We start from the raw sequence: 144,179 nt of genomic DNA, 5'->3' as shown, positions 1-144,179 counted from the left end.
GGACAAGGGCACGTGCGCAAATTTCCAGCTGCTGCTGGCCATAATATAATTTGTCCCTTTTTTTTTAAATTGAAATTTACAATAAGGACTAAGGACAACTATTGAATCGGGAATTTATTTCTAACTTGTGTACACATTCGTGCACACTACAACTTTTGACCTTGATAGCAGATGCCTACAACCGATAATGTAGAGTAGACCAACCGTAGATAGTTACCTACTCCCATTTTTCAGCTTTAGTGAAATCATCGTTTTCCATCACTTTTTACAGTACATCATTTCTATGTAGGATTGAGATTGAGTTGAAAAGACACAACGCAACGTAATCAAAAAGTAATCCAAAGACCTGGATGTGACAGTGAAAGTAGATTGTGTCATAATGGCAGACGGAAAAATATCTTTCTCTCATTGTTTATGTTTGCAAAAAGCTGAAATAAACATTACCTACATTTTTTTAAATTTATTCGAATCTAAAGTCTCCTTCCTCTAAGTGTGCAATTCACACAAGTTAACTTTTTATGATGCAAACTTGTAACTAGTTAAAAAACATAAAAAAAACAAACATCAAGCTCAAGTGAACGTCCATCGTATAGCTCTGAGTTCAATGGTTCAAACATACACCGAAGCACTGCGGCCATAGCCATCAGCTCTTGAGTCTCGGCATTGATTGAAGCGAACACAACAAAAGGCATTATGGGGAAGCTATTGTTGCTGCCGGAAGTTATGTGCATCGACCGTTCAATAGAGGATAGACCCTCTGACACTACTTGTTGGTCTCAAATACACTCATCCAAGTTAACTTGGACTTGGACGCATAATATTATAAACTCTACTGGAAAATGAAGGTACGTGGATGTAGTCTCTTGTCTATTTTTGTACTCGTACTTATTTTTATCTTTCAAATCTTATAAATTCTTAAATCTTTCTCCGCAATTCCGTTCACGACCTGTTTTGGAACAAAGGCTGTTCATTCATTCATTCATTCACTCAACACCCACTATGGTGGTCAAAGGAACTTTGTTTTCGATGCCAATTATTGTGCTATAAAGAGAAAAATTTGTTTAGATCTTAAGAAAAATTCACAGCATCATTTGGTTTTTTCTTACATTTTTATAAATTAATATTTAATGACTCGCTTTATTTACATCTTACATGAGGGGAATAATTATTAAGACGCCTTCATAGCTTTTCATCTTTTTAGCGATTCATGCAACGACTCTTTCTTCAGGACAGAGTCAGAAAGAGGTATGTACTTATTTAGATAGATGAACGTTCCGTTGTTGAATATTATATTCAAACAAGAAAATAAAAATGCAAACTCACTAAGATCGCAGGCGTCTCAGCGTCAGGGAAGTGGGTTGGTTTGGTTAGGTGCTAAAATAGCTGTTGCTTTATTTATTTATATTTGCATTGAGTTGGATTTTTCTATTTTAGTATAGTAACGGAGTATGCTGTGTGGAATAGTTAATTCAAGATACTGATTTAAGTTCTTAGTTGGATGTCCAGAAATATTACGGATATAGGAGGCTTATTTTAGTACTAGTATAATTAATTAAATTACCCACAAACAGCAAACGAGAGAGGAGCGGAAGGTGTTTCCTCTAAGGCACCTCTCCTTATCCAGACGGCAGCGGAGGAATTCCCGAGATGGAATTAACGGTGGCGTCTACAGTTTCAGTAAGGATGAACTACTTAGTGAATTTTTACGACTTATTCCGAGCGCAGGCCTATAAAGAGCGGTTTTATCCGGCTCCCCGTCCTTGGAGTTATACTAAGGATCTGGCCCTCCAGATTGGGGGTTGTGTCGTCGGGGTGACTTCCTGGCCACGTAAAAACATCATAGTTGCGAAGCACCAACAAGCCTCGAATACGGACGTATTTACTTTTGACAACCTACGCAAACGAATTAAGGACAACGAACTTCGGATATGCACGTGGAAAGTTATGACCCTTAACAGACCACGTGCGTCCGAAGGCCCTATACACTGCTATAAAGCAGACATCACCGCCATCCAGGAAATACGATGGGATGTGCCGGGCAAAAAGAGGATGAAAAACTGCGATAGTTACTATGGTGACTGCTACCACGAAAACCAACAGCGTTTATTTGGATGCGGCTTTGTCATTGGAGCCAGACTTAGGCAACGACTTTTGAGCTATAGGTGCATCAACGAGCGCCTCATGACCATTCGTATCAAGGCTAAATTCGGCAACATTAGCCTGATATGCGCGAACGCCCCCACAGAAGAGAGGATAACAATACCAAAGATTTGTTCTTCGAGCTCTTAGACAAAACATATGAGCAGTTTTTTAGCTACGATATTAAAATAGTCCTGGGCGATTTTAATGCCAAGCTAGGAAGGGAAGACATCTTTGGTGGAATAATCGGGAAGAACAGCCTGCACGAAAACACTTCCGACAACGGATTCAGACTCGTAGATTTTGCTGCGGGGCGAAACATCATGGTAGCCAGTATACGTTTTCCACAACTCAACATCCACAAAGGAACTTGGAGTTCTCCAGATCAATCTACCTTCAACCAGATTGATCATATTGCAATCGACGCCAGACACACTTCCAGCATCATGAAAGTCCGAACTTTCTGAGGAGCTAACATCGACTCGGACCACTACCTCGCTGTAGCCAAGGTAACACTTTGGATTTCCAGACCAAAGGCATAACAGGGAGATGCTGGGAGAAGGTGCAACGTCGAAGGGCTATCGCCCTTCCTTTTCCGACCGACTTAGAAGTAACCTCTCTCGAAGTTCTCTGCCACCAACACAATGTATCGAAAACCAGTGGCAACATTGCCAAGATGCAATCAGAAAAGCCGCCTCTGATGTTCTGGGTTTAAAGAAACTACCAACAAGGAACCCCTGGTTTGATGAAGAATGTCGGCAGGCAAATCAAGCCAAACAACAGGCACGCAAAGCGGCGCTGCATAGAAGGACGAGAGCTGCTCATGAGCTCTATTAGCAGAAGAGGCGAGAGGGCATGAGAAGCGTGCTGTCGAAGATGTTGAGAGGTTCAAAAGCAGGAATGAAGTTCGAAAGTTTTATGAACAGGTGAAACGAAATTCACAGGTACATAAGCCTAGAACCGAAAGCTACAAAGACGAAAGTGGAAACATCATAGTGGAACGGCAGTCAATGCTGAGGATATGGAAGGACCACTTCTGAAGAATGTACAACGGCGACGATGAACCGAATTCCGCTGTCAGGCAGGATGATCCATTCAACATAGACGACGAAAGACAACAATCCCATCCTCCTGACATAGACGAAGTAAAGATTGCCGTATCTAAGCTGAAGTCTAATAAAGCCGCTGGAGCGGATGGCTTGAATGCCGAGTTCTTTAAAGCAGCTGGAGATAAGATGGTTAGGAGCATCCAACAACTTATCTATAAGATATGGTCGGAATAAAGCATGCTCCATGAACGGAACCTAATCGATCCTGAAAAAAGGAGACCCTCTAAACTGCACCAACTATAGAGGAATCAGTCTACTTAACATCGCCTATCAAATCTTGTCTGCCCTAATATGTGAACGCCTACAGCCCATCGTCAATAACCTGATAGGTCCTTATCAGTGAGGTTTTAGGCCAGGAAAGTCCACAGTCGATCAAACATTCACATTGCGGCAGGTCCTGGAAAAAACCAGAGAACACCAAATCGACACCCACCATCTTTTCATCGATTTCAAGGCCGCATATGACAGCATCTACAGTAACGAGCTGTATAGAGCCATGTCTAGTTAAGCATCCCTGCCAAAACTCGTCCGTTTGTGCAGGATGACCATGGAGAATTCACGCTGCTCCATAAAGGTTGGAAACAACTTAACAGAACCTTTCGATGTCAAAAAAGGTTTTAGACAGGTTGATGCGCAGTCATGCGATTTTTTTAACATCGTACGTGAGAGAAGAGTGCAGAACTCCCACGTCAACACTCGAAGCACTATCATTCAAAAATTTACTAACATATGTTTGACACAATCTGAAGAACTCAGCGTGACACAATCTAAAAACCTCAGCGTGATGTCAATGGGGCTTTTGCAAGCATTGAGGCAGAGGCGGTAAAAATATGTTTAACAAGTGGAAGGTGACCTCACCCGACTCACCGACCTCACTTGGAGCGCGAAACTGGAGACATCTAGCTAGATGGAGAAGTTTGTTGGGTGAGGCCCTAGTTCATACATGACTGTAGCGCCACCTTAAGTAAGTAATTCTTGCGTCTTCTTGGGCATGTACGATGAAGACCTAGTTCCTCCTCTTCCTCGTCCATACAGCTTCTGCAAAGTCATTTGAGAATACGCCTAGTCGCGTGGCGTGCTTTTCTATTAGATAGAGTCCGGTTATGACACCTATAATCGAGCTTATATGCGATCTGCTTAGAGAGAGCAAGCACCTTGAACGTTTTAAATCCAGTGTTGGCCAGATGTTTTTTTTGACCTGGCATGTAGTGATGTTGTTCCACCTGGTGCCTGCCCTCCTCACAGCGTCTTGCATTAGTAGCAGTTTACAAGTAGCGATTGGTATGCCAGTACTTGCCAAACGTGGTAGCATGGGCTGTACTGTACCGTTCCTGGCTAGTTCATCGGCCTTGAATGTCTCTATGGTCCGGCATGCACCCAGCGAAGGTGAATATTAAAAGCAGCCTGACTATCTGAGAAAATACGGATATGAGATGTTGATATCACGTTTTCTTTAAGCCTTGAGATGACTTCTTTTATAGCCAAAGTTCCGATGATAGCAAATTAACAACAAATCCAACAAAGGAGTACATGATGAAAGCAAGTATGCTCAGGAATTTAAAACTTGACTAAATTCAACTCTACTATTATGCTCCCCTAGATATAATGCAGTTGGGTAAATTGCTCCATCTTCGGTTTGATTCAGTTTGGTAGATGGTAAAGATAGATTTACCCTTCATAGCACCAAGAGGAATGTTAACCATTTCCGCAAGTGAGCTATGAAGGGCCGATCCTTGCCTGGCTAGCTCGTCAGCCCATTCATTTCCCACGATACCACTACGGCCCGGAACCCAGATCAGGGTGACACCGAAGTTAATATTCAGGCTCGCAAGCTCATCGCGACATTGCTGGACCAATTTAGATGAGGATATGGCCGAGTTATTGGCTTTGTCAGCTGCCTGACTGTATGTAAAGATAGCCGCATTTCTTTTTTGTTTAAGTATCTTACATGCCTCCCATATTGGCAGCAGTTCAGCCTGAAAAACGCTAGCAAAGTCAGGAAGCCTAAAGGATTTTGCTACATTTAGGGACTCAGAAAAGATCCCAAAACCAACTCCGCACTCCATCTTTGAGCCGTCAGTAAAGATGGTTGTGTCGAAACCTATCGACACGATGTCATCCTCCCAATCTTCTCTCGATGGAAAATAACCTTAAAACCCTTACTAAGGCTCAAAGAAGGAGTGCAGTAGTCAGTGTCTACCGAGATTATATCTGAGGGAATCAATTTTGTTGTAGCTGTGACCATAAGGTTTTGACAACCAGCTGTTTGATTCCTTCAGCCTAATAGCGCTGCAGGAAACTATGTATTTAATAAAAAGGTCGATTGGTAAAAGATCCAAAATAACGTTTAAGGCATACGCATGGCTCCTGTGTTGCCCACGAAAGCTGTTTTCTCAACCTTTTTTAGCTTATCAATATTATAGGCTTTGCTAAGAGCAGGCCGCCACACAATCGAACCATATGTTAAGATTGGACGTACTACGGCTGTGTACGTCCATAAAATCATCTTCGACTGAAGTCCCCACTTTTGGCCGAAAGTTTTGCTGCAGGCGTAGAAGGCAACACAGGCCCTCTTAATCCGTACTTCAATATTTAGTTTCCAGTTTAGTTTAGGTCGAGTCTAACTCCCAAATATTTTGCACTGGAAGACAATGATAGGATTTGACCGTTGAGTCGAGGTAGCGTGAAGGGCAGTACTTTAGTGTTGATGGTAAAGAGCAACAGTTTAGTTTTACTTTGGTTAACTCCTAGTCCACAACTCGTGGCCCAGCTGCTAGCTTTCTTCAAAGCTGACTCCGTGATTTCACTAATCACAGAGGTGTACTTTCCTGTCACCAATAGCACCAAATCATCCGCATAGGCTACCGCCTTCACTCCACATCTCTCTAATTTAACGAGAATTGTATCCATGACCAGAAGCCATAGAAGAGGCGAAAGGACACCATCCTACCACTGAGCATGGAAATAATCCATTCTCGAATGAAATCTTCTACACCGAACTTGACGAGCGATTCTTCTATGGATTCTGTAAGGACGTTGTTAAAAGCACCTTCTATGTCTAGGAAGGTGGCAAGAGTAAATTCTTTATAATGGATTGTTTGTTCTACAGTACGCACTACCTCATGGAGGGCAGTCTCCGTAGATTTGCCCTTAAGATAAGCATGCTGAGAGCTTTCGAGTGTTCGTCCAACTAGGATTTCTCTAATATGGTAAAAAAAAATTCCCTCCAAGGTTTTAAGCCCACCTATAATAAAACCCGTACAAACGATCTTCTATGCAGGCCAAGGCAAGACATAGCCAGGATTATTGCGTTTTGTACCGGCCTATGGGAGTTCATGCAAAGAAGTTGGGTATCTCCTACAACACCTTTTGCCGTAGTTGTAGTGACCAAAGAGAAAGTAAAACGATAATCCATTTCCTCTGCAAATGTCCTGCTTTGGCAAACACTAAAATGAAATACTTTGGAAAAGCATTCTATCACGAACTTGATGAACTATCTGAGACAAAGATTAGAGGCCTAATATTTTTTCTCAATGCCTCAAAATGGCTCTAACATAATCGCTATGAAGCTTCTCTATAAATCTATCCCTTTCAATCACATTTCAAACGAGTTTTGGCATCAAAACGGCGCACTACAGCGCTAATTGGATCTTAGGCTAGGTTGCCTTGAGATCGCCATTTCTACCTACCTACATATGCTCCCCTAATAAATTTATTTTCTGTTCTATTATGTTGATTCTATCTTATTCCCTTTATAGAGAACACACATTAAAGATCTATTGAACCTATTTTAAGAAATTTGATGAGTAAATGGTTTGATACCGTTTAACGTACAGAAAATCCTTTACTAATTTTGATTTCTCACTCTCACTATATTTCAACTGTTTTCTAAACAATTAGCAACGCAGGAATGTTTCTTTAAAAATTACAGACTAAAAAACCCATTGTCTCAATTCATTACCAACATTTCTTAAATCAAATAAAAGTTCGTCACAATCCAAAAAATAAAAATAAATTATTAACAAATCAATAAAAATATTGGACAAATCATTGCAAACATTTTAAATGATTGTTTACTTCTACCTTCTGAAGAAGGAGGCGTACATTTTCTTGGTCATCAAATAAGAAAAGAATCTAATTTTCAAAATCAAGATACAATGACCTATTTCGTTTGATCTCTACACCTCCAAGTTGTTCTTCCTTTGTCGACTTGGATATTTATTTATATACCTGCTTTAAGAATAAAAAAATGTTATCCATGGTAAATAATTGAATCTACCTACATTCCTAACATCATTATTCAAGCTTTGGAATTAAATTGTAGGCACGCTAAAAATGAATGCATAACAACAAATAATAACCGTCAGAATCACCCAAAACGACACAACACCTCAAACAACACAACACACCACACAACATAAAATTACCTAAGTTCTAGGTGAGTGATTCCCCTTTCACTCGTACCTACATATGTATCTAGAGAATGTACATTGATTGCCTTAGCCAAAGAATACCAAAAAGGGGCTTATTCAAAGTAATCCCCATGAAGCTTTTGGACAAAAACAGGACAGAAGAGTCTCACACAGAGAGCAACACGCTAAAGCAAAAGCGACTAAACAAATAGCGGCGTGGCATTTTAAGACTATGCTACCTACTCGTTGAACAGGAATTATATTGATTCAATAGGAGGAACACCATGCTACTCGTACCTTACCTACCTACATAATTGAGTGAGTTCCCAATCGATTTCTGTTGGTCTTGCCCAAGAAAAGCAGGAAAAAAAAACACAACGTGCATAACAAGACCAATAAGGAAATGTATCACCTGTGAATTTTTGATTCCAAAACACATACAATATTAAACAAAAACAAATTTTATTGCTCTAAGGAACGGACAATCAGCGACAGCGACGACGACGACGGAGTGCCTAGTGGCACTGCCCCTTGGCACTAGCTCTGGCACTGATACTAGCACAGGCACAACACTCAAGGAAAAGGAGAACAACAAATGCAGCTAGAGAAAAGACCAGTAGAACCAGAAACAGAATCAGAACAAGAACCAGCTGAAGAAATGAATACGAAGCAGAAGATTGCTTAAGTCGAATATCGAGTCAATCCAACCCGTTCAACTCTAATTTGCCAGCTTGGAACTTGCTTCGGAAATCGGAATGCAAAAATCTTGAATTGAAATGTCAATCATCCGCGAATTTCTTCTTTATCTTTAAACTGCACCCCTTCACTAGCTACTTGCAGCGTATGCTACTATGCTACACATTCCATATGGAAGTTGGAACTACTTGGATGGAAGAAGTGGAAGCGCCAACTTTGTGAAATATCAAGTAACCGGCTGAAATATTTTTATTTGACACCTTACCTGTTGATTGTTGCGGCAACGACCGAAGACCGACGACGACGAAGAACAACGAACCAAACCACGAGCGACGACCACGACTAAAAGTCCAGGTTTTAAAAATCCACTCCAATGAGTCTTCGTGTAGGTTAACTAATAATAATTACAAAGGTAAACCAACCCGACGCACGACGATGAGGATGACGACGACGACGATGTTAAGATTAAGAATTTTCCTTTTTGTTCCAAAAACCAGGCAGGTAAAAAATGTAAATCCCTTTGCGCAATGGCAGTGAATTAAAAATTAGGTTTTTCTTCACACTTTTTCTCTTCTTTTTGTATTTTGAAATTCAAAACCAAAATAGATGTAGAAAAATAAATAACACACAATTTTCTCCAAAAAGAGCGACACTTGAAATTTTATTTTTCTAAGCGTACATTAATTAATTTAAAGTTCGAAATTTAAAATAATTCTACCGCAAGTACACCCAGCGACGAGAACCGTTAAACTCCAACTGAAGTTGAATTCAATTCGATTTCTTGAATGAAGTGAAAATTCGAAATAGAATATTGCATCAAAGAGGAATTGGGAAAATATAGAATGGGATGAAGAGAAATGTCAAAAAATTCGTATGGCCGCTTCGAATAGAATGACAGGAAGCGAGGTTTGTTTCGAAAATTCGATGGGACGTGTTCGTTGAGTGAAGTTCGGGACTATTTTAAATTTTGTTTTGTATATTACATTTTTGGTAGATTAGTAGGTACAGCTTTTCTTATTAACTCGTTTTATTGACAGCGTAAAGGTATTCCGACCAAACACATTTAATTCTGAAAAGCTTATTTATAAATTAAAATAAAAAATAAACTGTAAGGGACGCAATAAGCTTAAACTTGTTCATAGAAGTGTAAAGGCCGGAATAAATTCGTTTTAGTACTTAAATGTCATTTTAACGTTTAAAAAAAGAATTTTAAAGATACATTTTTTTTACAATTTTGAGAAAGTACGGATGAATGTTTCAAATTTTGTAAAACATTGAAGGGTTAAGTTAGATGGAAACGGACATACCTAGGTCAGTTTAATGGCCCATTGTGATACCACATGAATCTTGAGGCTTCCTCCTAAGCTCAATGGAACCAGCTTGAGTCCCTTACGAAATGTGAGAGGCTCATTATGCTGATATGATTTAGATCGTTTAGATCGTTAAAGAAGAATTCTCCTAGGTAATTCTTGCGTTTATGAGCAATACAGCTTCTGCAAAAGTCATTTGAGAATACGCCTAGTCTCGTGGCGTACTTTCCGGTTATGACACCTTTTATCGAGCTTATATGAGATCTGCGATCTAAGCAAGCACCTTGAACGTTTTAAATCCAGTGTTGGCCAGATGTTTTTTGTGACTTGACACGTGGTGATGTTGTTCCACCTGGTGCCTGCCCTCCTCACAGCGTCTTGCATTAGCAGCAGTTTACAAGTAGGGATTGGCATGCCAGTACTTTCCAAACATGGTAGGATGGGCTGTACTGTACCGTTCCTGGCGAGTTCATCTGCCTTACAGTTACCTGAAATGTCTCTATGGCCCGGCACCCAGCAAAGGTGAATATTAAACTGTTGCGCCATCTCCATTAGAGATGATCGACAGTTATGGACTGTTATGGAGTTTGTAGAGACAGAGTCCAGAGATTTAATAGCGGCCTGGCTATCAGAGAAAATACGGATATCAGATGTTGATGTCACGTTTTCTTTAAGCCAGGACAAGACTTCCTTTATCGCCAAAAATTCCGTTATGATTACCGATGTGTATAGCCAAGGCGTAATTCTGGGTTGTAAACCCCATTTATTACCAATAGCTTTTTTGCAAGAAAAGAGGGCTACAGTAGCTTTTTTGACTCTTTCCTGTACGTTGCGTTTCCAATTTAGTTTTTTGTCTATGACAAGACCTAGGTATTTAGCCTCGTCTGAGAATTTTAATTGGATTCCTTTAATATAAGGAGGGTTGACAAATGGAATTTTGAATCTCCTCGAAAATAAGACCAGATCGGTTTTGTGTGGGTTAACACCCAGTCCACACCGATCAGCTCAAAGTATTAGTCTGTTTAAGGCATTTTGTAAGAGTTCTTTTAGGATATTAAGATGCTTTCCTGAAACTGCTATAGCAACGTCGTCCGCATAGGCTATCACTCTGAAACCCTCCGCATCCAGACTAGTTAGGATTTCATTCACCACTAGGTTTCAGAGGAGAGGGGATAGAACACCACCTTGCGGTGTCCCTCTACTAACGAATCATCTGCTAGAAGAGTTGCCCAGTTTTGAGTTAATTATTCTGCTAGTAAGCATTAAATGAATTAACTCCAGAAGCGAACTCTCTACATTTAGAGATGTCAGTGCAGATGTGATTGCAGATGTGTCCACGTTGTTAAAGGCACCTTCGATGTCAAGGAAAGCAACCATAGTGAACTCTTTATGATGGAGGGAATATTCGATGGTGCGTACTAAAGTGTGTAACGCTGTTTTCACCGATTTACCTTTACAGTAGGCATGTTGAGACGAAGACAGAAGTCTCGTATCGATACGTGCCCTTAAATGGATATCAATCAATCTTTCCAAGGTCTTAAGAAGGAATGATGATAGACTTATAGGTCGTAGATCTTTTGGATTGACTTGAGAGCATTTAACTGCTTTAGGTATAAAAACAACTTTAACTTCTCTCCATGCCCAAGGGGACATGGACCAGGTAAAGACAGCTGGTAAAAATTGCCTGAAGGATTAGTGCAATTATATCAGAAGTCTTATGTAATTCGGCTGGTATTATTCCATCTGGTCCTGCAGCTTTAAATGGTTTGAAGCTGTTGAGAGCCCATTGTAGCTTATCCACTGTGATCAGACCTTGTGGATATGTTGTATTTAAACTTGAACGTATATAACTGTTGCAAGTTTCGTAAGTTCGGCGATTCATTACTTGAATTTGTCCAGGAGCCGTCTGTATTTTTCAATCAGCTTGGCATAGCTGGATTAGTTGAAAGAATTTTCCGTAACCTAGAGGCTTCAGAAGTTTCTTCTTTAGTGCCTTCTTGTAGATTCTTAGGGATTCTTTGTATGAGTCCCAATTAGGGGCTAGCCCTGCAGCTTTGGCCCGGTCCTGAAGAGATACCGGTCTCAATTGTTTTTTTTTATTTTTGTTTTTGTTGTTAGTTTTATTCATTTTGGTCCCACGAGATGCGAAGAAAAAAAAAGGTCCATCTGCACAGAGATTCGCATGTACAGATAAGGCTAGTTAATCCGGAGGTCACCAGGTATCCGGATACTCCGTTAGAGATTGGGCTATTTTTGAATTGGGCCCCCAGCCAGGCTGATCATCGGAACGGTTCGTTTAACACCTTAGATCCAGCCCAATAAAGATGAGAGGTGGTTAGGGAGGAAGAGAAAGGGTGAGGAGTCAGTTGATGTTAATTCATCATTCTGTTGTGTAAGGAAAAGATTGGGATTCGGTAACAGCAATTTAGCTAGGTTACCTAGAGTGAGAAGGAGTATAGGAGATAGGACCGCTGCTAGCTGTTTCGCCATTACAAACGTGGGAGGTGGGATGGGAGTTGGTGACATAAACGTAGGCTGGTATGCCTTGCTTATTTGGGAATGGATGATGATTTTGGGAAGGTAGAAGGATAAGAACTTCTTTTAGTTTCAGAACTCATCTTTAGAAAATTCTCGAGAATCATTGACCTTACTCAGCTTCTACAACTCGACAAGTTCGACGTTCAGAGTAGAAGGAAAAAAAAACATTAAATACTTTTAACGACTTAACTACGAGAAAGAGAAAGAGAAAGCAGTATAAAACTTGGCTTAGGGTCTGTTCCACAATATAAAAGTAAAGTCACAGTTAAGCCACTTGCAAACGTTTAACAATTAATGGGAAGCTCTAACTATGAAGTGGATGAAATACACAAGTAAGCAGATTGTTTTATTGGGTAGATGAAGTAGCCAATAAAGCAGATAACTGTTGAAACTGACCCCTACTTAACTACTAGCTTGATTGGAGTCATTTATACCTTAATAGACGGCTGGAAGCATATACTTCATTATTTAAGATTGTTGATTGTTGAGAGATGGGTTTTTCAGTGGCTTGGCAGAACTCCTCATTACCATCATAGCTTATGTCCATAACTTCTGAATTTTCAAAATGGATTTATAAAATAACCACTGAATGTTTGTTGATACTGACATCCATAGCTTGGTTCTTAGAGGGAAAGTGGTACCGAAATCTTAATTTTTAATCCTCTCGAGCGATATTAAAACCATTGATTTCACATTTTCGTACGTGGATTCAATTCCAGTGTAATAAGTTTCCTGCTGGAACCACATGTCGTCTAGGTCAATAGGGTTTTATTTAGGCAATACGAAATTAGTTATCGTTATGTAGCGCTCGTTGTTGACGGTGACCGCCAGACTATAGTTGTTTTTCAAAAAAGTACGGACCAATTACGCCGTCGGACCAAAATCCACACCAAACGGTAACTTTTTGAGGATGCATTATCGCCTGGTGGGCTTGTGTCGTCCCATACACGGCAATTTTGCTTGTTAACACAGCCAATTTTCTGCCAAAATTGGGGTCCTCTTCCAAACGATTCAAAGCTCAGTTAGGGATCAAACAGCGTTGTCTATTGTCATGAACTTTGAGCTCCAGGCCCAGGTCACTACCCAAAATCCGTCGAGTTGAAGTCCGCGAAAGGCCGAGTTCTTGTGCACGGCAAGGAATAGACTGCCTTGGGTTCTGCTGTATACACTTTCACGGACCACAGCGATGTTCTTGAAGTATCTTGCGTTCCTTGAACGTACGGGTATTGCTTGATTGTTAACTGAAGCGGTCGCCACCAAACGTCGAAAAGTCGACTGTGAAGGGCCACCACGTCTACCGTAAAATGGCTGTCCAATCGTGTAACTTGCCATGATGATTTGGCATAAACAACTGAAGAATGAACGAAAGATTTGACAGATGTCAACATAATAAAGTGGAAACGTACCCGTGCCAATTTAAAAGCCTATATAAATGTCAAATTGATGATTGAATCAAATCAAAGACTGATACGATTTTAAATTAAACGATAAAATAATATTTATTTACAAATTTAATTACATACATAAATATATTTGTTAAAAAGAATAAAAAATGTTGGACGTAGACATTTCCATTTACACGCAAGAGCTAAGTATTATATTTTTCTAAAAAGAAAGTAACTAGAATTAATTTTAATTGATGAAACTACACATTTTCAAACAGTGGTATGACAGTTTATGTTTGTGGAACCTAACCATTAAACAACATTACGCATATTTTTCCACATTTGCTCGGCACCGTCTCAAATTTTTGGATTCACTTTGTCAACTTTTGGCGTATTCTTTCTAATATTCCAGATGTCTCAAGAATAAATGCTTTACTTGTTCGATATAGCCGGCCAATTGACCTGCCCCAAACATGAAATAAACTATTCACCGAACTCGCCTCTCAATTACGTGTGCTGTGTGGCACGCACCGTCTTGTTAATACCACATGTCATTCAAATCAAGACCTTCCGAATTTGTGTTTTCATCGCACTGTTGCGGTACCCGTGGCATGATGGTTAGTGCGTTGGACTGTAAATAAAAAAGGATATTGATATTAGTTTTTTCAAAATTTTCTAATAAGAACAAAACAAATAAAATTTAAATTGAAGTAAAATAGATCTTAAGGCCGAAAGGCATTAGTAATTAGTGTTATATGTAGTTTAGCTTAGAGTGTCCGTATGGGACCATTAAGTTAGTTGTAAGTTATGGATAATTAGGCTAGTTTTATGAATTTTTGTCTAGCTTTAAGATAGGTTTAAGAATGAATTAATAAAAATGAATTAAAAAAAAAAAAAAAAAAAAAAAAAAGTGCGTTGGACTGTCATGCTAGAGGTCTTGGGATCGATCCCTGCCTATGCCATCTAAAGTCTTTTCACGGGTACTGCCTCTTGCGAGGAATTGACAAATTCTCCAAGAGTAACTATTGTCATGAAAAAGTGCTTTCTCAAAATTAGCCGTTCGGAGTCGGCATATAAACTGTAGGTCCCCTCCATTCCTGACAACATTACTCGCACACAGGAATGGTTGAGAGTTGTAAGTCACTAGGCCTTGGTTCTCAACGGACTGTTGCGCCACCCAATTTATTTATTTTTTTTATCGCACTGTTGCGTTCATCTTTGAGGAAAAACACCTTCACTCTTAACATCGTAGTTTGATTGTTCATGTATCTATTCACTTTAAATGAACACAAGTTTTCGATAAAAGAGCGTGATTAACTTTTTTAACAGAGCACACATTTGTTATAATAATAAAACAATTTAACTGAAGATGTTTGACAGTGACACAAAATACTGAACTTGCATGAGCTGTCAAACCAGTGCTGCTACAGCAGAAAACAAATCACGCTATATTGGGCAGGTTCAGACAACAAAAAAGACTTCATTTGCAGTCAACTGCGTTCTTTGAAAGTAAACTCAAAAGGAAACTAGTTAGTTTTGCAAGTTTCATAAACTTCCAACTTCCTCAACCAACATGAGTCCACAGCCAACTCGGTCCATAGCTAGCTGTCTCCAGTTTCGCACGCCAAATTGGTTGAGGTCCTCTCCCACCTGGGAGCGCCACCTGAATCGCGGTCTTCCCCTACTGCGCCGTCCCTCGGGATTGGATTCGAAAACCTTCCGAGCTGGAGCGTTGATGTCCATCCGCTCTAAATGACCTAGCCATCTAAGCAGTTGGACTTTAATTCTGCTAACTAGGTCAGTGTCGCTGTACAGCCCGTACAGTTCATCGTTATATCTTCTCCTCTATTCTCCATCTATGTGTACGGGGCCAAAAATCACCCGAAGAATTTTTCTCTCGAAGCATCCTAATACTCTCTCATCTTTCTTTGACAGGGTCCAGGCCTCAGCGCCATGAATGAGAACCTGGATGATGAGTGTCTTATAGATGGTGATTTTAGATGCTCGAGAGAGGACTTTACTTCTCAATTGCCTTCTAAGTCCAAAGAAGCAGCGATTTGCAATAGTTATTCTTCGTTTGATTTCCGCGCTGGTGTCGTTGTCTGCATTCATAGCGGTGCCTAGGTAGACAAAGTCCTTAACTACCTCAAAGTTATAGCTGTCCATGGTGACGTTTTGTCCAAGACGTCGTTGTTCAGTGTCCTTTTTTGATGACAGCATATATATGGTCTTGCCCTTATTGACCACTAAACCCATCTTCTTCGCTTCCGTCGCAATGCTCAAAAACGCTCCACTGACATCAAGCTCTGATCTTCCAATTTTGTCAATATCATCTGCGTGTCCGAGTAATTGGATGGACCTTTGGAAGATTGTGCCTCTAGTGTTCACTGTTCACGGTTGAGTTTTGCACAATTCTTTCCAGAACGATGTTGAAGAAGTCGCATGACAGTGCATCGCCTTGTCTAAAACCTTTTTTGACATCAAATGCATTGGTAAGATCTTTTCCGACCTTGATAGAGCAGCGTGCATTCTCCATCGTCATTCTGCACAAACGGATAAGTTTGACAGGGATGCCAAAACTAGACATTGCTCGGTAGAGCTCTTCCCTACAGATGCTGTCATACGCGGCTTGAAAATCGATAAAGAGATGGTGGGTATCGATTTGAAGCTCCTGGGTTTTTTCCAAGATCTGCCGTAGTGTGAATATTTGGTCAATAGTGGACTTTCCTGGTCTGAAGCCATGGCTTCAGACATTCACATAATACGGCAGAGAGGATCTTATACTCAATGTTAAGGAGACTGATGCCTCTGTAGTTGGCGCAGTTTAGAGGGTCTCCTATCTTGTGTATCGGCCACACTATGCTGAGATTCCACTCATCGGGCATGCTTTCTTCCGACCATATTTTGAAGATGAGTTTGTGCATGCTCCCTACCAAGTCATCGCCTGCTGCTTTGAATAGTTCGGCGGTGATGCCGTCAGCTCCAGCAGCTTTGTTTGACTTAAGTTTAGATATAGCTATCTTCACTTCGTCAAGGTCGGGTAGGCGGAATTGTTGGTCTGCACCGCCGAGGTTGAGTGGTTCTATCTCCCTTACAGCGGAATTCGGTTCGTCATCGCCGTTATATAATTTGGAGAAGTGATCTTTCCGTATTCTCAGCATCGACTGCGGTTCTACTACGATGTTCCCCTGATCGTCTTTACAGGCTTCGGTTCGTGGCTGGTACCCTTGGGAGGTTTCTTTTACCTTTTGGTAAAATTTACGAACCTCATTCCTGTTGTGACATCCCTCTATCTCCTCGATCGCGCGCTTTCCATGTTCTCTTTTTTTCCAACTAAGAAGCTGGTGTTCCTCTCTCCTCTACTGCTTGTCAAACTCGCGAGCAGCTCTAGTCCTTTTGTGCAGCGCCGTTTTGTATGCCTCTTGTTTCGCTGCGTGCCGGCATTCGTCGTCAAACCAGGGGTTTCGCTGTGGTGGCCGTGTGAAACCTAGCAAGTCAGAGGCGGCATCTCTGATGGCTGCAAAGCAATGTTGCCACTAGTTTTCAATGCTTAATGCAGGAAGCATAGGACTCCTTAAGAGGTTATTAGAGACTCGATCGGAAAAGGACATGGCAGTCTCTTGCGATTGTAGCCGTCTAACGTCGAATCTTCTCACAGTACTTCCTTATTTTGGCTTGGATCGGGATATCCGTAGACGTACCTTGGCTACAACAAGGTAATGGTCCGAGTCAATGTTGGCCTCTCGGAATGTTCGGATATCCTGGATACTGGAGAAGTGTCGTGCGTCGATCGCAATGTGGTCAATCTGGTTGACGGTTGATTGATCAGGAGATTTCCATGTCCCCTTGTGGATATTAAGATGCTTGAACTGCGTACTAGCTACCAGAACATCTCGAACCGCAGCGAAATCGACCAGCCTAAATCCGTTGTCGGAGGTGGTGTCGCGCAGGCTGTATCTCCCGATTGTGCCACTAAAGATGTCTTCTCTTCCTAGCTTGGCGTTAAAATCTCCTAAGACAATATAAATGTCACAGCCAGGGCACTGCTCATATGTCTTGTCCAAGAGCTCGAAGAATATGTCTTTGGTGTCTTCATCTTTCTCGTCTGTTGGGACATGCGCGCATATTAGACTTATGTTGGCGAATTTAGCCTTGATGCGGATTGTAGTGATGCGCTCGCTCACACTGTTGAAACTCAAGACTTTTTGCCTGAATCTAGTTCCAACAACAAATCCACACCCAAATAGACGCTGTCTTTGTTCTCGGTAGCAGTCGCCGTAGTAGATATCGCAATCTTTTAATTTGCGTTTGCCCGGTTCATCCCATCGCACTTCTTGGATGGCTGTTATATCTGCCTTGCAGCAGTTTAGGGCTTCCGCTAATTGTTCGGCTGCACGCGGTCTGTTAAGGGACCTAACATTCCACGTATATATCCGAAGTTCGTTGTCCTTATTTCGTTTGCGTGGGTTGTCAACAGTGAATCCGTCCGTATCCGAGGCTTGTTGGTGGTTCGAAACTAAAGGTGTTTTTTAACGTGGCCAGGAAGTCACCCCGACGGAACAACCCCCAACCTGGAGGGCCAGATCCTTAGTATAACTCCAAGGAAGAGGAGTCGGATAAACCGCTCCTTACAGGCCTGGGCTCCAAATATGTCGAAGAAGCCCTATAAGGTGTGTTGATTCCATCTCGGGAATTCGTCCGCTGCCGCCTGGATAAGGAGAGGTGCCTTAGTGGAAACACCTTTCCACCCCTCTCTCGTTTGCACATTTAATAAGATTGTCAATTATTTAAAGAACGAAAATTCTTACAAAAAAATAACATGCTACTTGCATCTAACGGTCTTTCGTTTTCATATTACAGATTTTTAGCTTGAAGTTATACTCTCCTTATAACGGTGAACAATCATTATTTCAAACTCTCTGGATATAAGGTGTTCATAAAAATAGCAGTGCTTTTGATTTTATAATTAAAAAGTGTTAACAATTTTTTTTTTATTTTTCGGTAAGTAAATATTTTAATAATTAAAGTTTTAAGTATTTGTAACATACTAGCGTATACAAAAATAATAAATATCAGCCCAAAAATAAACAATCAGAAAAAATTCGAAAACTTATTCGTAAGCTGCGTTTGGAGGGAAAAACCCACCAAAATACTAAGACATCCTAGGCTGCTCAGTAAAAATGGTCGGTAACGCCTGAAAATGGCAAAATAAACCGAAAACGCGAGACCCAAAAAGGATGACTACTAAAAGAACTGACAGAAAAATTGTTCAGTTACCAAAACAGAACCCTTTGATAGGCTCTAGGAAAATAAGAAATGGACTTCAGCTGTCTGTTAGCGCTGTCACAATACGAAGACGTATTTTAGAAGCAAGTTACCAGCCCGAAGTCCCGCAAGGTACCATTCTTGCGAAAAGGCATGTGACATAGAGAATGGAGATTGTTAAAGCGCATAAAGATTGGGCAAAAGATAAATGGAGGAATGTTCTGTGAAGGGATGAAAGCAGGGTCGTCCTTTTTGGGTCCAAAGGTCGTCGAAAATGTGTGAGAAGACAATAAAATGCAGCATACGATCCACGGTACACTATAAAAATAGTGAAGCATGGTGGAAGAAAAATTATGATATGAGCCTGCTTTTCATATTACGGGGTCGGGCCTATTTATCCCATCGGGGGTATAATGGATGCAACCGAGTACGTGAAAATTCTCGAGGAAGTTATGTTACCCTATGCTGAAGAGGAAATGCCGTTGGTTTGGGTATACCAACAAAACTATGACCCAAAGAATACGTCAAAAAAGGCAAAACCATTGTTTGCGCAGAAGAAGTTATCTGTTATGGAGTGGCCCGCTCAATCCCCCGACCTTATCCCCATCGCAAATTTGTGGTTGGATGTTAAGAACGAGGTTCATAAAGCAAAAACCTAGAATTCTAAAAAAATTTAGGAAGCAGTGCGTGATTCATGGAACGCAATACCATTCGGGAGGTGTCTGGTTTTAGTGGTCTCGGTGCCACCTATGTAGATGCGAAGCTAACATTATTTCTATACTTTCATATAACTTATAACAGTTTTTCTTGCTTCTTACGTAATAGATCTAGTACTTTGTCATGCACTGCTATTTTTATGAACAGCCATATATAAACAACGATTTTTACCTTAACAAAGCTAACGGTAAAAATCGATAATACTTATTTTCCGTTATTATGAATAAAATATTTTAGTTTGTTATTAGAAGTTTAATGAAATATATTATAACGTTGATATTGACGGCCGTTTATTTAACTTCCCATAGGAAGTTATTGTAACGGGTCCGATTTGTTAAATTGAAAATTTTGACATTTCTCGACGTTTCAAGGTCCCTAGAGTCGAAATAAAAGATTTTTAGAAAGATCTCTGTGCGTGCGTGTGTACGTACGTTCGTACGTTCGCCACGTTTTTTTCGTCCTCCATAGCTCAAGAACCAGAAGAGATATCAACTTCAAATAAATTTTGTTATACAGATAATAAGACAAAAAGATGCAGAAAGGGCTCTCAAGGAAATTGCGTAGGTGGTTTTTTTACCATAGCAGTTTGAAAAAAAGGTTAAAATTTTGGTTAACCCTAAATATCTTACGAACCAAAAACGCTAGAGACTTGAATTAAATTTTATATAATATATTGTAACGTGATACCAAACAGGTATATTTTTTGAAAAGAAATCAATGTAACGGTTTTTTTTATAAATCAATAAAACTAAAAAAAAATTGTCACCTCCAAAATTTTACGACTGAAATATGATTTCATCTCTAAAACAATTTTGTGCGACGAAGAATAATGTTGTTGGCATCTGATAAAATTTTGAGAAAATTCTAATTGACAGTTTTTTTATAAAAAATAAAAATCTAAAAAAAACATTACTCAAAGTTCGTAAAAATTGAATATCGATTCAATTATCTTTTCAAAAACTTGAAATTTAGGCTTCAAGCTTATTTTATCTTAGAAGAAATATTGTTTTCAACATTTTGAAAAATGTTGAGAAAAATCGAATTGACAGTTGTTTTACAAAAAATAAAAACCTAAAAAAAAATTATAGAAGTTGGTAAAAATTGATTTTCGACTCAAATATCTTTTCAAAACTTTGAGATATTGGCTTTAATTTACTTTTATCTTTCAAAAAATCTTGTTGTCAAAATTCAGTTAAAGTTTGAAAAAAATTGAATTGACAGTTTTTTTACAAAAAATTAAAAACCGAAAAAAAATTAACAAAATAAAAAATGGTAAAAAATGATTTTCGACTCAAATATCTTTTAAAAACTTTGAGATAATAGCTTCTTACTAATTTTTTCTTATAAGAAATATTGTTTTCAACATTTGGTAAAATTTTTAAAAAAATTCGAATTTACAGTTTTTTTTACAAAAAATAAAACTCTAAAAAAACAATACTAAAACTTGGTAAAAATTTACTTACAACTCAAATAGCTTTTCAAAAATTAAAAATATTGGCTTCAAAGTTATTTTATTTCACAGAAAATATTGTTTTCAATATTCAGTAATTTTTATATAAAAATCCAACAGTCGGTTTTTTCATAAAAAATAAAATCTACAAAAAATAGTACGCAAATTTGGTAAAAATTGATACTAGTACATATAGACAAACTTTTAAGCAAGAAAAATCGATAGATGGGATGGGAAGTTATCAGTGTGGGTCGCATCCCAGCCTTTTGTTTTATTTGGTGAGCTCTGCTATTTTTATGAACACAACTGTAATTGTCCAGAAAATAAATAAAGTTCAGCTCCCAGTTAAATTGAAAACTATGAGTAGCAGACATTTTGACATAAGAGGAATTAAATATTGATAGTTAGAGATTTTTTCTTGATTCATTTTAGAGGCAACTTTTCAACGATCCTGTCAATTTCTCCTTCCAAAATAATGAATTAGGTTGTATTTTTTTTATAAATAAGAAACTAACTATGAGTCTTAAGACAAAAGGAAAGTTTAATTTTAGCTAAGAACTGTTGATTTATTTTTATTTTTTTATTTTTTACGAAGCTATCATATACCAAAATATTGTGAGTATCTTTGGATTTCTTTTTTGACATACAAACTGTTTTCTACCAGCTGTGGTTTTACACGTAAATCACTTACACAAAACTAACTATGAGATGTCAAACATTGCTCAAAGAGAAATATCAACACCGTTGGATATTCACAACTGTCAAACGATATATAATAACCAACAAAACTTCTCATATAAGTAGCTTAGGACCCACCCTTTATTAGGGAACTTTTTAGTTATGCATTTAGAAAAAGAAAATTTTACAATTAATTTTAGTTTTGTACATAATTTTTTTATATTTCTTCATATAATTTGCATAAAATTTATTGTTTTTTTTTTGTATGTTATCGTTATAGAGCTTTTGCAGGTAGCCACATTATAATTTAACAAACTTTCAAATTAGCAAAATCCACCACCCACGAAAATTACAAAAATGTAGGTTCAATCAAATCAGATCACTCTCGTCTTACAGTTTTTTTTTTACAAAATACAACAATGAAGAAATTTTCCAAGAAACAAACAAATATTCGGATTTGAATATACTTTGCGTTTAAAAAAATCCATTCAGTCACTGTCGTAGTCATTTTTGCCACCTGAATTTAAAGGCCGCCTTGATTCATCCTCCGAACCATATACGACTTCTTCGTCTGAATCGTTTATCATTGAAAACGCTGGATTATCTTTAGTTACAGCCAATTCTGAATTTCAAAAATAGACCTGAATTATTAACACATTGTTTAAAAAATTTAACAAAATGCGACTTACCTAAGGAAACACGTCCATTCGGTGAGTACACATACGCCATGGTGTACAGATAAAAATTTAAAAGTCCATAAAAGCACATAAATTGTGCTGAACTATGATACGTAGTGTTCAATGAGGCTACAAAATTATCTTCTAAAATTCCAAAACCAAAACGACATGTTGTAACGGTTATGGTTATCGATAGGACGAATAGCATAAGTAACGTTAAAAATTTAAGACGCATATCTAAAAAAACAAAACAGGTACCATGAATACGGTACAGTAAGTTTTTCAAAATGACAGATTTGAACTTACCAAAATATGGCATTGAGCGTAATTCTGTGTACGCTCTTAGCACCAATAAAGACAAATACATGATGTACATCACACCAGCGATGTAGAAAAACAATTTGAATCCCTGAAAAAATGCCGTTAAAAAGTGCTGGTTACATATTTTTCTAACAAAAGGTTGAGCTAAATTAAATTCATACGTTTACGAATAAAGTTTATACGGTTTGAAAACTTTTTATTAAAAGAGCGTTTTACGAACCCTTACAAACATGTTTCATTTAATGTTCATAAAATACTCGTAAAATGTCTTTCATTAAATTATGAAAGTGCCCATTATGAAACGTTTTCATTAAAGTTTAACAATTTTATATCACAAAAGTAATGAATTTTACGTTAATCCAACGAAACTTTCATTGGGCCAACTAAAGTTTATGATACGAATTTCGTAAATTTACGAAAAATATTATATTTACAATTATGCTAACTCACATTATAGTTCTTGGTATCGACAAAATGACTATAAGTTGGATCCCTTAACTCGTTGCACTTTTCCCACGTTGCTAAGACAATAGCGCACAGCCAAATAGGTAGAACTACAATAACTTTAGGCAAATAGAATCGCATAAACCGACGTTCGTTTTGTCGCAGTCCATGGTAAATACAAAGCCAAAACATTAGCAGGGCACAAAGGAAGGTTGCCTGCAAAACGGCATCTAACATTCCCGGAAACCAGGAGTTGAACAAGAATATCGCTGGGAAGAAGGGATCTGAAAAAGAGAGAAAATTATGTTTATTGAAAAGCTAAATAAAATACATTTTTGATGAAATAACGCAATAAACCCTGCGGTTTTCAAAAATCCCGAAAATACCGTCTTCAAAAATCATGCTTCTTCAAGATCCCCATCTAGTATAGTCCCACTTTTTAAAATCACGAAAAATTCCACCAATCCTGTTTGTTTTACAAAACACTTTCATTTTGTAAATTTAATAAAATTAAAACACTTCGAAGAGATTCGGACGAATGCCACTTTTTGACAACCAAATAATCACTTATGTCTGTATGCTCTGACATCTCATCCAATACTTGCAGATTTTCAGTCTTCTATTGTTGCGTACAATATGTTAAAATGCCGCAAACGCCACGCCGGGAAATTTATATATTCCTATATTCAGTGACATTTGAAGTAGCAATATTTTCGACATTATACGATTATTCAACTTACCGGGTCTTACGACATCAGTTACTCTTATATCTTGAAATTTTTTATGAAGTTTACTAACTTTTTACGTAGTCGGTCATATATGACGACCAATAGTTATGGCGTAATGTGCGAAAAGTGTCAACGTTTGAATCATCACTTTTGTGATAAGTTTAAAACTTTCATTTTAATGAGGGTAACGACTAAGCAAGAGTTATCTGGTCAACCATATTAATTGTTAATAACTATTGTTACGTCAAACAAAATTTGCAAGTGTTATTGGGCAGGTTCAGGTGACATATGGAACTTGAAAGTAAGGCAAGTTTCTAGAATCTGATTGGCCAGCTGTCAAAAAATTGCCTTCCAATTAAGGCAACTTTATTGGAAATTTGAATGGAAAGTCAAGAAAAATCTCCCTAACTATCAAGTCAATTCCACTTATGTCAAAATGACAGCTTATCATAATTTTTCATCCAACTGAAAGCTGAACTTTATTACTTTGTGATTTATTTTTTCCTGCACAATTCTATTTGATATTTTAGATAAAAGGATTCCTTGTAAAAATACAAAATGAATCTATATAACATATTGCTTTTAAGTTCATTATGTTCTCTCAAACCACAAAAAAACAATTACTTATTTGTAAACAAATCATTCACTTTGACAGTGAAACACTTTCAACTCTTGTTCCGATGGTTACAATTCATAAAAAGAGGCTGGGATGCGACCCACACTGATAACTTCCCATCCCGTCTGTCGATTTGCCTTGCTTTAAAGTTTGTCAATATGTACTCGTATCAATTTTTACCAAATTTGCGTACTATTTTTTGTAGATTTGTTGGATTTTTATATACAAATTACTGAATATCGAAAATAATAATAATATAAAATAAGTTTGAAGCCAATATTTTTAATTTTTGAAAAGCTATTTGAGCCGAAAGTAAATTTTTACCAAGTTTTAGTATTGTTTTTTTTAGAGTTTTATTTTTTGTAAAAAAACTGTCAATTCGAATTTTTTAAAAATTTTACCAAATGTTGAAAACAATATTTCTTATAAGAAAAAATTAGTTTGAAGCCAATATTTAAAATTTTTGAAGAGATATTTGAGTCGAAAATCAATTTTTACCAACCAACTTTTATACATTTTTTTTTAGGTTTTTATTTTTTGTAAAAAAACTGACAATTCGATTTTTCTCAAAATTTTTCCTAATGTTGAAAACAATGTTTCTTATAAGAAAAAGTAAGTAAGAAGCTATTATCTCAAAGTTTTGAAAAGATATTTGAGTCGAAAATCAATTTTTACCAACTTTTGCTTATTTTTTTTTAGGTTTTTTTTTGTAAAAAAACTCAATTTGATTTTTCTCAACATTTTTCAAAATGTGGAAAACAATATTTCTTATAAGATAAAATAAGTTTGAAGCCTAAGTTTCAAGGTTTTCAAAAGATATTTGAATCGATATTCAATTTTTACGAACTTTGAGTAATGTTTTTTTTAGATTTTTATTTTTTATAAAAAAACTGTCAATTAGAATTTTCTCAAAATTTTATCAGATGCCAACAACATTATTCTTCGTCGCACAAAATTGTTTTAGAGATGAAATCATATTTCAGTCGTAAAATTTTGGAGGTGACAAATTTTTTTTTTCCGTTTTATTGATCTATAAAAAAAAACAGTTATATTGATTTTTTTCAAAAAATATACCTGTTTGGTATCACTTTACAATATATTATATAAAATTTAACTCAAATCTCTAGCGATTTTGGTTCGGAAGATATTTAGGGTTAACCAAAATTTTCACCTTTTTTTCAAACTGCTATGTTAAAAAAAACACCCACGAAATTTTCTTGAGAGCCCTTTCTGCATCTTTTTGCAATATTATCTGTATAACAAACTTTATTTGAAGCTGATATCTCTTCTGGTTCTTGAGCTATGGAGAACGAAAAAAAACGTCGCGAAAGTACGGACGTACAGACGTACGAACGTACGTACACACGCACGCACAGACATCTTTCTAAAAATCTTTTATTTCGACTCTAGGGACTTTGAAACGTCGAGAAATGTCAAAATTTTCAATTTGACAAATCGGACCCCTTACAATAACTTCCTATTTGAAGTTAATAAAAAAGGGTTTAGATCAAAATTTGAAAGCTTTACCGCACCCGTTAACACAAACATTCGATAGTGTTCCATGCGTCAAGAAAAAAAAATCAATTTTTGAGGAAATCTGAATTTGCCCATAAAAACCTCATTAGATACGAATTTAAACTAGTTGGCTAGCTAAATTGATATACGAGTACATTCGTATAGCTAACAAAAAAAAAAACAAATCTCAGCTGCTCACAAAAAGCTGAAAAATATTTAGATTTTGTGGTAAATGGATAATTTAAATGAATAAAATATAAAAGTTGGAAATCAATTTCTGTCAGATAGCCACATATACAGGTTTGGATTTCTTTCTTTTGTATTTAGATCAACTTGCAATCGTTAAACACTAACGAAAAGTTATCCGGATACCTAACCTATCTCCGATTGAACGCAGGCACGCAGGCTCTCCTGAGTTGGACTAGTATCAAATTTTAACAGTCCTAACTAGAAACCATAATCACAAAATTAATAATCTACTTTTTTTTAAATCTCGAACAAAAGATTTTAAATACCGTCCTCTAAAATGTAAGTATTTAAAATTCCGTCTTCTGCTGTGATTTAAACAATGTTTGCTATTCATTATGACATAAAATTAGTTTAAAACATTAACATACATTTTTCAGGGTGTGTTCGATATCTTTTTAATTTTTGGAGTTCTAGGTTAAGCTGCCTTTGGTTTTCATCATTGAAAGATTGATTATAGCTTTGATTGTAATGTATCCTATTTGATAAGTATTTCCTGAGTGGAATGAGCATTTCCTGATCGGAATAAAGTATATATAATAAAAATGAAAAAAAAAAATGAAGGCCTTTTAGTGGAACGATAATGTTTAGAAGTGTGAAATCAACAAACAGTTCATTGGAATTTTTTTTGGCAGGCCGTTTATGGCTATCATTAAAAAATTCAGTTATTGGAAAAATTTCCTGATTGAAATCCACCGAAAAATGTTTACTGACAGGAATATGTCATTGAAAATGTGTGAAATTGGAATACAAATCAGTGGAACGATTCGTTTCACTTTTGAACATAAAACTATCAGCTGTTCAGGAAAATGAATTTCCGTCTGGAACAAATCGTTCCACTTATTTGTGTTCCAATTTCACACATTTCCAATGAAATATTTCTATCAGTAAAAATTTTTTTAATGGCAGAAATTTTGAATGATAGCTATAGAAGACCGATGATTTGTTTCAATGATGAAAACCAATGAAAGCATAATTGGCCCCTAAGGATGTTATATAAATAAAATGACGGTGGCGGGATTTGGCCGGATTCTTAAATGTGGGAAGAGAATTTTCGAAAAACGGGATCCCAACACATTCCCTGACTTTTTAAGTCTGATTTTTTTTAAACTTTAAAAGTAATATTTATAATTATAATTAAAGGGACTTACTATCGTAAAAGAGAAGCAAAGGCAACAAGATAGACATCCACTTCTGTTCGATGGACCAATCTATTGCGGGATATCTCCTCAGCGTGTGCGCATACCAGATCTATATAAAAAACACAATCTTTGATTAAATATTGTCCTTCAAAACCACCATTATCCCATCCAATTACTTACAATTACAATAAATGTAAACAACAGAAATATAAAACGAAACCAAATTTCAATTTGTGTGAACTCCGGACTGTATGTCTTGAACTGTAAGGAAAAAATAGCATCCATTTTTAATTTGAATTCAAGACCTCAAACCAAATTGTAGATACTTACATAAAATGTAATTTCTTTAATTGTATACTTCTGATGAAATGATTCCAATCCCAGGAACCTCACTGTAATGATATAATGCGCGTAATCAATGAACCCCAAATGAACAACTGTGAACTCCTTGCAATTGTTCCTTTCACAGTGCAAGTGTCTCGTTCGATTCCTCACATTATCCTCAGAAAGGATACTCAGAGGCGTGTGTTTCGAAGTTATACCCTCAACTCCGACACTGATTTGAAAACTTTTGTCATATGTTTCATCTGGAAAAAAATTCATTACTTTCGATTCTGTATGAAAATCCCTTACAACTTACCATCATTATTATCAGTAACCAATTTGGCAATTAGCCAAAGTTGCTGTGAGTACGTTGTCATAAGTGGAGTCTTCATTGCGAAGGGCCCCGTTCCTAGAATACTAGAATCATTGGCTAGTGATGTGTTAGCTAAGATGGACCTGTCGTTAATCTCCGAGGTGCTGGTTATGGGCGGTCCCGCCAAACCGATAACAATGCCCAGACCGAAGCACGTGAAAAATCCCAGGAAGACCATGACGAATTCTCGTTTATGCATTGAGTAGAGACGCATGTGAACGGATCGCTCACAGCGGTCGTGGTGATAAGCTGGAGCAATATACCTGTTGAACTCACTGAAGAGATCACTAAATTGCGACAGGGAGCTCTTGAGGCGTAGAAACAATCCACCAGATGGCATGTGGTAGGAATATCCAAGGCCAGAAGTATCTGTCGGTGGTTTCGACATGTTTTTTTTTTCTTCTCGTTCGTATGTTTAAAGAGGAGGAATGATGGGGGTAGGTTATTCTCTATCTAATTATCAAAGGGGGAGCTATAGGAGAGACTAATTATAACTATACAATAATTGCAATTTATACACTTTTGGTAGTAATGGGAAATATTTTAAATTAATTGATATCAGAAGAGGGATTTGATGATGGTTTTCCATATGTGGATTCCATTGGAATGGAAATTACATGGTTCAGTGGCTTTTTACACTCGACAGACATGTAGGTAAACAGTTTGATAAGACGACAACGACGTTCCACAATCTTCAATGCATTGAAATTACACACCACTTTTCTTTGCTATTTTTAAGGATTCAAGCTTATGGATGTAACTTCTTTCGGTAGAGTAGTAATTTTCATTTAATTAAAAGATATTTTAAAAAACTTAATTATTTTATTGATGAGTAAAAAAAGAAAACGAGCGAAAAATCTTTCTTTTTTGCACTTCCTTTGTGAAGATACGACTTTGCTCTGTTTTTTGTTTCGACTACGACCGACGACGACGACGACGCACGGGGGGTGTGAAAAAATCGATTTTAAAAAATCGTGTAACATGATAAACAGAGTGGTGAAAACAAAATCCAAAGTCAAATTTTGTGGTGAATTTGGGAATTGTTTTGATGAAATGGGATGTTAATGCGCAGGACCCGGATTGTTGTAATACAATATGTCAAAATATGTTTACAAACTATATTTTTGCAGGAGATACGAAATTATCTATCGAAGGTATTTCCGGTTCCTGTACGTTGAGTAAAATGAATGTTTAAAAAACTCAATTTTTATAACTAACTAAAGAACCAATTTAAAAAAAGCAGTGTTACACTTTACTTGCTGAAGAGTTGTTGAAGTCTCAAGGGCTGACTTATGAATGTAATGCTTTCCCCTCGGAATAATTTCACATAACAAAAGTGTTTGTACGAAGTGTTTGTATTCGTAAAGGTTTTGAGAAAACATAATACTGCCTTTCTTAAGGCAAAAGAAAACAAAACTAAATACTTTTTTCAATACGAGTAAAAAGTGCAAAACAAATAAAGAATATAGAAATAAAAGAATTTTGGAAGGCAGTTTGGCCCATAAATGGTTCAAAATTAATAGGTGGTATAAATATTCCAGCATCTGACTTTAAAATACATATTCAATGTCTTTTGGACATATAACGCACAGCGCTGTTTTCCAATTCTGTCTAAATGGTGTTGAAGATCAAATCATGGATCAATCTTTGTCACTAGTACCTATATCGTAAAATAGTATTAGTTAAATTGAATGAATCTAAAACACCAGGTGAAGATTTCATTCCACATGAATCTTATAAGTGCCCACGGCACCGAGGAATTTGTGTGCTGCTTACTGAATCTTTTCAACGACCTTTTTTCCCTTCATGTTAACAACATTCACAAATCTTAACATGGTGGACAACTTTGGAGGCATGTCATTGCTCAACACTTTTTTAAAGATTTTAAGAGGAATTCTATTTGTGCGTAGTACGTCCCACTAAATGTGCACATAGTAACGAAATACAGAGCGAATGAACGGTTTCGGTCAAGGATAATCTCCAGGTGTACCACATATTTACTTAACCTAATATTTATCGTTCAGATAGGGAATAACTATTCTACAAACTATCGACACTAAATATATCCACAAAAATGTTAAAAACAGTAAAAATAGTTACACGCGAATTGTGCTGCAGACATTTGGGAGCAAAAGTTCTTATCAGAAAGTTTTTGAAGACCCAATGGTATGCGGCAGAACACTGCCATTCTCTTTATACATACATTGGACAGGTTCAGACAACATAGGGGACTTCATTTCCAATCAACTGCATTCTTTGATCGTACATTTTTTCCAAGGCAACTATTTAGTTTTTCAAGTGTCATAAATTTCACACTTGGAACCTTACTTCACAAACCCCTACCTTCTGTTGAAAACTACAAAATACTCCTCAGGAAAGCTACAAGTCCAACAAGATTTGTTGTTTGTGTTGTAAGAAATATTGCTTTTTTTTCAATTTGACAATTTTAAAGAAAAAATTAAGTGGAATTTTGCAGAAAATAAATAAATCATAGAGAAATAAAGTTCAGCTTTCAGTTGAATGAAAAAAAATGATCAATTGTCATTTTGACATAAGTAGACTTGACTTGATAGTTAGTGAGCTTTTTCTTGACTAATTTCCAGTCAAATTTCCAATTAAATTGTCTTAATTTAAAGGTAATTTTTTGGCAGCTAGCCAATCTGACTAGAAACATGACTTACTTTAAAGTGCCTTATTTCGAGCGAACCATTGGGCAGGTTCAGACGACATAAGGGACTTAAAAGTGAGGCAAGTTACTAAGCCAGCTTGCAAAAAATAAACTTCCAATTGAGGCAACTGTAATTGTAGGAGTTTGCCCAATAATACGAACTTAGAAAGAAGAAGAAGTTCTTTGCATTTTGAATGGATGAGACTAGACCATTTTTTATAAATACGACAAAACTGCTTTCTAATATCGAATTGTACCTAAAACATACGAATCCTCCTTCCTTGCATTTGATATTTCAAAGGCATTTGATAGAGTTTGGTATCAAGCTCTCTTATCGAAAATGCGTGCTTTTGGTATCGATGAATCTCTTCTTCTTCGTTGGGTTAGAAATTACCTATCAGATCGTTCAATTTTAGTAGAATTGGACGGATTTAAATCTGATATTCAAAAAATAAACGCTGGTGTACCCCAGGGCTCCATTTTGTCTCCGACCTTCTTTGTTATTTTTATAATGATCTTTTGTCTGAAACTTCTAACCGACTAAATTGTTTCGCTGACGACAATACCCTCAGCTTTTCGTATTCGTTTTTAGATTCTTATCCTTGTTCTTCGGATGTGAACTACCAACAACATTTAATTCTGAACTTGACAGCATTGTTCAATGGGGAATCAAAAACCGTGTAGAATTTAATGCTTCAACAACTCAATGCCGTCTACTGTCGTAACCCTCCCCTTATGCCACATTTTTCATGAGTGGTACTTGAATCGAGGAGACTAAACAACTATCAGTCCTAGGTATGTGCATCACAACCACTTGTTGTGGAGTGATCACATTTTTGACATCGCCAAAAATGCTGCTAAGTGTTTAGGTTTCTCCGGCGGTACAAGAAGTTTCTTACCCCTTCTGATCTGGCTATAATTTACAAAGCTTTTAGTCGTCCAAAACTTGAGTATAACTCTCACATTTGGGTTGGTGCTACAATAACGTACTTGAGTCTTCTCGATAGAATTGAAAATAGAGCTCCAAAAATGATTGGAGACCGTTCTCTTACCGAGACATTTATTTCTCTTGAACACTGCCGCAAGGTCTCATGCATGTCATTGTTTTATAGTTATTTGTATAAACAATGCTCTAGCGAAATAGCCAGTTGCATTCCTCTCCTTAAACAATTCAACCGTAATACCCGTACTGCTAGGAATGCCCATCAGTTTACTTGTTGACTTTTTGTTTTTTATTGAATTGAAGATGAGCTGAAGCGTAGGGCGCTGTTTTCCAAGTCGTGGTTGGGGCGAATGCTAACATTCACCTTGTACACTTGCTGGAAAGCAGCTCCCACCGCCTCAACTATTTCCTTCGGATCTTCAATTATGTAAAAGTCATCGTTAAAGATGGCTTCTTCTGGATCTATTTGTGCTGTCCTGAGTGCGTCTCTGTTCTCTTCGGTTCTTTGGAGTTTAAGACTCGAAAGGTCATTGTCGATCTTTTTCCTGAATATCTTGTTGATTTTAGGAAACATACTAGGGTCCCTCGAATTGACTGACCGGATCTTGCGTTCAATTTGGGTCAGTCAATTCGAGTGACCCTAGTATGTTCCCTAAAATCAACAAGATATTCAGGAAAAAGATCGACAATGACCTCCTTAATCAACAGATTGACATTTTTTGTTGACGTCTTCAGTGTCCTAACCTCCAAGTCGTGTGGGTCTGTAAATCGTCTGTATGCAAGTTTTTGAGTCTTGTCAGTAAGTGCTTGCGTAGTGCGTCAATAGTCGCGTTTCTGTAAGCGTCCATTTGGTCCCGTTCTTTGTACTTTGGAATTGTCCGTTCCATCGTTCATTTTATTGTTTCGTCTCTCTGTTGTAAATGTTGGTCAATCTCTGTATTTGTCAGGTTTCTGTTGCTTGGTGGGGCTATTTTGCACGCTTGTAACCATTAAATAGTAGATAATAAAGCGCATTATTTCGATTTATATAAAGAGATTTTTTAATTTAATCTAAAACGAAAACAATATAAATTGATATAGGATTATTTAAAATATTTTGAGCATCTTTGGCAGTTTTCCTTTCTGATTTTTTCAAAATCTCACTTTTTATTTCAATATCGAGTTCCATGGATTTCCTCTTCAGGTCATGCTCGATATTCATCTGATATTTTTTTTGGAATAGCTTTCTCTTTCAAAGTATCGTACTGCAATTTGGCAAGTTCTATTTTAATTCTAGAAAGTTCTAAATACTGTTAAGATATTTTGTTGATTGGAAAACTTGAGGTAACGGGTCTTCTTCTAGTAAACCATGGTGTATTCACCTCTGGCGAACTACTTTCAAAATGTTTTTTGAAACCTTTTGGCAAAACAACTGTTGGTGGATTTTAATTTCAGGCAAGTTGCTTTCTTCATTGAGATCCTGTAAATGGTATGAAGAGGGGTTCTTAATTTGGGATGAACAGTTTTCTTCAGCATATAGGGTTTGTAGCCGCCCCAGTCGTTGTTTGAGTTTTCTGCAATATAAAAAATAGTTAAGAAGTCAAGCAGCCAAGCAGTGAATTGTTGTTTTACAATTTACATTTTCGCCTTGTTTCTTTGATTTCATTGTGACCGTCAAACTTCGTTCTCCAAGCCATGAACAGTTTTTGGGTTCATAATGAAGATAGCCAATTCAAAATTTAGGTCTGTCGGTTTGAACGGCTTCCCACCACCAGTTTGCACACTAGACAATTTTTCTTGAACAGCTTCCTTCCGGGTTTCGGTTTTGTAGTTTCCATACAGCGTTTTTAAAGACTCGCTATTTGTTGTAATAATAATAATACGCACATCTAAATATTAAATTATAATGTACACATATCAATTTAAAGTTAACCCCCTCTGCTGAGTTTTTATTGTATGACTAACTTCTGAACTACCTTTTGCTTTTTGTATTACAACGAATTTCCTGTTTGATATACTTACTTTACTTTTGTACACTCCATCTTTTTCCTTTAAAACAATTAATAAAGATAAACTAATATTAATAGGTTATAGGCCCAGACACCAATTTAAATTGAAAATTATAAGAATTTAGTTTAAAGTCGATTCATTAAAAATGGAAACTAAAGTCGATGTTGCTGTCCACAATCGATTAAATGGAAGAAATTGGCCCACGTGGAAATTCCAAATGACGATTGTTTTTAGGTCCAAGAAACTCCTAGAAGTTGTAAATGGAACTCTTTTGAAGCCAACCGAAACTGAAAAGCTGAAGGAATGGGAAAGTAAAGACGCATCCGCACAAGAACTTCTGGTTACCAGGATAGAAGAAGGAATCCTAACACACTTGTTAGCATGTCAAAGCAGTGCAGAGATGTGGGAAAAATTAAACACCATTTATGAGCCAAAATCGAAAGTAAGTATTCATTTACTGCAACAGAAGTTCTTTAACCTTAAATTCGAAGAGCCAATGTCGGCGTTCATTTCGCAAATCGAAGATTTAGTGAACCAACTCAAAGGCATGGGTGAAAACCTCTCGGAAACTATGGTCGTGACGAAAGTGCTAATGTCGCTACCAGAAAAGTATAAACATTTCGTGTCTGCTTGGGAATCTGTCCCAACAAAGGACCAAAAGTTAAACGAGCTCATTTCCAGATTGCTCGTGGAAGAAGAGAGAAGCAGCAGTCAAGTTGAAATGACATCAAAAGACATAGCTTTTCTGAGCCAACATAAAAACAAATACCATGGAAGATTCAACAGGCAAAAACAAATTAACAAACACGAACCAAAAAGATTGTGTCACTTCTGTAAGAAGCCAGGACATTTCATCAAGGATTGCAGATACCGGATTCAGAAAGAAAAAGAACAAAATCCGACTGCTTTTATTGGTTCGGCGTTGTTCAGTGGTTTTGATTTGCAACAAGAAACTTGGTATTTGGACAGTGGTGCGAGTCACCACATGTCATGCAACAAAGATTGGATAAATAACTATGAATTGGTTGACATGATGATAACCATAGGTGATGGCAGAGAAATTAAGGCGATGGGTAGAGGAAGTGTGTCAGTTTCGGCATACAACGGGAGTAGTTGGGAGAGAAGAGACATGTTAGAGGTGTTACATGTTCCAGAGCTAAAGACCAATCTATTTTCTCTAGGCAAGGTGTTAACAAAAGGTTACAAAATCGAAGGACTTTCAGATGTATGTAAAATCGTAGATTCTAAAGACAATATTCAAGCAATGGCATTACGAAGAGGAAGTATATACATCATGAAACTCAAAGTGTTACCACCAATCGCATTGCTATCACAGTCACTGACATCATGGCATGAAAGTCTCGCACACCAAAACATTCTGCAGTGTAAGAATATCTTAGAAAAGCATAATATCCAAGTTAATAAAACCGATTTCGATTGTTGCGACGCTTGTCAAAAGGGCAAGATGCATCGTTTGCCGTTCAAGAGCAGTACCCATTCAACAACAGGCCTTTGTGAAATAGTCCATGTCGACCTCAATGGACCGATGGAAGTCACAAGCATCGGTGGCAGCAAATACTTTTTAATTTTTAAAGACGATTATTCTCATTTTAGATTTGTTTACTTTTTGAAGGACAAAACAGAAGTCGCAGACAAATTAAAAGAGTTCATCGAAGCAGCAGAGAATGACACTGGCGTGAAAATTAAAATGTTGAGGTCCGACAACGGCACGGAAATTTCAAATGTTAAGGTAAGAGACATCTTGAATTTAAAAGGCATTAGACACCAGCTCACAGTACCGTATGCCCCACAACAAAACGGGAAAATTGAGCGAGAAATGAGAACGATAGTAGAATCTGCTCGTGCCATCTTGTTAGGAGCTAGTCTTGACAAAAAGTTTTGGGCCGAATGTGTTAACACAGCAACATATATAATTAATCGCACTGGCACTAGTTCAATCAAAAATAAATCCCCTTACGAATTGTGGTTTCAGAAAATGCCACAAATAAATTACTTTAAAGCCATAGGTTCTGTTGCTTATGTACATATTCCTGATGCAAAGAGGAAGAAATGGGATGCTAAAGCAAAGGAAGGAATTTTAGTTGGTTACACAGAAAACACAAAAGGTTATATAATATACCTGAACGAAGAACAAGAAGTAGTGACAGCAATAAATGTAGTCAAAAACACTCTATATAAAGATATAAATCCGCGGTAGACATCTTGGTTTGCCTACAAGCTAAACCGGAAATCAGCCTCATAAACTTTTTCATAGTGTGCGTGTAATTTCTCCTCTTATTTATTAAATTTCCCCAAAAACCTCAGGAATTGTGTCTTTGAATGCGTGAAAACGCGTCAATTTTTCTCGTTGAATTCGTCCACATTACAAATACAACAATGTAAACAAATGGGTTTTGGAGGGTGATACGTACGAAGGATTTATATCTTTACTAGAGTGTTTTTGAATGTAGTATTTAGTTCAAGAAAAATAGACGTAAAAGAAAACAGGAACAAAATAAATACTAAGGAAAGTTGCAAAGCATCGATAGTAACAGAATATGCACATAATGCAAACACAGATAGAGAGAAAGAACAAAATGAAGAAATAGTCGAAGAAAATGAATCTCTAGAAACAGATGATGAAATAAACAGAGTAGATATTTTTAATGCTGACATTGACATAGATGGAGATAGAGGTTTGGGTGCAAACAGAATGAACATGGAAGGCGAAGTTGAGGTGAAGGATAGAGAAACAGAAAGTTTGACACGAAGTGGACGGTCAGTTAAATTACCAACAAAATATAATGATTATGATATGGGGTGTTTGTTAATGGCCAAAGAATTAAATCAGATAAGTTATGAGGAGGCAGTAACAGGAGCAGACGGACATTCATGGACAGCAGCGATCCAAAACGAGTTAGATTCCTTAAAGGAAAATGAAACATGGACAGAAACAGAATTGCCTAAAGGAAAGAAAGCTATAGAAACCAAATGGGTATTTAAAATTAAATCGGGAATGAAAGGCGAAAAAGAATTTAAGGCGCGATTAGTAGCAAAGGGTTTTCAGCAAAGAGAAGATTTTGATCATTCTGAAATTTATGCTCCAGTCGCCAAGTTACCTACACTAAGAATTCTATTAGCCATAGCTTTGAAATATGAAATACCAATATATCAAATGGATGTAAAATGCGCCTTTTTGAATGGTTCCATTGACGAAGAAGTATACTTATTTAAACCAGATGGTATGAAGAATGATTCAAGAGTATTAAAGTTAAATAAATCATTGTATGGTTTAAAGAAATCACCCAAGTACTGGAACCAAAAATTCAATAGCTTCATGACGAATCTAGGATTTGATCGAAGTAAATCTGATTACTGCCTTTACTTCAAATCAGCAAGAAAAATGTTCGTGTTATTATATGTTGACGACCTGATAATAATAGGAGAGCATGAAAGTGATGTCAAAAAGGTAAAAGAAGAACTTAACCAAACTTTTAAAATGAAAGACCTAGGAAAAGTTTCAAATTATCTAGGCATGAATATAGTACAATTTAAAAATAAAATAACTATTGATCAAAAGGATTACCTAAAGAACCTGCTTGTTAAATTCAATATGGAACATTGCAAGGCAGTTACAACACCAATCGAACCTAATACAACCATTACTAAAGAACCGTCTAATGATTCAGAATTAACATCCAGATGTAGACAGTTAATAGGATATTTAATGTATTGTATGTTAACATGTAGACCTGATTTATCTTTTTCAATTAGCTACCTCAGCAGATATCAATCATCCGGCAACGAGCAACTTTGGCAAGCACTTAAGAGAGTCCTCCGCTATATTCAAGGTTCCTTGGACTTAAAATTAGTTTTTGAGAATCGAACTTCTGAAACATTGGTTGGCTACGCAGATTCGGATTGGGCAGGTGACAAAGAAGATCGCAAATCAACATCGGGCTATGTGATGATGGTATATGGTTGCACAGTTTCCTGGTCATCGTCGAAGCAGCAGTGCGTGGCCCTATCATCAACAGAGGCCGAGTTTGTGGCATTGGCATTGGGCGTATCAGAAGTTTGCTGGATTAGAAATTTATTAATTGAAATTGGACTTAATGATAAAAATGAACCAGCTGTAATATTTGATGATAACCAATCTGCTATATTTGTTTCGAAAAACCCAGAAAATCATAAACGCCTTAAGCACATTGATATTAAATACCATTTTGTTAGAGATAAAATTTTGAAAAATATTATTGATGTAAAATATATTGAAACAAACAACCAAGTTGCTGACGGACTTACTAAACCGTTTAATAAGAATAATTTAAAGAAATTTTGTAAAATGTTAAATCTTAAATAACTTTTAATTGAGGAGGGGTGTTGTAATAATAATAATACGCACATCTAAATATTAAATTATAATGTACACATATCAATTTAAAGTTAACCCCCTCTGCTGAGTTTTTATTGTATGACTAACTTCTGAACTACCTTTTGCTTTTTGTATTACAACGAATTTCCTGTTTGATATACTTACTTTACTTTTGTACACTCCATCTTTTTCCTTTAAAACAATTAATAAAGATAAACTAATATTAATACTATTCCTATAACACGAAGCTCCGGATTGGCTGTTGAAATTTCGCTCAATACGACTCCAAGCACTTTCCTTTTCCTTCCATGTAGAGGCATCAGTTTTTTTGTTCTCTATTACAGCTCTTTCTTCATAAATGCATTGAAAGAGCAATGTTTTCTCGTTTGGTGAAAAGTTGGGATTTCTTTTCTTCATTTTGTCTGCCATTTTGTTTTAACAAAAAAACAAACAATTTTAGCACACAATAAGAACTAGCAATTAACAAAACACCACCGTTTCAATTTTGTGAATGTTTTGGACTCAATATTTTATTTTTTCAAAAAATTACGAAGCACATAACTTTTCGAAATTCTCAACCACGACCAGGCAAGTTCACGCAAACTAACATAGATCATTATTTGCTCCATTATAATCCTGCAAGTATCTATTGAATGTTCTCTATTTATTGGAAGCTACTTTTGAAGTATTGGAACCGATGACTTTGTTAAAAGTTTAAATTTGTATACAAATGTGAATTGATGCTATCTCTTCTTCTGCAAAAGTCAACTGTACAAAACTTTACGCCGAATTAAATGCATAATTATTTAAGAGTTACTACTTTCGACCATTTCATAAATATTAGTTGATACAAGCGATTTAAATCATTCAATAACTTTTTGTGCACTGTTTGGGAATAAGATACTTCAGCGGTTCTTAAACTCAGAACTCAAATACATTGCGGAACTCCTAACTCTAACTCCTAACATATAACAAAAAGTGAAAACAACAACATTTTAAAAGTTCAGGGTATTCACTTCAAACACCAACTCAAAATTCGCGCAATGATACAAAATCAATCAAGACGATGACGAACTCTGCGGATCTATGAGAGATTCGTTGTCTTGTACACATTGTGCCTGGCCTTACAATAGAAATGGATTTTGTATCCAATCAATGCCAGTAGTTTGGGAAAGTAATCCAACATACGTTTTTGTAGACTTACCGAATGTCCTGCTATCAGATTCCCAGTATCTGCTCTGAGCTCTAAAAGTTTTCTTGCAAGAGTACTTGTAAAATTTTAAAACATTCAATACTGCTTTTCAGTGTACAAGAACACCAAGGACCTTGTTTTAATTTCAACATTTTAAACAATCCATTTCTTCTCTAATCACATTCGGGCTTAACCTTATCAAATAAAAAATCTACCAAATGAAAAAAAGAAACAATCTTTTCAAGTAGAAATCCATAACTATCCCTCAGACTGTGAACTTCTGGACACCCCTCAAACCCCTCACGATTCTCTTAAATAGAAAAAAAACATTTAAAAGAATTTCATAGAATTTTAATTTAATCGTCGACAAAAAAGAAAGAAAAAATCTTAATTTAATCCCAAAACTTAAGCAACCCATCCCATCCGGCCGTGACCACTTTGCTCGGTTCGTGAGGATGCCAAAGTGTACTTATGCACACTCCTTCGTGTGCTTGCCATTTTTTGTACATTTTTGTTGTCTTCCAATCCCAAATGTAACACTTTCCGTCACCATCGCCCGATATCAGATAACTCATGTCCGGGGAGAAGTCCAAATTACACGCATAACCCGAAACCATATGCCCCGAGAAGGACTTCTTTCGATTCATCTTGAATCGATTGAGCGCCGAGAATATCACAATTTTGTTGTCCAAACTCTGGCAGGCCAACCATTTGCCATTGGGAGCTAAGGTTACGGCAGGCATGGAGTGCATTGTAGGATCGGCGATGTATTTCATGTCCACTGGGATGTCCCATTCCCAGATGCGCATACTCTTGTCATCTGATGTTGTGACGAATCGACGATTCTCATCGACGAATGTGATTGTGTTTACTGCTCCCAAATGGCGATCGTATTCCTGGACAATGTCACCACTTCGAGTGTCCCACTGAAATAGAAAATAAAAAACAAAACAATTAAGATTGAATTGAGTCACAAGGGCAACAAAATCTTACACAAATAATCTTCTTATCTGAGGTTCCAGCTACGAACAAGTGCTGCTTCCCATTGTCGGGATGGAATTTCACACAGAAAGGCATTTTTCTAGCTGTGAAACGCGACACAACATCTCCAGTCTCTGCGTCCCAGAGTTTGATGTACCTGTCGTAAGAGGCCGAAAGAAAATGAGTTCCCTTATTGTTCCAGCCGACATCCTTGATGGCTTGTCTGTGGCCGAAGTAGGTACGAATGCAACGACGTTCTCCATAAACCTCCCACAGCTTGACGCGACAATCCATGCTGCCAGAGAGCAGAAGATGAGCAGTTTTTGGGAACCATCTGATCGATGAAATGCCTTTGTTATGTCCCTGCCAAGTGTGAATGTGTGCTTTGGGCAGGAAGCATTTTGTTGGAGGTACATTTGATCGTAAATTGACTCCGACATCGTGTGGAGCGTGAAGGTACGAGCGTCCCTGATAATCAACGGCGTCTTTGACTGAAAACAAACAAACAATGATTCATTAAACCTTATTTGTTCCATCAACATCGAACTTAAAAAACACTTACTGTGTAAAATGGATTTTTCTTCGAGTGGTTTGTCTTCTGGAATCCGTCCACGCTTGTGTCTCTTTGCCAAGATCTCGTCCAACTCAGCCTTTTCCTCGTCAGTTGGCTTGGCGACAGTTTGTTCATTTTCATACCTACCCCATGGACCAACGAATCCTTCAACATCCTCTGGACAATCATTCTTCTCTTGTTTTCTCTTCTTCTTCGGTTTGGGTGACTCAAAGACAGTCTTGCCGTCAGTGTTATAGGCCTCCTGCAGATCCCCAACATAGCTCTGGCCATCGGCCGTCTCATCAGTGGACGGATCCATGGCATATCCATAGGTATGGAATGTGCGTCGCTGGTTCTCAAATTGAAAGGCGTTTATGTGCGCTTTCTCTAGGAAACCAGCGAGTGTATTTTTGGCGGCGCGTTCTTGATTCGTTTGGTTGGGTTTCTCGGGACCCTGAACGGGTGTGTAGAGTTCTTCATACCTGGGATTGTAGAGAACTTCTTTAAGGGAAGGATCAACTACACGGGGAACAGCTACGGCTCCGAGAGGTATGACATCAGGTGCTGCACACACAGCTAGAGTTTTGGCCACTGAATTTTCTTGGTCTGTTACTGGCTTCAGATGGATGGTGGCTTCTTCAGGTACCTCTTCATCGGAATCACTTCCACTCGAACTACTCCCATAGTTTTTTAATCCTAACATTATTTTTGTAGGGGTGTTTTTTTGAAGAAATTAAAATTTTATGCGTAGCAAACAAAAATATTAAACGTTTTCTTCTCAACAAAAGCAGCGTTGACGTTTCGTCGATGACATTTTTCTACTGAGAAGTAAAATGACAGAAGACAGAAGAAGAATTGACATATAGATTGTCGGCAAGGTTGTTTAACTTCATGATGTCGATAAGTAGTGCTTGGTTTGTGTATTAGATAAATATGCGTTGACAAGCGATGAAGATGGTTGTTGTCATTTTTTATTTTTTATCAATTTGAATTCAAAGTTTGAAAATGAACTTTGAGAATTATTTTTAAATCAATTATTTAAAAAGTGTTCTGCTAAAATAGCAATAAAAAAACATTTGAATCTTTTGTTGTCTGTTTCTTTGCTTAGAATTTCAATGAATTATGGTGGAATTATACTTTTCTGCATTTTCAAATAAACACAATAAGAGGATGAAAAATATTGAAATAATATGACTTGAACAGATATAGCAGGTTCGGACGCATAAAAGCTTTGTAAATTATAGTTAGATCAGAAGGGGTAAAAAACTTCATTTTTGGCGATGTCAGAAATGTGATCACTCCACAACAAGTGGTTTGTAATGCACATACCACTGATAGCTGATAGCACATAGGACTGATAGCTGTTCAGTCTCATCGATGCTAGTACCAACCATGGATAGTGGCATAGGGGTTGGGTTACGCTTTTGTGACAGAAGACAGCATTGAGTTCAAGAAGCAATAAATTCTACACTGTTTTTCAATCCCCATTGAACGCTGTCAAGATTAGAATTTAATGAGCTTATCATACGCTGCCGTTGGTAGTCCACATCCGAAGAACAAGGATGGGAATCTAAGTACGAATATGAAAAGCAGAGGTTATTGTCATCAGTGAAACATTGTACCTAGTGAGTAAGAAGTTTCAGACAAAATATCATATATGAATATAAGGAATAGAGTTGGAGACAAAACGGAGCCCTGGGGCACACCAGCGTTTATATTGTGGATATCAGATTTGATCCAGTCGTACAATACTACTTGAATTGAACGGTCCGAAAGTTAATTTCTGACCCAACAAAGAAGATAAGAGAGCTTGATGCGAAACTTTATGAAATGCCTTTGAAATATCAAGTGCAATAATCTTACTTTCTCCAAAACGGTGTAAAGATTTGTTCTACTGTTCGGTGAGATAAACCATGAGATCACCAGTGTACCTATTGCACAAAAGCTATACTGCCGGTCATTAAGAAGCTTCCGTTCTTCAAGATATTTTTAAGCTGAAAATTGATCAGCGTTTGCATGACCTTGGAAAGAATGGACGTGAGTGCAATTGGACGATAGTTAGAGGGGGAGAAGGATTCGCTTTTTTGAAGGGACAGGCTGGACAAATGCAGTTTTCCATCCACTCAGAAAGAAACCAATAGAATAGGACAGATGGAAAAGCTTACGCAATGGTTTTACCAGCGTTGAAGAACACATCTTCAGAACAATAGAGGGGATATTATTCGGTCCAGAGGATTTGTGAATGTCAAGATCTTTTAGTACTCTAGCAACTTTTGAGTACGGGAAGAGTCATGTTACTCTTTGACAGCATCGAATTAACAGCAAATTGTGCTGCAAACAAATTGGCTTCATCAATCGAGCTTACTAAAAGAGTGTCATTTGAAATGACCGTTTGAACTGACGATGACTTAGTATTTCGCAATTTTTTTTACAAAATACCACACATTTTTACTACCAGGGACTTTGTAGTAATTTCTGGTCATGCAAATATTTAATGTGTCGAATATGCCCGTTACAAGTCTTTCTAGCTTGTTTGAACTTATTCCGGCTTTCCTCAGTAGGGTTGGCTTCATAAATCCGAAAACTTACATCTTTGATCCTAATAACCTCTTTACAGCTCGCATTGAACCATGCGTTTTCCTTATGCCTGATGCTTTTAACCCTATTCGGGATAAAAGTTTTCATTCCCAAAAAAATAAAACTTGTCAACATTTCAGCGCTGGCATTAACGTCATTATCGAAGAAGCATAGTGACCAGTTAAAGATCCTGAAATAATTATTGAGACCGTCCCAGTTGGCTTTCTCGTATTGCCAAACGGTTCTCTAACTGGAGAGTTATGACACGAGAAATTTACTGATTTGAAACAATGGTCAGAGGTAAGAAACAAGTCAAGAGTGTTTTCTACTCGACCTACCACATCCGACATTCGAGTGGGCGAGTTAGGTGGTTCAGCTCAGCGAAAATCTCAGCACACACTTCTTCAAATGTTGAAGCCATTAAGAATTGTGTCCATTGAAATCGCCCGTAACAACGATTTGAGTGCGAGGATGTCGCCATAGCCAATAGAAGACGCCCGCGTATTATGAGTATCAACTTTTTATTTTTGAACTGATTGTGAATAGTTTATTGTGAATGGATTTTTTTCTCGTTTGACGTTTTCAATTATTGTTTAAAAATTTTGTTAAGTGGCTGCAGTTAAAATTATTTTGCGAAAATGTAGGTAAGTTGTTCTAATACAAAAATGGTAATTTAAAAAAAAAATATATTATTCAGGAACAGACTAGTAAAAATAGTCAACAAAGAACCTCAATTAAAGACCAAAATGAAAAAAAAACCTAGATTCAAAAACGACCACTTTTTCAAGTTTTGAGATATTGAAAAATAAACGTTTGTAGAGACGAGGCCTTAGTAAAAGTACATTTTTTTTATGTTTCAGCTTAGATCTGCAATCCTTATTTCTTATCATTAGGCCTTGACAGCCCAAACGTGTTTGAAATATTTAACAATGCATTTTGGAATAGTGTTGTTTTTGAGTTCATTGAATGGAATAGATGCATTTTGAAATTTTCTTTTTGGAATACTTTGTTTTTAAAAATGAAACACATAATTTGGTTAATTTTTACATTTTTTCAGATTTAGAAACTGAGTAATTTAAATCAAAGAAAAACATTAACAAACAAAATAATTGATAAAATCCTGATGGCTATATCCGTTTCATTGTTCTTCGCAAATAGGGTCAGTTTCGATGTTGTCTTTAACATGAGTTTTATTTACTTCGATAATATCCTTATAAAAATTCAGCAATTGTAAGGATTTCTAATTGCATCCAAAGTGTTTTTGGTGTTAATTATCAACGTCATTAAGCTTTACATCCTTTAATTTTACACCTAAAGGGATTCTTTTTTGAGCCAAGAAAAAAGTTTGCCCTTCTTTTTGTGTTTGGTTTTGCTTCTCCAATATCTGTCTAATAAAAGGGTTCACCCCGAACGCCAATTAAGCCTAGTTTTCCTCTTTTTAATATAAATCTTTTTGATGCGTTGAATTAAAAAATGCCAAGCGGATGGTGGCTTTGTACATTTTAAAATTTCATCTTTAAAGTCTAAAACCGGACATTCATCAGATCCCAAGTTCAGTACAGTTCAACAGCCACCATGGTTTCCTTAGCTTAAACTTTTTTCTCGATTTAAGCAAACACTATCAGGTGGTATGTAGGAGTTCCTACATTAATTAATTACATTAATCTTAGTAACATTAAGTTTTTCCAAGCATAAAAAAGTTAAAGTTGAAGTTTCTTGATAAGGGTAAATGGAAGCGGGTTTGGGGGTGAAAGTTAGCTAGTTGCTTTGGTTAATAAAATACAGTCTTAACTCTTCACTAAATTGTTGCTTGTTACTTAGTTCTTTCAAGTCACGTGGAATTGTATTCCAAAGGCGTATAGCTGAGATAAAGAATTGTTTCTCGGATGTAAGGCAGGTGAAATGTGGTAAAATCAAACAAGCAGATCTGATGGATGTCGAAAGCCGGATTTTATCAAAAAGATATGACGGCTGCATAATTTTTAGAATTGATAATAACAAACACATGGTACGAAACTTCATATAAATTAAAAAAATGACATGCCTAATACATTTTTTTCCAAATGTGAAATATGGTCGAATTTCCTCAGATTGTAAATATAGCGCAGACCACTATTGAAAGCTACTTGAAGTTTTCTTTTGCTTTCAGTATCGCAATTATAAAATATTTCACAACCATACACGAGAACTGGTATAACCAAAGTTTTAACTAGAACTAATCTTGTCTTTGGTGGTGTAAGCTTTTGAGCTGTCCATAAAATTCGAAGAACCCCATATGTTTTACCCACAACTTCATTAATATGGTCAGGTCATTCCATGTCAAAGTTCGGTTGAATACCAACCCTAAGTTCTTTGACTTATCCACGAATTCAATTTTTGAAGAACCAAGTATAATTGAGAGAAAATAAGACAGAACTAGCTTCTTTTTCGAGATAACAAGGCACTTACAGTTCTTCGGATTGAGCGAGAGACCATTGTTTACCGACCACCTCATAATTCTTTGAAGATTATCGTTCAGATCATTGGCACAATTTTCTATGAGCCCAAGAGGGCAGCTTTTATAGATTTGAATATCATCAGCATAAAAATGCTTCGATGAATTCGAGATTGTATGTTGTATGTCATTTATGTACGTACATACATAGAAAATAACAGAGGGCCCAAAATCGATCCTTGTGGAACGCCCTCTACCACAGGCAAGGGCGGATCCAGACTTTTCATCAGGGGGGGGGGGTCACACACTTAGATAAGTTTTTACTCACCGCTTAAAAAATTTTTTTAATGTTTTGTAAAGGATGCTAACAAAATTTTATAATTGCTTGGTTATCAAATTATTTAGAACACTGTTGTTCAGCAAGTTCTGGTCTAACTATTTAATTTTGATGACTCATATGAAAGCATGCCATATATAAGAGCTAAAATACAATAGCTTAGAGGGTTTTTGGTACATTTCGCGCAGAAATCTAGGAAATTGTTTTGAAACGTTGTTTTTATCCAAAAACAAAACACACTTTTCTTTTAATGCGAAGAACGCTGAAAACATTTAAAAATCCAGAAAATGAGAGAGGATCTGATGCATATGTTAAAATGTCGGGTTCTTTTTGAGGTAGTTTTTTTGAACTCAATTTCCGGGAGTCTCTTGTTACTATCGTTATCAATCTGCTTACTCGTATTTGGATCCTATAAAGGCGTCAACAAAACTTATAAATTGTAGAGACAAAAAGGTTTGGTTCTTGAATTTAAGGAAATAGTTGCATTTATGAACATAATTTCTCTAAAAAAACTAAATTAAAACAAAGTAAGGTAAGCAAACAAATAAGTTGGGAAGAAAAGTTTTGTAGTAATCACAAATTACACGTTTCAAAGCTTTTATATCAATAGATATGAAAAGTTTATTGTGTTTTTCACTTAGCCATTAGTTTCACAAAAGTGTCGCTTGATTTTTTGGGGCATTTGTATTATTAAAATTCGTGTTTGAATCTCGGTTGTAAAGCATCCAAAGCAAATTGACTTCAAAAGTAGATTTATTTAATTTTTTAAGATCTTTTGTATTCAACAGAAAAACAATTTTGAAAGAAATAAAATGCACGACTGGGTCGCAAGAACTTGATAATTTCTTCCAAAAAGTCTGTTTAAAAATATTGCCTTAATTTTAAGATTTAAAAATATACCCCCAAAATAAGTTCTTCTCAAAAATTTAAATCCCATTTTATTTGTCAAAAAATCTAGATTAACCTATTTTTCTCGAAGATCATTTTAAATTTTGACTTACAAATATTTTTGGTATAAGCACTTAATAAAGAGCTTATAAATATGTGAACATTTAAATTTCGTAAAAAACTGTTGTCGCCTTTCCGAGATATCGAGTTTTGTAAACGAAATTAGTATTTTATTAAAAATAAAAAAAATACATTTTTGATCATAAAGATCATAATCAATTTGATCATTGACAAAAGCTTGCACAGAAAAAGAAATCGTTGAAATGTTTCCATTAGTTCTTGAGAAAACTTAAAAACAAAATAAAGATTTTTTTGAGGGGTACCCTTCTGGAGCAATACGAAAATATGTTTTTCTTGTAGAAAGAAGCCAAATTAAGAACACAAAATTTTGGGAAAGTTTTTAAAAAATCACATGTTTGAAAAAAAATTTGTGTGGGGACTGCTGTTATTTTTTTATTAATAAAATGGTAAAAACTCGTTACATTACTAAGCTGGAAATCTTAATTTCAATCAACACAATTGTTTGGACTGTAGGGACCAGGAAAGACAGACAGACGGAAGGAAGGAATCGAGGTACCCACTTTGTTCGGCTTCTTCGTAATGTCATATTTGATTAAAAACTCTAGTTTGAAATTGTTTACTAATGCAAAACTTGCTATATGGTTCCTATATGTCGCAGTAAAAATCACGTCAATAATCACTATTTATGTGTGTCAAAAAAATGTAATAATAAAATAAGGCTAGTTTAAGACATTCAAAGGCAACTTAATATAAAATTGATGATCTCTTATTCAAGGTTTCTTCTTAAGAATCTGAATATTTGCTCTTTTTCTTAGAAACAATGTTTATGAAAATAATTTACAGCATGACTAAAGTTTTTTCGCGTTCTAAATTGAGCGAAAATCAAAATTTGAGTTGTTTTTGACAGTAAACCACTTTTGGGTGAATGTCGTTAAATTACTAATAAATCTTTAAATGAAATCTTTACTTATACAACTTAACTATTATAAGCTTTTTGGCCCCCCCCCCTGGATCGTCAATTGGTCAAAAGTTGATGAATTTGTGCTGTGTTTTTGAAATAGGGCTGAATATTCGATTCATATTATGTTCTTGGTCCAATCTTCAGTCAAAAGTAGTACTTTTAGCAACAAAGTTTAAGGAAGTAAAATACAAATGTTGTTTTCATATAAAAAAATTAATAATTCAAAATATAATGGGGGTCATATCCATTTACGCAATACGATTAGTTTTGAATTGAAGGGAATTCCTATAAAAAAGCAAGAAAATTATCTCCCAGGGGGGGGTCATGACCCCTATGACCCCCCCCGTGGATCCGCCATTGACCACAGGACAAACATTTCCAAATGCAGTCTCTAAGAAGACAGCCTGTTTTCTATCACTAAGATACGATGAAAACAATTTTACAGCAGAAGAAGACATATTGAATCGGTGGCTCATCTTATCAATAAGAATAGAGTGGTCAACCATATCAAAGGCCTTGGAGAAGTCCAGTGAGACAAGAAAAGTAACCTGGTCTTCATCTAGTTGCGCTCTTATGTCTTGCTGTGGTACAGCTATGTTTGGCACGAAAACGAGACTGAACTGAAACGAGAAGATCATTACGTAGGAGATAATCATTAACTTGCTTATGCATAATTCTTTCGCGATTTTGGACAAATAGGGAAGAATCGAAATCGGCCTAAATTCCTCACCCGAGTTTTTAGGTATTGGAATAATTTTTCCACTGATGCAAAAACGGTAGTATAGCTTTCATAAAAACCGCGTGTATTTCATCTATACCAACTGCATTAGAGTAAATGGATAAAAAGCTTTCCACTACATTCGTCCTTTTTATTCTTTCGAAGAAAAACGGTGTTCCAGTGGTGTCTACACATAGGTGATATTAGTATCTGGAATCGATAAGAAATCATCTATATCACTTTTGCACTTCAATTTCTGCTTGCCTACTCCTAATTCCCGAAGATTATTCCACATCTTTCGCCCATCTACATTAGTTTTAAGATTATTAGAATAGAACTTTGTGTTAGGTATTTTTATCTCACGAGCAACTTCTTTTCGTTTATTTTTGTAAGCTTGAAGGTACTCATCTATACCTACGGTAGCGCTTCCATCGCTGGTAAGCATGATCTCTTTGCATTATTAACAAACGAATTTCATTAGTGAACCAAGCATTTACTTTAGATCTCACCCTACCGGTTGATATGAAGAAAGTCAACTTGAGCATCCGCCGAGGTCATACCATAAACAAGACTCCAAGGAATTGAACGAATATGATTTTCCAAAGCAGAACAATTTATATTCTTGAAGTTACGGTAGCTATAAGTTGTATTGTTGGCATAAACGTTAGTATTGAAGTCACAAGTTAGAAAGATGAGGTCATGTTTTGAAAAAGCAGGAACAGAAATTTGGTCATAAAAGAGTACTTTGTAAATATTATTTACAAAAAACAAATCTAGAAGGGTACTTGAGGTGTTGGTGAAGTGAGTAGGCATTTAGGTATTAACTATATGTAAATCAAACGCTTCCATATTTTCGTTGAGTTGACCTTCAACCAGGATATTGCTGTTTAAGTCACCGCATACATTTCTAGGTGTTAAATCGACATTTCTATTTGGCTTATAAACGCTACCTAAAAGAACACAATCAACTTCTAACATTATGTCTACAAAAAGGTATTCAATAGGACATTAAGACCTTCTCTTATATAAATAGCTACATTCCTTATATCGTTTCTTACCTTCCACATTTTGTCAGCACCAAATATTGATCAAGTCCAACAATAAAAAGAAGAATAAATACAAAAATACTCGTCATTTAAATTTTTCATAAAATTTTTATTTTATCATTTTTGTATCATTTTTTTGTTGTTTTGTTTTCATTTTTCAATTTTTGTAGGTTTTGTAAATTTAATTAAGACATTGTTTATTTAATTTTAATTATCATTATAATTATATTTAATTTTTTGTTTTCTTTTAATATTTTGATTAAAATACACGTACTGAATGTATGTATATAATATAACATTGTTTATTTGTAATTATTATTTTCTTAATATTTAAAATCAATCATTTTTGTTTCTTTTTTCTTTTTAATTTTTTTAATAATAATATAATAATGCATCTTAAATTTTACAATCATATTTATGTATATATATATTTATTTTATTTATATATAAAACAAATCTCCCACAATTTTCTTCACATATTTTTATATTTGGCAAGTTTAAAAAAATATTTCTGTTATTATTATTTTATTTTTATAGTTTACAAAAAACATACAAAACGAAAAAACTTAAAAAATAAATTGCAAAAATATAACTAACCTAATGTAGAAATATATAATATTTATATATATATATAAAAAAATGTATGCAATTATTGCACATCAACAACGTGTGTATTTGTGTATTCGAGTATTTTATTTATATATAAATGTTTTTTGTTTTTTATGGCAACATATAAAAAGAAATAATATTTACAAAAATTCAAAACAATAAAACAAACATACAAAAAATTAAAAACATACAAAAATTGCTTAGCACAATGGGGGAGATAATTTGTATTTCATATTTATAGTTTTAAATGTTTTTTGTTTAAGAAATAATTATTATTAAATAAAATGTCATTTTTATAACTAACATTTGTTTGTAAGGCCCTAATGCATCATCTTTCACATAATATATCTATATAACTCTCTTAGTATTCATGTTTATCGTTTTCTTTTTTTTTATTTTTTAACACCATTTTAATAATATTTCAAAAAGAAAAAACTTTAACCTAATATACTCTGCAAAAATTTTATATTTAATACAATAATACAAAAAAAAAACACATTTCTTATAACTAAATTAAATTTTATAGTTTATATCTGAAAATTATTCAGTTTTATAGTACACATGTCTTTGGATTTTCTAGCTTGTTACTTTTTGTTTTATATTTTAAGTTTTCTTTTTTTTTATTTAATAAATTTACATGAGTTTAAAAAAAAATGTACAAAAATTAAAAATTTACAAATAAAACATATAAAAAAAATTATAGTAAATGCATTTTATAGGAAATTCTTTGAGTTTATGTTTTTGTATTTTCGTTTAAATTTAACTCTTCTTCTTCGTTGTTTAGGAAACCTTATATATTTGAATTTATAACTGTATAATTGTGGTAAGCTTTTTGATTTTTTACTGCACACAAAATGGTGATGGTTCCGAATTTTTTCAATTTTTTAAATTTATTTTACGAAAATCGAACAAAGCTGAGTGTAGATTATTATTTTTTCGTTGTGTAATATTTGTGTTGTGTATCGAACAATAATAAAAACAAAAACATTTAATAAATTTATTGTAAGTCAAACAAGATGACAGGGAAACATTTTTTTTTAAATTTTAATATTAGTTAATTTTGTTTTTATGTTTATTTGAAATTTTATTGTCCATTCAAAAAATTGTATTTTTAAATATTTTTATTATTTACTGATAAGAAAGGAAACATTTTTTATTTAGAGCACAACTCAGCTTAAAAGTTTATAGTTATTTCATTTTTTACAATTTTGTTTTTGTTTTATTAAAAGAAATTATTTAAATTAAGGCCAAATGAATTTTTTATTTTTGTACAACTATAATTTTTGTTTCTAGTTGTGGAATGATCGTTTTTTTTTTTCTTTTTTAATTTTACAATTTCAAAATAATTATTAATTTTAGTTTTGTCAAATATTTTCCATGTATTGAAGAAAAATGTTTAATTTTAACGCGAATTGTTTGTTTTTATATTTTACACTATATGCAAGGAATTTTATATTAATTTCTTTGGGTAGAAGCTTCCATTTGATAAGAAAATGTACAATTGTAATTATTATTATTAATTATAATGTTTATTAATAATTTTTAACTAACCATACGAAAAAGACACTGTAACACAGGTTGAGATTTAAGTTTCTAATTTTGTTTTTAATTTGTTTACAGGATTTATTAATATTTTTTCCTAAGGACCGGTGGGTGGAAAAAGGCTTTTCAAAAATGAATCTTTTTTAAATTAAAGTTTATACTGGTAGATTGTTTAAATGGTTATACTGCTTTTGTTTGTTTTTTAACTATTGTATTTTTGGTGCTTAAATTTTTGTAAAAAAAACATTATATTTATTTTTATAGATATAAATACAAAATACTTCTATTTCTTTGGAGTCCTGTCAAATCCTTTTGGGTTTGTTGTTATATTTGTATTAATTAATCTCAACACTGCCTGATTAATAATAATTTAATTTATAATAGTTTTGTTTTTATTTTTTATTTTGTCTAATTTAAGTTTAATATTTATACATTTTTACATGAACAATTTTACAAAATTTAAGTTAATGAAATTTATGTGAACAGATTTTATTAAATGTTGGTATTTTTTTGTTTCTTTTACTATTGAGAGAGAAATAAATTGATTTTTAAATTTAAATATTCATTTTTTTAAATATGTGAGTATATTTAATTTACTTAAATTTAATATTTTGTTTTTGTTTAAATTTTTTGCGAATAATTTTATTGTATTGTCATGTTAACACCTTGTGGTCCAAGAATATCTGTGTGTGCTCCTTTTTGAGCTTTTTTCTGATTTGTTTTGTTTTCATTTTCGAGAGAAGTAAAGTGATGATGGGAGAGGAGATAATAAATGTGATGTTTTTTTTTTTTGTAATTTAAATAAATTATAATTAATATATAAAAATGATATTTGGAGACAAAAAATAAATGAACAAATTGTATTGTTATGAAAATATAATAATTGCGAAATGACCCAGCCTGACTTTGTCAAGAAATTTTGATAAAAATTAAACTAAATTAAAAGAACAAAAACTTTAAACCCAATTTAAAAATAAAACATGGCTGCTATGAACAAAGTCAATAAATAAAAAGAAGAAACAAATTGAATAAAATGAAGGTTTATTTTTTGTTTCAAAGATACTTATTTGTTCGAATAAATGAATTAACATATAAATACGAAAATATATTATTAAAATATATATAAAATAGATATTTTATGGCACTTAGTAAGCGCAAAATTTGAGTATTTCGACAGGTACCCAAATGATGCTGGAAGATACGAGTACATTTGGTTGGTTGAACTTAGATTTTAAAACATAAAAAAACGTTAAAAGTTAAATAATAAAATATTACAAAAGAATAAAAATAAACTAAATACTATAACAAAATTAAAATTATTTAAAAAAAAAAAAGTTAAATTCTTTCGAGAAAGGTTTTGTTCTTTTCTTTTTTGATTTTTATAAAACATAACGAACGAAATAAACTATTTCGATAATAATAATAAATTAAAAATAATAATTTCAAAAAAATACTAAATAGCTAAATATTTACTGCACATTTTTATAGTTTAAAAAAAAAATACTTCTCATTTTTATTTTCTTCTCGATAATTAAGTTTTTTTTTATGAATTTCTTTTTTGTTTTTCTCTTAAGTACGCTTTCGAAAAGCCTGGCAAATAGTTTAGAATTAATTTTATATTCTTTTTCTTTTTAATATAAATTTTGTATATTTTTTAATCACAATCCGTTCTATTTCTAGAATATTTTTTTTATTAAATTTTTCTGCTCAATTCTCACTCAGTTTAGAATTTGCGATGATGGAAACCGCTAAGCGCAGCGAAGTGTTCCGCTTGTAAACGTTGCTGCTGTTGTTGCATTTGCAATTGTTGAAGCGGGTGTAAGCTATTTAGATGCGTTTGTTGTTGCTGTTGTTGTTGGTGGTGCATCATGGGCCAGAATGATGGTGGAATCGTTGGTTGTGGCGGTGGTGGAGGTTGTGGTACCGTTTGTTGAGGTCCTACCATCCTTCTGGCATTGTTATTATTTTGGCTGTTGTTTAGGAGATGATGACGATTATTATTGAAAAACGTGCCGAGCTGCTGTTGTTGATGGTGATGTTGTTGATTTTGCTGTGACGTATGTTGTTTTCGAAAATCAAGATTCAGCAGGGCGGACGCCTCGCTTACCTATTCCCTGTAAGGTTTGCAATACGAGTACCTGTGGTTCATGTGCTGGCTATAGGAGCCGGAATGTGAGAAACGTTTTAGGCATTTCGAGCACTGGAAGGGTTTTTCACCGCTGTGCAAACGTTTGTGTTCGGTGAGATGGTGTTTATGTTTGAATGCTTTGGGACAATCGACGCATTTATATGGACGTTGACCTTTAAGAAAGAAAAATAAAGTGTTAAATTGACACTGACAAAAATTAAAGAAATTATTTTAAGGAAACTCACCAGAATGTTCATATTTATGTCTCGCCAGCGAGCTCTGTTTGGCAAAGGCCTTATCACACTGATCACATATAAACGGTAGGTCTGGATCCCCAGCATGTCCGTGGGTTTCGATTTTGTGTCGTTTTTGTTGCGGTGGCAAGAGATTCGAGGCTGCAGCAGCAGCAGCTGCCGCCGCAATGTATTCATCTTCATGTGAGATTCTCGATTCGTCATCGCGCCATGATCGTTTCTCCGATCCGGGACTTAAACTGGTTCCACGATCACTGCTTCCACCCATTTTCATGTTGCCCATCAAATGGCTGCGTGCATATTCGGGAGCCATTTGGAAGAGACACTCCATGGGGACCATTGATCGGGGTCCAGTGCCATTGGGCATCAAATAAGGATGAGTGTTTGTGGGATATCTTGGCATTGGTGGCATTGCTTCATTGGGCGATGGAGTTTGTCGAATGTGATGAGATGGCACTGGAATGTCTGAAGGACGTTGACTTGGTATTGTGGCGCCATAGTACAAAGGTTGTTTGTACAAGGCCAGACTCGGCGAAAGCTTTTGACTCAAATTGATTGCTTCGTTGGTATCCACCTGCATGGGAACACTTCCATAGAGAGGCGAGTGAGCCGATTGCTGGGGAGAATCTTTTTTGACCGACAAGTCGAGAGGTTGATCTTCTCCACTGGAGAATTTTACTGAATCCACGGCAGCAGCTGGTGGTGGGGTATTGGTTTGAATGGGTTCGGAAATCATGGGTGGGTAGCATTTAGTGATTCCATTGAAACCATTGTTCATCTTCCTTTCACGAGATCGGTTATTTTGGAACCACACCTGGACCACTCTGGCGTCAAGGGACAATCGATGGGCGATCACACGGAATTCATCCCGACTTGGTCGGGCATTTATTGCATAGTGTTGCTTCAGTACCGCTTGCTGTTCCTCGGTGATTGCTGTACGCACACGAACCTTTCTCTCTCCAGCTTCACTGCCGTTCTTTGATTCACGGTCTTCTTGCTCTTCCTCGCTGCCAGAGTGAAGGTACGACGAATTTCCGGCATCGGATTCATTTGATTGGAACTGCTGTTGCATTTGTGTCTGCTGCTGTTGGAGTTGTTGCTGCTCCAGTTCTTGTTGTTGTTGAAGTTGCTGTTGTTGTAATTGATGTTGTTGTTGTTCATGTTGCTGTTGCTCAAGCTCTTGCTTGATCAAGCCACACAGAACTTTCTCATGTTGGACCAGTTCGGTTGGGTGGTTAAATTGTTTATCACAACGACTGCAGCGTAATTCGTTCAGTGGTTCAGGCTGTTCCGATTGTTCAGACTGTTCAATCTCTTCCTTAGGAGCCTTCTCTTCGTCCTCCTCCCCTTCTTCTTCCTCCTCCTCTTCTTCGACTTTAATTTCCGGCGAATGGGGACGCTCCTCCGGCACAGGACTTGGACTCTCAACTCTCTGCATCTTAACATCTTCCGCATTCGAGTCCTCATAGGTTTGTTTGGTTGGCGAACTGTCATTACTATTACGGCTGTCTTCACCTTCATCATCTTCATCGTCACTGCGATTATAAGTACGAGTGTGATCCTCCTCGGTGTCCTTCTCACAATCATCCAAGTCCATCACAAGTTTTGGCTCATCAGTCACATCCTCAGTCACTTCTTCGATCAGATCCTCCGGATCCGACTGTAATCTCTGGTTACCGGCTGCGGTTAGTTCCAACAACCGATGTATACTATATGGATGGATATTTGGATTCAGGGCAGCCATATTGTAAAACGGATTCTGGAATGTTGCCAGCAAAGCGGCATTCATCGCTCCATATTCACTATACTTCGGCAGCATTTGGTAAAACGAATTACTTCCTGAATTCGCCGCATTTGCCGCCGCGGCTCCTCCATCTGATGCACCTCCCACACCCAAACCGTGTGGGAAATAATTCATAGGATTCGTTCCAATTGGAGCTTGGGCGCCTCCAGGACGCTTACCATTCGGACTTCCACCCAAAATACCGCTCTTCTCCAAACTCTTTAACATCGCTCGATTATTGTTCAATTTGAGGCCCATGCTGATGCATTTCTTCGATGTCATATGACTCGAAAACGAACCGGAATGTGAGAAACGTTTACCGCAATTATCACAACCGAATGGTTTTTCGCCGGAATGGATGCGTACATGCTCCTTGAGATGGTGTTTAAATTTAAAAGCCTTATCGCATTGAGTACATTTGAATTTGCGCAATAGGGCCGATTCGTCGTGGCTGATCATGTGACGTTGTAGGCGATACACATTGGCGAATGCTTTGTGGCAGATTTTGCAGCTCTGGAAGAAAAGAAAGAAAAGGTTTTTGGTGAGAAAATTAAATATTTAAATGGATTACGCAAGTTTTAAACTTTATAAAATAAACTGGAATTCTATTGAATTGTGTGCCTCGAATGTGATTACCAAAGGTAGGTTTTTGGAAGAAAATTCGTTATTGGAAATAGTGAAATTCTTTGGAAATAGTTGAATTCTTCAACACTTAATTGAACAAGGAAAAGACAAAGCCAAAGGTAGTTCAAAACATGTGAAAACAACAATAGCATTTACGTCAATACACCCGTTTTCACTATTCGTCCACTCCTTTTCCTTATAAATTATATTCAAAAAATGTACCTCTCCTCAAAAATCTTTCGACATTAATGATGTTTATTGTTTAGTTTTTTTTTTGCGAAAAAATAAAGACCCCCACGCATTAACTTGAATTCAAATAACGCACATATTTTTAAAAATTATGCGAATGCAAAAGATACAATATCTATTTAAATTCAAAATAAATCTAGAAACAATAATCGTTTCATAAATTTTCGCTTAAATTTGGAACAAAACGTGCTTCTGTCGTAATTTTTATCATAATATTCGTTTTGGATTCCTCCTCGAACCTCGAGAAGCTCGATTTTGGACTCGCTAAATAAATCTTTTCCTGTTTTTGCAAATTTACACCTACTGGATTGTTTATATGAAACTTTAAATAAATAAATTAAAAAAAAAAAAAACCGATAAATAATTGTTTGTGCTCAATAAAATTATTAATATCGTATTATTTTTGGTTTCTTATTTTGAAATTTTTGTTTGTATCTTTTCGTATCGAGGGAATTTCGCAAAAATTCAAATACGATTTCAATTGGTTCGCTGGAAAATAAATATGCAGGTGTTTTTGGAGAAGATACGCCCCTTTTTTTTTAGCTTGATATAAATAAATTGTTGATAGACATAGATTGTTAATAATAATATAGCTATATTTATGTTACGTATCTTTGAATGAAAATATAAAAAAGATTAAATACGAACGGGGGGAGGGGAGGGGGTTCTCAATTCCAGAAATATATAAATTTTATTGAAAACAACATTACCTATACCTATTTTATAATTTTGTTTTTGTTTGTCTTGTTTATTTATTGATATTTTGGAATTGCTTGTGTGTCCGTTTCTAATGGACTTCAGAAGAGAAGAAGAATTATGGAAAATATTAATTTTTTAAGTGTTTTTGTTGATGGGATCTATAAAACAAAAAAACAAAATTAAACAAAAACAAAAAACAAAAACAAGCTGATCTAGCTCACAAGATCCACATATAGAAGGAGTATCTATCTTTGCTGGAGAAAATCTTATTGAGGTTAGTCAGATTTTTCTTCTTTTTTTTTTAAAAAAAAGTCTTTTACGTTTTTGAAATGCAGTCTGATGGTGTATATGGAAAGTATTAATATTAATAATCGTATTGAGGTTAATTTCTATTTATTTAGCCTTGGAAAAAAATTGGAGTATAATTTTTATAACTTTGTTTAGCTTCATGATGTGTCCTTGAAAAAAGGCAATATTTATAAGCATTACAATTTTGAGAAAAACAAATACAAATGAAATCGATTATAATCATTTCTTTTTTGTGATAAATTAAAGTTAATCACTTTTTTCTCTATTAACAACATGATTAATCAAATTAGGTAAGTAATTTTAATTTTTAGTAGATTTTTAAGACTTAAGGACTTTTATTTTATTTGAGAATATTTCTTGATTTTTAGTCATATTTTGTTTGAAGACATTTTTAAATTTTGTTCATTTGTCAAGACGAATATTGTACATACTTCAATGTCTTTAATAAGTTTAACAAACATTCTAAAAATGAAATGCAAAGAAACAAAAAGTTAAATAAAATACAATTTAGAAAATACAAAGTATAACAAAGGAAATTGAATTTTTTGCAAGAAAACGTTACAAAATAAGATGAAATAAAAGTATAAATACAAAATTATATAAAAATAAAATAAAACTAAATCAAAAACAAATATTTAAAATAAAGTTGAATAAAATAAAATAAAATAAAATAAAATACTATAAAATATAATAAAGTTAAGTTAATATAAAATAATAAGAAAACCAAAATAAAATAAATTACATTGAAATAGAAGTGGAAACATTTAAATTAAAAAATAAAATACAATAAAATAAAATAAGGTAAGAAAATTTATAACCAAAATAAAAAAAAGAAGAAAATTACATAAATAAAAATCTGGCGAAATATGATAAAATAAAATCAAATAGAAATAACAAGACAAAAATAAATAAGAAATTCAAGAATTTGTAGAAGTATTAAGCATTTTTATTTTCAGAACTTGAATTAATAGAAAAAAAAATAAAGTAATAAAGCTAAAATTTAAAAAAAAAACAAAACATGAAATAAATATATAAATTAATTACAAACTTATAAAAATAAAATTAAATAAAAACACAGCATACAACAAAATAAGAAAAAAACAATAAAGCCTAGTAAAATAAATTTAAACAAAATTGAATTTAATAAAACTAAATAAGGATTAATTTAAATGCAAAAGTTAAAAAACTTACATTTAAAAAATTTATACAAATATTGGTTTAACTTGATTTTAATTTATTAAAGCGCAAAATTATTAAAAATTCAATTCATTAATTTATTAAAAAAGTAGCCTACAATTTAAAAATACTAAAACAATACAATTTAATTAAAAAAAATATATAACTAAATAAATATAAAAAGGTTAAATTAAATAAAATACAAAAATTAACTAAACTATACAAAATAATTGAAGTTAAAACATATTTTAAAGTTTTAAAAATGTTTTTTTTTTTTAAAGAGCTGGATATTTGAATAGTCCGATTTCCGAAATACGAAGTCTTAGAAGTAATTCCACCTTTATAGTAAATATCCCCTATTTCAAGCTACAGAAACTCCTATTCCATTGCTTCTTGCAAACTTTTTAATACCATTCCTATAGAAGTTCGTAAAATAACAAATATTGGCGCATTTTTTAAAGAAATAAAGTTATGGCTTCTTGCCGTAGACCACCAAGAAATAGAAACTTTCCTACGTTACACTGTCTTAAACTAAACGTATGTATATAACCAAATACGATTTGTTTCCTTAAATCTAACTTTCAAAAATATTTTTAATTTCCAAATTTCTTTTTGCTAAAACTATTTTTATGTTTCTAATGCATATTTTTCAATGTATAATTTATATTATTTTTTCTTTCTTCCTTTATATTTTAGTAACCCGAAAAAATATAAAATAATTAAAAAATAATTGTTGTCACCAACTTTTCTTATTCAATATTATTGTTAACTATGTCTATGTATTTGAGCGCAATGTTATATATGAGTTCATTAAAAAGAATAAAGAACTTATCATCTATCTATCTATCTATCTATCTATCTATCTAATACAATTTAAATACTAAAATAGGGACATTTCGTCACTAGAAAAGCAAAGTGACATAAGTCAAATCTTAATTTTTACTTGCGACGTATAGGAACTACATAGGAACTATGGCAAGTATTTTATTGTTAAGAAATGTCAAACTTGAGATTTTAAACAAACATGACATTACGATGGTAGAAAAGTCCTAATTTTTTTACTCAACTTGGTTTCTGTCTAAAAAATATGTATTTCTCTAGAAAGATACCCCCAACTGAGCCTTAATTTTTCTTAAAGTTTTCCTAAAAAACTGATTTCAATATTTTAAAGCTCTTATACTGTTTTAATAATATTTTAAATTTGGATCAAAATTCGATATCTCAGATGGTGTCAATATCTTTTAACAAAATTGAAATGTAAAATTTATATTTATAAGTGCAAAATATCTGGATACGAAATATATTCTTGAGAGAAAATTAAACAAATTCAATAAATCAATGGCATTTAAGTTTTGGAAGAAAAAATTTTTTTGCAAGTACATTTTCAAATTTTAAAATAAAATAGAAGGAAATATTTTTAAACAGAATATTGGCATAAATAAACAAGTTCGTGGGACCCAGTCATGCATTTTATTATTAACTTCCCATAGGAAGTTATTGTAATGGGTCCGATTTGTCAAATTGAAAATTTTGACATTTCTCGACGTTTCAAGGTCAATAGAGTCGAAATAAAATATTTTTGGAAAAATGTCTGTGCGTGCGTGTGTACGTACGTTCGTACGTCCGTACGTCCGTACGTTCGCGACGTTTTTTTCGTTGTCCATAGCTCAAGAACCAGAAGGAATATCGACTCCAAATAAATTTTGTTATACAGATAATAAGGCAGAAAGATGCAGAAAGGGCTCTCAAGAAAATTGCGTGGGTGGTTTTTTTACCATAGCAGTTTAAAAAAAAGGTGAAAATTTTGGTTAACCCTAAATATCTTACTAACCAAAAACTCTAGAGACTTGAAATTAATTTTATATAATAAATTGTAACGTGATCTCAAAGAAGTATATTTTTATAAATCAAAAAAACTGAAAAAAAAAATTTGTCACCTCCAAAATTTAACGACTTAAATATAATTTCATCTCCAAAACAATTTTGAGCAACGGAGAACAATGTTTTTGAAATCTGATAAAATTTTGAGAAACATCGAATTGACAGTTTTTTTTATAAAAAATAAAAATCTAAAAAAAACATTACTCAAAGTTGGTAAAAATTGAATATCGATTCTTTTCAAAAACTTGAAATTAAGGCTTAAAACTTATTTTATCTTATAACAAATATTGTTTTCAATATTCGATAAAATTTTGAGAAAAAAAGAATTGATAGTTTTTTTTACACAAAATTAAAAACCGAAAAAAAATAACAAAAGTTGGTAAAAATTGAATATCGACTCAAATATCTTTTCAAAACTCTGAGATATTGGCTTTAGTTTACTTTTATCTTTCAAAAAATATTGTTGTCAACATTCGGTAAAATTTTGAATAAAATCGAATTGATAGTTTTTTTACAAAAAATTAAAAACCGAAAAAAAATTAATAAAAGTTGGTAAAAATTGATTTTCGACTCAAATATCTTTTTAAAACTTTGAAATATTGGCTTCAAACTAATTTTATCTTATAAGAAATATTGTTGTCAACATTCGGTAAAATTTTGAAAAAAATCGAATTGATAGTTTTCGTACAAAAAATTAAAAACCTAAAAAAATTTAACAAAAGTTGGTAAAAATTGATTTCCGATACAAATATCTTTTCAAAAATATTGTTTTCAATATTCAATGATTTTTATATAAAAATCCAACAGTCCGTTTTTTCATAAAAAATAAAATCTACAAAAAAAAGTACGCAAATTTGGTAAAATTGATACTAGTACATATAGACAAACTTTTAAGCAAGACAAATCGACAAACGGGATGGGAAGTTATCAGTGTGGGTCGCATCCCAGCCTCTTTTTTATTAAATTCACACCTAACCTAAAAATGCTTAAATTTCTTGCAGGCAAATTAATTTTAAAATCAATCTACAATATCTACACCAATATTATAAAGAGGAAAGATTTGTATTTTTTTGAATAAGCTCAAAAAGTACTGGACCGATTTTAATAATTCTTTTTTCATTAGAAAGCTACATTATCACTGAGGCTATATTTAGTACTAGATTACTTTAGAAATCTTTAGAAATTTCTATTAAAACCAACCGAAAGTGTACACAAATTAGCTATCAAATGTCTTTCATCGCATACGCTGCGAAGAGTATTAATGACAGGACAAACAAATATTCGACAATCTTTTAGAATACAAGACATTTGATCAAAGAATTAAGAGATAATGTGATTGTAGCAACTATCATTACGGATCCCACGGCCGGTCAGCTCTCACATGTTCCGCTGATCCCGATGATACCCACTGATTTGCCCATATCTTTTGAAAGGTTACAGTTCCCTTTAAAAATATCCTGTGCCCTAACAATAAATAAATCCCAGGGACAAACTTTTTTCATAGTTGGTATCGACTTAAGAATTGATGCTTTTACCACGGGCAATTGTATGTGAAATCAATACGTTTTGTTGGCACCTAAAAATACAACAGCCAACGTAGTGTACAGGAAGGCTTTAAAATAAGAATGGTCGTTGTAATTTAAATGCTTAAAACTAAAATATCTGTACCTATTTATGTCTACCCGTACGAAGCCGGGACGGGCCACTAGTATTTAATATCTTAAAAAAATTATAAACATTTCTATAATCTTCGATTTATTAAAAAATATGAAAATGGAAAAAAGGGCAGTTACTTCACTCACTCACTACATATCCTTTTTTTTTAAATAAATGAAAGTACAAAAGATGTTTGGAATTTGTTTCTTTTTACAGCTAATTTTAAACAAAAAAGCTACAATTAATTGCATTGTTACATTTTCGAATATTCTTGTTTTATGTCTGGATTCACGGTGTCATGTTAGCACTTCATACCCCCTTTTGTTAAAAATTCAATTAAAAAACATTTTTGGAATTTTTTTTTCACACAACTAATTTACAACAAATAATTATCAACTAATTGCATCGTTAGTTTTAACAAAATCAAAAAGTTTAGTGCTAACTTGATACCAACCTAGCACTACATACCACTTTTTGTTTAAATCGTCGACCTACAATTTTTTCCACAATTAGTTTACAACAAAAAAGCAACAATACAACAACTCAGTTTTTTCAATTTCGAAAAATGTAGTGCCGACTTGACAGTCGTAAATTTATGACTTTCTTAAGAACATTCTTTACAAGTGTTCATTGGAAAAATATCCAAGTTTACATTAATTTTATATATTTCTCATTGGAAACGATCTACTGTAAGAACTTGAAGTTGTTCCTTAAATATAAGATTCACTTAAAGACGCATTTATTTATCCCTTAAATTTGACAATCCTTCAATAAGAAGAATTCTTACATTCCTTTTGAAAAGCTGCCATTAAATTTAAAAACAAACTATTTACTCGTACAATTTTGTAGACATTTTCCATTTTCTTAACAGATTTAATAATTTTATTTGGTATTCATAATAATTTTTCTTCAAAACTGATAACAACACTATAACAAATTAAATATCTAAAAAAGGTTTCAAGTTTTTTCATTTGTGAAGTTAAAACTCAAACACAATTTTATCAAGCAAAATATATTAATGGCAAATGCAGTTTTCTACAAAAATTAATTGTTTTAATTCTAGAAACTAACGGAAAAAAAAACAATAAACTCAATTCAAGGTAAATTTTAACCTTCCTGCTGAATAGCAAATCTAACAAATATTTACCTTTATGAGATTTAAAATTCTCCTAATTTTCTTCATATTAACACTTTTTGTTTTTAAAAACCATTTACGAGATTAAAAATTAGATATATTTTTTTAAATTTCACTTTCAATAAATTTATTAGCGATTTGAATTAAATAATAAATTTGTCCACCTTTTGTAGTTCTGCTCTGTTTTTCTTTTCTTGGTTACACTTTGACTAGGCTGGCATGACTTGCGTTATAAGGTTCATTTTTTTTTATCAACATTTAAAAAAATTCCATTTTAAGTAATCATCCGAACTGAGTGTATATTTCTTGTATATTGTCGGTTTTGTGATGTAAAAGATCTACAATAATAAATTTTAAAATCAAAATAAGAAGAAAAACCCCGGTGATAAAACATCCGCCACGCCGCCATTAAATCATTGATACTAATCAACTGAGGTGTGGTTGCAGATGCGCGCTCATTTAAGTCGATCGACACAATTCCCAATCGCCATATCTCCCATAGCCGTATCGCTATTATATCGTGGCTGTGCGTTTGGCGGAGGGAGATAGATGCAATATACCACCTCTAGACTCTATCTAACCTAGGTATGGACGTTCCTTCCATTTATACCAATCTACCTAGAGTCTTGAGAGTTTCTACCTACATAGTTGATTGAACAGCTCTAGAAACAGTTTGGATGTGCACACCGAGGCTAATGGTGTTCCTCTTATCCATCCATGTGTTCATGATGGTGCGGTTTCAAGGGGAAGACGCTGGAACACCTTCTACCATCTATACTAATAATTCTGAAGAGGTGTGCCTGCGCACCGGCTCCAAGCATATGTTTGGATGTCAGCACTTGATTTAAATTGGGTATTTTTTTGTTTCTGTTCGTTCTTTTAAGTTCAAGAACCAGGTCCGTTAGGACAAGTTGTTTTGATTTTAAAGTCTGAAACGTGTATAGTAGACCATCTCCTACCTCTACCACCTCTCTGATGTGAAAAAGGCACTTAAAGGTGCCCGATGACGATCGCCATCACGTCATTATTATACTGAGAGGAACCATAAAAGCTTCAGATTACCAAGAGGTTTACCTCTTACACCTCTCGAATTTTTCGATCGCAGTGAGTGAGTATGGCAAATGTGTTTTGAATACAAAAACAAAAGATCAAAACAAAGAAATAAGGGGAATCAATAGCAGCACCAGTGGCAGCTTCAGCCAAGTGCAACGTATCGGAGTACTCTTTCTGCATAAAAACTATGAACCAGAGATGAGTGATCCAACATTGTTGCACCTTGCCACTAATGGAGAAAAGAAGTTCCAGGAAAAAATAGGGATGGAGCCTGCACTAGCATCCATCCATCTAATCCAAAATACCAACCGCGCACTCACCACAAAACCATCTGCGGCCAGCGGCGACGGGCGTCAGATTGGGGAGAAGGCTAATAATTCAATTATATGCATTAGGGCACGAGCGCTGAATGAAGAGTTTTATATTATTATTTTAGTTTTTTTTTTGTTTCTGATCTTATTTTTATTTCTCAGAATCCACTTTATCCCCAGGTGGATTCAATTGAAATTTTCTTTTGATTAGAAATTTAATCAGAAATATAGTATATACGAGTACAGGGGATTTTTCATTTGAAAACTACAATAAAATGAATAGAATAGTAGAAGAAAATGTATTCAAAAGTTCTACTATTTTGATTCAATACATTCAGCTATAGGAATAAGATGAGAATAATTAATCAACAAATCTGAGAGTTGAAAACTTAACGAAAAAAAAAATACACAAATATTTGAAAGCCCGGTTCACCAACTATAAAAATATTAAGTTACCAAAAATCCACTTGAAAAATAATAGACATAAATGTGTTCTCCAAAGTGTTCAGTTGGCGGTAAAATTGAAAATTGAACGAAAATCTGAAGCAATACACAAAAGAACATTTAACGAATCTGTCAAAAAATGTGACAGCTTCCATTTTTAATAGAAACGGCAAAAATGTTCACACAAAAAGTACATTGAAATATCTCTTAAGTATTGCGTTTTAGGTTTTTTTACTTATGCGTTTATTTGTTATGACGTTTGTTCTAAGCCTTTTACATTTCACACAATGACAGTCATTCTTTGAACCAATGAATTAACAATGAATTGTTAAATAAACGAATACGTTCCAAGCGCTCAAATGGTATTTATTCCAGATTAATTTTTGTTTTATTTTTGGAATTTGCATCTGATATTTGATTAAATTTAGTTCGGTATATGTGACGTTTAACAAATGTCGTTGTTTAGTCCGTACATACCTTTAGGTTTAATGTCCGTTCAAAAGTAGATCTATTTTAAGCGTTTCATTGGCATTTTTATTTCCAATGTTATATTGACAGGTCAATAGTTAACTTTTTAATTTTGCATCCGACTTTGCATTTGATATTTAAATAATTTTATTAAAGTTGTGGTTCAAAAGTTTGTAAAGTGACGTTTAAGAAATATCGTTATTTAGTCTAATCAAACATACAAACTGACAGTTCTATTTAAGGATAGAAAATGCTTTTGGATTTTAATTCAGAACGCACTTTATCTAATAATCACAAACCGTTTATCAAACGTAGATCTGTTTAAAGTATTTATTATTTTTTTTTCTACCAAATTATTATCAAACAAAAACACAATTAAGAAATTAAAACGTCAAGTATTGACAGCTACAATGTGACATTCTTTGTTTTGTGTGTTTGTGTTGCATCTGACATTTAAGTAGATTTATGTGAAATTTCAAAAGTGCGGAAGTGACGTTTAAGATATATCGTACTTTAGTCTGAATTCAGAAGAACTGTCAAAGTTTATATGCATTTGACAATTGATCAAATTTACTTGTCAAAAATAATCTTGTCATAGTTTTTTTTTATTGGATCTCCATTGCTATTCCAGCAACTTTTGCTTTTGTAAGTGAAATGTATTAAATTTCGAAGATCTCAAACTATAAAAAAAGGACTTGAAACTTAATGAAGTACTTCAAGTTTTAAAGGTACAATTAAGTACTTTTGAGTCAAATATTTGTTTAAAGTTAATTTACTAAAAATAAAAACAAGTAATAAATTCACATCATCTCAAAAATAGGTCCATAAATTAATCAAAGAAAAAAAACATTTTACAGTTGAACCTATTTAACTGCCATACAGCCAGAAATACCTACAAATATCAATTTAAAATCACTTAATCAACAAACAACCGATAAGCGATTCTGTATAACGGTATCTACTTATCTTTTTCTGTCTAAGCAGCCTATATAGCCTTTTATATAGACCTTAGCTTATACGTACGTATGATCTATAATATGAATACTATAGGGAAATAAAAAAACGTCATCATATAATATAATTTTATCGCCATTTTGATTCTCTTCCTCATTCCAAAAAGGCGGTAAATTTATATACATACTCACATTTGGATGAAATAAATTCATAGAAACAATTCTTAGTCATTCAAAAAGAGATAAAGTAGATAAAACTATCATCACACAAAAGTGTATCTATCTCTATCTCTGTGTAAAGTTGCGTCGTCGTAAATAGATGAAATGAAGATAGATAGAGGTACGAAAACGACGACGCGACGTTCTAGTACGCGACGACGTTTGTACCTCGATTCTTATCCAACTATAGTAACAGTAAATTAAAATGAAAACGAAAAAAACGAACAAGTTGGTTTATATTATGGTGGTGATGATGTCATTTCACTCTTACTCTGACTCTGTTATAATTATTATTATTTGTATTGAGCTACTAGTATCTCCCTCTCAACCGAAACAAAGCAGGGTTGCCATATTTTAAACGAAAAAGTAGCCCAAAATAGTCCAAATTCAATAAAGAACGTCTGATGGGCTTAAACAAGAACTTAAACTTTTATATTAACGAAACTAACAGAATTAAATTTGGGCTACTTAACAATATTTGCAGCCTTATATCGGAATCGAGAAAGTAGCCCAAAAATAGCTCAATTTCAATAGCAAAAATGTGACGGTTTCATAAAGAACTTAAACTTTTCTAAACAAAAAACTATAGGAAAATAAAATATACACTTTTGTTCAATAAGATTCTGCTTGAGCTACTTGACTTGATCGTAAAAGAACGAGTAGCCCAAAAATAGCTCAATTTCAATAACAAAAATGTGACAGTTTCATAAAGAACTTAAACGTTTCTAAAAAAAATTAATGGAAAATAAAATAAACATTGATGTCCAATAAGATTCTACTTGAGCTCCTTGACTTATTCGCAAAAGAACGAGTAGCCCAAAAATAGCTCAATTTCAAATACAAAAATTTGATATTTTTGATCATAAAAATAAGAAAGCTAACAAGATTCGATTTGGGCTTTTTATATATAGCCCGTTTATTATTGAGCTGTCATAATAAATAGCCCAATTACGAAGAAGATAGCCCAGTTTGGCAAGCCTGAAGCGAAGAAGAGTGACGTTGCTGGAATAATGTTGTTTATCTGTGATCTTTTTTAAACCATACAAAAATATGTGGTTATGTGTATTTTTGTTCTTGTTGGATGACACCTCAAGTGTCTTTTTCCATATGTGGAATAAATTCGCGTATATCCAGAATGTAGAGGCAGAGAGATGAGATGAAACATCTTAGCTTGGGGTCTGTCTCTCATGCAAATGGATGATGTGTGTGGATCTTAAGTGCCCTAACTGACAGTGTGACTAACAATCATTAATTGCAGAAACGTTGTCAAATCTTTTTATTTATTTTTTTATATATATTTTATACTTTAAAGTACCTAGCTACGTACATTATACATAAATGTATCTTTTTGAGAAAATAAAAAACTATCTAACTAAGGATGTTGCCATAGTCGTCGCAGCCGAACAGATATCATCATCTTAATTTGTATATTCACCACACTATATAAACTTTATATTCAAGTACGTACCGTACACAAGTATACATAACGTCGGTATGTAGATTGTTAAAAAGATGCAAAAGATGACGGCACAGATACATTTTCTGCTGCTTCCAGTTTGCTTTGTGTTTAAAAAAAGATAGATGTACCTAGTTGGTTGTTGTTGTTCTTATTGTAAGATTTTTGTTGAAGCGATTCACTACTCGTGATTCATCCATCATACAATTAAATCTACGGAATAACTTCAATTAAGCTCAAGTCAGGGTGTGACTCTATTTATTAAGAAATCAACATATGTACACCCCCATACAAAGAGATCGACGTATGTTTTGATATGAAAAACTTCATGGATAGATGGACATACATGTTTTTTTTGTCACATTCGAGAGTTTTATGATTTTTTATCCACACTCAAAAACAGAGTCATAAAGGCAATTATGACTTTTGAAAAGAGTGTATACGGTATGATAGACATCGCGATATGTTTTAATTAATACGCAAAGCAGTCACTTTTTATATTAGAATGATGGCAGCAAACCAAAAACAAAAAGATATGAAATTATTTTCTCAGAACTATTATGATTACAATGTTGATATGTTAATTTATTTTTATGTGCATATATGGTTTTTTAACTTTGATCATTTCAACGAATTAATAATAATAATATTTAATAATTTGTTGTGTGGAATATTTAAATAGAAATGACAAGAAAGTGTAATATAGATGCGGCACTCCGTTAATGAATTAAGGATTTTTAAATTCACTAATCATAGATTTATCTAAAAAAATTCACGAACTACATCGTGTGAATAATTTATTCAAATATGACTAAATATCAATATTTATTGTTCCTTTTTTAAGAAGTCCCGAAAATGTAATCGAAATTCTCTTAATTTCGAAATTTATGAAATAAGATTTTTGCAATAATTTTGAATAGGCCACTATTTAATTAGGTGTCACTTTTGGAGCTGTCATATTTTGACATTTAATAAGTCAAACAATGACATAATTAAAAATAAAACGCTTGAACAACTCATAGAAAGTTTTGTTGAACATTCAGAAGAATTAAACAATGACAATTTAAAAAAAAGAAGTGTCCTGAATGTTTAAGTTCTCTCAGAGGTGCTCACAATTTTCTACAGTCACAATTTTTCCAAAAATGTGTCCTGACTGTTTTAAATTCTCTAAGAGATGGTCACCATGTATAAAATATAAGGTTTTCCAACAAGAAGCTTGCTATTGAAGTTGTCATCTCTTGAAATTTGAAATGAAAAAAAACTACGCGATTTTAAACAATTAAACATAAATACTTCAATAATTCACTAAAATTATAAAAATGAACAATCGAAATGGTAAAAATATTGCAGTCACTGTTCGTAGTTTTGCCAGAAAAGTTTAATGACGTTTGATTTCTCGAAGAGGTAATCACAATTAGCGACAAAGATTTTGGGATTTAAAACCTTAAGGCTTTTTTCTTGGAACCACTTAAAAGATATCGTCTATGCCAATTTTACACAGGAAGTGAAGAACATAAACATAGAATTCGTAAAGTTGTCCAGGAAATGTTAGAATAGGTCTTGGAAATTTGTTTAAAGGAATATGGTGCGGCAACCTTTTCTTTTTGTTTTAAATTGTTTAATAATTGTTCAATGAAACCCCTTTTTGAAAACCCTTTATTAAAAATTTCACTCGAAGTATTGAAGAGCAAACTATCAAACTTGTCCGTTCGTTCAGAATTACGATGGAGAATGCTGCTCTATCAAGGTCAGAGAAGATCTCACCAATGCTTTTGAGCGGCAACACTAGAGGCACAATCTTTCAAAGGTAAGTTTAATATTAAAAATATTGGAGGATCAAAGCGTGATGTCAATGGACTATGGACTATGACTTTGAGGAAGTTAAGGACTTTGTCTACTTTGGCGCAGAGCTGAAATCTTAAGGTAGTGCTACAGTCCGGGGCGGACCTGGGCCTCAACCAAGATGTGTCTCCACCCAGCTTGGGCCCTATCTAGCTGTTTCCAGTTTCTCACTCCAAGTTGTTTGAGGTCTTCACCCACCTGCGTGGTTCTTCCTCTATTGCGCCGTCCCTCGGGATTAGATTCGAAGACATTCCGAGCTAGAGCATTGATTTCCATTCGCTCTACGTGACTTAGAGACCTTCTGTTAACTAGGTCAGTGTCGCTTTACAGTCCGAACAGTTCGTCGTTATATCTTTTCCTCCATTCTCCATCTTTACATACGGCACCAGAAATCACCGGAAGAATTTTTCTCTCGAAGCATCCGCAGCGCTGAAATCAAAGGAAACAAATGTTGCCTGCTTCTCTGGACTGTGAGAAGTAAAGTCCTCTTTCGAGCATCTAAAACTACCATTTGTAAGACACTCATTATCACGGTTCGCATTTATTGGACAGAGGCTTGGACCTTGTTAAAGAAAGATGACAATGTTTTAAGATGCATCGAAAGAAAAATTCCTCGCGAGATTTTTGGTGTCGTCTGCATACATCGAGCGTGAAGGAGCCAATAAAACAACGAACTGAAGAATAAAAGTACAAGGACTTAAATGGCGGGGTCATATAGAGCGAATTAACAACCACGCTCCAGCCCGAAAAGTTTTCAAACCCAATCCCAAGGGACGGCGCAGAACATGAAGACTGTGACTCAGATGAAGCAAGCAGGTGGGAGAGGACCCCAGCAAACTTGACGAGCGAAACAGCTAGCTAGAGATCGAGCTGGAGAGGGATGTTGGTCCGGGACTGTATTCCTACCTTATCTAACGAAATATTGAAAAGAAAACAGCAGTTTACTAGTAAGAACAAAATCAATAGTGTTTACATTTTTTTTATTTTCATTCATCAAAATCAAGTGCTAAAAATCAGGAATGAGGTAAAATAGTCAGACATTTCAAAAATATACAAAAAGTTAAGTATACGCCGCAGTGTATATCAAAAAATAGAAGAAAAAAATAAGTATACGCCGCAGTGTTCCAATCTATGAATATGACTTAATTTAGTAATTTCTCAACCTGAGCGTCTCAAATCGCAATATTTTGGAGATATGAGGTTAGGTTAGGTTAGATTAAAGTGGCTGTCCAACATAGAAATGGACACACTTAGGCCAGTTTAATGGCCCATTGTGATACCACAAGAATCTTGAGGCTTCCTTCTAAGCTCAATGGAACCAGCTTGAGTCCCTTACGAAACGTGAGAGGCTGATTATGCTGATATGATTAAATCGTTAAAGAAGAAATCTCCTAGGTAATTCTTGCGTTTTCGAGCCAGAGCAGTGCATGTGCAGAGAAGATGAAGAACTGTTTCTTCCTCTTCATCGTAAATAAAGCTTCTGCAAAAGGCATTTGAGAATACGAGAGTCGCGTGGCGTGCTTTCCTTTTAGAAAGTGTCCGGTTATGACATCTATTATCGAGCTTACATATATGCGATCTGCTTAGAGAGAGCAAGCACCTTGAACGTTTTAAATCCAGTGTTGGCCAGATGTTGTAGTGATGTTGGTCCACCTGGTGCCTGCCCTCCTCCTAGCGTCTTGAATTAGCAACATTTTACAAGTAGCGATTTGTATGTCAGAACGTGCTAAACGTGGTAGGATGGGCTGTATACTTTACCGTTCCTGGCGAGTTCATCTGCCTTACAGTTACCTGGAATGTCTCTATGGCCTGTCACCCAGCAAAGTTGAACATTAAACTGTTGTGCCATATCCATTAGAGATGATCGCGACAGTTGAGGATTGTTATAGAGTTTGTAGAGACAGAGTCCAGAGATTTGATAGCGGCCTGGCTATCTAAGAAAAAACGGATATCAGATGTCAATATCACGGTTAGATATGAACGTTGTAGATATGAACTTCTTAGTAATAAAATATTCAAAAGTTTTAATTTACATGGAATCAGAACCACATTTCGAACGTCAAAATTGCCTTATTGATAATTTTTCGTTGTTAAAAAAATTCTGATATGTCCAATATGATCTTTGTTCCCTTTCAGACGTTTTTCTTAAAAACATATCAACACTGTGAGGCACTTTAAAAAATCAGGTACTAAACTATTTCACGAACAAAAAACAAGGTCTTTATTTTTTTGTTGATTTCTCAAAGGACGTTCTAAAATTAGAATTTAGGTAACCTATATTTTTTATATTCTTCTCCAAATTCTCACAAAACATAACACACCCTCAAAGAGTATATTCAGGTATCTTTTCTATTTTCTTTTTGTTTTGTTTCTAAAAATAGAACTCTAAGATGTCTGCTAAGTAATAAGTATCTCTCTTGAGGTATCCATATCCAATCTATACAGCATAGCTATATTTCCAATAAAGGTACACAACATTAAACGTTATAACTTCTCTCGGTATCATCTGTCAGAAAAAATAAATAAAAATAAAAACCCAATACATTTCCTGCGTGTATTTTTATTTTACATAATATTATACTCTACCTACACGTATGACTTGTAAAACAAAAAAGTATCCTTAAAAGTTATGTTTCAAAAAAAACCTACCTAAGATTATGCAAAAACAAAGGACATCCAAAAACTCTAGTGGACCATGGGCACTATAAGCAGGCAGGACACCGACACACACTGCAGAGAGCCATACTATAAAGGACCATATGATGTTTTCTAAAAATATTCTCATGTTCTTTTTTGTTTTTAACATTTTTCTTAATGTTCTTACTTTTACCATATATCGAATCTTCATAACATAAGAATCATAAGGAACCCATACGAAGTAAAAAAGTATAACATAGGTGTCCTTTTAGTCACACATGTGTATCGACACGAAAAAAGGTGATTTTTCTTTCACGTTATAAGAGTATAGGTACGTTCATGTGTTTTTGAGGATTGATTTTCAAGAAGTCCCCTTTTGTTTTTACACATCTTTCGAGAATACCAACATGTTGAAGAACTCATGCAGTTTTATGACCTGAGTGCATTATGTGATCAGCACAGTATATTCACGTGGGGGTGCTTCACATCTTTACTCCATAGGTTTACAAGGTTATACATATTATGTATTTTGAGAATTATAGTTATAACACCATCTATCAGAGTATCATCATCATCATGATTGTATTTCTTTTCCAAAATTACGTATTAAATCCCATAAAAATCAAAAAATTCATTCAAAAATTAACAAAAATGGGGAAATATACAAATTTTTGAGAAACGTCCAAATTTACACAACATAAGACTCGTGTTGTCACATCAACGCTCTGCTCAATTTGTATTCTGAATATACAAGAATTGCTTTTTGTCATAAATTTTCGATATAAATAAATTTAAAAAAAAAACTCACCCAAATGGATATGTGCGGTGGCGGCGCGGGGAGTCAAAAATTAAATATATTATACCAAACTGCTTAATTGCCCACTGGGCCTATCTCGCTGGTAAAATTATATATAAACGTATGTATATTTACACGCGGATGAGTGAATGATTAAATGACGATTATATTTTTTTTTTCTTGAAATTTGTTTAAATTTATATAAGAAATTAAAAAAATGTATTACCCTACCTCCATCATATTTTTATTTAACTTAAATCCCTCTCTGGACAATCGTAATGAGTTTGATTATTTATGGCGTTTCTTAATTTCCGTCGTTTTATTTTTAAAATTTATTAAATTCTTCTTAACACATATTATGAATGCATAGTATTCATTTATAATAAATGAGTATACAACAAAAAGAAAAAAATAAACCAAAAACCCTAGGTATTTGACCTCAGAGTTCTCACCGCGTTTTTCTCAAAACTCAGGATTCCAACTGACCTCAAGCGATAACCCACAACACATTCCTGTGTTTTTTCTTCATTTTTTTTTCTATACCAAACATCTATAGCACTTAAACTTCATTCAAATAAATTTTACTATCACCGCCATTAAAAAAGTAAAAAAAAGTAATTTATGTAGAAAATATTATTATTTAAATCTTGCACGAGATTGATAATGATTTAGGTCGCTCAACAAGTGTAGGTAGGCGACATACGCGTAATTTTTTCTCGTTTTTAAACGTAAACAAAATTTATTATTTTCTAACAATTTGATAAGCTCTTTAGAAAATTTAAAAATATACGAATGTGTATAAATTATTGAGAAATATTATTCTAACCGCAAGAAATAAATGTGTGGTTTTTATAACAAATTTACCCTATACTGCATTATTGTTTATTTCACAAGACTTTTTGTCAAAAATTCCAAAACTATTCCCCTCAAAGTGTTTGACTGATGGAGGGTGAGTTTTTTGAAGTGATATTGAGATTTTAAAAGAAAAATATCACTTTGTGACATTGACAGGTTGTTTAGTCTTCCCATAAAACACTAGATACCTAATTGTGAATACACCACATTCCCATACCTTTGATTTGTTTTTTAACTTAAACGTCAGACCTGTCAGAGTCTATTAAACCCGGTCACAGGTAAAATAGGAAAATACAAAATACATATATCTCTCACCTTCTAATTCCGATGATTGAGATAATATGTCAAAAGTGTTTTAGGAATTCTTAAGTTTCAAGAAAGTTTGGTGAAAAAATTTAAACTTAGCGCCAGATAGGTAATTTGTCTATGAGTTCTGTTTGTATTGATTTGGATGAGTTCATTTTTGACAGATGATAAAACGAGATATATGTATCTTAAAACGGGACAGTAAATGACTTAATATTTTGATTGACGTTAAAATGACAGGTTGTTTTTTACGTACTATTTTCGTTCTATATTTTTTAGAGTTGGAGAATTTTTGGTTGAAAATTAAATCGGAAATTATTCACCTGTTTTTGTATGAGGAAAAACCACATTCTCTTTTTGTTTTGAGTTGAAAAAATAAATAGACTTCAATTGACGTGGGTATATTCAAACATAAGGAAGTCTATTTTAATTAGTCTAGAACGATTCATGTATTTTTTGATTTTTTTCATAGTAAAATTAATAAGAAGGTAAACAAATGTTCAAAACAATTCAATTGAATTTAAAATTTAAGCATTCAAAATACTGATAAGAAAATTTTTAAAAACTCGAAGTTAAATAAGTGACAACAGCGGAGAAAAATTCATGGGACGATGCCACGACTTTTACAAATGGCGGCAAATGTTAATTCTACTTTGACATTTCTGCATGGAAACAATTCACAATTCCAAAAATTGTGTTGAGGAATAATTAGTCGGTAGTTTTTAGAAGTATTTGAATTACAAAATTAAATATAACTTTTTGAATTATTAAAGTGGAAACCAGGAAGTAATGTTATTTCTCTTTGAAAATGATTGTAGTCGGTCTGAATATTTTGAAATATCTCGTTGTTTTAAGGTCCCCAGAATATGAATCAATGTTTAAAGACAGATGTCTGAGCGTGAGTCTCAAGAACCAGGAGATATATTGGCTTCAAATAAATAAACTTAATTTTATAGGTAAGTATATTAAATTAGCGTAGTACCCGTGGCATTATGGTTAGATCGTCGGACTGTCATGCGAGAGGTCTTGGGTTTGATCCCTGCCTATGCCATCTAAAGCTTTTTCACCGGTACTGCCTCTTGCGAGGAATTGACAAATTCCCCAAGAGTAATTCTTGTCATGAAAAAGTGCTTTCTCAAATTAGCCGTTCGGATTCGCCATATAAACTCTAGGTCCCCTCTATCCCTGCAATTATTCGCACACAGGAATGGTTGAGAGTTGTAAGTCACTAGGCCCTAGTTCTCTAATGACTGTTGCGCCACCTAATTTGTATTTATTTATATTAAATTAGCAGAAATAAATTTCAAAAAAATGGAATGATCAAACTTGATTAATCCTAAATATCTCAGGAAATTATAATTCTGTTAACTTTAGTTGAATTTTTTTTAGCACATTATGATGTCAAAACTGTAAGTTTAAATGCTTTACGAACGAAAAATGCTTGACGGTGGACTTACATGTATCTGCACTTCGAAGTTGTCAGACAAAGAGTATGCAAAACAATAAAATCACACTGGTTAGATAGAGAAAGAAGATAAAATTTGCTGACGTTTTAACGGACGGATTTATGTTCAAATGGTAGACATGTGCATTCAAAATGACACAAGCGTCCACAGGTTTTTCTCAAACCCTACCTCCGTCTATGAACTTCTACTTTCATATCCCCGCGGTGAACAACGGGTGCCTAGTACCTCAAGTGGAGATTGGGTTCTAACCCCAGTGGAAAGTTGTTGGGGGCAGAAAATGAGAGAGGGGCAGCAGCGGACGAATTCTCGAGATGGAATCAATGGTGGCGATGGAGAATTGAAGGGAAGGTATAACGACGAACTGTACGGGCTGTTAACAAGATTAAAGTCCAACGGCTTAGATGGCTAGGTCGTGTAGAGCTAATGGACATCAACGCTCCAGCCCGGAAGGTCTTTGAATCCAATCCCCATGGACGGCATAGTAGAGGAATACCGCGACTCAGGTGAGGCACTGGAGACATCTAACTGGGGAAAGAGCTGGCTAGAGACTCATGTTGGTTGAGGCCCAGGTCCGCCCGGACCACCTTAAGTAAGTAAGTAAGATCATAGGAAGCCGGATGAAGTAATTTTTTTAGCAAAATACAAAATTAAGCCAAAATGTCTGTGTTTGGAACGAGTACAGTTTACACTTTAATTATTGGAACCAAAGTTTTTAAAGACTAATCTCTAAAAAATACCATTTTAAAGGACATCAAGGGGAAGTCATCAAATTGGGACTTATCCGAATGAAAACCTTTAATTTTGTGTTTTATGATACAAAAAATTCAAGGCTTCAAAACAATTGTCGTGTTTTTGCTAATAAATCTTATTTTTTAGAATTTGAAAAAATATAAATAAGATTGCTAAAAATCTTCTCTTTTTCAAATTCGTATTTCTTACTTTTAATATCACATTTCAATTTATGTGAATTTAGTAATTTCTTATGTTGCTAAACAACCAAAAGAAATATATGACAAAATCACTTCAATGTCACCTAAATTTAGAGAGGAAATAATAACTCACGTAGATTTCCCCCCACATCATCATTATAATTAAATTAATCAAAAATAAAAAGACACATATTCCCTTGATATTTATTTCTTATTTTTTTTTTTAATTTTCTTGGTGCGTACGTAAAAAGTTTTGCACATTTATTTATTAAAAAAGTTGTGAATTAGTTGTTAATTACGTTATATTCGAAATTTTTAAAATAAATTTAAGTGTAGCAAAAATGTAATACCTTCATAAAAATGAAGTAAAATAATTTCTTGGCGCCATCGGAATAATAATAAATTTTACTATCTTCTAGGCTATTTTTTCTTCGTTTTTAAATAATGCAAAAATAAAATATTAGTTACGATGACTACGAATAAAGTTTATTTTAACCTAAATAAACATTTCAATGTCATTTCATTTTTTGTTTTCTTTTTTTTTGATTCAAAACTAAAGTCAAAAATGTTTGTTTGGCTAAATAAAAACAAACATTTTTATTATTTATTTATGCATGTGTCTATATTCAAGTAAATTAAAATTATGGAAAGTAATAAAACACAAGAATCAAAATTAGTGTATTTTTTGTTGTTTTTTTTTTGTTGATACACCTCCTTAGTAATTATGGTACTTTTTAAATCAACAGAAAACCACAAACGGAGATTAAAAAGCAAAATTTAGAAATCAAAATAAAAGAAACCCACTTTAAAGACAAATTTCTACTTCCAACACTTTTGTTTATTTTGTGATTTTTTTTTGCTGTCTAAAATAATAAAAATTATTATGCGTTCATTGTGGTGATGATGAATAGGGTTGCCAACACTAGGAGTTTGTTAAGTAAAAAAAAATCAACGTATCTAAGAACCCCTATTGCAAATGTTGACTAACAATTGATATTTGACAAATTATGAAATTTTCACATTTAACTATCAGCTAATTGAGAATGATACAGATTATTGTGAATTATAAGAAAATGTGTAATTATCTGAAATGGTAAAGCAGCTTGATTTTATTGTGAATTAAGCTTAAAGAGGCTCTACGAATATTTCAGTGCCTAAATATGTCTCATTGTCTGTCATTCTAGAGGAGGAACTTATCCAGCCCCTCGTGAACCGCAGCCCTGACTTGTATATGCTAACACGGGCCTCTGTCTCTGCCCAGCATTACTCAGTTGTCTGTCCCCAACATGGGAAATCTGCAAATCCGGCTCGAAGGACCAAATGTTATGTCTAAGTTTTTGTTATAAAAAATTAGTAAAAAAAGAACAAAGAAATAAAACATCAACCACTTTGTAGAAATCAATTTTGAATTATATTTTTAGTCACAAGACAATGTATATTCGATTATACAACAATTCCATTAATTATTTGACATGTAGCTCATTTGTGGACTGTATTTGATAATTTTTAGAAGGTTTGTTTCCTTCAAATGTTGAACTGTCTTCTCTCCGTAAATTTATTCTCATTTGTAATTGTACTTTCGTACAGAGGCTGAGTTTTAGTATTTATCAATTGAAAGTTGACAACATAAGCTTCGAAATATTTAAAGAAGTTTGTGCAGTTTATTTTTTATTGGTTTTCTTAAACATATAAAAATATGAAATGAGATGAAAACGCCAACAAAGTTGCAGTACTTATTATCAAGCTCGAAGTTGTATTCTTTCCTAAATCAAAACAATGTAAACGAGTAAATCTCAATAATAGTCAAAAACATGTTCATATTCCTTGGGTTTTCTATAATGTCTCCGTTTACCCAGAATTCAATGTCTGGTAACCCTAAAGAGTACCACATGAAACAAGATGACCCCCCTTACCCCTCTTCAACCCTTCTGCTTACTTGGATAATATTGTTTGTTTTTATTACTTTTAGGTACCTATTCATATGTTAGCTTGAGGCGGTCCCCACTTTTTCATTTTAGACTCTGTCATTAATTTGCGTTCACCTTTAAATGACTGTGCAGTACTCATATATACCTAACCTATGTAAAACTAGGCGCACAGAGAGGCGATCATTTTTGTAACACATCCCCGTGCATCAAAAAGTCTGAGACGTGTGCTATTATAATTATTCTTATTCTTTCTGCTCATCATGATCATCTCATTCTCATCCTATAGTAGCAGCAGTTTGCTATATATGTCGGCAAATGAACATCATTGCCGACTGCGATGATGTTGTGTAGCTTTCAGCCATTCAGCGCCAAACTTTTATACCAGACGAACGTGCTTACACTTCAAGTAAACTAACCCATAACTTAGAAGCTGTAGGTACTTTAATTTATATTTTATATCTCGATAAATAAATCGCAGACTAAAGAATTAAAAACAAAACAAAACTATAATTAAGAAATAACGAACTTCTTCTTAGAAGAAACAGACAAACAAAGATTAGGTAGATATTTATTTATTGAATATTTATACAGAAGAAAAAATAAATAAGAAAATATTTTCGAAAGCGGATGTTCCCCCGCAACATTTAAGTGTCATCCATGATCACATCAGCGTTATTGATGGAACAGGTAGAATAACAAAGTGAGTTTTCAGGAACGGAAATGGAAACATTTTTCGATGCGATTGATGTTTTTTTAAGGGATGGTTGGAATTTCTTAAAAAAAGGAAAAATGAGGGCACTAATAAAAAATGTGAGTCCATATGGTGTAATAAATAGGGCAAGCAATTGTTACCTGATCTCTCAAGAATATATTCAACTCACTCTATTTTGACAGAAACTTTTGCCCATGTTCTGCATTTCACTTATTGTGAATACACTTTGCGAAAGTGAATTTGATTGTTCTACAATTCGTTATTGTTAATTGGATTTTCGAACATGTAAATGGATGTTGTGTATTTCGGTTTGTTCCATTTTTTGAACGCATTCAAAACACATTTTTATTTCTGTGCATTGATATTTAATAGCTTCCTTCTGTTAGGAATCGGAGGGTTGCAGCATGTTTTTAATTGAAGGAATCGATGAAGGCATTACAAAAGGTTTTATTTCCCTAAGATCATATAAAAAGCGGCTTTGCTTGATCTAAAATTACAATTAAAGCTTAAAAGAGGAAATCAAGAATTTACTTTATTTATAAGAACAATTCTATATAATTTTTACACGCCTACATTGTGTCAGGTAATTCCAATATATTTGATTTTCTCGAAAAATGTGTCTTCTTACTTTTTCTTTTGAATTCTGCTTCCATTTTTTTCTACTTAAAATTGCCAATAATATTGCATCAATCTTCAAAACAGCAAACATTTTACTTCAGAAACAAAATAAAAATGGATGATCCTTCAGTTCTGACAGTTCGAAGCAATTTCGAAGTTTTCGAAATCGATAGAAGTGATTTCAATTCACTTTCGATCGAAATTCGGAACATGGGCGTTTGAGTCTTAAGTAAAAAAAAAGTAGTTTTAAAAGTTATTTCTGAGGATTTTTTAAGCAGCAGAATTATCAATAGTTCGAGACATTTTTAGGAGAACGAATTTAAACTAAAAATAAATATTAAACTAGATTACATTTATTTATGAAGGTGTTTAAGAAAATGAATTAAAGAAAAGTTATGGTAAAATAACATGTGAACGAAAATGTTCTTTTTTAAATGTAAAAATTGTTAGATAATTTTAGCATTATTAGGAATTCAAAAGAAATATTGTCTTATGCAGCTAGGCTCCCAAAATTGAGTGAATTGAAATCGAAATCGGAATGAAAAAGGAGTGAAATTTCGGTCAGGCTTTTATAATTCGTTCTATTTTATAACTTCGAATACTTTTCGATGACAATTGTAGCTCCAGATTTGAGATTCCTAGCAATAAGTGGTTTCTAAATATTGGTTGTGAAAGACTCTGCTTGTGTGGAAGTATAGTTTTTAAACGTGTCTTGAAAGTTTTTTGAGAGAATTTTGTTTTACTCCAAATGTTAAATGCTTTGTCTATTTCCTCAAATTCAAAATAGAAGCTACAACTTCTCACGAATCAAATGAATTACGTACACAAACATTAAGGTTTATTTCCTTGAAGTGAAACTATTATTGTTTTTAAACAATTTCTTCTTATCGAATTCAAATTACAACAACTTAATTTGGCCGAATTGAAATCACTAGAAAATCGCAAAAAGCGATCACTTCCTTTTGAGTTCGAATAAAATAAAATCGATATCGGTAAAAGTGAACTTCAGAACTTCAAAATATATTTTTAACCGATTTCAATTTTGTTTCCAGTGGAACTTAAATTAAAAACCTATCTGATGAACAAATACAACTTTACTAAGTTCAAAATTTCAGATTTGGTTAAATGGCCGAAGTGTACTTGAAGATCACAGAACTAAAATTTATACTTTATTTAGAAGTGCTTAGGTAAACATAAAATATTTTATATAAAGCAATTGTTTCAATATATAAATGAAATAAGTCATTTTTAACACGGGCTTCTAAAAAAGATAAAAAGTTAGTTTTACAATTTGTATAAATATGGCAGCTTCCTTACAGAATGCAGCAATCGGCTTCCATCCTTCACATCAATTTAAAATATTTGTTGCTCTTTCTAATCTTATTTTCGAGCTGTCGAAAAAAAAACCTTCTTTCTCACTGAGAACCGGGCATATTGCTATAAAATGGAATACATCCTCTCGTGATCCAAGGTTACATAAAGGGAACATAAAGGAAGATCATCCCTGTGTGGTTTGAAATTCAAGTTAATCAGTTCTCCTCTTGCTCTAAAAATGGTTGATATGTTGAAGGTACTATTTTTATTCCGAAAATAATTGGATTATTTTAAGTCGTAATTAAGTGGGCAGTAATATCGTCTATGAAGAGATGACTGCACTTGCTCTTGAAACACCTATCTCAGTTTCTCATCTAGTCTCCTTATGAAAACATACAAATTCTCTCTCCAAGCATCCATATTAGCAAACGTACAACTTAGATCCAAGATGTATCTTCTTGATAAAAGTTGCCACTTTTTGTAAAACAAAGATATAGCATGCGTTACAACAAGCCTAGTCAGTCAATGTGAAGATTCAAGGTTAAAATTATAATGGCGACAATCCCGTTTCTAATAAAAGCATATTGTTTGGATATTATTTTGGTAGTTCGAAGGGAGTTTGAACAATCTCTTGAGAAAAAATCTAGGTAATTTTTCAACTTCTTCACTTTGTTCGTAGCCCAAAACCTGAGCAGCAGTGCTGTTTTAGCTAGCTAAAGCTTGTTGGAAAGATGACTTTTCAGAGATAAATTTGATGATGTTTTCATGGCAAGATATTCGTACTCCTTGACGATTTCAATATCTTCACCAGCAAATGTCCATTTTCATTTTGGGCATACCGTCCACCGGCCTTTCGAAATATCATTAGTTTTGGACTTTCTCAAATTCACCGTGAGATTCCATTTTAGGCAGTATTCTTCAAGGTAAAAAATCATGCGACTTAGTCCTTGAGTCGTATCTTGAATAGAGAACAATATCATCAGCATACATGAGTACTTTAATTCTCCTTCCAGTCCACAAAATTCCACCGCAAAGCACATCATTCACGTCGTCAAGAAATAGAATGAACAAAAGAGTACTTAGAACACACGCCTGTTTTACTCCCATGTTTGTTGGAAACCATTCCGAAAGAATCTTTCCATTCCAAACTGCTGATTGTGTATCCGCGTACAAGAGTTTTAGAATATTTAGCATCTTTTTGGACATTCCCATCGATGACAATTTGTAAAATAGTGACCTTCTATCGATAAAATCAAAAGCTACTTAAAATCGACGTAAAAAGCATACAGTTTCTTATGTTAGTCCTGGAACGATTGCTTAATATTCATTAGAGTGAAAATCTATTCTATTGTTGAATGATTTTGCCTAAATCCAGCCTGAAAATCACTAAGCAAGTTCTCCTTTTCAGCCCATGTTGTAAGTCTTGTGAAAAGAACAGTTGAAGAAATCTTTAATGAACAGTTCAGGAAGGAAATTCTTCTAAATTTATGTCAGGTTTTTAATGTGCTGAAAACAAAATCGCCTTTCGAAAGCCTTGCGGTAAATTATTAAAAACAATTGACAGTTGACAATTTGACAAAAGTTGGTTGACAGTTTCTGTTATTGGATAATAGTTTTCCTGATTCGAATCAAGCATTTGAGGTTAAAATTGATCAATGAAAGTAAAATTGACAAGTGGTAATACAAAGAAAATAAAACTTTTTCAGTAGTAAGATTATGTTCCGAAATTTGAAATTAACAATCAGCTGTTCATTGAAAACGATAGGAAATTTAAAAATTAATAAAAAAGAAAAGTTCTCGGTTAAATAATGTATTTTTTTTTCTACAAATCTAAAACTTATTAGCGTCATTTTGGCACCAAACATAGCGAATCCGATTTTCTAATGAAAATTTTCTTGATGAAAACCCACGATATGTTATTTTCCCCATATTTGAGGTTGATAGTTTCATCTTTAAGGTCTTGAGATAATTGTGGAGCATTAACAAAAACGGTAGCTTTTGTCTTTTTATACAAAAGTCTTAAGGTGTTGAATCAAAACTTTTCGATAGGGAATTGTGATCACTTCTTCGAGAAATTACTTTTCTACTAAACTGCAAAATATTAGAATTTTTGAAGTCATGGCGTAATTTTTCATTGCCAACTGTCAAAACATTACAGTTTTAAAAGTGACAAGTGACAGTTACCGAAATACAATGAAACGTCTTATTTGGAAAATTCTATATGAACAAACCATTAGCAGTAAAATGTTCAATATTAAGACAAAAATGAAATCCAAAAATTATGCTGATATTTGATTTGGAGCTAAGTTAGCAAACTTTAGTTCCTGAGTTTTGACACATAAAATAAGTGTTTTTTTTATGAAATTAAATTGAAACGAAGTTTCTATTTTTAAGTGAAAGAAAAGACTTTGAAAGTTAAATATTAAATTGTTAATTTTTCTTTAAAATATAAAAGAAAAACTTTATCAAGAATAATGTAGAAATTTCTGTGGTTTGCTTGCTCCCATTTTTTTAACATTATTTTTAACAATTAAAAAATGATAATAATTAACAAATGTCACTTAACATAATTTTCTTTCTCTGCATAAAACAAAAAAAAAAAACTCTATATATACATACTTAGGTGTAAAAATAAAGTTTTTTACCATTAAGTCTGATTAATTACGTACTCAATTAAAAGAAACAAAAATCAAAAAAAGAAAAAAAAAAATAATAAAATAAAATAAAAATAAAAACCCAAATTGAAGAGGTCATATCCATTTGTCACCACTGATGATAATAATTAAAATATTTTTTTTTTTTTTTTTTTATTTTTTTTAATACTCAAACCAACTTTAAAACTTTTTTGTACATTTTATATGAAATAACAATTTAACTCTTTGTATAAATTCAACAATAAAAAAGTAAAAATATTTAAAACAAAAGAACGACTCCACAAAATGGTCAAAGTTGGTCAACAATAATAAATTCACAGATGAAAGCATTTTTCATGTCCATAGATTGTGATAAGGGATGTGGGGGCTGGGGGTTGATATGTATATTTTTTGTTTCTGTACATAAGTTCTGCATTCAATTGTCACCGCACATTGTTGGACTGTTAAACCATTAAATGACCCATATATACACTTAGGTGCGATACGTTGCGTATACGACCATAGGTAGAGTCGAGGTCCTGAAAATGCTACTCACTCTCCAAAAAGTCAGGAGTTTTTTTTTTGTTTTTGAAAACTTTTTATTTCATTTTTGTCAACAATCATTTCAATGGTCAAGCCTGTATTCTGTGAATCGTCCTGGAGAGGAAGCTTTTAGACGAAAGCCGGAAACGATTTCGTATTCGTTTCGGCCAGGAGAGAGTTGGTAAATTGCAATATCCATCGGATAGATAGATAGATGGATTCCATTTCCATACACGCAACCAGAGAGCGGTAAGAGAGACAGAGTCATCTTTTGTGGCACACGTGATGCACGGCTTTTTTTTGTTTTTGTTTGTGGTAAAATAAAGTGCATTTGAATTGTTTGGTTGTGAAATAAATGGGGAAGGACCTTTGCCATCATACCATCGCATCGGCCAACATCGACAGACCTATAAAGGTTGGCTTTTTGCACCGGTCCAGGCGTCCCGGTTTGTGGAGCCATTGTTTAAATAGCAAATAAACTGAATAAACAACACTACATAGAAGGACTGAAGAGCCTCAGACAGCCTCAACCAGGAACAGGAACCCAACACAAAATTATGTATACAAAAAAACAAAAAGTTTAACGTAAACATTCGACTGCCCATAAATTATTGGTCAACTTGGTGTTGGCTTTTTTTTCGACTCTATTCTTTTTTATTGTATTCATAGGTATACGATTTTTTTTTGTTTATTCTTTTGAATATTTGTTTAATTTTATGATCAATTTAAAATGAAAAAAACAAAAGGAAAGAAAAAAAAACATTAAATTAAAAACAACAGAGATATCCGTGAATATCTATTAAGTCAGTTGTTGTTGCGATGAAATATGGGAATTCCACCTGTTAGCTAAGTTTATTGCGGGCTTCACTGGAAGAGTCTTATATTGTTTTTCAAAATGATGCGCGTGTGCCCTTGTTTCGAACGCACCTTAGGTAAAATCTAATAATTTAAAAAAACAATATCACACCTCAAATACTAAATTTTCGGTACTTTTGTTAATTTTCGAAAAAGATTTTAAAAATACTTTTAGTCAAGGAATTTCGAGTTACGAGGTATATAGTTCGAAGAATGTCTCCCACGGGTGTGTTTAAGTGTGAAATACACTTGCTGATATGCCTCACTCGACATCACGACAACTTTTGGTTTTTTTTTTTTTTTTTTTTTTTGAGAAAATACATCACACGTTTTCAGATACATTCGAAAATATTTTAATAAACTTGAGATGAAAATGTCCCCGCCATCCATTTGTTTGTTGATGTGGATAAATTACCTAATGGTGTTAAAAAATTAGCTGATTGATTTAGCTGTTAAGTAAAATAATAAATCAAAAAGAAATGAAATACATAATTTTTTTTCTACAACTCTAAGATAACGATTTTTAGGTTGAGAAAGTTTTTAGTTGTTTATAATTAGATTATTTTTAAATAGGTATATTTTTGATAAGTGCTGTTTGTCAACCTGATGGTTAAGTGGTGTGCCGGCAAGTTCAAATGTCTTTGAAAATTTAGAAACAAAAAAACCTAAAACTCAAAAATCGGTGACAACAATTTGTTGTTTTTTTTTTGTTGTATGTTTGGTATTTTTTTTTTGTGTGCTTAAAAACTTTGACCTTGTGTTTATTGCATGTTTGTTTATTTAAAATGGGGACTTTGACTAATTTGTTTGGACATCATTTTTTAAAAACCTTGTTAAATTTAATTAAGTTGAGGAGCATATAATGGGAATTTACTTTTTATTTTTAATGTGTGTCAGAATTAAATGTCAAAAATATGTCACTAAAAACAAAATTTAATCCAGACAAAAAACAGCAAACACAGTTTAAATGAGGACGAACAAAAATACTTTTTAGACTTTTATTAGGATCTTTAAATGTAGAGGATAACAGTCTCGGAGACGCAAAGGGAGTTCAAGTATAGTCAATTTATAAGGAAATGGTTTCAAATTGGGCGCCAATTTTGATTTGAATATGTTTCAAAGAAAAATTTCAAAAGTTTACCTATGAAATAATAAGAAATATAAAATAGTACCCAATAAAAGATTATATCTGTAACATTTTCAGCTTTTACTTTCGAGTCTCACCAATGAAAAGTGAGTTCTAGGAGGAAAAAAGTTGGAAATGATAAAAAAACACTATGGTTTTGAATTGGGCGCCAATGTCAAATGAATGTATCTAAATGTTTTCCTACTTAAATTGTAATCCGGAAAACAATTATTTTTTCATTTGATAAACAGAAGATTGTAAAAACATTGCCCAGGAAATTAAAAAAAAAAAACATTAAATGGCGCCCAACAAATGCTTCTGTCGCTGAATTTTAAAAGTTAAGAATAAAAATAATATAGTTTTTTGCAATATAAAGTGAGTTTGAGGAGCAAAAAAGAAAGTAGGTAATTAATTTATTAGAAAAAAAGCATTATGGTTTTGAATTGGGCGCCAATTTCGATCTTAAGGTGTTTGATATTTGCAAGAAAAAAATATCAGAAATATTTCCATTCATTAAACAGCAGAAAATAAAGTAAAATAAAATCATTAAATGGCGCCCAACAAATGCTTGAAAAGCAAGTTGAGAATAAAGTGAAAAAGCGACAATTTCGATATTAATTTTTTGATATTTAATAGGAGAAGATGTCATAAAACATTGATTTCAAAAGAGCTTTTTGTTTTCCATTTCATAGACAGAAAAATAAACATTTAAAAAGTTTAATTTGGAAATAAAATAAAGGCATTAAATGCTTTTATTGCAGTTTATCATAAACTTTAAATGTTAACGAAAATACAATCTGCAATAAAAAGTGAGTTCAAGTCACAAAAATAGGAAATTTATAAAAAAAATAATAATCATGGATTCGAATTGGGCGCCATTTTCTATATTATCATTTGATCTAGAGGAAAATCCAATAACTACTTTTTCTCTATCTTTTTTTAGGTTTACACTCCTTAAACATGATCATTGAATTTTCTTTTTCGAACTAAATCTATTTGATATGTGCCAAAAGAAATTGATGTCGAACAACTTTTTTTTGTTTAAATAAAATAAACTACAAAATAAAAGCATTAAATGGCGCCCAACAAATGTTCCTAACGCAGTGATATCATGTTGAGGATAATAGTTTCTGCAATAAAAAGTAAGTTCAAGTAACAAAAATAGAATATTTAAAAAAAAAAAACTATCATGGTTTAGAATTGGGCGCCATTTTCTATATTATCATTTGATCTAGAGCCAAATTCAAAAACTAATTTTTTTCAGGTTCACATTGGTTTTAAAAGGATATGATAGTTGAATTTTTATTTGGGAACTAGATTTGTTTGATATTTGCCAAAAGAAAACGTGAGAAATATTAATTTAGAAAAAGAAATTGGTGTCGAACAACTTTTTTTTGTTTAAATAAAATAAACTACAAAATAAAAACATTAAATGGCGCCCAAAAAATATCATGTTGGAATAATAGTTTCTGCAATAAAAAGTAAGTTACAATAACAAAAATGATGCATTAAGAAAAAGAACTATCATGGTTTCGAATTGGGCGCCATTTTTCATCATATTATTATTTATTTAGAGAACAACTTAACAACAACCTTTTATCTTTTCTTCCTTTCTTTCTGCGCTCATGTAGAAAATATGATCATTGTATTTTCAAATCAAGCCAAGTTTTGAACATCTTGAGGATGATCATATTTTTGTTTAATCAAAATCGTTAGAGTTATTTTTGAGAATACTTGAAAGAATTAAATTAAATTATTGGAAAAAGTTGTATATTTTTGTCTTCCATTCTTTTATGGAGTTAAAATAACTTTGACTTTAACTGAAACATTTTAAGACCCTTAGTTTTGAGATAGAGTTAATTTTTCAAGACAACAAAAACGAATTATTTTTTAATAAGGTTCCTAAAGAATATAAAAAACAAACGTCAGACACAGGTTGTTTTCATTTTATTCGGTCTCTAATTCGCTTTGCTAACAAAGAAACTTATTTGTTTCTGAATTCCAAAATGGTATTCCCATAAAAAGAAGAACAAAATAAAATTAAAACATGAAAGAAACCAAAACCAAACCTGATGAAAGATAACCAAAGTTGAATATTGCTGGACTGTGTTGCTGTGTGTGTGTTGCTGCTGCAACTGTTACCACTTCCAAAACACATACTCATACATAAAAATATTTATATAAACGAAAAAAAAAAGAAGAAAAATAACATTCAAACGAAAATGGACAAAGCAGCCATTGTGGCATTCAACTTCATTTTTGATTAATTCCACTCTTCACTTTCGTTTTATTTTATAGCATGTTTATGGGATGTGTAGAGTAAAATTGATGGTATGTCTGTTTTCTTTTTTGTGTAAATGCATTCTCCATTTCTTTTGATTCATTTATCCGTGTGATTACTGCAATTATTATAACTGTACTCTGTCCCTATAGTCACTGCATAAAGTTAAGTAAAGTAAAGTCAGAATACCACAGGTTTTTTTTCCGTTTTTCGCTTTTTACTGAAGAGGTAGATAATGTAGGTAGAAACATACCTACACACAAACAAAAATGGAGGCCAGAAGATAAAAAGAAAACAAAATAAAGTAAAACTGAACATTATCGGTGAAAAAAAAAAGAGGCGGACCACAACAGAACACACCGGATGTTACCAATTGAATTCCACCTTAATTCTTTTTTCGTTTTTTTTTTTAATTTTATATCAGAAATTTAATATTATTCAGTTGTTGTTTTTTTTTGGTTTTTAATTTTATTTGTATTTATTAATATTCTTTTTGTAAATTAGTTGCGTTGTTTATTTATTTCAATGATATGAAAAAAAACACACACATCTGCGGGAATGAAATTAATGAGAATAATTAATTCAATTGAAATGAGAAGAGCAGCAAATAAAACCAACGTATTTTTATCGCCGCCGTAGTTAATCTCTCAAGTGCACAATATAAATCTTTCTCATAGGCATTTTTACAGAACTCTGAATATGGGAGGAGTTCGAGTTCGATTTCGATTTCGATTTCGAGTCCAGGATCAGCATAAATTTATTAAATAAATACGACTGACGGACGCGACGGAGTAATACAATCGTCTCGCCGTTGAGGTTTTTATTTGAGATAAGACGATTCTTATCGAAAGGTAGGTAATTAATACAACCGAGTTTGGAGATTGAAAGTTTTGCTTATTACTTAAACAAACAGATGGCACTTTATACCTACCTAAGCTAATTTTCCCACCTATGCAAGCAAAAGATATAAATACGCTTCGAGAGTATTAAATTGCAAATATCAAATAAACAATAATAATAATAATTAACCTATCTTATCAGTGGGACTTTTTTCTTGTCCCTTTTATAGCTACCAGGGACGGAATAAGAAACACAGTTTTAGATAAGGGCGAACTAGTCAACGTCAAAAATTGCTTTGTTGAAACTAATACATATCGAAATAAGCAATAAATAGCTCAGTTTGAAATCTGACAGATGTCAAGAATGTATTTAATTTTGGGTTTAAATCTGACGATTTCCTTCATGTGTTCACATTTTCTGTCAAACGTAAATGTCACATGTACGTCTTTAAAAAATAAATAATGATTTTAAGTTTTTGAACTAAGTTAGTTTTCTAAAAGTATCCTATATTCCATATCCCAGTGAGAGTTCTTAAATCTGACACATGTCAAACATTTATTTAACTTTTCCCGAAACTTCAAAATCAGTGTATTGTCAAAAAACACAGCAGGCGTAGTTTTTGTGACAACTGACAGAAGCAGCGAAAGGAGGGCTCATATACAAAGGTGGTTTGATTTCCAGGTGTAGTTTATTTATTTAGTTGAAACTGACAGGTGTCAAAATAAGCAATATATATATCAAAGTGAGAGTTCATCAACTTCAATGATAAGAGGCAACTACACTACTAAATCTGACAGATGTCAAACATTTATTTAACTTTTTCCGAAACTTTAAAATCGGTGTATGTTGAAAAACACAGCAGGCGTAGTTTTTGTGACAACTGACAGAAGCAGCAAAATAGGTGGTTTGATTTCCAGGTATACTTTACTTACTCAGTTGAAACTGACAGGTGTCAAAATAAGCAATAAGAGGCAATTAGATACTTTCATAAATCTAACAGATGTCAAAAATGCTTTTAATTTTGACTGTTTATCTGATGATTGCCCTCATTTGTTTACATTTTCTGTCAAACGTATGTACTTCAAAAAATAAATGACAATTTTAAGTTTGTGGTACATTTAGTTTTCCGAAACTTCATATTCAGTGTAATGTCGAAAAACACAGCAGACATAGTTTTTGTGACAACTGACAGAAGCAGCGAAATAGGAAAGATCATATACAAAGGTGGTTTAATTTCCAGGTGTAGTTTACTTATTAAGTCGAAACTGACAGGTGTCAAAATAAGCAATATATATATGAAACTGAGAGTTCATCAACTTCAAAGATACATCCATAAATCTGACATATGTCAAAAATTCATTTACTTTTGATTTGGTATCTTAATTTGTTCACTTTTTCTGTCAAACATGCGTCAAAAAACAAATGTCAGCTTAAAGTTTGTGAAAAATTTTGTTATTCGAAACTGCAAAAATGGTATAAATGTTGAACAACATATCAGCCATAGTTTTTTTTTTACTGCCAAAAGTGAATGTCAGTTTCAATGACTTTTTAATTTGACTTAATCGTAGGTTGTTAAAAACCACACAACCCATAAGCTGCACCTTAATAAATAAATAAATCCCTTAAAAGTCATAAAATGACAGCTATGATTTTGTAAAAATAACAGATAATTTTGATTTCCATGGGTAAATTCAGATTTTCTTCAAAAACTGATTTTTTTTTCGTGGCGCATAGAACACGATTTCAATTATTTTTTGTATCAGTGCAACTTTGTATACGTGTCAATGAATACGGTAGAGCTGTCAGATTTTGAGCTAAAAAGCAGTAGTATAAGTGCCGAAAAAACTAGATCTGTAGATTTGATCTTAGATCAAAAATAAATCAATTTATTTTGCCTCATGGAATTAAAAAACGAGGGATATTTGTATTTTGACAGTCATAGATCAAGAATAAATCAATTAATGTCGAGTTAGCTTTTGTGATTGTGAATGACATATACGAGTAGTTGTGTCAGTAATGTCAGTGTCAATAAAGTTGACTTCTGAATTATATTTTAAAAATTTGAACTGAAAATTACATTAAACTGGATTGGATTTTAAGAAAATTATTGTGGCATAAAACTTGGACCCAGAGCCCTTAAGTCGATGGGCCCTTTCAATCAAACTATTTTGTTCCAAGATCTTGTTGGCAATGTTCATTTATATAGAAAAACAAATCATGGCATCATGGTGGTGAGTAAGAAAATCATTGAAGTTTATTGGTTTCAAAATCGAACTTCGGATTGAACAAAGTCATCAGAAAGGTACAAAATATAAATGCGTAGTTTACTTAATAATTGAGAGGGAAGATAAGAATTTAAAAATATATGTTTATAAAAATATGAATATTGTTGTTTGTTTGTAATTAAGTGTTTAGGTATATTTAAATATAGGTGGCAGCACCATACATGGTTAGTATTGTCTTTTGTTTATAATTCTATTTAGATTAATATGAATAATAAATTGAATGACAAGAATAATAACACATATTATTTATTCTTATCTTTACCTTTTGTGAATGATTATTTACCGCAAAATTCAGAAGAAAAAAAATTTAAATATATTTATTATCATAAATATTATTATTAACCACGACACATCCGTTTTTATTAACGGAGTAAAAACAAAAAACAGAAAAGAAATAGGTACCCGCATCACATTGACGTTATTATAGAAATATTAATTTGATAAGAGACAGTTTTTTTTTTTCAAAAATAAATTTTCGAAAAAGTTAAAAAATGATACGAAAGGTTTTTAACCTCAATTCACCGATCATTTGTATTATCAGTGATGACTTTTCTTATTCGAGGTTAGATAGACTACTGGCACCTGAAAGAAGGAAACTTGAGTATTTCATAATTTTTTGAAACTTTTCTTACACATGGGATAATCACGTTTTTGATTTACATATATTTTAATGAAAAGCTATTCAAAACAAAGCTTGTTAGAGCAATCAATTTTACGTTTACGTTTAAGAGTTTTTGTGTTAATGTTGGAAAATATGTGATTTTGTTGAAAATTTCAATTCATGATGCCTAAAAGCAGTTCAAAACTGCGTTTATGCTGTTTTTATTATTCCTTAGATGTTCCCAATTCTAAGTCATGGTTTTTCATAAGTTCGTTAATTTAATAAAATAAATTTATTGACCTATGAACGCATATATCCACTGTCCCTTAAAAAAATATTAAGTTCAAATTTCTAATTTGAAACTATAAATATCATTCCTACCCGAATTTCTGCAACCACATCCTTTAAATTTAAAGCAGTGACTTAAAAAATATCAAAACATAAAATAAGTCTTCACCACAAATTTGAAAAATAAAAAATTCCTAAAATAAACAAATATTTATGCACCTAAACTAAACTAAACCACACTAAAAATTCAACAAAAAAATAAAAATACAAATAACAAAAGCAAAAACTTATATTTCCACAACTTCCTCCTCCCTGATTTGAAACTCTTGAAATAAAAACAAAATCCTAAACTTCTAACGGAATAAAAAAACAAAAAAAAACCTTCAACCACGCACACATATGTTGGCGCATCTGTTGGATAGTTATAAATGCGCTTTTGCTTAGACTTTAATAAGCCCTCGCACCATTTTATAGAGTTCATCTTCATCCAGGGCTTTTAAAGGAGGATCGGGGTTGTTATGGAGGTTAGGATGGATGGCTATACATAGGTATAGGGCGGGAATTGTGGTTTCTCTGAAAGCCGGACATTGTTAGTCGCGGTTTATTTCCATGGATGAAATAATATCATAAAGACACAAAACAGAAAAAAAAACAACACAAAATTAAAAGTATCTTTTTATGTGAATTGATTCTCAGGAAAAATATCTTCATATTTCTTTGAAGCAAAAAAAAAAAACTTTTGCAGATGGATGAATGCGTGAGTAATTTATGAAGACTACTTTAAAATGGTTTGGCTGGAACGAGGTTTTGCCCTTTAGTCCTATGTTTTTTTTTTTTTTTTTAGTCGACTTTGATTTCACTGGAAATTCTATACATCTTAGTGAAAAAGATGCATCACGTTTCACCATGTGTGTGTGTATGATTAGGTTAACAAAGAATAACCATTGTTTTTTAACAGAACCCAGATAAACTTCATCTAACCCAGCCAGAAGTCCATCACACGGTACAGCGTAGCAATTGAGCCTGAAGCGGTAAGCGGTGTGTATAAAAATTAAAATGTATCTCTTGAGATTATGATTGAAGTTTTGACACTTTTGACGAATGTGTTGTTTTTCCAACGTGCGCAAGCAGCAGCAGCGGCATCATGGCTGTTCTGTGTTTTACTGTTATAGCTTATTAACAGATAAATAGAAGATGAATAAACAAATAAAAATAATAAAAAAAAATAGTATAACCAAACTGCCTCGCGTTTCCTGTTTGTTGGCAGAGTAATCATTTTTTTTTAATTTATTCATTTTGTATCTAGCTACCTATCTACGAATAGATACTTTAATATTGTTGTATATAGTTTATGATTTCTATACTTTATTATTTTTATTTTTTTCTTCATGTTTATCCTCTATCAAACTTAATCTATGAAGCATTTTGTATATATGTATGTCATATTTTTGTAAAAAACTAAATAAAAAATCATTCTCAAAAAAAAAATAAACATAACAAAAGATACAAAAGTATCTATCTACATGATATCTGTGCAAAAAAAAATAAGACCTACATATGTACCTTATACCAGGAAAATTCATTTCCTCTTGGATATATTCATTCAGGCGTATCCGTAGAAAAAAAAGAAACAAATATTAAACTATCATCCTCTGCCGAAAAATATGCAAGATACCTACCTAGTATCTACCTACCTATAAGCCGCCCATCATAGATACTGTATGTATTTCAAGTCTTATATCTATGTAGGTTTTTGTTATTTTTTGTTTTGCTGTTCATATTTTTGTTATGCCTGCGATTTAGTAGGCGTAGAAAAGTGCCTACAGGCTAAAAGAAAAAAAAAAAAAACAAGTAAAAAAAGACACACACCGATAAGAAGTTTCTGCCCCAATCCCATCAACTGATAAAAAACTGTAGGCATAAAAAACTCTCTATTTTGTTGAGGATTTTTTTTTTTTTTATTATATCGTCTTTTACCTCTCGTCTCATATTTTACGTTTGGGTTCCTGATATCATAACTTAAGAACAAACATTGACGACCTCCATTTTATTTTTTCTACTACTTTTACTTTTTTTTTCTTCTCATATGACTAACATAGATACACACTCACGCATACATTGTAAAAAGATACAAAAGTATCTATAGAGGTATAACTAATAAATAAGACAACACCCTTTTCTTATTACCAAAGCGTAGATAAGTTGTGTTTTTTTTTCGTTTCATTTTCTACTATTTTTTATCACCACAGGTTAAATGAAAGAAAGAAAAAAAAAACCGTCACTACCACACACCTACGTACCTCTATACACAGATTCTCACTCATATCTAAATGAAGGTTCTTTATATACGAATAAACACCATACAGTTAGCCCTTGGAGTGGTCAATTGGCTACGGTTGTTTAAGAAATGAGGGTGCAGATAATAATTTCATATCTCTAAAAATGTTGGCAGATATGTTAAAAAAATATTAGATTTTTGTCTACCTTTTGTGTTGTTAAGACTCAAGACGAAATGAAATGAAGAAAATAACCTAAAGGGTCTTAGTTGATATAATTCAAGTCAGTCTCAGTGTTCACTGTTCATATTATGTATGATGTGAGGAAAATCCCCAAGAGGTTGACCATATCATATCAAACACAAATTTTATTACCAACGACGACGGTGAATGGGGAGGATGTTAGTTTTTTTTTTTTTTTTTAGTTTTATTTTGGAAGTTAAGACAAGACATTTTGTATCTTTGTTTATTCGTTTTGAAGGAAATACTTTTACATATATGTGGTTTTTATTGTTTGCTCAGATTTGATAAGAATTTTTAGTGCATTTAGAATGTAAAAAACAAAAAATCTGAAGAAACAAAATTAAATGGCGCCCAACAAATACTTGCTTTGGTTTATGGATTAAGTATGAAGATTATGGAGCAAATAGCTTGTTATAAATTGTTTCTCTTTGTGATATGAGTTCAAATCATAAGAATATAGCACGAAATGTAGGAAGAATACATTTTGGTTTCACGTTGGGCGCCAGTTAAAAATTGTTTCTTTGAAAAACTCTGTAGATAATAAATTTAATGCTTTTATTATAACACTATATTGAAAAAGAAATTGTGACAAAACATCTAATAAATTAATCAACTACCGTTAAATCAAGTTATGGTCCCACATTGGGCGCCAATTAAATATTTTATATTAAAAAAGATGAAAATATCTCAAAAAAATTAACTAAGGAGAACGGTATCTCGTAAGTAAATACAAATTACAAGTTACCCATCCCCCTCTCCCCCGCCTCAGTTGAGGAAGAAAAGAATATTTATTTTTTGAAGTTTTATGTAAAACCTAATAAATGTGCAATTTGTACATAAACATCATACGTCATGCTTAAACGTCTCCACAAGAGAAGAAGAGAATTACTTAAACGACGATGAGTTTGTATACTAAATACATTATAGAACATTAGCGCGAGAATTCTCTTTCTCCAGTATAGTTAAGTTATACGCACCAACAAATTTCATAAGAATGCTTCATTAAATTTATGAATCATGATTATTCCCAAAAAAATAATCTATGTCTTGTATACTTCATACAAATTTTAAGGTATTCTCCATGAGTCCCCCGCAAAGACTCGTGTCTGGATATTGAATTAAAGCAAAATATGATTCACTTACGAAAAAAAAAGACAGTCACAAATTTTTAAATTTCCTACATACGATTCATTCTCACTGCTCAATATGCTCTTCATTTAAAACACATAGTCCAACTTGAACATGGGTAATTACCTTTTTTTTTGTTGAATGATGCAAGGAGGAGGACTTACGAACTTAAGAAGAAAACAAAATTCAATTTACCGGTCGATTTGTGTCATGAACGAACAAAGAAGTTGTTAATTAAAGAAATATGAGACGTTGGGTACTTTGAGGGCATTGTGTATATAAACTTCTTAAAATAAGGAGACGAATTTTCTTCCAAAGACAATACAATTTTTATATAGAAGCAAACAAAATAAATAAATTATTTTATTGGTTTCACATTGGGCGCCAGTTTATTTCATTTTTGTTTAAATTGATTTAAAATTAAGTAAATAAAAAAAGTTGCCATTACATTTTTACTGACCTGATTGACGCCTGATGCATTCGGCGAATGCAACAGTTCGTGCTTATCGAGGAGATCACGATGTGGGAATGCAGTCGAACACTGAGAACACTGATAAGGACCCGCCGACGACGATGATAATCCCAACGACATCGACGATGATGACGACGATGATGATGCTGTTGATGCACCACAATTGCCATTACCACCACCACCACCACTACCACCAACACTTCCATTGCCAATTCCATTAAGACCATTCAATGGACTTGTAGTTGACCGACTACCAGCCATGGCTATCGCCTCCGCTGCGGCCATGGCAGCTGCACTCGCACTCACATCATAACCATTCGAAGCGGCTGTGGCCGAATTTGACATGCCAACGGCGGCTAGAGCGGCCATTGCCATTGCATGATGATGATGATACTGTGAACTGAGATCGGTGGGTGGTGTGGTGCGTTGCGCACTAGCTCCCGCCAGGGGTGAATGCGACGATGGGGACGGCGATATGCGGCCACCGCCACTACTACCAGTTGTTGGAATCAATGACAACGATGACATAGAGGAGGATGGCGATGACAAGTGACAATTGTTGCTAATACTATAGATTTTTGAATTGTTATTATTCTTATTGCTGTTATTACTATCGTTGTTATTGTTGTTGTTGTTGTTATTGTTGTTATTATTGTTGCAATTGGTTAAATTGTTGTTATTGTTATTTTGTTTTAGGTGTGAAGATGGTGATGGTGGCTGATGTTGGTGCTGCTGATGTCGGCTGCTGCTAAAGTCCATTTCACGATCTATGTGATATCCATTTGGTGGTTGATTTTCGAAGGCGAACTTATGTTCGTGAGAGTGTTCATTTTCTATGTGTTCGTGCAGGGCCTTTAATTAATTTAAAGAAAAAAAGCAAACAAAAAGAAATTTTAGTAAAAGAGTTTAATGGAAGGGAGTATCAAAAATTCTTGATTTTTATGTTGTTTTTGTTTTTGAAAAGATGTTAAATCAAACTAACCTGAAAGCTGGACAATCGTTGATGACATTGCGGACATTTCATAATGTAGTCACCAAGACCAACTCCACTACCACCACCCTGCTGTGCAGCTGTGGCAACCGATGATGCTTGGCTGCTATCATCGTTCTTCGTTTGGCTATGGTGGTGTAGACTCGATGCCAGCGATGGGACTGTTTTAATGAGATGAAAAATAATAAACAAATAAATTAGATTCACATTAAATAAATTAAAACAAATTGTTATAAACTTAACACATATGTTTATGTAAATGAAAACTTTATTCATTGAAAGAGAAATATTTTAATATCTGGTGACTCAATTTGGGCGCCATTTAGGCAATTTCAATTATTTTGTCTTTAAGCTTATAACAACTTAAACATTTTCTTTTAGAAATCATACTCAGATGAGTCTAAGGAGTGGTGTTCTTTGTCTAATTCATTGTTTAAAAGAATATATCGGCAAAAAATACAATTTAATATGTTGTTCACACATTGGGCGCCACTTAATTGAATTTGAATTTTAATAAAATTATTAAAACATACATTTATTTTTAAGGTACTTAGCTAAAGTTCAATAAGAGGCATCTAAAAGTTTCATTTTTTTTCAAAATAGAGGCTTCAGTTGGAACTGAAATATTGTCCGTATTTTTTTGACTACAGACAATTGTTTTTATTTGAATGAGAGCTATAACACTTTTTGGTTGCCATTTGTAGGTTGAATTTCCTCTAACGCGATAAGGCTAAATATAAACATAGTTTTTTTTTGTTTAAATACAAATTGCAAAAACGTGTCGTATTTTGATAAGAACTTTTTCTAAATAGTAAAGAGCCTCCAGGTAAAGAATTTAATCAATGTTTTTTGTCTGAGGCATTTTTGAAATGTGTAATTAATCAAGTTGAAATACCTTAAATCAAGCTCAATCACGAGGAAATGATAACAGCAATATTTTATTAGTTACACGAATAAATATTGTTAAGTCAAAAGTTACAAATAAAATATATTTTTTTTTAATTTAAATGAAAAACAAATCTTCATAAATATTATGACTTAAAAACTCCTTAGTCACGCTTTTTGTCATGCAAGCGAGGTTTTATTAAGTTATATTCAAAAGATCGATAATAATTCGTTATCGAAGTTTTATGGGCTAAATTTCTCAACGAAAATTTTGGATTTGGTACATTTTTAAACTAATGTTATCGTGATTGAGAGTTTTGCTTGCTTGTTAATCTTTTGAAATACATATTTAAAATGGCGCCCAACAACGAACTTTTATATTTTTTCTCCGATTCCAAGTCCGACAGAAACTTCTGTCACTACCATTCCATCATCACTAAAAGAACCATAGTGTAAAAATCCTTAAAATATTCCTAGACAGTTTGTATTATTTTTTGCAAGCCTTATATTGGGCGCCATTTAATATATTTTGAACGAATTTCTCGGACTTGAGAATTGGCTTTGTTTTTGATCTAAATTAGGATAAACAATATTTAAAATTCATTGTTCATACAAGAATTTTGAAATATTCTTTAAAAATCAACTGGAAACTTTTTGTCTTAATATTCGGAAACATTAAAAATGGCGCCCAACATCTAACTTTTTTTTTCTGTCACCGATTCAAAGTCCTCTGTTCCAACCTTTTTGTTATCACCAAAAGAACAACTGTGTGAAAATCCTTTAACATATTCTCAGACATGTTACTATTGAGTTTGTGTCTTATTTAACAAGCCTTGAATTGGGCGCCATTTCAACGAAATTCTTGGACTTGAGAATTGGCATTGTTTTTGTCCTAAATTAGAATATACAATATTTGAAATTCATTGTTCATACATGAATTTTGAAATATTCTTTAAAAATTGCGATCAACTGGAAACTGTCTTAATATTTGGAAATACTAAAAATGGCGCCCAACAACGAACTTTTATTTTCTCCTTCCGATTCTATGTCTTCTATCCTTACCATTTCGTCATCACCAGAAGAACCACAATGTGAAAAATCCTAAACATATTCTTAAACATGTTACCATTGAGTTTGTGTTTTATTTAACAAGCCTTGAATTGGGCGCCATTTAGTGCATATTGAGCAAAGTAATAATAAAGTTGGGAATTAGCTCTCTTTTTATTCAAAGTTGTGATAGCAACATTTAAAACAATTTTTTCCAGACAAGAGCTTTGAAATATTCTTTATATATTCTTTTTTCTTAAAACCTTAGTTTTTTCTACCTAACCTAATAAACCTTCTCGTGATAAATTAAAGAAAATATTCAACAAACAATACAATAATAAAATATAACCTCACAGCCATCATCAATTGAGCACATCACAAAAAAAAAAAACAAAATGCTATTAAATATGAGAAACATTTCAGTTAATTGAACAGAATTATTTTATCTTTTTATTTTTATTAATTTTGTTTTTTTGTTGTTATCTTGTGAGTGCTCACATTTTTTTTTCTCTCGCGGCATTAATTAACTCGAATGCCGGTAAAAGATATCCCCCATCAGGGTAACTATATATGTATAAAAGATAGACTATATCCCTGGCGGTATAGATTCCATTAAAAAAACTCGAAAACACATATTCTCAGTCAAGGAGAAAAAGTAGAAGGGGTATATACAAAAACAAATCATCACACAAAAGATACAAACTAAAGTAGGTAGGTATATATGTATGTTTGGTGATCTCATCATCATCGAAACAATCTCACATATAAGTCTGGCCTTAAAGTCTGACAAGACAGAGATCTTTACTTTTAAAAAAAAAACTTATAAAGCAGACAAAAACTTTCATTTATTTTTCTTTAACAACATCAAAAAATTAAAAAAAAAATCAAGAAAAAGAATGAATCTTTTCGAGGTTCCGCTTATCTCGCAAAAGTATCTGTTAGATTACAAAATGCCCTCGAATGGGCTTTTTTACTCAATTTAATTCTTCTTGTTGTTCTTCTTTTTTGGGTTTCAAGAGGGCATTTTCAATTCCGATTTTTGTATATTCTTTCTTTTTATTATTTCAAGACTTGATTGTATGGTATGGTATGGTATGTTATAGGTACATGGGCTGAAGTCATGACAGCCACCATACGCGCCGCATGGTGTGTACCTTAATTTACGTCAATTAATCGCTTATTGTTGTGTGTTTCGAGCTCTTTTTTTTTTCATTCTCTTTGCTGTTGTCATGTGTGGTTGTACGGGCTATGTACTACACACCTATGAAATATATACTGGTACGAACCAACACAAAGAACTATAGATACGTCCAAGTACACACAGCAAAGTATATGTCATCATTCCATAAGGGGTCATGATACGCGGACTTTTGTTTTCATTTCGCTATAAAAACCAATTCTACACATTCTATACGAAGGGGGAGGCTTTCAATATTTATCCCATCATCTCTCTCATCGTCCGTTGTCCCGTTGTTGGCGTTGTCCGTTGTCGTTGTCGTTGACGCTGTCATTGTCGTCGCGATGCATAGTGCAATGCAGTGCGTCGCCAGCGCCACCACCGCCATCCACCACCGTGTCGTCGTTCACCGCTACTACCTCTTGCGACCGCTCCGCCTGTATGTTTCATTAATTTTTAACGGCTGAGAACGTGCGGGTACACAACACTCTATATGAGAGACCTTAGATACAATTTATGAAATATTTGTATTCTTTCCATCTTCTCAATTTGATGATGATAATGATGATGATGATGATGATTATTAAGGTGAAAACTATGACATCGTCGCAATGATTTTAGTTCGTTGACAGTAAAGATATACAAACAATCAACGCACCGCTACATCACCATCACCATCATCATCCCTTTCGCTCTCATATTTCTTCATCTAAAACGATGCGAAAGTAATATTTTTACGAGAGATATAAATGCTGCTTCTTTTTAAGTTTTATATATTGTATCTAGAATATGCACAAGTGTATATGAAACTATATGAAAAGGTACTTATAAGATATTCAAGAGTGAGATGAAAAGATATAAATTAATTGAAGTCTATTAACTTGCGGTGAGTATAGTTTTTGTTGGGATATCGTTGCTGTCGCGACAAAGTTGTGCGTTTCTTTTTTTTTTTCTTGGTTTGTTCATAGATATGAGTATAGATTCATAGGTAGTTACATAAAGTTTATGAATATGAATCTAGTAAATACTTAGACTTTGTTCGTAAAAGTAAAATAATACAACAACATACGTGATATGATAATGAGAGATAGATTTTTGCACGACAAAAAAAGATGATTATTTTAATAGTTTTTACGTTTGTTGTTGCTCTGGTGTTGAATAAGATCACTTGGATAGTTAGTTTACAGTTTTATTATAAGGTTGAAAATAGCTTATCAATTTGTGTGTGGAATTTCTAAGCTTTTCAAGAGTGTAACAACTATGTTTATTGAAAAGCCTTAAAGGTTTTTATTTGACGGAGATAAACAGAAAATCAACAGATTGTAATAGATCATCCAGCTCGAAGGACCAAATAATATTTTAATTCTATTTTAATTTATTGGATTGCATAACCACTGAGATTAAAAAATGGGAACTTGTCTAATATATGTTGCTGTTGGTACTTTTAAATATGTGTCATCATTAGCAACTAATTTTAAAAACTTGGGTTTTGGTGGAAAGTTCTCAAAATGTAAGTCTTTTAATGGGCGCCATTTAGTACTATCATTGTTTTGCTTACTTTTTAACTTTTTGAAATGTTAAAAAATGTGGTTACATATTAATTCTCTTGCTTTAATTACAGGTCTGATGAAACGTCTATAAGAACTACATTTTACACATTTGAATCACAATCATTTTTGATTGAATCTTATTAAGCAAGATATTATTTGGGAGCCATTTAGTGCATTTCTAACAAATCAATAATAAAATCAAAATTTGTCAATTAATCTATTCTAAACGAAGGAAGACAACTTTCTAAACTAATTCTTTTTATAGAAGAATATTTACTTATTTAAAATAAAATGGCGCCCAACTGGAAGCTTTTTTTTAACTATGGATGGGTTTCCTTCAGAACAATACTCGTTTTTATTAGCAACCAGAATGCGATAAATATTTAGAGAATTAAATTTTCAAAATTCGTACTTTGTGGAGTAAATTTTGTATTCGATTTTATTTGGAAAGATTTTAATTGGGCGCCATTTAGAAGTTTTCCAGGAAATTTATAAAACAATTGAATTTTGCCACAGAGTGTATTTGAAATTGAGAAAAAAACAATAACAACTACGTTTTTATTACATAATTTCGAAATAGTCAACATTCAAAACCTTTTTTTTTTCTTTTGGGCGCCATTTAAAGATTTTTCAGAAAATAAAAAAAAGTCAATAAAATCAAAATTTTTACTGGAATGCATTCTTAATTAAAATAAAAACATTCGAAACTTACATTTCCTTAACTGAACAAGGAAATAGTAAGTAAATGGCTCCCAACAGGTTATCCGGGTTGAAGGACTAAAAACTTTGTTTTGTTTTAACAAATCAATCATTTCATTAACTATGATTTTATACTTTACAAGGGCTAAAGAAATTTGAAATTTATCAAAATATTAAAATATACCCGTTTTATTTTTTTGTTGAATAGAAATGTTAATTTTAAAATTAGCACTTAACTGGGAATTTTAAGGTAATTTTAGTTAAATTTATTGCCATAAATCAAAATGAAAACTAATCATAAATAATAATTTCAGGATTACGTCAATGAGTTTTTAGTGTTATTATGTTTTATTTAATTTCGTCCAGATGTTAGTCCACCTATCACACAACTCACTTAAATTGCACTATATACCATACAATACCCAAATTTTATACAAAGTTTTCAAGTCGTAAAAGTCTAATAGAGTGAGTCGTAATTTTTCAAACGACAACGACTACAAACCGGACGACAAACGACAACGACGTTTGAAAGTGAAAATCGTAAAATTTTCTTTTAGTATACATATAAGTGAGACCTAAATTTCATCTTAGCCTAAAATGCGGCACATCGCGGAACACCCAAAAGGTGTATGGCTGTCGAAATTAATAAGTTTAACATTAATTTTAAACATTGACAACTTAACATATGTACGCATTTTAGTTTTGACCTATTAGATGATGTTGTTTTGCAAAATAATGCCAAGAACAAGAAAACACAAACAAAATAAATAAAAGAACAAACGCAAACGAAAATCAACATCTAAAGAATGTATTATTTTCTTTTATCTTTATTTTTGCTCAAAAAAATCAAAAAAAAAAAAAAAATATTAAAAAAAATGTCATCCAACAGTTTTATTGCTAAATGAGTAGCTTTTAGTTTATGTTTTTTTTCTTTTTTGTTTGGTTAGGGAAATTTATTCTATGCACAGTTCATAGGGCACATAACTTTCATAATTTTTTAATGTTATTGTTTAATCAAAGACGACACAATAAACTACATTTTAAATTGTGTTAAATCTGTATTCGCATGAAAATCAAAAAAAAAAAAAAAAAAAAAAAAAAAAACACGAAATTATTGCGTTGAAATTTTAATAGCATTCGTTTGTGTAGTTATCGTCTTATGCATGCCAGACAAATATATTATTAAATTTCTTATATAAATATATTTTTTTTGTGTAAGCAAAAGTGAGATACATTTTTTTTTTTTTTTTTGAAATATCACACCCACTCAGAACAGGTGAATTCGAAATCACAAAAAATACATTATATTTCTGAGGTAGATAAATGGATATCTAGAAAAGCATATAAATAAAATACAATTCAAACAAAAAAAAACCTGAATGAGTTTTATTAATTTTCTTTTAGGTGAAAGTGATAAATTATTTGCCATTTTTTTTTCTTGGTTGTTCTCTTATATATTTTTTAAAAAATGTAACAAAGCAATTTTTTGTTCAATTCTATGGTTTTCATTGTCAAATTTTACGACTTTTATTTGGTTGTTAAACTGGCGTTTTAATTAATTCCAGTGACATATGATTTATTTAAGAGATTAAGACTTTAATATTGTTATTGTTGTTTTTGTTTTTTTTTTTTTCAGTGGTGGTACACAAATTGATTTAAGATTTTTGAAAATTTCTAGGACAAGCTACACATTATTTAACGTACACATTTTTAAAAGCACCTAAATTTAGATACTAATTAAAAAAATATTAATTAAAATACTAAGCTCAGTTAATTACTCGAAAAAGATTTTTAAGTACCTTCCCAACAATTTCAAAAAGTTAATAAAAAATAATGCATTTTTTCATAAAAACTTAAAAGTTTCATAAATTCACATTTATTTCATAAAAGAATAAGGGTGATCTTAATTCTGGGCATTCTAAAATTGTTTAATGACGAGATGTTCTAGAGATAACACATTTAAAATTATTAATGTAAATTGATGAGCAAATAATATACAATATTTAATTTTGTATTTTTTCTAGCGCTTCCATAGAATTTTCTTTCTATTTAAAAAAGAATTACCAGTTTTAATTTGAAAATACACAAAACTCTACAATTGATAAAGTAAATAGCGTGTAATGGGTCTTTGCGTAGAGAATAAATGTATGGTGAACTACTTATAGGCAGATTTTTAATTAACATTAATGAATATATATGTATATAGTGTTTGAAACCTCGATTGTTATATTGAATTTGTAGATAAGTGCCTTATGATCAGTGGTGAGTAACATAACACATTTTTTATTGTTTCAATAGTGGAACGGTGATGCGTATTTTGAGATAGTGAGAAATAGACAAATATGTTTTTTGTTATTTAATGACGTGAATGGTAATGTTAAGATACTTTAATAAAAATTGATAACAAGCTTTCTTGGAATCGAAAACAAGAGGTCATCAATTAATTTGAATATTGATAAAAATGACAAATGAATTAAATTTGTTTCACAATCCAGCTCGAGGGACCAAATTTTTGTTTTTAACTCTAAGGATTAGACTCTGATTTGTGAAAGGTAATGTTAAGATACTTTAATAACAATTGAAAACAAGCTTTCTTAGAATTGAAAACAAGAGGTCATCAACGAATGAATTAAATTTGCTTCACAATCCAACTCGAGGGACCAAATTTTTGATTTTAACTTTAAGGATTAGACTCGGATTTAAAGTATCAGTCCTTGGGTTAAAGTTGTAAATAGATTTTGAAACATTTACATAGACCTTTTAGACCTTTATAAAGAAAAATTTCATGTTCAGGTTATCACACCACCAACTGAAAAAAATACAGCAAACAGTGAGACGTTGCAGATGGAAATTTGGGTTTTTGTGTTCATAAACAGAGATTTGGATTGAAAATGGCGAAAGTTCTGATTATTTAAATGCATTTCAAGGTCCAATCAGAAATGATACGACACTAAACCACAATCACTTTTGCTAAACATTCACGATTTTTGAGGTGAATTTTAACTATGGTAATGCATTGATACGCCATTTTTAGTTATAGCGTAGTTCTTATTTGTCAAATGCCAAAAGACGACAGTTTCAAGTGACAGCTGTCGCAATAACGAGATATTCTATCGGCCTACCTTTAAATAGCTTAAAATGAAAAATATTACGAGTTTCTTCATAAATTGGTTGCTTAAATCATTTGTTTTTTTTTATTGGTGGAATACCATTCAATTCCACCTGAAATTTATCTGCCGCCATACACAAATCCTCACATCTAATAATGCTATCTAGGCTACCTAATCAATCGTATTTTTAACGACAACATCATTTATAGATTATTTAGTTCTTGATATGCTTTTCTTTTTGTGTGTGTTGCTTTTGTAGTTTTATAGTTTAGCCGCACTTTGTTGTCAAAGATTTTCTTCATTCATCCCACGCACACACCATTCAACACCAACCCCCCTTCAATAGATCATTTAATAAAACTTAATGTCATCATGATTGTCGCGCTTGTTTATATATTGATGTATGGCAATGCTGTACTGTGTGTTTATGTGTGCTATACACAAATGTTTGCTCTTCCCATCACTGGAAACAAAAGTTGCTTGTAAAGAGAGGTGATGTGATGCTTTTCAATTAATTACACCCCCTCTACACTTTACTCTGTACTAAATAAGTGTACCTATCTTTAGGTAAAAATTGTACCGGTATTTTTGTTTATAAACACTACACATAGAAGATACATGTACACCTTGATCATCAATTGGGAACAACAATTTGATTTATGCATTTTTTATAGTTTTTAATTTTTCGCCTTGTTTTACGATGCGCATCATCATCCAGCATGGTAAAAGCGGAGGCAAGCGCAGTACGTACTTATAGATACGCAAAGTATCTTTCTATACAAATTATATATACAAAACAAAATGCCTGCAACATATCCTAAAATAAACTTCAAATAAGAGTACAAAAAATATTTCAAGGTAATCATCATTAAAAATGTATCTCATGTGACATAGAAGTTTATGTTTGTTTCTCCATAATATAACATCTGAAACAGTCCACCCAACAGACTTCACATACCTATAGTGAATAAGTCAAGCATCCAGCTACATTATATTTATATGTAGGCTATAAAATTCTCAGCACACATCAGACTAACTAAAAGAGAGGTATAGATTGGTGCGTCAGTCGACTATAAATGTAATGCTGATGCCTAACTGTATCCAAGCAAGCGACCATCATGCATCCTTTGAATACCACTTCGACCCGACATACATCGCACTGCAGAAAAATCTAAAAATATATCACCAAAATGCACCTTTTCTCTTTGGCAGGCATATTAACTGCATAAGGCAGCCGCTATACACTGTCATTTTTTTTTGTTCGTATTCCCTTCCACATCGTACTTATACCGGCCGGCCATCATCTGCACTCAAGGCTGGATTGAGAAAGAAGGAGCCTTATGATTCATTGACTAAAGAGAAATACAATATGGGGTACCACAAGGTTCTATCAGAGATCCTGAGCTATTTATTTTTATATAAACCAGCAACAAATACAATATTAAAAGATCAGTTTTGAACTACAAGACTTCATTTAAGGTCTTTACTGTCACCACAAACTGTGATGCCAAATTAAATGTCTTTTTGACACACACATTTAAATGCAATGTGCTTTTCACCTGTCAAATTGACTATTAACAGAAACTGTGATGCCAACAATTGTAATCTAGGCTTTGACATAAAAGTTTGGTGTCATTTAACTATCTACTTGTCTCTTATCACCAGAAACAGTGATGCCAAATTAAAAGTTCAGTTTTGGCATTCAAGTATCCATTCATGGCTTTATATACTTTTCACCATAAACTAAACTAACCAACAAGTCTGCAGTCATGTTGGTTTTCCACTCCTTACTTGTCTCCTGTTTAATTGACTGCCATAAGAAGCAGTGATACCAAATTACAATATATTATTTCTATTCACCTATCAAATTATCTGTCGCCAGAAACTGTGAAGCCTACGATTGTAAACTCGGTTTTTGTATTAACTGGCAAAATAACTGTAAACAGAAACAGTTATGCCAAGTTCAATGCTATTTTAGCATACAAATATCCATACATGGCTTCTTTTTTCTATCTGTTTGTCACCTGTCAATTCGATTGTCACCAAAAACAGTGATGCCAAATCAAAACTACCAAAAAGATGGTAGGTATCAATACTTGAATCAAATCAACTCACAGCTGTCATAATACATATATACTTTCATTATCTGGAAAAAGTGTTGCAACGGAAAGGGCCCTTCATAAGGTTGGAGTAACATTTGAATTGATAATCCGGACCCGTTATATGTCTGTTAAGCCACTTACTTTGATTTTATAAAGTTCTTCGAAACATATTTGTTTTATAAATATAGAAGAAGAGTGTCGGTATTTAGTTGGAAAAAGGTGTAAACTGTCTAAAAATACACATTTTATTTTCTGCCGTTTTGTGTGTTCCAGCTGCGAAAAACCTAGACGCACATCGATTGCAATTGCAACACGCATAACATATGTGCCAAGTCACTTTATGCACATAAAGACACACTAATATATAAAAATAGCAATGATTTGTTGATGTTTAAAGGTTTTAAATCCTTAGCTTGTCACAATAAAGTATCTTTAAATTTATTACACTTGAATTGGTGTTAAATAATCAAACAAACAAAACAAAAAATATAACAAAATCGTGGAGAAATTTTCCAAAGTCTCAACAAAATTAAATCAAAAAGCTTTTTTATTTACCTTCCAACCAAACATATTATCTACCTCAACATTTATGCATATCTAATTTTAATTTATGATCTTTTGAGTTTGAAAGAAAATTTAAAAGATCGTTCTTTGGACAATCTAGATCGGTCCCATGGGCCTTAAGTATGAAGATACATCAAAACGGAAAGACGCCATCATCTTGCTATAAAATCATTTTCTTTTCCCATCTCACTTGCTATAAAGGTATAATTTGATTATAAATTCTACAAAAATGATGATGAAAAATTATTAAAATATTTTTTGTCAGGTGAAAAATAAAAACTAAAATTATTAAAGAACAAAACAAAAAATCATCCTTAATTGTCGACGTAAAATTAAACGATGTATATTAATTTTAATTGCGTAAATTTATTATGGCAACTTTTTTTGAACAGGTAAGAAAATGTATATGAGGAAAAATCTTGGCACGAAAATTGTCCACCGAAACGTCGGCGATGGTGATTTTGTATTCTTTTCTTATTTGCAAGTCATTTAGGTGAGAATTATTAATTAAAATATACACATCCTGACTGAGAGAACGAAATTTAAGAAAAAAAGTAAACTGTGTGTGAACATATGTCACGGTGTGAATTTCTGAATTTATAGAAGGTACAAAAAGAAGAAAGGTGTATTTTTTTCTCGAATTTTATTTATTTTGTATTTTGAAGATTTTTAAGAGGTTGGAAATGAATTTCAAACAAAATTTTTCTATTTTGTTTTGTTTTTGAATTTGTGAAAGATGTGCTGTCAGGTGGAAAATTGTTGCGTGATTTTTATATTAAAAAAAAAAAAAAAAAAAACAAAGTAAAAATTATAAAATTTGACATTGGAGATTGTTATGTTGATGGATAACTTTATGGGGCGTAACAAAATGTTTGCAAAATTATGCGAAAAATTGCTTAGATTTATGAGAAATTTTAGTAATAAATAGTTTTTTGAAAAAGGAATGTTTTTGTTTGTCTTTATTTTTAGGTGAAGTTTTTTTTAATAATTATTAAGTAAAAGATTCTAATCATACTATTAGCATATTTTATTAAATATCGTTGTAATAATATAGAACAGAGTATAATATTGTTCAATTGTTGACAAAAACTGTGGAAAACAAAGGAATTTCGAGAAAATTTAGATTAAATGGACGAGTGATCCGGCTCGAAGGACCAAATGGAAGGGTGGTTAAATTTTAAGGGCCGATGTTGAATGTGAACCAAGCCTTAACGTGAATTTTGTTCTGCATTTTATTTGGCACTTCTTAAATTCAGACTAATTCAATTTGAACCATGGAAAGATAAACAATCAAACAACGCGTTACGGTTAATCAGGCTTTTTAGGAAAACGGGCGTTCAAATCAAAATGGATATCGTGAACTTCATGATTTTTGATCAATTTATTTGTCCAAATGTGCTGACAATCGAAAAATCCTGCATATGAAAAGATATGAAAACACCAGTACATTAAAACTTGCATTTACACGCTTACAATTAGCAATTGACACTCAAGAACTAAAGAGTCTTAACTATTTTAAGCGTCGTCAATGGTCAGAATTGTGGCAAGAAACGGCAACAGCGGATGATCAATTTTTGAAGAAAATCATCTTCAGTGATGAGGCATATTTTCACCTTAGGGGATTTGTCAATAAGAATAATTGATGCATTTTGGCGAATGATAATCCAAGAGCGATTGTTGAAAAACCAATGCATGAGTGACTTTTTGTTGCTGTTTTTGTGATGGCGGAATCATCCCATCATTTTTTAAAAGGAGGTCGGTCAGGCAGTTACTGTGAATGGTATTCGCTATCGTGAGATGATAACAACCTTTTTATGGCCCGACTTTAAAGATATAGATGTGGGCGACATGTGGTTTCAACAGAACGGTGCCACTTGCTACACAGGTAACAAAACATTGGCTTTTTGTGTGACAAAGTCAATGGCCATGATATCTCTCACGTGCCTATGTCAATTGGCTGGCGAGTTCATGTGATTTGACACTGTTATATTCCTTTCTTTCGAGTTATTTGGATGAAAGTATGTGCTTCGATAAGCCAGCAACAGTTAAAGAGCTAAAGAATAGGATCGGATGGAATGGTGTTGCCGATATCATAGCGGTCATTTGGCCAATATTTTGTTCCATTCATAATTGAACCAAATTAATATTATCATAATAAAAAGAAATGACAATAAATTCTTAAATAATCTGTAATTTATTCAAAATTAACATCAGCCCTTCAAATTTAGCCACCCTTTTTTATTAATTAACAAAGAAATTCAAGTTTAACGCACTCATTTTGATGATAATTTGTCTTTAATTTGCGTTTGTTAATAGAAGACGAGTTTATAAAATTTAATCAAGTTAAAGCTGACTTCCCGTTTCTTTTATCTCAGTTTTCAAAGTTCCAGACAACATTCGAAACATTTTTCGTTGCATATCTGTTTAAAAAAAAATCTTCTAAAATATTAACACTCAAAAGCATTCCACAAAAAGTAGTCCAAACAGACCTTTAAAAAAATAAACATTTTAACAAATTAATATCAATGTTGAGTGACATCTTGAGATAAGTCAACTTTTGACTCCTCATATCTTTACCTCTTAACAAGAAGTATATAAAATACTCCAAACTAAAGACAATGTCATCGATTAGCTTATGCACTATTTTTAAAAATTGAAACAAATAAAACAAATCCAACAAAAACAACAACAAAAAAACGTTGACAGAACGAAAATTTTTAACAAATATCACCTCAGAAATAAAAATGTTTTTACGACCATCATCATATGATAGCGATGGCGATGCGATAGATGGCGGCGTCTCGCAATACTCATCCTCGGTCGCTGAATGTTGTCACATTGTAACGGTATTGGTAGCCATATTGTATTGTATATAGTTTGTTCACGTTATGGTTCGTTCGCATTGAAAATGTTTCGTTGTTTTTTTTTCGTTTTAAGTTGCAAGTGGTCCAATCAATCAAAACTAAATTCCACATTCAGAATATTTACTTTCGTTCATTTGTCATTGATGTTGTTGTTGTTTTTCCGTCGTCGTTGCTGTATATATTTTGTCGTTCACTCTGTCTGGATTTTTATTGTTTAACATAAATTGAGGGTTAAGCAATCCATTTTGCAGAACACACATAACACACAACATCACAACTTAAAGAAGATGTGTGGTGTGTTTTTTTTATGATGCGAAATTTGTGTGGTTTTATGTTTTCTCCACCTGACAGTTAATTTTTTGGTTATTTTAAATAAATACAAAAATTAAAATACAGAATAAGAAACATCTCAGTGACGTCCATTGAAAATTTAATGTTTTGTTTTATGATTTATCTATTTCATTGGTTTTAAATCAACAAAACAAAATACAAGCAATCAATTTTGCATCGAATTCTTAACGAAAACAACAAAAATGAAGAAGAATGAAAAATTCGTTAAGTTTAAATGTCAGATTGTTTATTTGAATTTTAATAAACATTTCAGCTCTCATAAAAAATTATTAAAAATGATTATTTTTTTAAGAATCCAATAAGATTATTAAACATTAAACAAATTTAAATAAAAAATATTATGTGTGGATTTTAAAATTGTGTGTTAAGCTTAATGATTAATTAGGTTTGTTCGTTTTGTTTTTTTTTTTTTTTTTTTTTGAAGGAAGGAAAAATTATCCCAATTTCACCATTATGGCTGTTTTAAATTAATGTTTGATGAATGTGCCTACTTATGTGAATTTATGTTAACTTGGTAATTAAAAATATAAGATACAAAATATCAACTTGTTTAAATGTTCTTATTTTTCTTAGTTTTACAGAAAATAAAAATTAGTTTTAGAATTAATTAATATTTTTTTATTAATTATTTAAACACATTCGAAGAAGTTAAGCGAAAATATTTATTATATTATTAATCTGATGCAGCCATCAACCCATAGTCAAGCCGGTCGGTGGTGGTGTTTTCGTTGTGTCGTATCTATGATTCATTATAATGTTTCTTGTACTTTAGATACATCAAAAATATTCCTTGGAGGAAAAATGTGAATGAATATATAGGGCGGGTATAATTAATCATTTTAAGGCATGTATTGTATTGTATATCTTTTTCTTTCTCTCTTTCTTTCTGTCTCTATATTTAAAGTCCTTGTGAGTTTGTTCAAGGAAGGAAAACTGCACCGTGTAATGAGTGATTTTCATAATGAAAAATTAAGAATACAACTACTTGTCATCCGTGAATAAAATGATTGATGTTTAAAAATGCACATTTGCGGGCTCTAGCGTTAAAGTAGATATATGCTCAGAGGTACTTTATGTGGAGCGAAAGTGCACAAGGATTTTTTGGTTTTTATTTATCTTGATGGGATGTAGTTTGTTAAAAAAATAAAATTATAGAAACAAAATTGTAAATGGAAATTGATTTGCTTTAAGCACTTATTTGTATCTACTTAAAGTCAGTGGTTACGGTTTCTGTTGAACATCTGTGATAAAGAGGTTTTCCCTTTTTTTATATTAAAATGAAGAATTAGTTTATTTTTTAACTTGTACATACTTTTTAGTTTTCGGTTTGGTCATTCGACCCGGATATTTCTTTCCTATTACCAAAATGTTGTTGGTAACATTATTTTTATCTACTTAAAGTCAGTAGTTAGACAGAATTAATAAGTTTTACATACTTTTCAGTTTTCGGTTTGGTCATTCGACCCGGATATTTCTTTCCTATTACCAAAAATGTTATTGGTAACATTATTTGTATCAACTTAAATTCAGTGGTTATGGTTTGTGTTGAACATCTGTGATAAACAGATATTCTCTTGGAAGAACACGATTATTTTTTTAGACAGAATTAATAACTTTTACATACTTTTCAGTTTTCGGTTTGGTCATTCGACCCGGATTCTTATTTATTCTTAACAAAACTGTAGGTTATTTATAGGTTAAGTTTTCATTATGGTACTTTTGATCGGCCTGTTCTTCACTTTTCACAAAATTGTAGATAGCTACTGCAGTTTTACAAACAAGTTAAGGAAATTAGTGCGTGTTTTATTAAGTAAGGTACAAATTACATCTTCAAATTAGTGAGATTTACTAAAAAGGTATTGACAAGAAAACAGTGAATTTTTTGTTTTTTTTAAGCTTTAAACTAAAGATGTTTGCTGAAATGTGCAGAATTTAATTAATTTGTTTTTTAGCGAAAAAGTATTCTTTACTATCATTAACTGTGTAAAGTAAGATTGCGCCTTGTGGTTGACTTCGTAATTAAAATTGAAGAACTTAATCTTAAACTAACAAGAAAGAAAGGCTTTAGTTCAGAGTAAGAATGTTTTTGACGTTCAAAAATGTTCAATGTTTTCTTTACTTCCAACAAATTTTTTTCAATTTGTATCCAACAAAACTGAAGAACCGTTCCGAAAGAGGCATAGCAGATGCCCAGGAACAGAGGATTTTCGCATTCAACAATTTTTACTTTTAAAAAATTGAAGATTGTAAAAATAATTTCAGAATGTTAGTGTTTTTTCTGTATGGTTGACGGTTTCTTCAACTAAATTGAGTATTTTTACTTAAAATGTGCATTAGATTGAGTCTTCAATGTATTTTTCTTTAATGTTAACGAAGTTGAAGATCTGAAGCATAATCGGAGGATCATCGAAAAAAACCAGAGATGTAAAGCTGCATCAATTTCTAAACGTCAACCAAAACCAATTGTCACTTCTCGTCTGTCATTCGTTTCGTTTTCATCTTCAACGACAAGTTAATAAGATGTGCTTCAAAATGATGAAAATAATAAAAAGACTTTACTGCCAAATCTTTGGTCCTTCGAGTGGGGTTTTACAACAACGACTGAAATGGCTAAAAACCACATTACAGAATTACAACACGCTCCTGACATAATTGGAGGATCATCGAGCAGTTTGTTTTCTTAAATTCTAACTGTTTTAAAGATTTTTAGTTCTCATGCATCGTCAAAACACTCCTGACATAATCGGAGGATCACTAAAAAAACCAGCGATGTAAAGCTGCATCAATTTCTAAACGTCAACCAAACGAATTGTCACTTCTCGTCTGTCATTCGTTTTGTTTTCGTCTTCAACAACAAGTCAATAAGATGAGCTTCAAAACCTCTAAAAATGAGTTGTGGAAGATTTTAAACTTAAATTAATTAAAATAATAAAATGTTTTTGGTCCTTCGAGTGGGATTTTACACCAACGACTGAAATGGCTAAAACCACAAAATTACAGAATTACAACACACTCCTAAAATAATCGGAGGATCATCGAGCAGTTTGTTTTCTTAAGTTCTAACTGCTTTAAAGATTTTTATTTCTCATGCATCGCCAAAACACTCCTGACATAATCGGAGGATCACTAAAAAAACCAGCGATGTAAAGCTGCATCATATTCTAAACGTCAACCAAAAACCAATTGTCACTTCTCGTCTGTCATTCGTTTTGTTTTCATATTCAACGACGTCTATAAGGTGTGCTTTAAAACTTCTAAAACTGTGTTGTGCTTGTTTTTTGATTTGTTTATTGTGGAAGATTTTAAGCTTAAATTAATTAAAAATCATTGGTCGTTCGAGCTGGATTTTACAACAATGACTGAAATGGCTAAAACCACAAAATTACAGAATTTTTCTTTGTTTTGAAGATAATTATATGTAAGCAAAAGTATGATGGTGTAAAGCTGCATCAATTTCTAAACTTCAACCAAACCAATTGTCACTTCTCATCTGTCATTTGTTTTGTTTTCATATTCAACGAAGTCCTTAAGATGTGCTTCAAAACCTCTAAAATTGTTTTGTGGTTTTTTTGGATTTGTTTATGCGGAAGATTTTAAGCTTAAATTAATTAAAATAATGAAAAGGCTTTGTAGCCAAATCATAGGTCCTTCGAGCCGGATCTTACAACAACGACTGAAATGGCTAAATCCACAAAATTACAGAATTTTTCTTTGTTTTAAAGATTATTCAGATTAAAGATTTGTTAGCATATTTTTGAGCAAAAGTATGAAAAGTATACCTTTGCAGCTAAATTCTTTTTCATTTCTTTGATTTAACTAAATTTTTCTTTAATTTAGACCCCGTCACCCAAAAAGTACTTACATTTGGTCCTTCGAGCTGGATTTTTCTATTATGAAGCACAAATAAAATTGTCTGTAAGATATCAACGTTCATAATTAAATTGACTTATCAATTATATCCTCATTAGTTAGAGATTTTAATGAAATATTTTCCCATGCGAGTTACCACAAACCAACAACCCCGTCTTCGGCGCGTACACTCTACCTGCATTGAGTTAGGTGTCAAAAGAAAGAATACAACTAAAAACTTTGAATCACTAAACCACCCGGAATAAGTAGAAACATCACGCTTAATCTTCCGGCCTTACCACCGTTCTCACATCATAACCTAAACATTTAAACTTAAAATCTCAAACCCATATCTTCAGGTGTATTTAAGTACCTCAATGTACCTTACCTACATCCGTGTAATATCTCCCCCTATTCAAAAAATATTAAATTGAATAAGACGACGATGATGTTTTCTTTTCCTGTCATCAAAAAATTATTTGTTTAGACCACACAAGTTTATTGTATACCTTGCTTTTTTGAAGCAAACAAAAGCCCACCATCCTTAACCATATCGACACACACGTCGCGTCGCTGAAGCGGCAGACGTATCTCATCATTGTTGTTTCACCGATAAACGCTCAGATTTCGTTCGGTGGAAATTTTGCGCGTCAGTTTCAATAAAAATAATTAACAAAACGAACAAAAAAACAAAATTAAAATAAGAAGCGAAATCAAATCACACCGCAACAGCATCAGCATCATTCACCTTCTTCCATCAGGTTTCTGTTTTTATTTTTTAACGGAAGGCACTGAGAATATAATTATTATGAAAAAGTCCATCAACGAACGCCACCGACCGCCATCTATGCCATGCCATGCCGCCTGCATCCATATGGTATGGTGTCTCACATTTATGACACAAAGGATGATGAGCCACGAAGACCGAAGACCCGAAGCCTGAGATGATGTTGATGATAATGCATCTTCTCTTATTTTTTTTAACACGCCTTTGTTCTCACCTTATCCTTATTTGCGTTTTTCTTAATTGCTTCAATAAAAATTCGAAAATAAAAACGGATTGAAAATCAATGAGGGTGCGTTGTTACAATGCTGGCGCATATCGAACGTTGCGTCAATTTAAAAAAACGTGTGTTTATATAATTTATTATTATGTTAAATCTTTTTGTTGCCTCCTTATGAATTTAAGCTAACACATCTAGCACAACTTATGTACACAAAATACATAAATATATTAGAATAAATATCTATCTAAATATTTTGCAAAATAGTTTTTAGTTCCCTCCCATGATTTGTTAGATAATTATTTCTTTTGGCACGATGACGGACGACGGCGGCGGTGCGATGTTATGTATTTTAATTTAGCTAATTTTAAAAACAAAAGCAACCATTTGATTGGCTACAAAAGTTTAACTTAGCACGTGTTATCTATTTCATTGAAGACAAAATTTTATATAGACTTGTATTCAAGACATTGCCAAAATTCGTGTTGGGAGGTGACATACAATTTTTGAATTTAACGCAAAAGAAATAGAGATAAATAGTTAAGCGAAATTCCTAAAATTCACAACGACAAAATAACGAATAAGAGTTCATTCGTTGTTTTATAGAAATATGTTTAATTCTACGTCCATTTACTCAATTGTCAAGTTTTTAGTAATATTCGATAGTTGAATTGATAAATAATTCATTAATTTGATTTTCAGTTCATTTATTGTGGTTTTTCAATGAATTTTCTTCATTTATTCGTTAGTTAGCTAAGATTTTGGTTCATTCTGTTTGTTCATTTGTCACTTTCTCTCTTTAACATCATAATTCGTTCGTACGTTGCTGTTCTTCGTTTTGGTTTCCCAATGAATTTTCTTCTTTTATTCGTTAGTTTGATACGCTTTGGTTCATTCTGTTTATTTTTGTTTGTTCATTTGTCACTTAACTTTTTAACTTCCTAATTCGTTAGCACTTTTGAAGGGTAGTTTTATTAATAAATAATTTGTTTATTCGATTATCTGTTCATTCATTTTGGTTTCTCAATGAATTTTCTAAATTTATTCGTTAGTTAGCTAAGCTGTTGGTTTATTCTGTTTGTTCATTTATCACTTTATCTCTTTAACTTCATAATTCGTTTGCACTTTTGAATGGTAGTTTTATTAATGAATAATTTGTTTATTTGATTCTGTGTTCATTCGTTTTGGTTTCTCAATGAATTTTCTTCTCTTATTCGTTAGTTTGCTGCTCTTTGGTTTATTCTGTTTATTTCTGTTTGTTCATTTGTCACTTTATCACTTTAACTTCATGATTCGTTAGCACTTTTGTTTTATTACTAAATAATTCGTTTATTCGATTATCTGTTCATTAATTTTGGTTTCCCAATGAATTTTCTTTATTTATTCGTAAGTTAGCTAAGCTGTTGGTTCATTCTGTTTGTTCATTTCTCTCCTTTATTTCATAGTTCATTCGTTTGTGTTGTAGTTTTATTAATGATTAGTTCGTTTATTTGATTATCTGTTCATTCATTTTGGTTTCTCAATGAATTTTCTTCATTTATTCGTAAGTTAGCTAAGCTGTTGGTGCATTCTGTTTATTTCTGTTTGTTCATTTGTTACTTTCTCGCTTTAACCTCATAATTCGTTCGTTTTAATTGTAGTTTTATTGATAAATAATTTGTTAATTTGATTATCAGTTAATTTACTTAATGAATTTTCTTCATTTACTCGTTAGTTAGCTAAGCTTTTGGTTCATTCTTTTTGTTCATTTGTCACTTACTCTCTTTCACATCCTAATTCGTTCGTACGTTTGAATAGTAGTTTTAATGATGAATAATTGGTTTGTTTGATTATCCGTGCTTTCATTTTGGTTTTCAATGAACTGTCTTCATTTATTCGTTAGTTAGCTAAGCTGTTGATTCATTCGGTTAATGTTTTTTGATCATTTGTCACTTTATTTTTTTAAATTTTATAGTTGGTTCGTTCTTATCAATGATAATTATGTTGACAAGTAATCCGCAATTTGATAATTTGATCATTTATTCTGGTTTTCCAATGAACTTGCTTCATTTATTCGTTAGTTAAACTGTTGGTTCATTCTGTTTATATTATTTTGGTCATTTGTTACTTTCTTTCTTTTTTTTAACTTTATAGTTGGTTATTTTGTTTATATGCTAACAATATAACTTACGAATTTCTCTAACTAATTGCTGTCTCGTTATTTCTAGTTGATTCATTTTGATTCATCGAAGTTCGTTAGTTTGGTATTTTGTTCATATTCGTTATCGTTATATTTGTAAAAATTCATCTGTTTAGAATGCATAATCTTCCTCAACTAATTTTAATTTTGTAACATTAAATGCAGACTAATATCTTGTATCAAAATGAAAAGAGACATCATCTTAATATAAATGTGATATTAAATGAACAAATAAAAGACAATATATTGATACCATTGTGGCATTTTTTCTTAATTCGTGTCACATAAAAAATCCAATCAGCCAAAAAATATAAAAATAAAGAACAAACTGTTAAACATTTTAATAAATATTCTTTAAAAAAAAAAAAACCGAAACACATAACACACATCAAGATGAAAATGCATTTAAGAAAAACAAAAAATAACATTTATAAATATATAGTATCTATCTATTTGGCATCTCTGATGGTTGTGTTATAAATTCATCCAATTTAACAAGAACTTAAGCAACTTAATGTTAACAGTTATTGGTGATCAAAAATAATTATTAATTGAAGATGTCCACAGTTTAATAAATAAAATTTTTCTTTTCTTTTTCTTTTTTGATCATCAAAAATCAAGGAAATGTGATGATGCCTAGCCGAAGTCTTACACAAGAAAAAATATCTGTGGAGGAAAATTATAAAAGGCAAAGTTTCCTATAGGAAATGAAGGAAAATGTTATTTTTGAAATAAATTCAAATGTAAACAGTAATTGGTTGTTTTCTAGTTGTTGTTTTTGAAAATGCACACGTTTTTATTGGAAATAGGTGATACTGAGAAGGGATGTGTTTTATATGTTATTTGTAGTTTTATGTACGGATACGGACATCTAAATTCACACCTTTACCTTTGGGAAAATAGAAAATGGAAAATGAAATTGAAAACAAATCGAAATGAGAAGTATTTACTGATAGGTTTATGGTTTGTTTATATGGGTGTTTTGGAGTTTGTTTGTTAGCTGGGGGTAAGTTTTTATTGAAATGGTTAAATCGTTTTGTGGTAAGGGAGTTGTGTAAATGTTTCTCTGATGAGTGAAAATGGGCCATCTGGGTTTTCCAGGAAACCTTTAGCAATGTAAAAGTAACAGCTTCTTTAAAATTGGAGTGAAATCTGTGGTAAAATAAAAGATTTTGTTGATTTTTGCTTATATCACTTATTATTTTCTTTCAATTTTGAATTGCAACTTAAAATGAAGAAATTTGATTTTTCTCTAAATGGCGCCCAACATGAAACCTTCATGAGTGTTTTTTTCTGATTGTTGGTTTGTATTATCTTAACAATTTTCAGAGAACTTTAAATAATTTGAGTGTGAACATTAAAATATGTATTTTTTTAAATTAAGTTAAGTCTTAAAAATTAGTGAAAAATACTTAAATTTGGATCCTTTAGCTCTAAAACAGATTTTGTTTTGTGTTTTTTGTCCGTAAAGTTATATTTTTAATCGATTGTGGTTCAGGGTGTAAAGTGGCGCCCAACGATTTCGTTTCCATGCCCATACAATGCGTATGCGTTTAATGGACAATATTTTAATTAAATTTTCACTCACAATCACTCTTTAAGTCTACCTCTTAGCCAGCTCATAAACTACGCTCATTTTGCAACCGGAATTCCGCAGTCTCCGCCATAAAAAAAAGAGAACTCCATTTAAAGTCACAAATCACAAGTAAGCCGCCAAACAAAACCCAACCAATCATGACGCACAGTCATAAATCTGAAAACAAGTTACTTTATCACCTGTAAGTACCTCTACCTGCTACTGACTTCCATTCATCAAAATCACCATCATCATCATCATCACTATATCGTATCGTATCGTAGTCGGTCGTATTGTTTATATTTTGTCGTTGTCGTTGTCGTCCGCCAGACATCACGTTTTTTCCTGTACAGGTTTATAGGTAGGTACAGTACATATTTACCATAAAAACATTCATCCCGTCAAAACAAAACATGAATCATTCTTTTTTACGAACCACATTACTACCGTGTGTAAATTTTGTAGGCGAGGTAAAAGGTAAACATCACGTCTCTTTGTCGTCGTCATCGTAAACGTTGAACGCGTCGTCGTTCGTATACAAAAGGTACCAATAAAAGGTAACAATAACACAACACCATCATGGATACAGTTAAAACAGGTGAAACCACAATAATCGCATACTGTAGGTAAGGTAGGTAGGTATACCGACAACGATACCGACGACAACAAATCATTTTACCAAAAAAGCCGACAGCATGTCTAAACAGTTTGTGCGCCGGCCGACCGGGCCTCTACGCTCTGAACGTTCGTAACTCCTGTTTTTTGGTTGGTAAGAGAAGAGGAAATTATATACGAGTATCAACAAATAGGGCGGGCTGTTCTTGTTATTATCTTTTAGGAGGGATCTACTTGACTCGTTGGAAGGTAGGTAAGGTAGGTAGATAGGTATAGGATACCTGTCGTATCCTATCTCTCACGTGGCTTTTATACTTGTGTCATGGCGCATGCTATTGAGATAGAACAATATTGAATGTTTGGTGTTGTTGGTTGTTTGTTTGTTTGATGATTCCCTCTCTGAATCTGAATGAATTGATACCAATAAGCATCGCGTCGTAGAGACGCAGGTGTATACCTACAGAACTGTAGGTGGGAATAATACCAAATAAATTGAGGTAAGAGGAATTATTATTGTTTTGATTTTGAGGTAGGTAGGCGAATCCACAACAAATTTGTTTGTTTACAAAGTGACACACATTATTATTATCAGGTATACACCGACGACGACGTGACGTGATTAGGTGTTTTGTTTTGTGTAAAAAAAAGGTGTCAAGGGGATTTTACAACTCGATCTATTGTTGTTATAGGATAACTGATATCTTTATTATAGGGAAAGGTTGTTTTGTTTGATAATTATTAAATGTTGACTCATTGATTTCTATTGATAGAAAGTTACACTCTATTGACCAAAAACGACTTTTAGGCTTTATGATATATCAATACCTGAGATTTAGATTATAATCAATCAGGCTTAAGTGACTAAGAAATTCCTAAACACATAGAAATTATTTAAGACATCAGTTAAGAGCTAAGTGAGGGAAGGATTAAACCCCAAAAATGTCCATAGCTGCTTGAAGAGGATATGGAAATAACTACAACCAATGGCATGATTCGTGCGTTTGACCATTTCATGCCAGAGGTCTTAAGTTCAATCCCTGCCTGTGCCACCTTAATTAAAAAAAAAAGTTTTCACGAGTACCGCCTCTTGCAAGGAATTGACAAATCCTCCAAGAGTAAAGCTTGTCATGAAACGTGCTTACTCAAATTAGCCGTTCGGCTTCGGCTTAAAACTGTAGGTCCCCTCCATCCCTGACAACAGCACTAGTGCCCAGAAATAGTTGAGAGTTGTAAGTCACTAAACCCTGTTGCACCGCCTTATTTAGTTTTAATCGTGATACCCACACTTCTAGGAATAGATACCAATTTTAAATTCAGAAGCATAGAAATTCTTTGTTCAGCTGCACATCAAGAATGTGGAATACTTTCGTCAACTCTGTTTTTTAACTTTTATTTAGACGTTCATTTTCTTCTTTAAATTCTTCACAGTTCAAAATTCTTTTATTTATTAAAATCATTTATTTTAGTTTAACTCCCCTTTCCCTTCTAAAAAATGTCTGTACCTGCTTTTGGTTCACATTTTTAACGTTTTTTTGCAACTCAAGAAAATAAGAAATTGTTTCGATCGGGTTTGGCGAGATTTAAAGATATTTATTAGTATATTTCCCGTTCAGTCTAATTTCGATTCAACTCAACAGGAACTAAAAATCTTGGACTAAATGCTACATACTTAAAATGGCGCCCAATTATTCTACTCTCTTGTTACAATCAAGATGAATAAGTTTTTTTTCGGAGACGATTATGTTTAAAGGTTTATCACGAAAAAAAAGTAACAAAGGCAAAAAAGTGACAGCAATAACTAGATTCTTCAATAATACAAATATGGCATGAGTTATTTCTGGCCTAAAGTGACATTTCGTAGCATATTTAATACACTAAAGTGCTGCCAAGTTATTAAAATGTTAAGATTTGTCAGTGTTTAAAGAACAATAACTGAGACATTTAATCTAAAAAATTCCAATCTTGAATGCTTAATTTTTAGGTGAAAAAAAAAATATTTTGATTCAGCTGTCAAAAATATGTCAACTCTTGCGACGGTGATGCCAATAAAATACATAAACGACAGAAATAGATTCGTCTATAATACAATTGGGGTATGAATTATTCCTGGCCTTAAGTGACATTTAGTAGCATATTTAATTTGACGAACTTAATTGCTGCCAAGTTATAAGAAAGTTGAAATGTGTCATTTCAAAGGACATTTAATTTGACGAAATTAAGTGCTGCCAAGTTATTAGAATGTTGAAATGTGTCCATATGTAAAAAAAAACAATAAATGAGACGTTTATTTTAAGAATTTCAACCCTGGAAGTTTAATTTTTAGGTGGAAAAAATATTTTGATTCAGCTGTCAAAAATATGACATCTTTTACGAAGGTGGTGCCAATTAAAATCTACATACAAAAATGAAAGAAATAGATGTGTCTATAATAAAATTGTAGTATGAAATATGTATTTTGGGTCTTAAGAAAAATTTCGTAGCTTATTTGATGAACAAACTTAAGTGCTGCCAAGTTATTAGAATGTTGAAATGAATCCGTGTTTTAAAAAAACAATAGGTAAAGAAATTTTTCAATCTTGAAAGTCACACTTTTAAGTCTTGAATGTCCCACTTTTAAGACGAAAAATATGTGACAGTGATGCCAAATTAAAAATCTACATATAAAATATCTTAATTTTCTTTTTTTGCTCTAGAAAATAAATAAATTTCATGGCACAACCATTTCTGTGTGCGGGTAATGTCAGGGATAGAGTGGAGCTACAGTTTTCATGCGAAGCACTTTTAATGACAAAAGTTGCTCTTGGAAGGTGAGTCAATGTCTCGAAAAAGAATATTGACATAATGTTTTAGTTAGAACTGACTCAAGAACTTTAATAGGTTAGTATTCATCTAAGGACCAAACATACTGAAATATTAATATAGCCAATTAAATGATACCAACTATATAAACCCAGAGTTGCCATACTAAAAACCTCTTTTGTAAGTCTTTCAAAAGCTAACTTCAACCAAAAACAATGAAAGTAAAAATATGGAAGCCCATCCACATATCTTTTAATTTGATTTTAATCTTAAAGTAATCTTAGTAAAATATAAAATGTAATGGTTTGGAATTTGTAAATTTTAATCTTTTCAATATTGTACAACTTTAAAAGCTATTTTCTTTGTTTTATGAGCTTTTGATGTTTGTTTAACAGAAAGCAAAATAAATTTTGATTTAAAATTCAATTTAAATATACATATTACGGTTTATCATCATCAACTTGGCTGTCAACTCAACTCAAACCGTGAAAACCAAGTTTTTTTTTTTAAGAAAAAAAAAAAAAAATATTCACATCTGTGTAATTTCATTTTCTTACATTCATCTTCCATTTTCATACCTATCTTTCCTTCTATAGGTACACTTTTCTTCGTTTTTTTGCAATTCAATTTACCCGATTCCCGAAGAACAGAACAATGTGAAAATCAACATCTCATTCTTCAGAAGGTATGTTCAGCTCAGCTCACACTCACTCTGTACTCGCAGCACTCCTTTTACATCCTCCACTCCAGGACAATAAATCAATTGCAATGCCTCTTTCTGTGGTTTCAAAAAAATACTAAAAAATAAAGACTGTGAAAATCCCATACCTACAATCCCATCTGGTAGACAGATATTCTCAAAAACGATTTTCAAAACCAAATAAAAAAACAAACCAAAAAAATCGCTTCTCCTTTGACTTGTATGTTTCTACAACCACAATATGTCTTAAAAGTCCTTATTTTAGTCCCCAAGGGCGGTGCGGCGCGACAGCGGCAGAACGTAGGCAAGAAGAGACTGCGATTTTGATTTGGAAAAAATACAAAAAATTTACGAAAAAATAAAAAGTGCAAAAATGTATCTTTGTTCTACCACCAATTTTTTGTGTGGGAAATAAAATAAAATTAAACAAAAAAGAAGAAAATAAAATTCATTAAAATAGGTGTTGCATGTTAAGCAAAAGTAATTTTTTTACTCATGCCGCTATTGCAACACAACAAACAAGCATACAAACACACAAGCAGCAAAACAAGAACAAAAAACAAGAAAATTGGAACCATACAAAGGAATCGGAGTATTTTTGCCAAAAATTTAACAAATAATTGAAATAAAAATTACAAAAAAAAAAACTCTGAAAAACTTTGCACCTACATCGAATTCGAATGCCCCCTCCCCAAATTCCCATCTCAACTCATCTCATCTGTTTCCAGTTCTCGATATGGATTCGTATCTGTATCTTTCCATCTGCAACTCGCTTTTGTGTGAAGTTTTGGAGTTTTTTTTTTGTTATTTTTTGTATTCCTGAGCTTAATTTTTCAACTGTACATATTCCTGATAGGAAAACAAAGGAATTCCGGGATTATTTTGCTATTTTTACGTTGTTTTGTTTCTTTTGGACGATTGTGATGCTCTCCTGTATTTTTGGATAAATTTTTGTTTTGTTATGTTTCGGCTCCCCCTTGAAGGCATTTAATGTTATTTTTTTTTTGAATTTCATGTCTAGATTCAGAAATGGAGATATATTGGACCAGATGAGTTCCGGATACTAGAGGTGGTTGGTTACAACACATAGGTACAAAAATAACAAAAATATCGAAATAAAAATTGTACAAATAAATGTATAAAATAAAATGTTGCATGAACCACACGTTTCTATCGCGAGGTAAAATGGTTTTGTATCTTTCTTCTTTTTCAACTCGATGCAGGATGGATGCAATGATACAAATTTTTTTAAGAGTTTAAGGAATGAAGAGTATTTTTTTTTTTTTTTGAATCAGAAAAGAAATAAAAAATTGACTTTACATAAAAAGAATTCAGTAGGAAACAATACAAAAAAACAACAATCATTGTTTAATTTTAATCGAAATTTATTCACCAAAAGGATGCGCTTTGTTCTTTTCACACTTCATTTTCAATTGATTGTTGCAACAATAAAAAAGAAATACAGAGGGATAGGAAACAGATAGAAGGTATTTAGTCTCTACAAGAAACAAAAGGATTCAGTTACGTTACGTTACATTGCATGACGTTATTTTTAGTTATACTGATTGTTTCTTCAAGAAAAGTCTTGATTTCAATGAGGAATCAGTGGAAGTGTCTCAATCTTAGATTATATACAGAAGTACCTTAAGGTTCCCATTTAGGACCTATTCTATTTGCTTCAATAATTTTGTTGTTACGTTACAGTACGTTACCTTAGGTGACGTGATTTATACATTGCACTGAGTATTTCTTCAAAGTCAGTCTTGGTTTCAATGTGAAATCAGTGGAAGTGTCTCAATCGTAAATTATGCATAGAAGAACCTGAAGGCTTGCAATTAGGACCTATTATGTTTTTTTATATTCTGTTTTATTGTTTTTTATTTTAAGATCTTTATTAACAAGTTCTTTTGATTATTTTAATCTGGTTGCATGTTCCAGACATTTTATTCCTTAAGGTGCATAAAATTCCATAAGAGATGTTTCCTTAGATGGTTTAGGTCTTCCAGATAAACTCTTGTTTTGAACCTCTACGTTGCTAGCAGTTTTTTAAAACTGAAGATTGTTTGACTCTTGAGTTATTTGTATAAAATTGAATAAAAATCTTGGTAAATTTTCCTAGAATATGAATACTTTTGCATGAGGTTTTTATCAAATAAAAGTTTGTTTTTTTTTATAACTCGTAGTTCTGCTAAGCATTTTGTATGACTCAGGCAATGAACAACCTTCCTGAGTTCACAGAATTTCTTATTGTTTATTTTTGGGTATTTCCTTTTTTTTAAAGAATAAAAAGCAAGGTTTTAAGATAATCTCAAAACACATAAACCATTATAAAAATTTCGAAAGAAATGATAAGATTTAAATTTTTCCATTCTTCTTGCATTGATACAACTTTTAAGATTTAAACCAAAGGCAGTAAACTTTCAGATCTCGTTGAGTTAAGAAGTGTGTAAAGAAATATAAATACAAAGATGTCTTCAAATCGTGCAGAAAAGTCTGGACTTGCTGCTGAAGCTCAAGCTAAAATGAATTCCAAATACAGTGAAGAATTAGCTCAAGAAGCTTTGGAATGGATTAAAACAATCACCGAAGAAGATATCAATACTTCTGGTGAAGCTGAAAATTTCTTTGAAGTTCTCAAAGATGGAGTTCTGCTGTGTAAGCTTGTCAATTGTCTAGAAGCTAATTCGGTAAAGAAAATCAACACTAGTAAAATGGCTTTTAAGTGTATGGAAAATATAACGAATTTTCTAACTAGTGCCACGAAGTTTGGTGTTAATAGTCAGGAGTTGTTTCAAAGTGTTGACTTGTGGGAAAGGCAGAATTTGAGTACAGTTGTAACGTGTTTGCAATCGTTGGGTAGAAAAGCACAAAAATTCGGGAAGCCTTCGATTGGACCAGTTGAAGCGACTAAGAATGTTCGCACTTTTACCGAGGAGCAGTTGCGAGCTGGAGATGGTATAATATCGTTGCAGTATGGATCGAATCAGGGAGCAACCCAGAGTGGAATGAATATTGGAAATTCGAGACATTTGTAGATTTAACTAACATGTTTCTATTTTTAAAAAGTGTAATAATAAAAGCTTGAAATTATGTAATTTTATATCTTTGGGAAAATAAAACAAAATTTCAATCAAGAAGTTTTAATTTTTTTTTAAATCGGATTGGTTATTAGTTGAACTTTAACTTAAATTGGAACTCAAGGTATTAAAAGGCAAGGTTTTGGATTATTGACGCTAATAAAACATTTTTGAAAATTTAATGAACTTTTAGGAAATACATTTTTACTTTTTTTGGGTAATAGTTTTACGGGAAGAAAATGCTTTTTTCTAAATAAAACTTCATGGAGCGTGTGTACTTAACTTTGAAATTGTGAATGGAAAGTTGAGGAATGTTTAAATCATAATATTGGACTGATGTGAAATAAATTGATAAATATAGAAGTAAATATTTATCATGAATTTAGTGGTTCTTAAAACTCACAAAATGTTAAAAAATCAAGAGTGACACTCTCTACAGAATAATTATTTTGTTTCATTCAATTTAAAAACCTAACAAATTTGATCACAAGTTTTTCTAAAACGAAGGTTTTTGTTTTTGAAAAACGAACAAAGTTTAGGTTCATTAAACATCATTGTATTGAGTTAGTGCATAGGAAAACGTTTATGAGTATTAAAAGTTAATAGTTAAATGAATAAATAAGTTATTTTGTTACTGTATTCAATTCAAAATCATACCATTATGTAACACAAACTATTTTTAATATTTTAAAATTTTTAGAATTAAATGTATACTTTTCCTAAAAAACTCACAAAATGTTTTCAATTGCAATAAAAGTCTAAGAAAACCACAAAGAACTAAAGCAAAGTTTTCAAATCAAAGTAAAATAATCCGATAAATTTAGTCCTGGAAAAGTAGACTTCATTAATTGTAGCTGTAAATTTTTAGGATTTTGAATTAACAGAAAAACAATCTTATATTCCTTTGTCTACAATGATTTGGAAGGTATAAACCCAAGAGAAAACATTTCAAGAACTTTAAACAACTTTTGTCATGAGTATTTTTTAAATTATCTTGAAAATAAATGAGTTATTTACTAAAAACAAATGGACATACAATCCAAAATGGTAGGAAATCCAAAAGGTTGAAAAATAACCGAAGCTTACAAACTTTTTTTTATTTTAAATTACGTTTAAATTGGGCTGTTGTTTAGGAATGGAAATAAAATTGTCTTGAAAATTAAAAGCTTAATTAGTAATATTCTAACAGCTAAATGTATGTATTCTTTTATTTTCAAATTAATTTAAAAAAAATTAAAACTATTGTTTGACGAGTTGCAATGTGCACTTTTTATTCTTTTATTTACCGCGTTTTGTTGTAAAATCCATCAATAGTATAGTAGGATTTTACACGAATAACAAAAACAATATGAATACTACCGATAAAAGTTAAAGTAGAATCTTACTACGGATGGGTTTTTGACATTTATACGAGTCTCGAATGGATCTTATGTGATTTCATTCTCAAATGTCTCATTCATTCTCATTTGTATTTCGATGGCTATGTTCGTTGAGTAGTTATGCATTATGGAATCATGTGTTTTCCATTGGGGAAAAAAGTCAATCTGTTACTGTTGATATTATTTAGTTTTGTTAATGAAAATTGAGTAACTGGGCTTATTTTACAGGAGTAAACAATAGAAAAGATAATTAAGTTTTGCTATGTTTCCACTAAAGGTTTATCTCAGTTTAGATTAAGTAAATCTTTTTGGTGTTTCAACCACACAAGAAGATTTAAAAATAGTTACGTTTCACAGCACTTTATAAAATGCAAATATTGTTTTAATATTTCTTATAAAGTGCAAGTGAGATAGTTTGATTTGTGTTAAACAATGAACAATTGAATAGTTCAGCACAATATAAAAATATTTTTTTAATTTGATTAAACCAAAACTATATTTTTGTACACAAACATGCAAATAAACAGACCATATTGCATTATCTGTAAAACAAACTCCTCCACACAGGTTTTTCATCCCAAATTTTTACTCGACTCCGATCCCCAAACAGAATCAAGCTCATTTCAACTCGATTCAGGTATATAAAGAATTTAGGATAGCTTCAAGCTCGCTTCAACATCATATTTTAATGTAGTAGTCTACGAACAAACCCCCTTCTTGAAATTTACATTTTATGTTAAATTGTTTGGTTAAAACTTTAAGATAGACTATCACATATTTTCTTGGTTTTGATAGTCAACTATCAAAAATCAGATTACAAGATTTCAAACTTGTCTGAATTTTTTGATAAATTATTTAAATTATTCTGGCAAATAGGTATTCAATTGTATCAACTTTTAAATATCAGTTTTTTTGGCAATTTCTTACTGTACTATAAATGGAAATCCAAAAAAAACACGGCTATTGTTGTTTTTTTTTTAAATTAGATTTGTTTAGTTTATCTTATTTTTGAAATATTCCTTTTCAGTATTCAAAAAACTACAAGAAAACTATAAATATTTTGTCTATGATTAACAAACAAAAAGGTTAAAAACTACACTGATAATTTATACACCAATTTGTATACTTTTTATAAAAGCTCATTTTAATTAAACAATTACCTATTGATAGATATTGTTTATTATGATTTATGACTCAATTAAGAAAAATATGGGAGTCACCTTTTTGATTAATTCAAACTAAACTTACATTTAGTTAAAAATTCTTTTCCATATCCGTCTATGCTAACATTCCTTACAATGCTATTCAGTATTTTTTTTATTGAAGTTTAAAACCACAAACCACAAAAAGTATTTAAAAAAAAAAGGTTTCGAACCTATTTTCAAAATGTGTCTATTAAAAATTTGCCTTTGGTTTGTTTCCATTACTTTTAGATTTAAGATTCTAATTTTTGGATATTTGTATGTTTTTGAATTATTTAAAATCAATGTTTTAAGCTTAAGATGTTGGAGTACTACATTTAGCACACTTAACAAGTTATGCACTTGTCTAAGAAAATGGTGTTAACTAATTTTTAAACAACTAACTAACGAACAATTTAAATCACAAAATGGATACTTTTTTAAGAAAATTATTTTAAAATGATTCTACCTACCAACAAAAACAAACTAAACAATACGATGATTTCAGTTAAGTGTTTTTCTAAAAGATTTAATTGTTACTCTTAAACTTGTTTAATCTAGAACACTACTTTTCTTCGTTTTGGCCGGAACCTTGTAGGTAGGTACTTAAAAAAAGTAAAATATTCAAAGTATGTAAAACAACACATTAAGGACAATATTTAAACATATTTTTTTGAGGATTGATACTCGTTATGTTTAAAAAATGATTTAACATAGAAAGAAAATCGAAATTTCAATATTTTTGAAAGTCGTTTTAAAACTTTTAAGTGCATTGACCTTAGATAAATTTCAATTTGGGTTTTTGATATTTGTCCCTTTTGTTAAATACTTACAACCTGTGTCTAGAACAACAGCAAAAGTTCGTATTAATTTAGGTTTTAGACAATAAGACATAACAAATCATATTTGTTTCAATATTAACGTCTTAAGTTAGTTGAATCTTTGTGACCAGTTTCTAACTTAAGTTCTTTTTGCCTAACGTCAAAGAAACAATGAAGATCAAACACAATCTTCAACAGTTGAATCTTAATATTAAAAAATCCATTGTTAGTTTTGAAAAGCAACTGTTATAATAACGTACATATTTAAGTATCTAATAACGAAGGTTATAATGTAGCAAAGTTGTAGCTACGAGTAGTCTTAAGGCGCCAGTTATAGCTATCATTGAAATCGATCCGGAAAAATGTTTGAATCGATATTTGACGGTGTTTTTCTTTGATTAGAAATGAAAATCACACAAAGAATTTTTTTGAGACAAAAAAGTGTAATTACGGATTTATTTTTTCTCTAAAAATGTATTTATCTATTTTAGGGACGGAAATTCATTTTCCTGAACTTTTATGTTCAAAAGTAAAACGAACCGTTCCACTGAAATATGTTCAAATTTCACACAATTCCAATGACAGTAAAAATTTTTCGCTGGATTTCAATCAGGACATTTTTTTTTAATGACAGAAATTTGTATTGAAAGCTATAAACGACCTGCCAAAAAAATTCCAATGTTTGTTTAAAATGATGAAAACCAATGATAGCTATAACTGGCGCCTAATTCTAATTAAACCTTTTTAAGCTGCACTTTTAAAATTTTCTTAAATAAATGAAACAACCAGTGGAAGAGAAATATAATGTCCAAATGTTCATTACTCACATTAACTTTTAAAAAGTCCTACGGGAAAAATAGAAAAACATTTAAGCTTTTTCTAAAGAATAATTATTAATTGTTATAAAACTAGTGGACTCAAGCTTCTGCTTCATAAATCTTAACTAAGTCAGTAGGTTGATTGATTTGATGTTATTTTATTTAGTCGAAATGGAATCCAACTCTGGAATTTTAATTCTTAACATAAGAATTTCGTTTTCCTGACTTAATCCAAATATCTGGAGAACCTTCCTATTTAAGTAAGATGAAATAAGGAAATACATCTGGGAAATACTTTTTTGTATTCACTTTACCTATTCACAATTCACTTTGGCGGTTTCGAAAGAATATTTCACTTTCACTAGAACTTTAACATTTCTGCTTACAATTCATAGTGAAACACAGAATATTGTTCAATAGGAAATATCATTTAATTTTCATTAATTTTATTAAGAATAGAGGACATCTTTCAAGTATGTTCCCTGGTATGAATAATATTCGGGAAGGTGAATGAAAGAATGGTTTTTCACAAGCATTTATTTAATGCCATTTTATTAAGTCGAGTGTTGGATACAATTCTGGGATTTTTATTCGAAACTTAAGAATTTCGTTTTATTCACTTGATTTGAATAAAGTTCACTTCAAAAGGAAGTGAAAATTTTTAACAAAAGGCTCATCCAAATTTCTGGAGAACCTTCCTATTAAGATAAGATGAAATATTATGTTGGGATTATCTTTTTCTATGGTGAAAGAATTCACAATTCACTTTGACTGTGTTGAATGAATGTTTACTTCCACTAGAACTTTTAAAAGTTCCGCTATTAATTCATAGTGAAACAAAGAAAGCTGTTTAATAGGAAGGTTAGGTTATAGTGGCTGTCCAAGATGGAAACGGACACACTAAGGCCAGTGTAATGGCCCATTGTGGTACCACATGAATCTTGACTGTTTAATAGGAAACATCATTTAATTTCCACTGATTAAATTTAGAATAGAGGATTCTTTTCAAGTATGGTTCAAGGCATGAATAATAAACAGGTAAGTGTATAAAAAAAGCATTTCACAAGTTAAATATTTCCCTTTGATAATCGGTTTTTATGTGAAGTTTTAGTTGAACTTGTTGTTCAATATTATATACAAATTCTCTGCTATCCAGGCCTACCTTCATACCTAAGATTAAAAGATTTTCACTTTACCTGCTTCAGAAAGTTGGAATCTTCAAGTCTGATACTGATAAAATTTCTATAAATACATTTAAGATTTCACAATCACTTGAAATATGTGGGATTTTAGTGAGTCCTACTAATTATGTGTTTGCTTCGATTTCGCATTTACCATACGGAAGTTCACTTGTCACTTCTATAAGTGAAATATTTCTCTTAACCAATATCTTCCACTTTTCAAAAGTCTCTATAGTTAACCATTTTCAATAAAAATAAGGAGTCTTGAAGAAATGAACACCTATTAGAATTGGAGAATGTAAAATTAATAAACAAAATAAATAAAATTAAAAAACATTTCACTTACACTGCATTGAGAACGCTGGTGATGATGGCATACTACTAATTTTATCCTCTTGTCCAAAACGGGGTGGTACCAAACAAGACAACATTGGAATGATCAATTTTTCTTAATTTTTTTTTCTATAATTTGTATATTTTCACTTTCTTTAATTTTTCTTGTGATAAATTTAAAATTTCACTTAATTTTTTTTTTTTGAAATTTCTATTCCCACATTTTTTTCACTTTCATTTCAATTTTTTTTTATTAATTCATTCATTCACTTTTGAATTTGATTTTTATTTGGTTTTTCAAACTCCACCTTATATCGAGGAAGAAGTATTGGAAAAATTATAAACAACCAACAACAACGACACTTGTATGATGCATAACCGTTAAATACGAGTATAACAGCAAAAATTAAAAATGGATGAAGTTGTTGATGATGATTCAAAAATCGTAAGGGAAGTGCGTTTTTGTTCTTTTAAAAATTATGAATCTCTGAATAAAATTTGTGTGTTTTTTTGTTGGGGGAGGAGTGAGTTGTTTTTGTATAATGGGGGAAGTGCAGCAGGTTGAATTTTGGTTTTTAAGGTTTATTTGTCGCTCTTAAAGGATCACTTTTAACGGTCTTTTTTCTTAATTGATTCCATTGATTTATCCAAAAGGAATCTAATATTATCGATATTAATTATAAGACTTTTTAATTTATCCAATAATGAATGCATAATCTTATTTTATAGGGACATATCCTTTTTAATAATATAATTCACAATAAAAGAAGTTATAATTTGTGTCTTCATTTTGTTTATGTTAGTATCCGACAGGTGCGCGTCAGTCGGCACAGTTATTGTTGCTAATTCACAATTATTATTATAGGAAGGTGTGTATTATTAAATCACTGTTATATTCACTAACCGCTCGATTATTATAACAAATCCCATTTAAGCAACAATTGAAAAAAAAGAAAAATATTAAAACTTTTATTCATAGGTAAAATTGTAGATTATTATTGTTTTGGGATAAAATTGCTTTTGAAATGTTTTTTAATTTTTTGTTATTATTTGTATTTTTGTTTTTTTTTTTTGTTTGCGTATAAAGACCGCTTGTTGAAAAAGCACGTTGTTGATGCCGCGACGTTCTGGTCGCTACTATATTCGTTTGGTAATTGTATTGTGGAAAAAAGCGCCCGCCGCCGCCGTCGACGACACCGTGTGTTTTCCCCGAAAGTATCTGAGTATCTCTGAATAAACACAAAAGAACAGCAGCCAGCAGCAGAGTAGAGCTGAGCAGGCAGGCAAGGCAGGAGGACACCGTACCGACAGTCGACACACAACTCAGAATCAGAATACGATATACGAACACAGAAGAAACACAACAAAAAAAAAAACAACGTAAAACGCTTTTTCAACCCTCAAACGCCTCAACTCAACTACCTACTCACGGCGGAGTACGAACGAACTACGGAACGGAGTGGATGATTTCTATATTCCGTTCGATGAACGGAGAAACGAACGTAAATAAAGCAGAAGCAGCAAAAACACAAAACAACAACCGTTTTATAACAGAGAAAAACTCCCGTAACTCGCTCAATGTTAAAAAGGAGACTTCTTCTCATTGGTATAACGGTGATGTGTACAGTGTACCTCTGACGTACGTTATGTACCGCGTAGCGTACGTATTGAGATTATACCTAGCAAAAGATACTTGAGAAGATTCACAATAAACATCGCATCTCGCTCGATCTGAGAATCTCAAAACTCTAAGAACTTAACAGAATAGAAAAGTTGAAAACGCGCTCCGGCTCCAGGGTCTGTTCTTCTCATCTCAGATCGGACTCGAAAACGAAATCTCGGGTAAAATGACAACGGAATGGCACACACAATCAAACGAGAATAACGGTTGTGTGAGTGATACACTCTAACTGTACTCTCTGTGAGTGCTATTTTGCCGAGTGGGATGACGATGACGAAAACGAAAACAACACACAAGTACCGTAAGTATGAGCTGATGAGCATATGGATGGATGGGGGATGATTATGAGAAGATGCGTAGGTAAAAGATTATGTACTAACCGAACACTCCTCCTTTATGAACTCTTCGAGATGTACTCACCGTTCGTGATCGTATACCTTGCCACTAAAAACGGCAACCTGAAGATGGAAACGTTTTGAGTATCTGTCTCTGCTGTATTCGCATCCACCATACACCGTACAATGTACCGTACAGCAGGGGTGGTTAAGTCATGTGAATTTGGTTGTATGCTATGTATTAAGACTTGAGTGAGTTTTATTTTTTTGGATTTCCCCTTTCACGGTTTTTGTTTTGTTTTTGAGTGGAAGACTACAAGTTCGTCGCACCCTCTTTTGTGAGCTTGGAAACTGTGGTGTTCGAATTGGAATCAAATTGTAAAACACCTTTTGTACGTACGCGAGAGACGGATTGATAAGGTGCTTAATTGAGGGGAAGTTGTGTATATTTTGAGTGGGTTGGGGTATTATGTACAAAAAAGCTCAAGTTGGATGCTGTCTCTCTGATTTTTACTGTTAGAAGTTGGATTATCAATAGAGAGATGTGTTGAATTTTTAGTAGGTAGGTATATTTGAGTTCATTAAATTAATGTCTATAGAGACAGTGAGTAATTTTGTACAGTTCTTATTCTTATAACAGAAACGGATTATGTTAAATAAAAGTGGGGCGGTACAAAGAGAGAGTTCATTTTGATGGGGATGGATGTTTACATTATTTTGATTTGAGTGAGATATTATTTAACAACAACTAAAGTTGGAGAAGGATTTAAGTTATTTTGTTGAACCGTATCTATAGCTATATGTCTACTGATAGATATTTACTTATATTCTTTTTGTTTTTGTCTTTTATCAATGATGCAGCATTTGTATATGCGTAGTTTTATTTATAACATATGCAGACTGCCTGTTGAGTTGAATATGGGACTTAGAGAATAGCCAGGCAGTTAATTTTTGTCATTGTTTTATTTACATATATCATACCTACCTAGGCTGAACATTTTAGAGCTTGGTCTTGGGACCAATAATTACGAAGCTAGGTAGATTTATAAATTAGAAAAACACTTGTGTAACTCAAATGTAAAATTGACTGTTGTCCTGCCTGCATTTAGTCGCCTGTTTTGGACTAATGTAGGCAGTTTTAAAATAATTTTAAAAACGTACTTAACCTAGCCATCCAGTAAAATAGGTACGACAAAAATTGCTTTGAGAAATCTGCAAAGTTTTCAAAAAAATATTCTATATTCTGTGGCGAAAAAATAGTCCCAGCGTAGGATTCGGCAGTTCTGAGTTTTTTCTTCATTAAAGGGTTATTCATTTAGTGGCTTTAAATGGGCAGCACTGACACCTGTCAAACTTAGATGCCATTAGAAATGTCATAGTATTTATTGAATGTTTTCCATTTACGATAATGAATCCCTTAAGAAAACAATATTAAAACTTACTGCAAAAGTACTGATTCAAACGTAGTGACATTAAGCGAAGATTTTGTCGTTATAACGGCCGACCACGCAAGCAAACGTTAAGGTAGAGAAGTATTTTGAAGACAGATTTCTTCTCCCTAATTTCGAACACTCCCTGTAATCAAACACTTTTAGAAAAAAATTGCTCAAACTATATTATATAACATATTTTCAACTTCTGCAAACGCAAAATCCTTATTCGGGTATCCCCCTTAAACTTCATCAGCTGACAACCTGTCCAACAAAAGACAAATCCCTAAAAAATAGCTGTTTGTGTTACGATTTCATAGTGAGTTGTAGTTCGCGGTTTTGGTGTTTAAAACGAACTGTTGAGTAGTGTGTGATAAGGTATATTTTAAGGCAACATTTTGGTAAGTACTGATCTCTAAATGTTTTAACTTAATATTACACTAATAGCACAGATAAATTCAAAAAATAATAGTACATTTTTAACTGTTCGAACAAAGGAACCGAAATCTTCACCAGTTAACTGTTCGAACGTTAGTGTTCGAATAAGGGAAAATCCCCTCAAAAAGATTTATTTCGTTAAAACTCCGAATATTGAAGGAAATCATATGAGTTTAACCTTTTTTTAACATTACAACACATTACGATAAAATTAAAGGCAGGAGTGAAGATGGGCTTAAACGAATGGGTCCGTGTACCGTTCTAACAGAAAATGAGGAAAACAAAATTGTACAATGGCTCAAAAATATTGCCAAGTGCGTTAGGGATGAAAAGCTAACCAGTCCGTTTAAGGACGACAGACCGGGTAAAAAGTGGTATTATAATTTCCTAAAGCAACATAAAGAGCTTAGTTTAAGAGTCTCGGAATCTATAAGTAAAAGCAGAGCAATCGTTACAGAAGAAAGTGTTCGTAAATGGTTCCTTGACCTAAAAAACTATTTATTGGAAATTAAGGCCTTTGATATTTTAAATGATCCTAATCGGATTTTCAATGGAGACGAAACTTCTTTTAGTTTGGCTCCAAAGGCCGAAAAAGTTATAGGTCCAAAGGGATTCAAAAATGTATACGACACTAAATCCTCGAATGAAAAAGAAAATGTGACTGTTCTTTTAGTATTTAGTGCCAATGGAGTTACTTTACCTCCTGAAATCGTGTTCCCATACCTTCGAAACCCACCATCAAAACTTGTGGCAAATATGCCAGAAGACTGGATAATTGGTCGATCAGAGACAGGATGGATGAGATCGGATACCTTCTACGAATGTGTAGCTAATGATTTCATCGGATGGCTTAGTCAAAATAATATATAAAGACATGTTCTTCTTTTAGCTGACGGTCATAAATCACATTTGTCAATGGCCTTAAGTGACTTTTAATCCAATAACCACACACATCATGCAGAACGCAGATGTTGGAGCATTTAAAGGTATTAAAAGTGACTACAAATTATCAGTGCGGATTGGCTAAAACCAATTTTTGCCAAGTACTCAAAATGGTTCTGGATAAAAAAGATCGTTCAGAAATTGTCCGAAACTCTTTTAGAAAATGTGGAATTTACCCATTTAATCCCAATGCCGTAGACTATAGCAAATGCATACAAAATACATTAGAAAGCATTGAGTATGTCACCGCAGACACCTTGTTAGACAAAGAGAAAGCTGAAACTATTAAAAAGTATGACGCAACTATTGAAGTATTGTCTTCTCTGAAGACTGAACTGCTAAAAAATGATGTTAACTTTGAACTTTTGCTGAAAATTGTATTAGATACCAAAATGACCCGTGAATCCTCTGAAACTTTTGAACCGGAATTAACATTTGACTCGTTCCAAGATCTTGAAGATCATATCGTTTTGGATGACATTAATTATAATCCTATAGAAACTACAAATACAAACATTGAACCTGGGCTATCAGAATTCAACAAGTCTCCTATGCCCACTAATTCTTCAAATATAGACAGTGACGAACTTCAAGAAGCGATCGACAAAATTTTAATCGAAGAACATGTTTCTAACGATATAGGTAGGTTTTTCTAGGTATATTTTTGTTTATTAGTTGAAGTCCTAGTTTTTGTTTTAGGTGAAGTATTGGATCCACTTTATCAGCCTGTTGCATCACCTGACTCTAACGAACAGAACTTCTTTAATAATTTGAAGGAAACACTTGGAACACCAAAGTCTAAGCATGAGTCTTCCAAGTTAGGTCAGAATGTAGTAGGTACTCTAAGTAGCCCTTCTTCCAGTTTTGATAAACATTTAAAATACCCAAACCCTGTAAGAGAAAAACGAGGAAATGAAGTACTGCCTGGGAGTAGACCACCAATGTCGATTTCTTCTAGAAAGTGGAGAGAATTTTATGCAAAGCAAGAAAAAATAAAACAAAAACGAAAAAACGATATCGACGCTAGAAAGGAATTGAGGATGAAACGTAAAAATGACAAACTTGCCATACAAAAAAAAACACAAAAAACAAAACAAGAAATTTGAACATAAAACAAGACGGAAGCAGTCTTGCGGTTTATGCGAAGATGAGCTCGATACAGACGCAGAAGAAGAGGTCTAAAAAATATCGGCTGTGATGCTTGTAGCAAATGGTTTCATCTAGAATGCACTAATCTTTGCAACATGAAATTTGAAGAGGCCCAAAACGAAGACTTCGTTTGTAATTTTTGTTCGTAAGGTGAAAGATAATGTTTATTTTATTTATATTTATTTTTTAATAATGAACTGATTTCTGTTTCAATCAAATTGAATTAAATTAAAATTTAATTAAATGCGTTTCTTTATTGTTGAAAGATTTTTCTTCATCACCAGAAAAATCTTGTGTTCGAATTCAGGAAACCTCTTGTTCGACTTCAGGATCTGAGTGTTCGATTACTGGGAAATTCACATATTTTTCAGTTTTGATTTTCTTACAAAATATCTTTTGAATTTATTGAAAAAAAAAACTTTTATTTTATGTAAACTTTTTGGGTTTGAGGAGCTATTTCAATTAACACAATGTAGATATGTTCAACTGTTCTCTTAGAATTCGAGATTGCTTTACAGCGAACCACTAAGTGTTCGATTACTGGGGCATGACCCTAGTTATTTTTAGCAATTTGTGGTCGAATTTTTGCACACTTAATACCTATAAAAGCTCTATCTTTATAATTAAACTAGCTTTAACCCGCGACTTCGTGCACATTAGATAGCTTTTTGGATAGTAGTATCAAAAACCTGAGCTGTATTTTTTTGTACTTATGTTTGAATTGTGCCAGGATGCTGTGAGGCCATACTAAGTGTGATTGTCATAGTTTAGGTTAATACATTTTAAGAAGAAGGTAGGTTACTGGAATACATTTTTATATACGACGTTTTTCGTTTTTCCTTCCTTGGCCAGAACGTAAGGATTTTGTAGATTTGTGTCTCGTGAGCACGCTGCACATAATTGTCCATGGGAAAAGCAGTTTTTTTTCAAATTTACACCTGCAACTTTCAGCGTTTGCACCTGAGCTTTATTTATTGTTATTTAAAATGCTGCTTTCAGAGGAAACTGCATTCTTTTAAACTGAAACGGCAAATCTGTTGAATTTATTGGAATGCGGGGAATTAAAATATTTTTTTCTTTTGGAATTCCAATCTTGATTATAGCTTTTATAATATTTCGTCCTAGGTGAATAATCTGTAGCCATGTACCATTAACATAACTTTGGTGCGCCAATGTTTCTTGTAAGCTACTTGCTCGATGTCCAAGACGTTGTCTACTGACAGGTACTCGACGATATCTCCCTCCACGTTCGACATAATTTGTTTGTTTATCTGGCTAAGCGACATGCATCACTAATTGCGTCAGAGTCCCATGACAAAACTTTGAACGCTGAACATCAGGCCAAAGAATAACTGCTTTTACACAAAATACATAAGATGCATTTCAAGATGCAGCTTTTGATTATGACCCTATGATTGATTACATTAATCATCGATAAGTTCCCATTGGTCGGATGGATAAAAAGTGCACACATTGTGAAGAACTAAAATGATGGAAAGACGAAACTCTGGGCATGTGTTGTTCTGGTGGTAAAGTTTCACTACAATTACTTGACGAGCCAGAAGGACCTCTAAAATCTCTGTTTTTAGAAACAATGACTCAAGGCAATTTTTGAGCCGTATACGAAAATATAGTTCGTGTTTCCAAATGACATCTTTCGGAGTAGATAATGAAGTTGTTATGATTTTCTCCTTTACTTTTACAATACAAGTATAGACATCATAAGATTGGCTTTTTATTTATTTTTTTATTTTTATTAACTTCCCATAGGAAGTTATTGTAATGGATCTGATTTGTCAAATTGAAAATTTTGACATTTCTCGACGTTTCAAGGTCCCTAGAGTCGAAATAAGAGATTTTTAGAAAGATGTCTGTGCGTGCGTGTGTACGTACGTTTGTACGTCCGTACGTCCGTATGTCCGTACGTCCGTACGACCGTACGTCCGTACGTTCGCGACGTTTTTTTCGTCCTCCATAGCTCAAGAACCAGAAGAGATATCGACTTCAAATAAATTTTGTTATACAGATAATAAGACAGAAAGATGCAGAAAGGACTCTCAAGAAAATTGCGTGGGTGGTTTTTGTACCATAGCAGTTTGAAAAAAAGGTGAAAATTTTGGTTAACCCTAAATAACTTACGAACCAACAACGCTAGAGACTTGAATTAAATTTTATATAATATATTGTAACGTGATACCAAACAGGTATATTTTTTTGAAAAAAATCAATATAACGGTTTTTTTTTATAAATCAATAAAACTGAAAAAAAATTTGTCACCTCCAAAATTTTACGACTGAAATATGATTTCACCTCCAAAACAATTTTGTGCAACGAAAAATAATGTTTTTGACATCTGATAAAATTTTGAGAAAAATCTAATTGACAGTTTTTTTTTATAAAAAATAAAAATCTAAAAAAAACATTACTCAAAGTTCGTAAAAATTGAATATCGATTCAAATATCTTTCCAAAAACTTGAAATTTAGGCTTTAAACTTATTTTATCTTATAAGAAATATTGTTTTCAACATTCTGAAAAATTTGGAGAAAAATCAATTGACAGTTTTTTTACAAAAAATTAAAACCTAAAAAAAATTGATAAAAGTTGGTAAAAATTGATTTTCGACTCAAATATCTTTTTAAAACTTTGAGATATTGGCTCTAATTTACTTTTATCTTTCAAAAACTACTGTTGTCAACATTAAGTAAAATTTTGCAAATTTTTCGACTCAAATATCTTTTCAAAAATTGTAGATATTGACTTTAAAATACTTTTTTCTTTCAAAAAATATTGTGGTTAACTTCCAGTAAATTTTTGAAAAAATCGAATTGACAGTTTTTTCCAAAAAAACGAAACTCTAAAAAAAACAATATTAAAACTTGGTAAAAATTTACTTTCGACTCAAAAAGCTTTTTCAAATATTAAAATATTGGCTTCAAACTTATTTTATTTCACAAAAAATATTGTTTTCGATATTCAGTAATTTTTATATGAAAATCTAACAGTCCGTTTTTTCGTAAAAAATAAAATCTACAAAAAATAATATCTACGCAAATTTGGGAAAAATTGATACGAGTGCATATAGACAAACTTTAATGCAAGACAAATCGACAGACGGGATGGAAAGTTATCAGTGTTAGTCGCAGCCTAGCCTCTTTTTTAACGTTTACCTTTGAAACCGCAAAATGGATAATCCACTTCTTCTTCGACTAGTATTCAGTACCAACAATACTATTTCGCCGGCGCTGGATAATACAATATACAATACCTAAGCTTTGTTTGGAAAATTAGAATAAGTATCAAAGATACTCTCAACCACAGTTGCCACTTGAAAAAAAATTGCATGACCAAAACTGAAAATAAAAATGACCAGTCGTACCAAAAAAAGGACCAAAATAATTCGTGTCCTCAATGGCTTATAACTTCCCATAGAAAGTTATTGTAATCGGTCCTATTTGTTGAATTGAAATTTTTTCCTAGAGTCTAAGTAAAAGATTTTTAGAGAGAAGTCTGTGCGTGCGTTTGTACGTTCATACGTTCGGGAAGAATAACGTTTTTTCTTACAAAAATTAAAAACCTTAAAAAAAAAACAATAGTAAAA

The 144,179-nt window shown here is 32.7% G+C and overlaps 4 protein-coding genes across 4 annotated transcripts; 1 reads left to right on the top strand and 3 right to left on the bottom strand.

Annotated features, from left to right (window-relative positions):
- Window positions 1-21,889: 21,889 nt before the first annotated feature.
- LOC129938729 (transmembrane protein 181) lies at window positions 21,890-29,008 on the bottom strand. Its single transcript, XM_056046449.1, has 8 exons — window positions 28,029-29,008; window positions 27,719-27,975; window positions 27,569-27,649; window positions 27,398-27,497; window positions 23,148-23,425; window positions 22,683-22,785; window positions 22,389-22,613; window positions 21,890-22,321 (listed from the first exon to the last, which is right to left on the bottom strand). The coding sequence occupies exons 1-8, from the start codon at window positions 28,471-28,473 to the stop codon at window positions 22,188-22,190; spliced, it is 1,623 nt and encodes a 540-aa protein (XP_055902424.1). The 5' UTR covers window positions 28,474-29,008; the 3' UTR covers window positions 21,890-22,187.
- Window positions 29,009-39,581: 10,573 nt separating this feature from the next.
- Window positions 39,582-41,614, bottom strand: LOC129941057 (pre-mRNA-processing factor 17). The gene is made up of 3 exons (XM_056049602.1): window positions 40,796-41,614; window positions 40,246-40,724; window positions 39,582-40,178 (listed from the first exon to the last, which is right to left on the bottom strand). The coding sequence occupies exons 1-3, from the start codon at window positions 41,487-41,489 to the stop codon at window positions 39,645-39,647; spliced, it is 1,707 nt and encodes a 568-aa protein (XP_055905577.1). The 5' UTR covers window positions 41,490-41,614; the 3' UTR covers window positions 39,582-39,644.
- Window positions 41,615-52,023: 10,409 nt separating this feature from the next.
- On the bottom strand, window positions 52,024-136,319 carry LOC129954021 (zinc finger protein 1). Its single transcript, XM_056067617.1, has 5 exons — window positions 134,617-136,319; window positions 98,734-98,903; window positions 97,728-98,603; window positions 54,353-56,657; window positions 52,024-54,280 (listed from the first exon to the last, which is right to left on the bottom strand). Exons 1-5 carry the CDS (start codon window positions 134,699-134,701, stop codon window positions 54,087-54,089), a joined length of 3,630 nt encoding a protein of 1,209 aa, XP_055923592.1. The 5' UTR covers window positions 134,702-136,319; the 3' UTR covers window positions 52,024-54,086.
- Window positions 128,212-128,848, top strand: LOC129954022 (myophilin-like). The gene has a single exon (XM_056067618.1). It carries the CDS (start codon window positions 128,282-128,284, stop codon window positions 128,846-128,848), a length of 567 nt encoding a protein of 188 aa, XP_055923593.1. The 5' UTR covers window positions 128,212-128,281.
- Window positions 136,320-144,179: the final 7,860 nt, after the last annotated feature.

The sequence above is a fragment of the Eupeodes corollae genome, chromosome 1 (genome assembly GCF_945859685.1).
Source record: "Eupeodes corollae chromosome 1, idEupCoro1.1, whole genome shotgun sequence".
NCBI lineage: Eukaryota > Metazoa > Arthropoda > Insecta > Diptera > Syrphidae > Eupeodes > Eupeodes corollae.
The sequence above is the reverse complement of the archived record's forward strand: the minus strand, read 5'-3'. Positions and strand labels throughout refer to the sequence as shown.

Coding starts and splice junctions, on each gene's coding strand:
- LOC129941057 (XM_056049602.1), bottom strand. CDS start 41,489: ATGTTAGGATTAAAAAACTATGGGAGTAGTTCGAGTGGAAGTGATTCC. Junction 40,725..40,795: donor AGAAAAATCCATTTTACACA/GTAAGTGTTTTT, acceptor GTTTGTTTTCAG/TCAAAGACGCCGTTGATTAT. Junction 40,179..40,245: donor CAGATAAGAAGATTATTTGT/GTAAGATTTTGT, acceptor TTTCTATTTCAG/TGGGACACTCGAAGTGGTGA.
- LOC129938729 (XM_056046449.1), bottom strand. CDS start 28,473: ATGTCGAAACCACCGACAGATACTTCTGGCCTTGGATATTCCTACCAC. Junction 27,976..28,028: donor GGTTACTGATAATAATGATG/GTAAGTTGTAAG, acceptor ATTTTTTTCCAG/ATGAAACATATGACAAAAGT. Junction 23,426..27,397: donor TTTGCTTCTCTTTTACGATA/GTAAGTCCCTTT, acceptor TCTCTTTTTCAG/ATCCCTTCTTCCCAGCGATA.
- LOC129954021 (XM_056067617.1), bottom strand. CDS start 134,701: ATGTTGTCTTGTTTGGTACCACCCCGTTTTGGACAAGAGGATAAAATT. Junction 98,904..134,616: donor ACCAGCGTTCTCAATGCAGT/GTAAGTGAAATG, acceptor TCATTAAAACAG/TCCCATCGCTGGCATCGAGT. Junction 54,281..54,352: donor ACATAAATATGAACATTCTG/GTGAGTTTCCTT, acceptor TCTTTCTTAAAG/GTCAACGTCCATATAAATGC.
- LOC129954022 (XM_056067618.1), top strand. CDS start 128,282: ATGTCTTCAAATCGTGCAGAAAAGTCTGGACTTGCTGCTGAAGCTCAA.